The 125,703-nt window shown below is 43.6% G+C and overlaps 1 protein-coding gene across 1 annotated transcript; it reads left to right on the plus strand.

Annotated features, from left to right (window-relative positions):
* Positions 1-14,735: 14,735 nt before the first annotated feature.
* On the plus strand, positions 14,736-120,882 carry SDC2 (syndecan 2). The gene is made up of 5 exons (XM_090040393.1): positions 14,736-15,160; positions 100,908-101,019; positions 114,379-114,506; positions 116,809-116,941; positions 118,518-120,882. The coding sequence occupies exons 1-5, from the start codon at positions 15,101-15,103 to the stop codon at positions 118,679-118,681; spliced, it is 597 nt and encodes a 198-aa protein (XP_089896519.1). The 5' UTR covers positions 14,736-15,100; the 3' UTR covers positions 118,682-120,882.
* The last annotated feature ends 4,821 nt before the right edge of the window (positions 120,883-125,703 follow it).

The raw sequence follows: 125,703 nt of genomic DNA on the forward strand, positions 1-125,703 counted from the left end.
ATTCGGACAATTTGGGGGACAGTGATTCAATATGGTGATTCAAATCACCATCCTGAATCGATTTGGCGAAATCTGATTTGGAGATCCGGCTGCTGCCAAATCAGCCAAATCTGTAAATCACACAGGCCCCATCCCCCACCTGCTTTCCCAGCCATGGTAGGGGTTGCCCAGCCCTCCCCAGCTCCCGGTTCTTTGAAAAAATAAAAAGCCCCAACTCAATGGCTGCTGCCAAATGCGGGGGGAGGGGGAGTAATTCCCACTGCTCCCTGTTGCCCCATGCTGCATGGGGGGCTGTGCCATGGGCCCTCTGACCCCCACCCAGTCTCCCAGTCTCTCCATGGCTGCCCAGCTCACCCCAGCTCCAGCCCTTTAAAAAAATACAAAACAAAAAAACCCCAGATTCACCAGGTGCTGCCCGGTGGGGGGGGGGCAATCCCTACTGCCCCACACTGTGGGGGAGGGCTCTGCACAAACCCCCTGAAGCCCTGAGGCTGATGCAGAAGCCAGTGAGTCCATGATTTTTGGGGGTTTTTTTCTTAAAGGGCTGGGAGCTGAGGCGGGCAGGGCAGTCATGGGGGGCTTGAGGGGAGGTCCGGGGGCTTATGACAGAGCCCCCATGCAGCAAGGAGCAGCAGAAAATAGCAGGAGGCAGTGGGGTCACCCCCCTGCCAGGCAGTACCCAGTGAGTGAGGGCTTTTTTTAAACCACTGGGAGCTGGGGTGGGTGGTGCAGTTATGGAGGGGCCTAGGGGAGCGGGCAAGGGTTGGGGGGACTAGGGGAGCAGGCAGGGGATGGGGTCTGGTGGGGGTCTCCCCCATGGTCCCCTCCCCACTCCTGCAGCCCCCTTCCCTCTTCCCCTACTTACCAGCTCCCTGCTGCAGCAGATGGGGACTGCCTGAATCACCAAAGCTCTCTGAATCTTTTCTGAATCAATTTGGAGAGCTTCAGATGGATTCGGACCTTTTAATTGGTCTCCTGATTCGATTTGGATTTGGAGATTTGGCCACATACAAGTAGTGGCCAGTCATGAGAATTCTGGGCTGAGTGACTTGCCGGCATCTCAAGGCCGGGATAGAGCGCAGTGCGCCAGAGTGATACGCAGTTCTCTTGATCATCAAAACCTCCCTTTATTTTTTATTTTCATTCTGTGCCTCGTTCTCTTCCCAGCTTTCAGCTTCTGCAACAAAAGTTGCACAGGTCCTAGAGACAACATTTTTCTCTCATGGCATGACCCTGAACAGCCTCGTCCTGTAGGCTGAACGAGAAAACACTCTGTGGAAAATAGCATATGTTCATGTAATTAAACATTGGCAAGTGTATGAGGACTCACTTAAGTGTACAGAGTTGGCCTCAGTTTTGGCATTTCCTAACTTTTGAATCCTAAAATGCGCAAATATAATGGCTTCTTCAACATAAGTGTCTGTGTTTTTAAGCAAAGTAACAGAAATGAAATTCCATCCTGTAGGATCATAATGATCTTCCTATAGTAGGAGCAAGCAAATTCCGGCCCGCGGACTGGATCGGGCCCGTAGCGGACTCCATTTCTCAGCAGCCCCTGCCTGGGTTGCTGGAGCTGGTTTCCATGGAGTCACAGCAGCAGCAGAGCCATGACAGCGAGAAGCCAGGATTTCCATGGAGACCGGCCCCAGGAGCACTGGCAGGGCACACAGATGGGTTGGGAACTGTTCTGGGGCCAGGAACTTGCAGCGATGACAGTGTGGTCCAGAGCTGGGGCAGAGCTGCGATCCACTGCCTGCATGCCCCTGCACTGGGGCATGCAGGCAGTGCCCCGCCGTACACTGTGCCAGTGCTGCTGAGGCCGGTCTCCATGAAAACCCCGGCCTCCTGCTGTCATAGCCTCCTCACTTCTGGGGTCTCCATGGAAACTGGCTGCAGCGACACAGGCTGGGAAACGGAGTCTGGCCACTAGCCAGATTTTGGCCACTCCTGTTCCATGGGCATCAGCAGGTTTGGCCAGGTTTGTTCATGCTTTACACTTGTTCTGTCAGTGAAGGTTTGCTTGCTTTTCCTTGTGTACAGCGGGCACCACGGAGTGCTGAAACACTCTGCCAGGGGGGTCACAGCACTCTGCTGACGCCACAGGAACATTAAATATCTACATTTGGATTCAAGTCCAGAACATCTAATGGGTGAAGACTGTTCTGCCCTGTTTCTCACTCTTTCTCCCAGATCCTGCCCCAGGTCTCTCTGTTTGAAATCCATCATGCTGATTCTCACTTTCTCTCAACCTGTTTCTTTCTACTCATTCAGCTCCTGGCTTCTGCCTTCCCCACCAGTCTTCTATACATCTCCTGTCCTGTACCTTCCTTTTACTCCTACCCATATTCCTCAATGACTGCAGTTTTTCTTCTACTCCACCTTTCCTCAGGTTCTGGCTCTTGTAATTTATATTCCCTGTCCACATTTACCTCCTCATTCTTAATCAGGCTCATTCTTCTTCCTCACTGTCCAAACACCAGCAACAGCAGAAGAATTCAGACCACAGGAGACAGTCTTTTTGCTCTCAGTTCTATGGCAGCCCTGGCTATTAGAAAGAGCAGTTGCAAGGAAAATTGTCTTACCCTTTATAGCTCTGGGCTGAGGGACTGTCAACAAAGATGGAAATTTCAGAGAATTTTGAGATCAAACTTTTTAACAAGTCCTCATTGAACATGTGAAGACTGTGACCATTTATAACAAGGCGAGATCTGGGTGGATTTTTACAACGATATCAAGGCACCAGGGCAACATCTTTGCCAAATTTCAAGTCTGTGTTTCAACGTATGGAGGCACTGAAAGTTCTCAAAGGAATAGTTGGAAGGATTTTTTTTTTAAACATGGGCATAACGACATATTTTTTCCTAATCTTGTTCTTGGAAAAAGATGAACCACTTCAGCTGAAAGTTTGCGCAAAAAAAAAAAAAAATCAGCCTCAGGCAGCTACCCGGCTTAGGAAATTTCAGCTTCAGCAGTTAAAGCTTGGCAAATTTATAAGCAACTAACAACAGGATGTAATAATGGGAAGTGTCGGGCAACCTTAACTATAGGCAATGCTATCAGCTCTTGCCTATAATTCATAACTCCTACACCTTTTTAAGATAATGGGAGTTACTTGTGTTCATTGGGAATTGAATAGCTGCCTCTGTTATTACTTGCATTATTCAGTTTGCAACAGCAGCCAAATGTATGTCTAATTGACTTTCATTAATTTCAGCAGTGCACCTGACAAAATTAAAGTATTCCAACCAAACCCTCCTGCATTTTCCTCTGATATACTGCATGTGCACACTACCTGTGATACAATTTTCAAGAATAATAAACTATATCAACAATGCATTTCATTTGCAGGCATTGTTGTGTATAAGGAGCTTCCAGGTATGTTAATTCTTCTGGCAGATACTGTACTGTGGTTTTAAATGAAACTGTCAGAGATAAAGAATTATCTTTTTTATTATAAAGGTAAATTTGTGCTAATAATAATGAAAGCTTAATAGGCAAAATGGTAACATTTTTCCTATTCAAAAGATCAGCATGAATTAACACACTGAAGTTCCTATGGTATTTAATATTCACACCCATAGTTAGGGAGGTAATGTTTACTTTCAAAGCTTCATGATAGCCACCAGTATTCTGTCTTCTGCAGTTCTGGTTTGCTTTTGTCATTGGCTAGACACTCCAATGGAAAAGTTAGGCCCCAAATCAGCAAAGTACTTTAAGCTTGTACTTGAAAGCACTTTTTAACATGGTTTGTTGAACAGGGATGGATTAAGCCTGCTTTAAGGCTAGGGACAGACATTACACATAAACTGGTTTAAGTGATCAGAAGCTGATTTAAACCTGTAATAGAACAGATGTTCAATGCACATAAACCAGTTTGAAAATGGCTGAAATCTGTTTGAGATAAACCTGTTTGAATGTAGTATCAGACTTAACTGATTTGGCTCAAACCAGTTTATGTAACATTTGTCCTAGACCCCTTGCTAGTTTAAGCTAAATCAATTGTCCCCAGATCGTCACACTTGGTGGGTGCATTGCAGAGAGCTAACTGGTAAGCAGCCTTGTTATAACATGATAGAATGTACACAGTCTTGTGCTTTCAATATAACTCGACAAAAAAATTTAATGAAAATATCACACTAAAATTGCAATGGTTTTTATTTTTTTGGTTTCCTTAGTGTCACAGGATAAAGGAGATGTCCTGTGACTAATATGGGGTTAAGGAGCTGCCAATCACTAGGGGCAGCTCAGGTGCTGGTTGCCGCAGCAACCAGACAGGTCAGGTGACCAGAAGGGGGCAGGGCTGGGCCTTTATAAACTGCCCAGGCCGGAGCTAGAGTAGTAGTTCCCCTCTGGCTGGGGCTGGGGCTGGGGCTGGGGCTGGGGCTGGGGCTGGGGCTGGGGCTGGGGCTGGGGCTGGGGCTCTGTGGGAGAGCTGAGCAGCAGAGTCAATGGTGGTGGTCTGACCGGCTGCAATGATGCGAGGGGAGAGAGAGAACCCGGATAGAGGTATGGGAGAGAGCCAGCATTGAGCGGAGCTGGGTTTACAAGCTCGGGGCTTATGATTGTGTTGTAAGCCGGTAGGCTTCGGGTGTTTGAGTTATAGCCGTTTGGCCCCCGATTCAGTTATTGTTATACCGGAGGACCGGGTGAGGCTGTAGGGGTGAGAGGAGGCCTCACAGGGGCTCCCCAGTAGCTTAGGGGTTCCCGGTGCCCAGTGGGGGCACAGTGAGTAGTGGCACAGCAAGACGAGTGCCAGAGAGGCGCTCGGTGTGTGGGGGTTGTAGCCCCAGCTGCGGGGAGTGCGGCATAGGCCCCAGAGTGGGGCAATGGGCGCGGGGAGTGCGGCATAGGCCCTGGAGGGGGCGAGAGGCTCCAAAGAGGGCGAGGAGCAGGGAAAACCACAAGACCGGCCCAGTGGGGCGAGGCCTGGGCACAGCAAGCCCAGAGGCACCGGTAAAGGGGTGCCAGTGGTGTGATAGGCCCAGGAAGATCGGAGAGGGGTGCCGGCCAAGCCCCAGGGGAGTGACAGGCCCGGGGTGCCAGAGAGGGGCACCAGGGCAGGATGAGCCCAAGGGGCGCCAGGTAGGACGTTGGAGGGCAAGGACAGAATAAACGTCCAGGAACAGCTGCAAGGCTTGGGGCGTGCTGAAGGGGAGGTAGGAGGCACGCATTGCCCATAAGGCTGGGGGGTGTTGGAGCACCCCACTTGGAATGGAGGTACTACCAGCGCGGTGTCAAGGTGAGAGTAGGCAGCCTCCCTAACTGAACTCTATAAGAACAAAGACGTGGCGGGCGAGTAGAGGGTGCTGGATCACTGTAATTGGCACGGCAGGGGGCGCTAGCGAGGTCACGGCCGCTTGGAGGCCCCACTCCGTGACACTTAGGCATTTTAAATTGAATTTGTGTTTTTTGGCAAGAAAGGGTTATTCAAGGTGGTATAATATTGCTCATCAAGCCACTGAAACAGTAACCTGGAAATCTTTCTTGTTGATAATTAGTATTGATAGGAAAGAGGAGAGAGTGGTGATATTTGTTATGCTGGTTTAGATCTGCCTCTTACCTAATGGCTAAACATTTCTGAGCTTTTGTAAATAGTTTTTTTTCCCAATAAAATCTGTATAAAAAAAATCAAACTTATTCAACAGTATTGTGGGACCATCTCTAAACAACCTGAAACATAGCACTACAGTTCTGTTTTTTCTTCAAACAACTTTTTTACAGTCTCTGAGAGATCAATTTAATCAGGTTACTTGTATTTAGTTTAATGTATGTATTTATTTTGGCTGGATGTAGGATATAAATGGTACTCCTACCGGTCTAAATACCTTATAATAATTCAATTGATAGTACAGTATAATCCAAAAATATTTTAATCATTAACTACTCATGTTGTAGTATTTCCTAGGGGCTGCAGTCTCATTTGGGCTCTAATGTGTTAAATATTGTACAAACACAACACAAAAAGATAATTCCTGCACCAAGGAGCTTACAGGCAGACGAATGATAATACAACAAACAAGTGAAGTCACAAGGAAACCGAAGTAAAATGTCAGCCCAAAGAACATCCAATGTAACTATTATTTTTTTGTTTCTGTAGACATCCTAGAAAAGAATAGTTTTATGGAAGGATGCAAAAGATGACAATTAAGTGGCCTTGTATATGCTTACAGGGAACTCCTCCCATGCTTAAAGGGCAACATGGGTAAAAGTGTAACAAATGAAAGATGAAAGCTGTTATAACTAGAGCAGAAGCAGAAGTTTTGCATGAGATGCTGGTAGAGGGAAGGGGAGGGGAAAACTTCAAAATTAAGACAGATCATTTGTATTTGAAATTACAGGAAAGGAGGAACCAGTGACAGGATGCAGAGATACAAAGGTAACTTGTATGTTTACGTGCTTTGGTGAGAGAGAAACAAAGTTGGGAACATTATTGCTTCAGGAGAGGTTTCAAAATACTCTCCTATGCAGCCTATACAGCAGAAGTGTTAATATATATTCTCAGAGCATTAAACTCATGAAGTTCTTGACTCAACATTGAGGATGAAAGTTACTCATTAATCTGGATCCAAAGATGACATTAAACTCACCATATGGCAAAGCACTTAGGCTAGGAACAGACATTAAAAAGCCTGAGCCTGAATTGATTGAATCTTTACAGGTTAGTCTAATCTGGCTATGTTAAATCATTTTGTAACTGCACAGACATCCCAGACATGCAGGCACATGCCTGCAGTGGTTCAGGCTAGAAGCTGGGGAGTGCTAGAGCAGCCCTCCCTTCCCTTGCACAGAAGCAGCTGAGTGGGGGTTGTGGCCAGGCCACAGCAGGATGTTCTGATTAGCTCAGCAGAGAATTGATAATAGTGTTTATCACCCCCTAACTCGGTGTTTATTACCCCATCAAGAAAACAACAGAGGGACATTACCAGGTATTTGTTGATTCTACCTGTTGATTCAGCACTGACCATAGCCAGCATGGGAAGAGGTGTCTGTGTATTAGCTAGCAGACCACAAGGCAAAGGGAAGGAAGGAATTCTTGTGTAGCAGGGCGTGGTGAGAGGGAGTGGAGGGGAGCAAACAGCTCTTCTTAAACAGCTTTTCCAAGGAAGGACATTAAGCTACCTGTTGATTAGCTCAAAAAAAGCCGGTCTGCCTTGGTCATCTCCCACAGCATGGACTGTAGTTGGCATGTAGTCTGCTAGTTAATGCAGAGGTGTCTGCCTAAGGCAGATGGAAGCGGGGAATAATCCTTCAAAGCTTTGTGTCTTTCCACAGGCCCACTCTTTTTATACCCTCTGCTTCTATCCCTGACCTTTCACTAAACACCATTAAAATTGTCCCACCCTACTGGGATGATCTCTCAAGGCTCTGTCTATATTATGAAACAACTCTCTGGCTAACCTAACTTGAGTTGGGAGGGGCTCTGATAAAAAGTTTGATAGGCTGGTCTAACCCAAATCGTTTATGTCTGATACTACATCTGTCCAGTCTATCTTAGACCAGGTTTTGACATTTTCCTAGTTTGGTATATAGATGGGCTCCGGTTTGGGCTTCTCTGAAGTCATAATCAGGGTAAAAATACCATGCTTTTGTCTCCCTGATTCAAAGCACATTTTTAAAAATTTGTCTTTAACATGGTTTGAACTTTTCCATCCTGATCATCCAAACCATATTATAACAATCTAGTTTGACCATTGTCAGACACTGATATTTTGATATTATAGACTGGGCCTGATAGAGAAGTGGGCAAACTTTTGACATAAAGACAATACACTGATTAATGACTGACAGTATGGATCATAAGTGTGCCCAGGCAGTTTTTTCTTGGCTGCTCTGTCAAGTTTTTGGTCTCTGATTACTGTCCCATTGTAGTTCTTATTACATACTTGCTTTGGGTGAAAAAACACCTTTGTTTCTGCTTTGTGCTGGGCCTCCCTCTGGCCTCTCTCCCTATAAAATCAGGGTGACAAGAGAAGCAGGTGCTTGCACAATTGGCTGCAATAATGTAGCACAGCTGTTGTGGAGTGGGGGGCCACACATGTAACTGTTCCTACTGCAATATCAAGCTCTGGGATGGACTCCATTAGGCATGCTGAGAAGCTGCAAGTGGATCCCGGGACATATACTTTTGTTATTCCTGTGACATGAAAGGACTATTTATTTTCTTTCTTTTTTTCAATTCACTTTTACCTCTTTAAACTTATAATAAAATATTCATGCTGTGCTTGCATCCTTCAGTCTCAGTTCTTCAGAAGTCAAAGCATGTATTTAGCACTTCAGTGGAACTAAGTGTGAAGTAAAAAATATGAATAAGTGTTTGCAGGTTTGGGGGCATTGTTTCCAAGTGTTAGACCCCAAGCTTGCAAAGGACTCATGGTATGTTGTTAGGGCCCTCTTGTAAGAAGCAGGAGTTAGGTGTTCACACCTCCTGGAAAAGTAGCTACTTTGTGGACAGCTGGGTTCCATGAGGAGCCCTACTGACTGTTGGGACCTATGTATGAGGAATTTCCTTGAAGGTCAGAGCTTAACATCCATAGCAGGTTTTGGTCTGGACTGGATTTTAGAGCTCTGTAGGTAAGCAGGGGTTGTTACAAAAATATACCATATTTCACAGTGTACAAGTCAAGTTTTGAAGCCCAATTTTTGTGTCTTAGAAATCAAATTCAACTTATACACCATGTCACATCAAAAAAATCAGGGATGGTGCTTGGCTTGGCTCAGCACTCAGCTGGTGCAGCCCCATTCCCTAGAAGCGGTGCTGCTGGTGCCCCTTGCAGGGGATGAGGTTACGCCAAGTCCCACTGAGCCGAGCCCCACCAGTAACACAGGCTTGCAGGGGATAGGGCTGTGCCAGCTGAGTGCCAAGCCTGGCCTTGTCTGCTGTGAGCAATACTGCTGAATGCTGAGCCTGGCTCCGCTCACAGGAGATGGGGATGGGAATGGGGCTGGGCTCCACACTTGGCTGGGGTGGCATCATTCCCTGTGAGTAGCACCAGCAGCACTGAGCCTAGCCTTGTCCACCTCCCCCTTCCCATCCCCATCCTCTGTGAGCAGCGGATGCACTAGGTTTGGTGCCTGTGCCTGTCTGGCCTCGAACATCTGGTCATGTGCCACTTGGGCCCGGATGTTCGGTGGTGTTTGTCTGTCCATCCGCAATGTTTCGCCAAGCAGGTATATCCCTCTGGTGTAGTCTTTCCCCAATCTCGCCTGCCATGACTTCGGTTCTTGTTCCAGTGGTGGGTGTCCGACCACTGGGGGTCTCTAGACTATGGGATGTCTGTCTGGTGATCTTCTGCGAGGCTCCACCTCCCTCTACCTTGCCCTTACTGGGTTCCAGATGTCCTTCAGGCCAGTTCCCCTCCTGTTGAGGCCCCATGTGCATTTGCAGAGACAGTCTTAGATTCATAGATGCTAGGGTCGGAAGGGACCTCAATAGATCATCGAGTCCGACCCCCTGCATAAGCAGGAAAGAGTGCTGGGCCTACATTACCCCAGCTAGATACACATCCAACCTTCTCTTGAATACCCCCAGGGTAGGGGAGAGCACCACCTCCCTTGGGAGCCCGTTCCAGACCTTGGCCACTCGAACTGTGAAGAAGTTCCTCCTAATATCCAATCTAAATCTGCTCTCCTCTAGCTTGTGGCCATTATTTCTTGTAACCCCCGGGGGCGCCTTGGTGAATAAATACTCACCAATTCCCTTCTGTGCCCCCCTGACGAACTTATAGGCAGCCACCAGGTCGCCTCTCAACCTTCTCTTGCGGAGGCTGAAAAGGTCCAGTTTCTCTAATCTCTCCTCGTAGGGCCTGGCCTGCAGGCCCTTAACCATACGAGTGGCCCTTCTCTGGACCCTCTCCAGGTTATCCGCATCCTTCTTGAAGTGCGGCGCCCAGAATTGCACGCAGTACTCCAGCTGCGGTCTGACCAGCGCCCGATAGAGGGGAAGTATCACCTCCTTGGACCTATTTGTCATGCATCTGCTGATGCACGATAAAGTGCCATTGGCTTTTCTGATGGTTTTGTCACACTGCCGACTCATGTTCATCTTGGAGTGCACTAGGACTCCAAGATCCCTTTCCACTTCGGTGCCACCCAGCAGGTCATTTCCTAGGCTGTAGGTGTGCTGGACATTTTTCCTCCCTAGATGCAGCACTTTGCATTTCTCCTTGTTGAACTGCATTCTGTTGTTTTCTGCCCACTTGTCTAACCTGTCCAGGTCTGCTTGCAGCTGCTCCCTGCCCTCCGGCGTGTCCACTTCGCCCCATAGCTTAGTGTCATCTGCAAACTTGGACAGAGTACATTTCACCCCCTCGTCCAAGTCGCTGATGAAGACATTAAAGAGTATCGGTCCAAGCACCGAGCCCTGCGGGACCCCACTGCCCACACTCTTCCAGGTTGAAACCGACCCATCCACCACAACCCTCTGGGTGCGACCCTCCAGCCAATTCTCCACCCACCGGACTGTGCAGTAATCCAAGTCACAGCCCCTTAACTTGTTCACCAGTATGGGGTGGGATACTGTATCAAAGGCCTTCCTGAAGTCCAAGTATACGACATCCACCCCTCCTCCTGCGTCGAGGCGTTTTGTGACCTGGTCATAAAAAGAGACTAGATTGGTCAGGCACGATCTACCTGCCACGAACCCGTGCTGGTTTCCCCTCAGCATAATTTGTCCTGCCCGGCTCTCACAAATGTTAGCCTTGATGATTTTCTCAAAGATTTTGCCAAGGATGGAGGTGAGACTGACTGGCCTATAGTTACCCGGGTCCTCCTTCCTCCCCTTCTTGAAAATGGGAACCACATTGGCCCTTTTCCAGTCCTCCGGGACTTGACCCGTGCGCCACGAGCATTCAAATATTCCCGCCAGTGGCTCTGCAATGATGTCAGCCAGTGCCTTCAGTACCCTTCAGTACCCTCGGATGGAGCTCATCCGGGCCTGCCGACTTAAAGGCATCCAGTTCCTCCAAGTGACCCTGCACCACCTCAGGGTCCACGCATGGAAGTCTGGTGCCTTGCTGCTGCCTCCCTACACTCCCAGTGAGAGACTTGTCATGCCTCTCGCTTAGGAACACTGAGGCGAAGAACTCGTTGAGGAGTTCAGCCTTGTCCCCTCTGTCCGTCACCTTATCTTATCGGCCTGCGAGGCCTAACCCCCAATATACTCTCCGCACCTCACAGCTGCCTATCCTCCCCTGAGGCTGTAAGCCACCTTTAGGTTTACACAACACTCGGGCTCCACACGCCCTGCACCACAACACCTCCACTAGTGGGAAACATAAAATACAAACAACAACAAATATGCTGAGGCATTAAGAGAGGCCCACTACCCCCTTATCACCTGCTCCCTTGGCCTGACCAGCAATGCTGGGCCTCCAGTACCCAAGGCCCCTATTTGGTCCTAAAATGGGTCAGCGCTTGTCCGCAGGCTACTTCGTACTCCTCTTCCCTCTTTGTCCAGCCTGTGGGTTTGTTGGACCTGCAGTGGTCCTTCTCCGTATGCCTGTCCCCACGTCACCCATCGGGGCAGCTCTATGCCCATATTCCGCAGCCCCTCATGCTGCTTATGCCCTTCATCTCCCACCTGAGATGCCTCCTTGAGTCCTCCAGAGCCCTCAGTGGTTCCACCTGGTCTGGTGTCTCGGTATACGCTGGACCCTCTGGCTCCTCGGCGGTAACCCCTGGCGTCGAGATCTTCCTGCTCCTCTCGGCCTTCCAATCTGGGTCCCCAGTCAGGAAGAGGTGCCTCTAGTCCCTTGCTCCCTGCGCCACTGCCAGCAGCATCTCCCCCATGGCAGGCTTTACCGCATCCTCCTGTGCTGAGAGGGGCAACTTCCTGCTCTTTCCCCTCCCCCCCGTAGGGGTTCAGGGAGAACCTTCCCTGCTGACGCTTCTGTGGGTTTCCATCTGCCCCCTTCCTTGCCGGTGGCTCCTTTTATCCCCACTGGCTGGTTCCTGCAGCTGACATCATCAGTTGGCCACAACTGGATAAAGATGCAGCTAATGAGCTGCGCAGGTCCGGCCTCCAGCTCCAGCTTCGCTGCAGATCCTGCTGCAGGTAAGAAGTTTTTCTTTTCTTTTACTTTTGTTTTCTTCTGAGGGTTCCCCCCTGGGCTCCCCCCTGGCTCTTTGGGGTCTTCCCCTCTGTTCCTTCCCATGACAGTGCCATTTGCAGCCCCATCCACTGTGAGCTGCAAGCCTGACCCTGACTTGTACACCACGCTGATGAAAATCTTTACCTTTTAGATTGGAAAGGTGAGGGGTCTACCTATACACTATATTGACACATACACTGTGAAATATGATAAATAAAAGCTCTTTATTTGTTGAAAACATATTCCCAATAAATACCTAAGAGTTAAAATATTTCCACCAGGGTAACACCTTCAGCCATGGGTTTTTTTCACACTACTCAGATTCCTTAGAGGGCTTCTTTCACTCAGCTTTCCTTTCTTGTCATTCTCTCTCATTTTTTGTTGATTTTGATATCATTTGATTTTATTGTTTTGAGCACACTGTACAGTCATTATGGGGGAACCAGCCAAATACTTGTTCTGAGTTTGAAAGGTGGCTCTGACCTTGGGCAAGTGCTGATTTCCCAGTCCAACAAGCTGTTGATCAGTACAGATGGACACTGATGCTCATGGGGCTCTCTGCACAGATGTAGAGTTGTGCCCATGGTGATAAGCTTCCAGGATCTAAGGAAATGACAAGGCCATGGAGTAGGATATTTGTACAAACTGGAGCTTTCAGGGCTGATGGAGATAATCCTGTTCCTTCTAGAACAGTTTGTGGCTCAGTCTTGCTTTCTTCATTGTAAATAACTCCCTTAAAATTACTGGTTAGCTGAACAGCAATCCAGTCAAACCTCTGCATGAATGGACTCCTCTGTCCATATGGAGTCATACAGGTCTAGCATTTGCCCATGCACATGACATGCAGGATCAAGGAGTATATTCAGCAATCTGTTTCTAGGGATAACTCCCCACTGAACAACTAACAAATATGCCAAAGCAATTGGATTTATTTCATTGGGAAGTGCCATGTAAAAATGATGACTTGTTGTTTAAATATCCAGCTGGGGGATAGAGCCACAAGTAGGATTGCTGCTAGGGGACATCAGTCTCCACAGTTTAGCTCATGGGTGGGCAAAATACGGCCTGGGGGCCAGATCTGGCCCACCAAGCCAGTCTATCTGGCCCATGGGGCCCATAAAAAAAAAAATTAGAAAATTTGTATTTATTTGCTGCTAGCCGCATGTCAAAGATGACAGGAGCCAGGGGCAGTAGGACCCAGAGGAAGCTGGTAACAGGACCCAGCAGTAAGGTCTGCCTAGCCCAGCCCCCCCCCCAACCAGAAACCCCTGCCTAGCAGAGGCTTCTAGCCAGGGATCATGGGGCTGTTCCTGCTTCCCTGCACTGGAGAGGGAAATGCGGCCCTCAACAGCCTGCCAAAACTCGGTAAGCGGCCCTCTGCCCGAAATAATTGCCTGCCTCTCGTTTAGCTTATGCATGAAGTGAATATGCCAAAAATGGCTCCCCTTTCCTGTGTGAACTGGATTTGCAATGCAGCACAGTGACATTTCTCTGTCTTTTGATTCCAGGGAGGTCCCCCTGAAGGCTCATGGGTGAGAAAGTGAGGTCAGAAGGATATGTGATGCGATGGGGTATTATGTATGATGCTAACTTTTGTGTAGAGCAGCCTTCCCATAGGTGGGTCCTGTGGGAAGCTACAAGGCCATGGGGTGGGATTTCTGCGTAAACTGGGGTGCTTGGATTGGGGGCTGGGGGTAGCCCATCTCCTGCCAAAACAACCCATGGCCCTAGAGGGCTACACCACTCAATCCATTCATGGGGCAGGAGAAAAAGGGATCTAGGACTTGGGGGAAGTACATCAAAGGGAATCTCACATCTTTTCTCCCCACCACTGTGGGTCTTTATACATTCAGGATTTTTAAAGCCAGAAGGGACCATTCTGATGAACTGAACCAACCTCTAGCATAACACGGGTCACAGAATGTAACCTTGCTGAATTGAAGCCACACAAGCCCCTTTGGAGAAAGGAGACTACACTTTGCCTTCCCAGTTTTCGCTTCCGTACACCCAATGTCTGGCATCCTTCGGATACACTCAAAGGATGCATTTTTGTCACCAACTCCTGCTACACGAGTTCCTGTTGTTGTTCTGTGCATTGTTCATAACCCCCAGCTCCAGCATTCACACGAGGACACGAGAATTTCTGCTTTCTTTTTCTTTTAAAACAAGTCCTCAGTCCTGGAGGCCATGGTGAAAAAGCCCCCGCTGCCAAGCTGACCTGCAAAGGCAGGGATGGAAGGCAAAGAAGAGGAGCTGAAACAATCATTTTGAAGTCCCAGGGCGGAACAGCTGGAGGCTGACACGCGTGGGCACAGGGAGAGCGGGGTAGGGGCACCAGGTAAGAGGCTTGGAGGAGATCAGCTTCAGACACGCCGGGAGAGGCGGAGGCTGAATCCGGTCGAGTGAGAGGAAGGGAGGGAGGCAAAGCCGGAGACTTCCCCAGCTCTGGTTTGTTTTTCTCTCCGGCTCCCAGTTCTCCCGTCCGGAGGCTTCCCCGGCCGCGTTGCCATGTGGGCAGTGGGGGTGGAAGGAAAAGTTGCCGGGCTGCGCGGGGGCGGCGGCTCCTTCACTGGCTGCGGGAGCTGCCAGTCTGCGCCGCAGCGCCGGCTCCAGCGGGAGCTGCGGGCTCAGGCGGGGCGGCCGCTGGCAACTCCCCTCGCCCGGACTCGGGCTCCCCGGCGGAGAGGACGGGAACATCAGCCGGGTGGGAGGGCAGAGAGAGAAACACCCCCACCCCCGTCCTCCCCCCGAGAAGCCAACTCCGCCCTGGAGCTGGTGGGATTCCTGCAGCCAACAAGTGAGGAGCGGCGGCGCCAGAGGCGGCCGCGGGCGGGAGGGAGCCGAGCCGAGCCGAGCCGAGGCCAGCGCCGCCCGGGAGCCCCCGCTGCTCGGCCGTGGGATCTGGTCGGGGCGAAGCCGCAGGGGAGCACTTGGAGCCGGCTTGTGTTTTTTGTTGTTGTTTTTTTTGCCTCGCCTGAAGCAGCCGCTGCCTCGCCTGCAGCCCGGGAATAATGCGGAGCGCGTGGATCCTGCTCCCCCTCGGCTTGGTGGCCTGCGTGTGCTGGGAGGCGGTGAGTCGGGTCCCGGGTGAAACCCCTGCCCCAGCCCGGCTCGGAGTCGCGCCGCTTCCCCGGCGGCCCCTTCCCACCTGTTGAGCCTCCGCGGCGAGGGGCGAGGCCGGGCGGAGGAGCGGGACGCGGGGACGGGCGCGGGCCCGGGCACAGGCGGAGCCGCCGCCGCTTCTGGCGCCTCCTTGGATGCTCGCGCCGAGGTCCCGCCGGCTCCCCTTGCGCACACGCGGCTGCCCGGGCCCCGGGCCGGGCTGGTCCAGCGCCTCGCGGATGTGCGGGGCTCGGGAGGGGGTCCCAGCTAGAGCCCTCGTGCCGTCGGGGGGGGGGGGTCCCTGGACATGTCCCTGCCCCCTGCACTGTTTTCCACCGAGCCGTGGGCTTCTCAGCTGCGTGCCCGGAGGCGGGGGCGCCGGTCCGGTCTCCCAGCCGTTGCCGCCTCCGCCCGGCCCCGCGCCCCCAAAGCGCTGCTGGGCGGCGAGAGCTGCCCGACCACTTCGGGGCTTTCCCAAGTTGGAGCCGCAGCTCCCGAGCCGAGCTGCAGCCTGCCCGGCTTGTGGTTTGTGTCGAGTCGGTGCGGTGTGGAGTGCGGAGGAGCCGTTCCCTCAGGGCGCTGCCGTCTCCCTCGGCAGCTTTCCTCGGCCTCCCCCAGGGTAACCCTTGCAGCAGGACTCCCGAGGAACAGTCGGCAGCTAAGGGAAGAAAGTCTGTCCCGCCCTCATTCCTCCAGGCTTCGTGGCTCTTAACATTTTATTTACTTGGCTGTTAACGTTGTATTTGAGATGCTTTTGCTGAACTTTGGGGGAATTTGAGCTTCTTCTACTACTTAGACACCGAAAAATAATAATAATAAAGGGCTTCCTGGCCCCCACTGACTGTTCATCCTTGAGAAACATTCCAGGCAAGCTTGTATCTGAAATCACAGGCAGGGGAAACGAGAGGTCTTCTATGAGAAACATGCAAGTGGAGCCTCCTCCAAACATGGAAAGGCTTGAGGATGACTCCTGCTCTGATAACGCGGTACAGATGTTTTTGTCTGAGATGCTCCCTACAAAGCTGCTGTTGGAGCTTGCTCAAACCACAAGCATATTTATTGCCCTGCTTAATAAAATTTAACTCGTGGTAACTCTTGTTCCGGCAAGAGCCACTTAACCTTTCTGTCCCATTTTTTCTCTCCCTACAATAGTGTTTTAGACTTTTGTAATTAATCATTGAATAGAGCTTTATGATTCCCTGAGTGAGGGAAGGAAGTATGGAAATACACTGTTGCCCTTATGGTATTTTAAGGTTTTAATAAAGTGTATTATTTTTTATATGAAATGTAAGTTATCATGAAAATGAAATCCAGTTAAAATGAGATGTTCTTCTAATAACCTAAATGATGTCACTAAATCAATAGCTTTTTGAAAGTACTCAGCTAAAGAATTTCCTTTGGGATTAGGCAACTTTTAATAAAAGCCTTTTATGGAAATAGCTTTTTTTAAAGGTGACAAATGTTAATTTTTTCTTAACATCATTTTTAAAACGGTAGCTACTGGTATTAGTTTATAGTATGGAGAATACTTATGTATGGAACTGAATTCGGGTTGTTATAACAGCAGTCTTTAGTTAATGAGGTACAGTATATTTTAACTTTAATTTTACAGCTCTAATTGCTTCTAGAGGTGCCTTTATTGTGAAGTGCTTGGATGGAGTGGCAACCATTAAGGTGCCACAGCAATTAGTATAGTGTTGTTTTCTGTCTAGGAATCATGTGTTCTTGAACTGTAAGTCATGAGGCCAGTTTGTTAGTATGTACTGGTGCTGGAAGTGCAGACTGAGGTGTCTGAAAAGCACACACCTGTGTTTTAGCACAGCACAGGAAACTTGTGAAGAGATTGTACAAGCAAAGGGAGAAAATGGTTGTACAGTCTGGCTGGAACTATGCACTGTCCTTGCTAACTGTCTTTAGAAAAACATTGGAGAATATTATAAAAATGTAATTTCTACAGAATATAATCCTTAAAGTAAGGGAACCTAAGACGTAAGAGGACGTATGAATGTTTTAAAGTTTGGCAGCTCCCAGGGGGGCTGTGAAGTAGCTTTATGTCTAATTTCTTTTTCCCCTGTCTAGTTCTGGTGGTAGCTCTTTCTTTTAAGTTAGATGAGGCGATATAAAAGAATCTTTCCATCCTTTCGTTTCTTTTTCCTGGAGGTAAATTGAACATGTGTTTGTTTTTTGTTTTTTGTTAAACAAGAACAAATGAAGTTATTCTGTTTCCTTAATGTGACAAGTTAACCATTTTAAGGCTCAGCTGACTTACTGTAGTGCAGAAATAAGAAATGAGAGCCATGTAAATTTAAGATGCAAAGTATGCGAGCTGGTTTAGCAATGCATACTCAAAGCTTGGCTGTTGGGTTGACAGAAATATTTGGCATATTCTTTTTGAAGCGGTCCCTAACCCACAACTCACGGGCAGTATGTTGCCTGTGAGACGGTGTGAAGTTGCTTGCAGCCATAGGAAATTAAAAAGTTTTAAATGGAAATTCACAGAGACCAAATTACAATATTGCACATAACATGTTCCTTCATCACTGTTGCTCATAAACTAGGGAAGATCGGGGACTTCTGCTTTAGAAACTTTCTTCCATGTCCTGAAAAAAACAGCTTCCTGTTGGAGCTGGAACGAGCAATCTTCGTGCAGCTCCAGTAAGCACCATGGTAGTGATATTGCATGGTTACACCACTGAAGGATTAATCCAGACTATTGAGGGGTGGAGAACAAAGAAATCATGTCATGCTGTTACCAAACCATGTGTAATAGGGAAACCCTGTACTCTTCAGAAGGATAGGTGAGTTCCAGCTAAGGTTCAGTAGTGGCTCTGACGTTACCAATGTAATACATGCAGGGGAATAGATTGCAGTATGAACTAGCAGGGGTGCTTTGCGTCCTCAATGGGAGTGTGTGTGTGTGGGGGGGTGATTTGGTGTGCATGTTTAAACTGTAATTGTTTCCATCGTTACTGTTGGAAAGGGGCTCTATTGTGCATAAAGGGGCTTTATCATGCATGGCTGATGTTGGTATATTAGCAAGAAAACTGGCAAACACATGAGAAAGCAAAGTAGGTAAAGTAAGAAGTCAGATTTCAATTTTATAAGTTTAGAAGCATTAAGAATCTATTTTTGTTGTTGTTCGTATTCATGGTAAAGCTGTCATTGGCTTAAAAGGCAGCAGGATTTGGCTGCAGATGGTTTAAGCTGAATTTCTCCATCCTGATTTCTTGTCCTATCAGTATTTGAGCCTTAACTACAGAGATGCTGAAGTTCTTTGACACTTCTTCCACTTAGAAACCAGTGAAAATGATGGACATAGCTTCATGGAATCAGGTCCTTTTGGTTGTAAACTCAAGTAAAGTGCTTTTCATGTATTGGTGTTGTGTTGGTTAACTTACCTTATACCCTTGGTCTTCATAAAATCCTTAGAAAGCTGATTTAGTTGTATTGTCCCCACAGTGCACACTATTGGTCTTCTGTTTTTGGACCGAAAACAAGATAGAAAACATTACCATGCAGTGGGTAAATCCACATTCATTTAGTAGCAAATCTCTGCAGTATTTTTGCATTTCCAGTAGTCTGAGTACTCTCTTGTAGATGCTCAGCCCAGACCTAACCACTGTATGTTTCCGCCACTGTGGGACACTGTTGGAGCTGTCTTTGTTCAGTGTTATTTTCAGAAATATTTAACACCTCAGAAGCTTGAAACTAAAATCTTATCCTGGGTGGATTTGTTGTGTGAGGATGTTCTTGGGTTTTTCAGGCTATTGATATTGAGTTGGAAGACAGAACTCTATTTAAGATGGCAAAAATTCTTTGGGTTATGGGCTTTTTAATATACACAGACAGTAAAGACCTCACTTAACTCCCAGGCAGAAGGTGGTGGGGCTTCTTTCCTGAGTTTGTCTGTTTTTTCAGCATCTGGTGTGTACTAATTTCATGTGGCACAGCTGTCCCTCCTTGCTTTACCTAAACTTCTGACTAAGTCTATGCCACTCATGCATCCAAGCATAGCTAAAAGAATCTTGTTAAACACCTGGAACAGCCCAACCTGTTTTCAGTCTGTGTCCCTCAACACGCTCAATATTAAACAAAACTGTACACCAACATTTTTTGTGTTTCCATGCACCTGGAAACATTTTTTCTTGCCAGAGGCTGGACTAAACTTCCAGTGTTTATAAACTTGAAAGAATATTAAGAATTGACACCCTACTTCAGCAAGGTGACTAAAACATTGGCACTGTAAATGCAAAACATTAAATCAACCTCAGTGTCTTCCTCTAGTCTGGATGTTATCAGGAGCTCATTTCCATAATCATTTCATGCTCTCTAAGTTTAAAAAGATGCTGAACTAGGAAACCCAAAATACTGAAATCCATTTGCTGCTTGACTTCTTGTTGGTCATTGGTCAGCTTCCATCTTTAACGTCATAGCTGTGACGTCTGCATTGGTTTGGAGTTAATACTTGGAAATCCTTAGGAACAAGGAGGTTCTTTCAATTTCTTTGTAAATTGTAGTTGTTAACTATCTGAAAGTAAATGAGAGCCTAATATTCAGGGATAGATCTAGCCAAGCTTCTTGGAGCTTCTGGGTCTGATCCCATAGTTCTCAAGGAAGTTAAAATGAGGCCGAGGAAACTGTTGTGCATGGTGGCTAATATCGGTGAGGTAGAATGGGTTGGTTGCCTTGGAGGGTGTAATGAAGACAATGGAGTTTAACTTCTGTTTTCTTCCTAGAAATGGGGAGCCAGGAGCAAGTCTGTGCTGGGGCTAGATTAGACTCAGTACACCAATCTAGGCCTCTCCTGAAAAATCTTGCAGCCCCAGTATTAGGTGTAAATTCAAGGTATGATTTGAATACAGAAGTTGGTGTCTGTGTATCCTATTCATACATGTGCATGTATGGGTTTTTATAGTCCTTTGAATAATAGCTATCGTTTTGCCTATTGACTAATCTAGTTTAAAAGAAAAGAGGGGGTGGGAGTACCCTTACCAGTCATGACCATTGATAAATTGTCTCAGAGGAGAATTCATTTCTTTATACTGGTTGGCAGTAATTCCTTCCTGTTAACTAAGGGGGATATGGACACCAGTGGACTTTTAAAGGGATTAGTGACCCAGCTCTTCGCAGGAATATGAGGATGGCTATCCAAAGTGCTGTGTATAATTTGTAAAGCAGGAAATTTTGGTCCTTTAAACAAGTTAGAGACCTCAGGAAGGGGCTGATAGTTTGAACAGATTTAAGCATGCCCTCTTTCCATCATGAGTTGTCTTTAAGACCTCTGCAGTGGCATATGGATGGCATTTATTAATTAGGTTATCCTGCCAAATTGACTTTTGCCATTCTCAAGTTTAAACATTTTCCTATGTCAAAGAATTATATGCTTTGTTGAGGCTCAGAGTCCAAACAAAGAGTGCTTGTCTGGTTGCAGAAAAGCACTTTTTTCTCACATTATTAGATTTGACTGACTCTGTTAACAGAGAAATATTGTTGTATGTTTGAAAACAGAAGGCTTTACTCTAAGACCCATGTAAGAAACTACTTGTATCAAAGTCATAAAGGTATCTTAAATTGTGCCTGTTGTCCTAACTGCAGCAAGTAACGAGTGAGCAATTTGGTCTAGGTTCAAGTCGCATTACTAGAGTTGTATGAGGTGGTATCCTGTTGTAGCAAGTACCAGAGAGATACTTTAGGCTGTTCTGTGAATAGATCTTGTTTAGCTGTTTTTAGTTCATGCTTACAAAACAAGAAGTAAACTGTTATCTGTAATTTTTGCAAAAACTGGTAATTTATTCATAGATTACGTTGCACAGCTGACTGATCTGAGAACACCGTTTCTCTTGTTCATATTGAAATGTGATTTGCAGTCTTCTGAGTTAATGACTGCATTAACGTTTGCTCTGTAACAATAACAATTCTTTGTGAATATTTTCCCCCCAGTAGTACAGTCCTGAGGGATTATACCAAAAGAATGCTAGATGTTGCAGGCAGCAACGTGAAATCTGTATATTCTGCAGCAAGTCTGAAGAAAAATGATTGCACTGGGAGGAAAAAAAATAATGTAAAGAAACCATTTACAAATGGGCATATTTGTACTAAGTGAATTTATTTTTGTCTAGATCTGAAGCAGTGGGCTCATTTAGAGTGAAATAATGACTAATAGTGCAGTGATGAATCTGTGGAGCTTGTCCTTGTCAGTAAATAGACTATTACAGTGTCACAAAAGCAATGCTTTTAAGTAAAGCATGAGTTGGATGTTCCATTCTTGATCCCTATTTTTAGTTTATATAACAACTTTCTCAAATCTCTCTTCCTTTCTCTTGCAAGTTAATTCCAAAGGTGTTGTTTCACTCCAAAGGTGACTTTATTTTGAAAAGTTTAGATAATCTCTGTATCTACCCAAAAGTTCACAAAACATGAACTTGTTTTCAGGCTCACGCTCCAAATGTAGAGAAAAATAGATTAACAGATTTTAAGTGACTGTCTCAAGTTAAAACAGTCTGTGGCAGAGCCACAAATCAAAATATCCAGAGTTACAGTGTGGTTTTTCTAAATATACATAACGCTGTTTTTGTGCATAAATATTAAATGATATGCCCATCCCCAGTATTTGATTAATTTAATAGCTTCACTTGATTCTTTTCCAGAGTTGTTTGCACATAGATGAAGACTGCTGCCATTCTTTAGATTTGTGTGTCCAGTAGCTGTGCTTAACTTCTTGCTTGAACAGTAGTTCAAAAATACTCATCTAATGGTCTAATCACTTTACTGAAAACAAAATTGCCAATGCATAAATTATAAATGTTCTGGTACCTCTTCAAGAGCGGCAGGATTCTTGGGTAGCATTCTTGGATGGAGAAAACTTTTAGTTAGTATTCTTTCCAAGCTTGAACCTTCATAATAAATCTCTCAGCTCTTACCACTTTCTTGAGGTCATTTGCACTCGGTCTTCCTATCTGGGCTTACCTGCCTCTTCCTTTCTTCTGAGCTTTGTTGACAGGGTAGGTGTTTAGACTCCATAATGGTTATGAATGATATTCATAGGTAAACTTATAGATAAATGAACACCTTAGTGGTTTGGTTATTAGTTCTTGTTCAGATGTGCCTGATTGCTGATTTTTTTAAAAACCCAGCTGGACCAATTGATATTTGCAGACCACAGATGGAAATGCATATTAATAGAAAGTTAGTTTTGTGTATTGGATGTTGCTTACAGGCCTTGGATAGAACTGTTCAAAATGTTGTGCTTCTTTTTGCTTGGGTAAACAGTCCTGCTGCTTTTGAATGCAGGGTTCCTTGGTTTCAGATGTTGCTTGAACTGACTTCCCAAAAAATTCCCTTCGAAACCTTTTCCTTTGCATATTGTGGATCCCTCATTGAAATATGCAGTTATAGATATGTCAGATCTATGATATTTTTGCTGCTTAAAACACAAGGAAGCAAAAAAGCCTGTAGGGAAAATCTAGGTTAAAAACTTGTTCATTGTAGTGTAAATGTAGCATAAGTGGGAATTCTGAAATTCATGCTTCATGAATTCTAAAAATTTATGTTAACTCTGGTGTGTGCACCCACATCTGTGTCAGTGGGCCAAAATGACATTGCTGAGGAACACTTGTGAATTTTCTGGGGATTATGGACCAGAGCACCTGATCATCAAATACATGTACTGTTAATTTGCAAAAAACATCTGCTGTGTAACTAAACCTTGGGCATTTAGGAGTTTCTTTACATAGGTTACTTTTTATCAGTGAGCGGTCTTACCAGTGTAAAGCTGTGTCCAGCAAGGAGATACATCCTAGTCATAGGTGCTTATCTGTGTAAAATTAGTTGTGGGGAAAAAGTAGTTTGTATAAGGCTAATTGTAAGAAGGTGGATGGATCTCAAGAACTGCTGAAGCAGTAGATAATGTTAGAGGATTATTGTGGAGGCTTATTATTCATGTAAGCATCCGTGTTGCATGGTGCTTTTAAAGTAAAGTCTCTTCCCTAAAGCAGAATAGTGCAGAAAGTTTGGAAGAAAGCTGCTGCTGCTGCTGCTGATCTATAAACCTTTCATAGTCGTCTATGGTATTTAAAATGCCATATGCAGGTTCTCATCTCTTCAGTGGGGTTGTTTATAATTTCCCTTGCAAGTTCTCTTTGATAATTTCTCAGTGATAAGGCTAAGCCTTTTGACTATAACATCCAGAGTTGTTTGAAATGAAACACATTTGAGATTAAGTATCTGTAGAGACTGTATCCCAGGGAGCTGTTTAGATTTCTAAATGCTGAATTAGCTATATTTACTGTACTCCAACATGGAGTTCTTAGTTGCAAGTTTTTTGTTTTGTTTTAAAGAAGTACAGTATGTCTCCCAAGTGTCACTGAGATCCATCACTGAACACTGGAAAGACTATTGTTCAAATAGATGTGGGATAAAACTGTTTTATCAACTGACTTAGCTCTGGTCTGCCTTGAAATGGGAAGAGGGGAGAAGCATATTGACATGTCTAACCTTGCAAATCAAGGGAAGTGATCGTCCTCCCTCTCTGTTCAGCACTGGTGAGGCCTTGTCTGGAATTGTGTGTCTGGTTTTGGGCCCTGCATTTCAAGGCTGTGGACAGATTGGAAAGAGTCCAGAACAGGGCAACAAAAATAAGTAAGGGCCTGAGAGGCAAGTCTTGTGAGGAAAAACTTAAAGAGCTAGGGTTATTTAGCCTGGAGAAGATGAGATTGAGGGGGTATGTGATAAGTCTTCAAATATCTAAAGAGTGGTTATAGAGAGGATGGAGATGGGCCATAGGGGACAAGACTAGGAACAATGACCTCCAGCTGCACCAGGGGAAATTTAAGGTTGGAGATATAGAGGAACTTTTTGGCTGAGAGTGGTCAGGCATTGGAACAGGCTACCTAGAGAAGTTGTGGAATTCCTGTGCTTGGAAACTTTTCAAAAACAGGTTAGACAGACCCTTGGCTAGGGTGGTTTAGTTGGGGATGGTCCTGCCTTGAGAAAGGGGCTGGACTGAATGACCTTGTGATATCTCTTCCAGCCCTACTTTCCTATGATCTTAATAGGAGCAGATGGTAATTTGAGCAACTTTTTTGGTTCATCTCTAAAGTTTTGAGTTAAGTCCTACTTTACCTATACAGTGATTTTTTTTTTTTTAAATACTATCCTAGTTCCCAAAGTTTCTGTTGGCTTTGCCTGCCTGTCCCCCCCACAGTCCAACGTTGCTTTTTGCTCTCCTGAGTGTTTAATGAAGAGAGATGCTCAGTTCCACAGTGGTGTGTGTGGTGTAATTAAAAAATGTTTCTGAAGGTCTGGACATGTACATTTGGAGCTGTTTCAAAAAGGAGAAAGAAGACTTGCTTTCTAGCCAGGCAGCAGCTGTTACGGTCTAACAGTTGAGTGTAAGCAGAGAGCAATACAAATGTAGCAGAACTGCTCCACATGTAACTCAGGATGAAGCTGCAGTAAAGTAGTCTATGGAACACAACGTGATCAAGGTTAGAGGGTAGTTTCTTAAGTCAATGCCTGTGGCTGCTCTAGTTGACAGGGCTTAAAATTAACTGTGTTGGTTCTGAATATGGTTGATTTCACTGGACCTGAGCATGCACATCCTGGGCTCAGTCTCCAATGTACTCTAGAATATTTTAGATCTGCCTGGGACTTCTTTCTGCAGGACCTGGGGATGAAGGAGTTCAGGAATGTTTGGTATCACTTGAAAACTCAGCATTGTCACCATACCACACCATTCTTGCTATTTAGTCTGCTATTGTAGTAAGGTGCTAAAATTATTGTAGAGCCTTGGGTCTGTACAAGTAGTAAATGATTGGTAGTTTGTGACAATCGAGCATACATGCTCCTCCCCTGGGGAGGAGGCTTTTCTCAGCCAGGCTGGCTGACCTGCTCCACCAGGCTTTAAACTAAGCCTGCTGGGGGATGGGGGGACTACTGCCCCTGCTGCCCTGCTGAACGGCCCTTGCAAAGCCAGCGGACCAAGACACTTAAGGGGGCACTTAAGGGAGCTCACCCCTGCCCCAGCCCTGGCACAATCTGTGGGCAAGGCAAGAGCCCCCAAGGGCACACTTGCCTGCCTGTACACTAATGCCAGGAGCCTGGGCAACAAGCAGGACGAGCTCGTCCTCCTGCTCAGTGCAAAGAAATATGATGTCACTGGGATAACGGAGACCTGGTGGGACTCCACCCATGACTGGACCACGGGGATAGAGGGCTATACCCTGTACAGGAGGGATCGTGTTGACAAAAGGGGCGGGGGTGTAGCTCTCTACGTGAAGGAAAGCTACATGTCCCTGTAAGCTGATGTTGGCGACCGGCATGGACAGCTAGAGACCCTCTGGGTAAAAATTCGTGGGGAATTCGGCACAGGGGACACAACGGTGGGAGTCTACTACAGACCTCCAACTCAAAGTCCCGAGCTTGACCAGGAGTTCGCCCAGGAACTGACTGAGGCCGCTTGCTCCAGGACCTTGGTTGTCATGGGTGACTTCAATTACCCGGACATCTTGTGGGAAGATCACTCAGCTAAATCTGAGCGGGCGCAAAGCTTTCTCTCGTGCGTGGATGACCTCTACCTGACTCAAGAAGTCTATGGGCCAACGAGAGGCAAAGCGCTGCTTGACCTGGTACTGGCTACGGGGGACGACCTAATCGGCGACCTAGTGATTGATGGGAAGTTGGGTGACAGCGACCACGAGCTGATCACCTTCACCATCCGCCGTAAAGCTGGCAAGTCAGTCAGCAACACAGAAGTCCTTGACTTCAGAAAAGCTGACTTTGACAAGCTCAAGAGGCTTGTCGGTCAGGCCCTCAGGGACCATGACCCCAGGGAGATGGGAGTTCAAGAAGAGTGGTTGCTTCTCAAGGAAGCGATCCTCAGTGCACAAGCTAAATCTATTCCAGCACGGAGGAAAGGCAGCAAGAAGGCACAGCAGCCCCCCTGGCTCTCCAGAGACCTAGCGGACCTACTGTGGCTAACAAGGAAAGCCTACAAAGGATGGAGGATGGGATTCACCTCCAAGGAGGATTACTCCGCGCTGGTCCGGTCCTGCAGGGAGCAAACCAGGAAAGCCAAGGCTGCAACTGAACTCCAACTAGCTTCAGGCATCAAGGACAACAAAAAGTCCTTTTTCAGATCTGTGGGGAGCCGGAGGAAAAGCAAGGGCAATGTTGGACCCCTGCTAAACCAGATGGGGCAACTGACAACTGACGCCCAGGAAAAAGCCAACCTATTTAATAGGTACTTTGTGTCAGTCTTTCATCAGTCACACGGGATGCCCATGCCTGCTATGGGACAGGGAAATCTGGGTGAGGGGGATCCCTTACCTTCCATCAATGCTGACCTCGTGAAGGAACACCTTGAGAAGCGGCATACCTTCAAGTCAGCTGGCCCTGACAAGCTGCACCCTAGGGTACTCAAGGAGCTGGCGAGCGTCATAGCCCAGCCCCTGGCACGGATCTTTGAAAACTCCTGGTGCTCTGGTGTAGTGCCCGAAGACTGGATGAAGGCCAATGTGGTGCCGATCTTCAAGAAAGGGAGGAGAGTGGATCCGGCTAACTACAGGCCCATTAGCCTGACTTCTATCCTGGGGAAGATCTTGGAAAAGTTTATTAAGGAGGCCATCCTTGAGGGACTGGCCCAGGCTAACATTCTAAGGGATAGCCAGCATGGGTTTGTTGCGGGTAGGTCTTGTTTGACCAATCTCATTTCCTTCTGTGACTGGGTGACCTATCACCTGGACAAGGGAGAAGAGATTGATGTCATATATCTTGACTTCAAAAAAGCTTTTGATCTGGTATCCCATGATCACCTCTTGGCCAAACTGCCCAGTTGTGGCTTTGGCTCCACCACGATCCGCTGGCTGGGAAATTGGCTTCGTGGTCGGACCCAGAGGGTTGTGATTGATGGCAGTCACTCATCGTGGTGCCCTGTGACCAGTGGGGTCCCTCAAGGCTCTGTCCTGGGACCCATACTGTTCAACATCTTCATTAACGATGTGGACATTGGAGTCAGGAGTGGACTGGCCAAGTTCGCCGATGACACCAAACTTTGGGGCAAAGCATCCACACCAGAAGATAGGCGGGTGATCCAGGCTGACCTGGACAAGCTCAGCAAATGGGCAGATGAGAACCTCATGGTGTTTAACACCGAAAAATGCAAGGTTCTCCACCTTGGGAGGAAAAACCTGCAGCACCCTTATAGGCTCGGCAGTGCTACGTTGGTTAGCACTACAGAAGAAAAAGACTTGGGGGTCATCATTGACCACAAGATGTACATGAGCCTCCAATGCGATGCTGCGGCTAGTAAAGCGACCAAAATGCTGGTGTGCATCCATAGATGCTTCTCGAGCAAATCCCGGGACGTCATTCTCCCCTTGTACTCGGCCTTAGTGAGGCCGCAGCTGGAGTACTGCATCCAGTTTTGGGCTCCACAATTCATAAAGGATGTGGAGAAGCTTGAGAGAGTCCAGAGGAGAGCCACGCGCATGATCAGAGGTCAGGAAGACAGATCTGACGATGACAGGCTGAGAGCCATGGGACTCTTTAGCCTGGAAAAGCGCAGGCTCAGGGGTGATCTGATGGCCACCTACAAGTTTATCAGGGGTGACCACCAGGATCTGGGGGAACATCTGTTCACCAGGGCACCCCATGGGATGACGAGGTCGAATGGTCACAAACTCCTGCAAGACCGTTTCAGGCTGGACATAAGGAAGAATTTCTTTACTGTCCGAGCCCCCAAGGTCTGGAACAGTCTGCCAGCGGAGGTGGTTCAAGCGCCTACATTGAACACCTTCAAGAGTAAATTGGATGCTTATCTTGCTGGGATCCTATGACCCCAGCTGACTTCCTGCCCTTTGGGCAGGGGGCTGGACTCGATGATCTCCTGAGGTCTCTTCCAGCCCTAATGTCTATGAAAGGACAGTACCATTTTCCAAAGCATAAGAGTTCTGGTTACATGGTCTGTATAACTTGGATCTTATAAATAACTTCCTCATGGGCAGACTCCTAAACCTACATCCTTTAGTGCTGATGAGGCATTTTCACAATAAAACAAAGAAATATGTGGCTGCGTACATTGTTTGTTTGGAGTGTGTTTCTACAGCAGGGTTGGGTACCGTATTTTTCGGACCATAAGACGCACCTGACCATAAGACGCACCCAGTTTTTATGGCAGGAGAGACTATGTGTGCCGGTGGCCGGCCATTTTTATTGCCGGCTCCCGGCCACCGGCACGGGCGCTGGCTTCCGGTGTAAACAAGCGGCGGATGTCCCGCTCGGGCTCCGCGGGCAAGCTCCACCCCGTCTCCCCGGGACACACACCTTCGGATCATAAGACGCAGCCTCGTTTTCCCCCCACTTTTGGGGGGAAAAAAGTGCGTCTTATGGTCCGAAAAATACGGTAATTATTTGGGGCAGAGGGCTGCTTACTGAGTTTTGGCAAGCCATTGAGGGCTACATGACAGGCAGCCCAGGGCAGATAAATATTAATTTTCCAAACTTTTTAGGGGCCCCGTGTGCCAGATAGAATGGCCTGGCATGTCGCATTTTGCCCACCCCTGTTCTACAGCTTGCAGATAAGACTAAGCATGAATTTTATTTGCCAAGAAGAAAGTTAGCTAGCTCAGTTGGAAACTACTTTTTAAAACCCACATATGCAGACATGATTTAACACCTCAACAAATTGTTAATTCCCTCTTTATGGAAGAGAAACAAAAGAGCTCTTCTGCATCCCAAAGCGTCCAAGAAATCTCCTCTCATCTTTTTGTTAAAATTTGAGTGAACTCAACTGTGAATTTTTATACCGTAATAAAATTGACTTTTGATAATTCTAGTGTCTTTCTAATGATCGTTTTATTCTATGACGCTCATATAATGTGCATTTTACACCCGAGTTGCTCTTATTTTCACCAGGGCAGGCAATTAACAAAAGCCTCACATACTTTTTTTAGGGTGACATGCACATCTCTTATTTGGTATTGAGGACTAGAGGGAGAAATTACGGCCCAACTGTTATTGCACTGTTTATGTGCATGTACAGCTCAGTAACATGGCTTGTGTATGTGTATGAGAGCAGGGAAAATATAATTAATGCTTGTTTGGAAGAGGGTGATTGAAGACTGTCAGGCCATGTGCACACCTGTTTGTGATTTTTTTTCATAAGGGTTGAAGCTGAATTGGGGATATAAAACAGTATAACTGTGTGCTTTAGGTACCTGCCGATACTTCTGCATGCCTTAGTGCTCTCCAAATTGAGTTACTGCAGCATGGGGGATAGCTGTGAAGACTTAAGAACACAGTTTTCCCAGAATGAAGTAGTGCTTTCAGATACAAGACTGTTCAAATTGTGCACAAAGTGAGACAGAGAATCCTACATAAGCAATGGTAAATGATCCTATAATTCGGGGCTTTTGCATGTGGCCAGAGAGGGCAGAGATAAGATTACAATAGGCATGTTTCATTTTGAGGATTCTCAACTTTGAACTGTTCATAACGTTAATGCTGTTGTGATATATTTCTTGAAATAGATGTAACTGGCACATTTTAATTACCTGAAGCATAGGTGAAAGAACCAATTTTTTAAGATCTATGTGAAAGATTTTGCTAAGTTTCAGTAGAGCTCTTTTGCTTGAACTATAGTATCTTCTCATCAGAAATTAGTGATTAAATTATTCTAAGTGCTCTTGACCCTGTTGTATTTGAGGGACCAGAAAAAAAAGCCATTTAATTGCTCACAGGTGGAAAAGCAGGCAGCAGTATATAGTCCTATTGATAATTAGTAGTAGTAGTATAAAAGTTCACCTCTTAAGCTGTTACTTCTAATCCACTAAAAAGTATTTGATCTGAAGTCTGGCACAGCCTTCGAATGGAGCCATTCAAAGGAGTCCTGACCTAGTTTTGTTAACCGTGCAAGCCTGCCTTGTCCCGCTAATTTGTTCTAAAGGTTTTGATGGTAAATTCTTCATGTTTTACACATTCACATCTCACTGCAAAGCATTTGAACAGAAGCAGCCATTACAAGGCAAGTGTTAAATATAGCATGTGACTTTAAAAGGAATAACCTTCAATTAAGTAAAGGCAGTCTCTTATTTTGTACTGCAGTTGTCAATTAGCCTTTATTATGAAGGACTTGTTTGCTTTTGTGAATGGATGCTGAACCTGTAGTGTGGTGTTCACCTCAGGCATGAAAGATTTTATTTTTTAATGTTATGTTGATCCTTATTTTAGTGAACTATGGAAATTAGCTTAAAAGAGTGGTTTGTTCTGGTTCCATTTAACTTAAGTACCAAATTCTACAACTTTTTTTGCATTCACTTTTTTTCTGCGAAAGCACAAAAACTATAATTTTTTTCCCCCTTGAAATGCTTGCAAATAATTTGAAACAGATGTGATTATGTTGTTAAATATTGCTCATCTAGGCTTTCCCTAGTAACTTTCATCCCATTTTCCAACAGTGGTAAGGTTGGATCTGTTCCAATGTTGAGATGATTCAGGTGTTCTTAGCCATTGTTTTTGTCCCAAGATTTAAGAACCTCCTCCCCCTGCCCCCAGTACAGCAAGGCAAGACTCTTCAGCCCAGTCTATGCTAGCAGTTTCTGTGCAAATGGAGTGCTGCTGAAAACAAACAACTAGGGCAACATTTTATAGGATATACCTTGCATGTGTGATGTTTAGCCTTTACTTTGGGAGTTGCTGACAGTTCTGTAGTAAATGTATGGCACCTAGTTTTCAAATCTTAGCACTGCTGTTCCTTGCCTCTATTTATCTGTGGTTGGTGGTGGCACAATCTGTGCAATCTTGTGTTTTTATTATAAGTACTAGATCCAAGAGCAGGAAAAAAGCAAACAAAGAATTGGGCCTGCTTCATTGTCTCCTTCACTGTCAGGACAGGGTTTTCTTGTTGCATTCATTCAGGTATTTGTAACGGGAGAGCCGGGGGCGGGGGGGCTCTGCACAGAAAGAACAAAAAATGCTTGGCGTGTTCTTCCTTGGCACAACCTAATTGAAAAATTTCAAGTAATAGAAATATACAACCCCTTACCAAATATTAACCTCCTGTATTCAGATGATATTTTCAGGTGGAATACTTTGTTCAGTTAACTAGTGTAAAATTGCAATAGTAACTTTTTTACCTGTGGGTACTGGGGAGAATACTGAATATCACTGATCTATATAACAGATTTAAAAAGAAGAAAATCCTGGCTCTCCCTGAGTCAATTCCACACCAGTCACGGCGTAATGTGACTGGAACATACGGTCCAACCAACTCAGGCCTGCTGCCAAACAATTTCATTATGATAGAAAGCAGGGCTCTGTGGCAGAACTCTTGAAGGATTATCTCTGGCTCAGCAGCTGCTGTTTAAGAGCTTGCTTATATGTGCACTCTGTATCATGAGCAACTTATTAGCTCTCTGCCCTACATAGGCACTTAGACTTGCCCATAAGTAATATCTTGTCTCTAGGTGCTGAAACCAAATCAATAAAATAGAGCTGGGGTTAGTAACCTGGGCTTAATCCAGCCTGCAGACATGGGGCTTCACTGATGCTTGGTGGCAGGGGGCTTTGGCAGTTGCTTTCCTGCTCCAGGGAAAAAGTGCTGTCAGTGGTTGGATCTTAGTGCCTGCCTGCCTGCCCACCTTGACCCAAAGGCTAGGTACAGACATTCAAATAGCGTGAAGCAGAATCAGTCTGAGTTGTACAGTTTTCTGGAAGCATCATAGTTTAGATTGGTAGCAAACAGAACACATATTCACCCTTTGGTTGGGGTACAGATCTTAGACCGGGTTCCACTATCTTTAAACGAGTCAATCAATGGGTGCAGAAGTTCTGCTCTGTTATGAATATGGGCCCATTCTGTATGCTGAACTTCTGTTATGGGACCAGTTTTGACCACACACTGGTAAAAGTGTGATGTCTATACCTGGCCAAGCAGGGTCAATCCAGCCAGCAGTCTTAAAAGATTGAGCTAGAACAATTTGTGAGTGAAAGTGGGAGGAGGTATCCAAAGATGAGTTGCTTGCTGCTGTCGACAACCCTTATTTAAAGAACAAACCTGTAAGAGTTGTCTTGAACTGTATTTACATGTCTGATCCAACAGCACATGCTGCATTTAAAAATCATTGGGGGGGGAAGAGTTATATACTGTTTATTTTTCCACAGTTCACTAAACTGCAGGTGCAACTTCCATCTAATAATAAGGTTCAAATGAGGGATTTCTTTAAAAGTCCTTAGGAAACTAAACCATTTTATATTTATTTATTTTTTTAACTAGGGAGTCACTTTGGGCTCCACAGGTTTTACACATTTTTGATTGCTGGTTTCTCTGCTAGACCAAGAACAGGTAGTTCAAATTCGGCTTTCTTCAGGGAAAGTGAACTTTTTCTCTAGAGAGCAGAAGAAGGCCTATTGTGGCAGAAAATGAGAAGGAAGGAAAGAGCCTAAAGTGTTATTTTTTTAAAGTGTGGAGAGGGGAGAGATTTGAAATCCAGAAAGTAGAGGGGATCTACCATTACTTTTGATTGTTTCTCACCAAGCATAGTAGCCCTTTTAAGTGCTGTATCCCACTCTTCAGAAAGTGTTACTCTCCCTGCCAATTTTCATGCACTGCTGCTTCCCCTACCCTACCCCATCAAGCCTTGGGAGCCAAACTAGTCAAAATGAGGTGAGAGCTTTTAAAAAAAAAAATCCTTTTGCCTGAAGATAAATATATTGTACATCAGTAGGTTCAAATGCTTTGAGAAACCATTATTATAAATGCAGGTTGCCTGAAAAACTGAAGAAATTTTGAGCACATCAATTTGGAATTGGGGTCTCTTAGTTTAATAGAATGCATGAGGAAGCCAGGAAATCCCTGAGGTTAGACACTTGCAGAAAACGTGAATCGTGACTTTATAACTTTCTCATTCTCTCCCCTTCCCCAGTCTCTTACTATCACAAGTCGCATTGTATTTTCAATGGTTGCTTTGAAACCTTGGCTTTTCTTAGCCTTCTCTGTTCAGTTGTAGCAAAAAGCACACCAACGTCTTTTTTATTAGCCTTCTCTGTTCATTTGCAGCCAGCGATGGGAAATATTTCCAAAGTCCTGAATACTTGTTTAGTAACTACAACATTGCTGTCAGGCAGTGGTTCAGGTGTTCAAAGTATGAACTCTGTTTTTTCACTGGCTTTCAGACCCTTGCTTTATCCCTCTGCACAAACACCTAACCTGAGCCAAGTAATTGCTGCTGCGAAGCTAAACTGGAAGGTATGGTACATTGGCATTCATAGCATGTAGTGAGGACAACTGAAACCAAGATTCTGTTTCAAAGGTTCCTACCCTGCTGGGGTCTGAAGAGGGTAAATGAGCCAACCACAAAAGTTTTAAGTGCTGAAAAGTAGCCAAACAGTCTAAACACAATGGGACCAGCCTGAAGGCTTTTAAAGCTAGATGTGGTTGTCTCCAGGTCTTCAGGGTGTGGTGTCTTAATCCCTGTGGATATAGCCCGTGTATTGGTAGATCACTGACTTTTTACGAACTTTTATAGCCTCTTTCCCCACCCCATCCCATTTTTGTTTTTTGCATTGTGATTAGATTCTGAAACTGAGAGGCTGAATTGTTTTGCAAGGTGTCCCCTTCTTCCAGAAGCAAAGGAAGCAAATATAAGGGGATCGCCTAGAAAAGGGATTGAAATATATTTCTTCTTCCTGGGTTTGTTTTTGTGTCCAAGAATTGGCAATAGGAGAAGAGCCTAAAAGCTGAGTATTCAGTAGATGGTGCTGTTCTTGTGGATTCTGAACTAAAACGAATGTGTTTGCCCACACATTGAATATCTGCTCCAAAACAAACTCTCTTGCAGGGTTGGATCAGGGCTATCTTGCAGCTATAGATTAGAAGGAGCAGGATATACCCTCTGGGAGCTTGGCGGCGGTGGGGAATTCTGTGATTGCTAGACCTTATAGTGGTAGTTTTAATGAGCGTGTGTATTTTTGATGTTTGTTCATGCTTGTACTGAAAGGTTGGAAAAACTCCACAATAAGTAAGGGGAAAAAAAAAAAGTGTTTTGGGGAAAGTTGTAAAAATGGGTGGTATTTCCCGAAAGAACAGAATGTCTTTGTTGGCAGCATCATTGTCTGCCAAGTAAATGTTTTTTGGTAAGGAGTCTGACTCTGAAAACATCTCTTGGTCTATTCCCTTATATCTTTCTTAGTGTGTTTATAACCCCACTAGCAACTTGATATACCACAGATGCCACACCAGTTAACTTCCTAGTGGCTCATTTTCGTATATATTTTTAATGGAGTCTTTGGCAATATGTTTTTAAATACTCAGGTTCTTCTGAATGGTGCTAAAAAAGAATTCCACTTGATCCATAGCATAATTAATGACAGTACAAGTTTGTCCAGAGCTCTGGAATCCCAGTGCTGTCCTGACCTTTTCTAGGGTTTTGAGGGGGCAGCTTGGTGTCTTTGTCTATGTCTATGGAAGGGATGGGGAATTCTTTCGGGCAGGGGGCCGCTTACCCAGTTTTGGCAGGCTGTCGAGGGTTGCATGGGTAGCCCCGTCCCTTGACAGGTGCCCCGCCCCCACTCACCATCTTGGGACCAATGTCACAATGTCTTGGGACTAATGTCCCAGGGCCAGCATCGGTGGAGGCCAAAGTGGGCCGCAGGCTGGCAGGGGTCCGTGGAGCTGGGCTGGGCTGCACCAGCAGGGAGAGGGGGGAGCTGGCCCAGCTCTATAGAGTCCCTGCCAGCTGGGACCCACTCCTGCCACCCAGCACTGGCCCGAGGACCTGAGTGCAGGTCCCATGTTCCCACTGGCTCCCCACCCACACAAACCCAGTGCCCCCCAGCCCTGCGGTACAGGTGGGGGTAAGCGCACAGCCCCGACCCCCTGCTTGCCAGCAGGGAAGAAGCTGGTGCTGAGCATGGGGAAAAGTGGCCCCTCGCCCACCCCGTAGCTGGTGCTCCCTGATGCATCTGCTCATAGCCCATGCGAGGCTGTCTGGAGCAGGCATAGGCAGCCCCAGGCAGACTGTGATCAGCTGCAGCGTGGGGCACTGGCCACACAGTGAGCGAGGGGCTGCTCTTCCTCATGCTCAGCACTAGCTTGTAACCTGCTCCACTGCCAACCTGGCAGTGGGGCTGGGTTACAAACTGGTACTGAGCTCGGGGCGGGGGGGGGAAGCAGCCTCTCTCCGCCCCATGCCCAGTGCCCCACACTGCAGCTGATCGCAGCCAGCCCAGGGCTGTCTGTGCCCACTCTGGACAGCCCTGTGCAGGCTGCGAGTGCCTGCAGCAGGGAGCGCTGGCCATGGGGCAGGTGTGGGACTGCTTTTCTCTGAGCAGGTAAGGAGCCCAGGGAAAAGCTGAGCATAGGGGGGAAAGTGGCCCCTCCCCTGCCCCATGGCCTGTGCTCCCTGCTGCAGTCGCTCGCAGCCCACACAGGGCTGTCTGGAGTGGGTACAGGCAGCCCCATGTGGGCTGCGAGCAGCTGCAGTGCGGGGCGCCGGGCATGGGGCAGGGAAGGGACCGCTTCCCCCTTGCCCCCCTGTGTTCCTCCCTTGCCTGGGCCCACCCCCTTCCCCCCCTACTTACCTGCAGCCCAGCTAGGGGGTGGAGCCGGGTGGCCCCGCTGTTGTTGGAGCCCCCCAGACTTCCTCTGGGTCCTGCTGCCCTTGGTTCCTGTCATTTTTGACAAGAATCAAGGACAGAGAAATATTAATTTTCTACACTTTTTAGGGGCCCTGCGGGTCGGACAGGTGGCCTTGCAGGCCAGATCCAGCCCGCAGGCCATATTTTGCCCACCCCTGGTCTATGGTATCTTGATAGCTTGGATGGATTCTTGGACTTAGTGTGTGGGCTTGCAACATATGTAACATGTTCCTCTCTCATTCAGTGGGGTCTTAAGGTGGCCATAGCCATGCCTGCCCTGCCTGGGTCTTGCATCCTCTTTGGGCTCAGGTGGCCATAGCCATGCCTGGCCCGCTTGTACCCACAGTGTTGTGGGTAGGGGTTAAGGCACCCTGACCCGCCTTTCACTGGGGTGGTAACTGGCCTGGCATTTCCTGGGGGCTCCCACGCCACTAGGAGCCACACCAGGCCTCCCACCCCTGGCAGGGTGCAGTTTTAGGTCATGTCCAAGACTAAGAGCCTTCTATCCATCCCCATAAGTTCTTGCCCTCACCTGCAGGATGTTTCATACAGCTTTTCAGCCAGGCAATGTTTCTGTTTGGATCAGCCCTTAAAGTGGCAGGTACCAACAGTGCCTGCCACAGAATACCTCTGGGTTTGTGCTCTTTATACGTATCTGTAGTTTCAGATAAACTTTTAAGTGACATTTCTAAGACAAATGTGTAACTTCAGGACAACTTAATTTTCAATCTGCCTTTATAGTTAATAAAATAATTGTTAAAGCGTATACATTCAGAACTTTTTAAAACTCTGTTTTTTTATTTTTAACAAACTAAATTTTAAGGAAAGTGAATCAGTTAGCAGTAGAAAACCGAGGTAATAGGATATTCAGGATTACGAGCTGAGCCTAGTCTCAATAAAAAGGATCTCTTTCTTTTTTAGCAGTCTCTTGCAGTTGAGGATGATTCTTCCAAGATTGTCTTATTTGTGTATCCAAAGATGGCTGATGAGGGCTATCTAGGATTGACAGACTGTACTGCAGCCTAGACATGTGTTTGTGTATGGGATGGAGGGTGCTGGATTCTTGATTTGGTCCACAGTACACAATTTCTACCACTCCTGCTTTTCCATCTCCTGTTATGAGGTTTCGAAGTCCTGAGATCCCTGCAGCAGACTATTCCTCTATTTGAGGTGGTCCTGGGCAATAGTCTCCCATTGAGGTTGCATTTTTACAGGCCTTGAGGATGTCCTTGAAGCATTTTCTCTGCCCTCTTCTTGAGTATATGCCTTGGCTGAGCTAGGAGAATAAAACTTGCTTCAGGAGTCTGGAGTCAGATGGCTGGCCCAGTGAAGCTGATATCAGATGATTATTGCCTCAGTACTTTTGGGGTACTTATACGCATGGAGGGAGGCTGCTCTGACATGCTCTAAATCCAGTGTATCGGAGCAGACTTGATTAATAGAGTCATCTGGAGCATGGAAATGTAATGTGCTCCGACAGCCTCCAGTGTCATGTGTATCACTGTCCCTGCACTGAAAAATGGCAGTGGGGCACTTTTTAAAGCTTGTTCAATGTTTAAAGCTTGCCTGTTGGAAGGAGCACTTTGAAGATCTCAACTGAGACTGCAGTTGACAAGAGTGTTTTCAATTCCTTCCTGCAACACCTGCTCAGAGATGATCTTGAAATCCTCCAGCCCTTGACGAGGTGAGGAAAGCCATCAAGTGCGTGAAGAATGACTAGGCAACTGGAAGTGGATGGAATGCCCACGGAAATCTTCAAGTCATGAAGGAGTCATGAGGAAATCTCAGATGACCTCAGGGACATCATGATTGTGCCAGTCATCAAGAAAGGAGACCAGTCCAACCATGGGTGACTGATGCCTCCTGAGTCGGGGGGGGGGGGGCACCAGGAGGTGCCACCAGTAGCATTGGTGGAGCTGGCAAGCACCCACAGATGCTGGCAGGGGTAGAGCACCCCTGAGTACCCACAGACAGTGGCAACAGCCCTGTCAGGGAGGCACATGCCCACCCCCCTCTTCATTGCCTATGAGTCCAACTGTGGAAGCTATGGGGGGGATAGACTTGCTGTTGACCATAGGAAAGATCATTGCAGGAACACTCCTGAACTGTCTCCTACCACTTGCTGACGAGCTCCTTCTAGAATCTCAGTGTGAGTTTAGGACAGCAAGAGGCACAATGGACACGATCTTCATAGCTCACTAGCCACAGGAGAAGTGCTAGAAACAACATAAGCCTCTCTACATGGCCTTCTTTGACCTCTGTAAAGCTTTAGACTCTGTCAGCTAAGAAGTGTTGCGGAGGATCCTTCTGAAATATGGATGCCCACTGATATTTGTCACCACTCTCTGCCTGCTCTATGATTGTATGAGAGTGGTAATGGGTCTATCACAGATCCCTTTGAGGTTAAAATGGGAGTTAAGTAGGGCTGTGTCATTGCTCAAGCACTCTTCTCAATGTTCTTTGCCACAGTGCTACATCTGACTACCAGCAAGCTTCCAGTAGGAGTGGAGCTAAACTACTGAACTAGATGGTAAGCTGTTTAACCTTAGCTGACTCTGAGCCAAAACCAAGACCACCCTGAAAAGGGTCTATTGATATTATAAATCCTTTTTTCTAGGATAATATGAGCCAAGCACACCTCCATAAAGACAGTAGGGAGGGAAACGCATGTAGTTTTGTCAGGTAACAAATATTAAGGGTAGATTGTTCAATTAATCATAATGTCATTGGTAGGAAGGGCAAAACTACGTTTTAAGTGTAAGCTTGTTACCTCACATATTTTGTAAAAGTTTACAATAGAAAAGGAGAATCCCAAAGAGAGATTTAGCAGGGGTAGGTGCACATTAAAATGCAATTTGGAAAGAGTGTAAGTTGCAGGCATCTACATTTAAGAGTTTATTTTCTGCAGATAAAAAAAAAATGTAGGTAGAATTTAACCTGGAGAAATGAAAGTTTATTGCTAATAAAGACTGAAAAATGTTCTAGACCAGTGATTCTCAGCCAGGAAGCTGTAGCATTATTAGGTATGCAATCATTTACACGATTCCCAAAATAAACCTAATCTTGGTGCTTAAAAGTATTTTGACCCATTCTGATCTTTTTGAGTTCTTTGCAACAGAATTGATCTATTATTTTTCCATAGTCAAGAAATGAGTGAAAGCTAAGAGCTGGTGTTTTCGGAGGGGTGCCTTGAGACTAAAAAAATTGAGAACCGCTGTTCTGGGCAGTGAAAAGATGCCTTAATATTTATGTTCCATGGCTTCCCCTCATAATATTTATCAGTGGTTTTGGAATACATCCGGATATATGGAAATTACTTTAAGCTCTTTTTCTAGAGAACTATGGTTACCTACAGTAAGTAGGTATGGAGGGAAAATGCAAGAAGGAAATTGGTCAAGACTACTGAAAACATGAGAGAGAGTAGTATGTCTGTGTTAATGATTGTTTTGATGGCTTCACTTTTTGTGTTCAGTGTCAAAGTAAGGATTTGGGAGAACTTTGTCCCAGGCCCCACATGCAGAAAAATATGACTTGCTGCTTTACTCTGGTTGAGATATGAAACAGCTAGTACTACACCAAAATATTTTGAGTTCCACTTAAATAAATGAGATTTCTAGCTATGAAGCTGGTCTCTCTTTTCTTCAATATAAAGTTATCTTTTTAATATTGTTTATCTATAGGATGCCTTTTCTCCTAGAATGCTTATGTTGCTTTTTAATTTTTGCTGGGGGATAGAGGAAAATAGTTTAGAATTATTATACTGTTACTAAAACATGGGAAACCAACCAAGAGCCACCTCGGTCTTTAAGCTGACTGGGGAAAAAGGAAAGGGCTTGAATTCTGCAACTTCAGGCAGTTTTCAGCAATCAGAAATTGAATTTGTTCCCCTCAATTCCATTAATGCTGTTTGGTTATACAGCATGCAGTGATTTGGTCCTTGTACTTTTACTTGAAACTTCAGTGTTTTCACATGGACATTTGGCTAGAAGTGCTTTATTTTTCTAACCTCTTTTTATAATGGTTGAAATTTTAAAAAAATCAGCATTTGTTAGCACTTCCAATTAGATATTGTATTGATTTCCACTTCTGTTTTACACAACATTGTACTGCATATAACTTTATTAATGTGGCTACTGGATATAATTCTTGGATTATAAATAATTTTGAAGAATGTAGTTATGACTCAGTTAGCTCAGTTACTTTAACCAAATTGTACATACTCATTTTGTAAACTGAATCAATATTAGTTTCTTGTCCTTTGAATGAAGCTGTATATACAGCAACCACCTTAACACACACACGCACACACATACATACACGCTGCAATAGTGTGTCTACTGACTAGACAAAGTAGGGGTGCACTGATAGACATTTTGGGGGCTGATAACGATAGCTGGTTTTTAAGGAGGCATATTGGCTGATATGGATTTCTGACACTGTTGCATGCAGCTGGTAAGTCTGTTGTGATGGATGGGGAGAGGGGAATGAAAAGGCCTGGGGAGGTGGGGTGTAGATCAAGGTTCCTGCGCTGAGGGAGAGAGTGGGGCAGGTGCTAGGGCAGGCACTCCCTAGCCAGGGGTGCGGGGCACAGGACAGAGCTGCAGCTCATCCAGGGGTATGGGGGGGCAGGTCCTGCCACTGTGCACACCCTGGGAGGGCTTGGGGGGGGTGCCCCTAGAGCTGTGTGGGGCAGGGTGTGGTGGGCTGCTGCTGTGGGAAGAGACAGGAGCTACATTCAGGGTGGGCAGCAGTAGCGGTGCTGGGAGGGGGAACTGCAGCAACCCCAAATCTTGCTGTAGTGCCCTCCCAGCACCACTGCTGCCCACCCTGAGTGCAGCCCCCATATGCCAGGAGTGTAGCCCTGAGCGCAGCCCCAGCCCCAACCCCACCTGTACCCCACACAGATCCAAGGGCACATGGGAGCCACCAGCTCCCTGGATGAGCCTTGGCTCTGTTCCGCACCCTGCCCCAGCTGAGCAGAACCTACCCCAGCCCCACTTCCTCCCTCACCACAGAGACCTTGATCTGCCCCCCCATGCCCCTTCCCTCCCCTTCCCCTTCCACCACAACAGACTTACCAGCTGCATGCAACTCTCCAAGCTGCGGGCTTTGCTCCTTGCTGCCTATGTGCTGTTCTGTGTTTGCGTGCATACATGGGCACTTATTGGCCAAATTATTGGCTGCATCAGGCCAATTTCCAATGCAAGCAATTTTCTTTATACTGATTTTCATTTGATATCAGATCAATGTATTGGTGCACCTCTAAGACAAAGCCTTGCCTGGGATGATATAGTTGAGGATGGTCCTACTTTGAGGAGAGAGTTGGACTAGAACCTCCTGAGGTGCCTTCCAACTAATTTTCAATAATTGTAGGAAATGCGTTATATTAGAAACTACAGAAAGAAAACGAATTGAAACCCTTTGGCTCTGGCCCTGCCCAGGAACCTGTGCCCAGCAGCTGTTAGACTTGTTGGGATTTGACCACCAGCCATTTGGGGCAGTTTGGACTGGGCTAACTATCTCAAACCAGAACTGAGAATGTCCCAGCCAGTGCTGACAATCAGCTAATTGTCAGCTTGGTGCACTGGGGACTCAGACCAGCCCCATACCATCGAGGTCCAGGCTGACAATCAACTGATTGTCATCTCTACCCTGGCAATCAGCTTTGGGCCTCAGTTTGCCTTTTGGAAAGTATCAGAATGGTTATGATTGTGGATATGGTCTGACGTGAATTGCATGAAGGTACCAAAGAGTAATGCATGTCTCTTTAGGAAATAAGGGAATGAAGGATTTTCTGGGAAATCAAACGGGGGGATCAAACTCTATTCCTTGAAATATTTTTAGTATCTTTCAGTGAAGAAAGCGGGTACTTTCAAATCTGAATACATGTTGTATTTATGTGCAGAATTAATAGACAAGCTGAATCTTTCATTCCTTGAAAATTATTTCAAAAGACTTTTTTTATTATAAACATTGCTGACAAGATTCATAAATCAGCTTTTATTTACTGTAACTACCCAGTAGTATCCAGATACACACACATTTATAGCATTTTTGTGACACTTTTTGCCATAGTCTGAGAATCTTTAAGACAAAGGTAATGCAGGACTACACCATACCTAGAAGATGAAAGTGTACTATGTTAGATACCATTCTGTGGTATGTTTGGGTGAATGTTGATTTCCTTGACTGCCATGGGTTCAGAATTTAAACGGGTACTATGTATAGAAGATGAAAAGTGTTCAGTTGGTTAAATTTGAGCATGATTGTCACCTGCTTGTTTTTTGCTTTTGAATATCAGTAGTACAAGCAAGGTTGTTTTAATATACAAGAAGAAAAGATACTTTTTCTTAATGACACAAAAGGAATTTAAAGAGAAATAAGTTGTCACCCCTACCTGATGGGAGGGAGGCTGCCCACTAAATTCCCAGAGGCAACTTCAGCCAGTATCATAACTCTCAGCAGTAGTCATTGACTAGGGCCTTTGTGCCCCCAAGCTGGGGCTGGACACAGGCACGGGCAAACCACGTGGCTGCCTGGGGTCTGGACAGAAAGGGGGCCTGAAAATGGTAATTCTTTATTATTATTATCATTATCTCTGGCGAAAGGGGGCCCAATACTAAAAGTTTGCCTGGGGCCGCCAGGAGTCTAGGTACAGCGCTGCCTAAAATTTAACATCTTTCGCAACTGTACAATTGATCCAATAAAAGATGTTGCCAAAAATTTCACTTCTATCATTTTCTGGACCATCATGGTTAAAACAATCCAACCCTACTGTTGATTGTTTAGACTTCAAATACTAGTGGCTTACAAAAGAGCCAGATCTCTCACTCATCTTGCATCAGCAACAAATAGCAGTTAAACAGTCCTATCATTTAATTCCTGTTAGCTTTCATGTTTGTCAACTTTTATGGTAAGCTCTGTGCAGCCTTTCGGCCTTAATGCTGACAACTCGTAAACTGCTTTATAACTTTTTTTGATGTGTTCAGTTTACCCAGTATGTTTAGTACTGAGGAGTAAGGGGAATGCTTAATACAATCCAACTTAAGAGTAACACAGCATTCATTTACAACTCTCTCATTTTAAGTACCATCTTCTAATGTAAACTAGTTCTGTTTAAGGGCTGAAAGTAAGGAGAGACCTTGGATTAAAAAGAACAATACACAAAGACTTATGCACAATTTCTTATGGCACTTATAATAGTTGCAAGTAAGCAAGTGAGGGAATTAAGTGAAGAAAACCTGGTATTTTGTGAACATTTTAGTTATAGTATGAATCTTTAAAAAATTAAAACTTGGGTCCTATGTACAGGTGTTTGAGATGGGGCACTGCTGTTTCTTTAACCTTGGCATGAGAAAGAGGTGATGTGGTCAGCACCATGCTCCAATTGCCTTTGCCCCCAGGTAGCTCCTAATACCCACTGGGTGGGAGGCTGAGTGGGCCTGGGGGCTGGATTGGAAGTGGAAACCATGAGTGGAAGCCTACCACCCTCACCTGAGATTGAACATGGGATGATTCTAATCCATAACCAGGCAACCCACCAGCTGAGCTGTGTAGGTCCCCTTTAAGCAACTAAGTATGTGCTTAAACTTATATACAGTAAAACCTGTTTATCCGGGATCCCCTGGGAATGGGGGATGCTGGTTTAATCAAATATTCTGGTTAATCAAATGTGTACCATTTGGTGCACTCCCCGGCATCAGTGTGGCAGGGGACAGGGAAGGGGGCCCCACACAGGCTGCTTTGCCCTGGGCCGTGGGCTGAAGAAGTGGCAAATAAATGCTCTGCTCGCGGTAGCGAAACCTGTAAGTGGTACTTATGGTTTCGCTTTTGCTGTGTCCCTCGGATGCCGGTTAATAGAGTTTTCTGGCTAATAAAATGCTGGTTAACACAGCTTTTGCTGTACCATGAGTAAGTACACCTATAATTTGCCACAGGATTAAGTGGTCTTTACTGAGCATCATCTACTCTTTAGTGATTGCCCATGTGGATACACTTGTCCTGTGGTAAACCATGGAAGTTTACTCCTCTCATGTTTTATTTCTTTAAAACCTTTCTTTGCAACAAGAATTGACAAAAATGTCACTTGTCAGCCAGAGAGAGTCCCTGTCAAAGGTGTCTTTGATAGGAGCCCAACACCTCCCTCACCCCAAACGTGTAGGCTGCCTCCAAGTCTGCACAGTTGAAGGAATAAGAGAGAAGACTGCATCTCTTCCTCCATTTGAAAAGTCCCTGGCATCTGTTGGTGATGAGAACGTTTTTGCCTTCCCTGCTTTATTACTGGAAACGTTGTTATTAATTTTGTTCTATGGCTGCAAAAATCTGCAGATACTGGAAATTAAAGAGCAGCAAAAAAAATCATTATAACACAAACAATAATCATACCCATCTCCATAAAAAATCTTGTTTTTAATGTTTTCTTTAGGCTATATTAGTTTAGAGTCTTGTACAGAGCACTAATCCAGGCCACACATTGGACTCTCGTACAGGGGACTACTCCAGGCAGTGCGCAAACTAAGGTAGCCTGAAATTTCATTGAAATTTCCACATGGACCAGGTAGCAGATAAGTGGTAGGAGGAAATGACTTCAGGGGAGAAATGGCATTTGGTATTTATATCAATTGCCCCAGTAACTGTTACTTATTTCTTTATTTTTAAATAATTTGAGTCAGACAGTAAACCAAAGTCAAATTCTGTGTTTAGAATTTCTAGTTGGCAGCTAAAGTTATGAATGCAACTGAATGGAGGAATGCAGGATTACCTTTAACAAGTAGACTGCAGATATTTGTGAAGTTCTTGTATGGGAAAAGATGACTAAATCTAGAAGAGATTTGTATTTGCATATTCACTTGGTTGCTTATTCACTTGGTTGCCTCTTAATGAATTAGATAAAGAATCCAAATAAAATCTGTGATTCTTGCCAAGTTTTCACCATGCTAAAGAATGTTCCCTGTGCTGCATCTACAAAGAAAGTAACTCAATAAATATAATTGCCTGAATAATGTAGTATTCGTTGTGTATTATTCCTTAGTGTAGCTAAAACAAAGCATATATTTTGGTTTTTATACTTTCTAATATGTGGAAAAACATTTTTGCTAGGATCCTGATTCCATGCTGGGCCTTGCTGCAGTCAGAACCAGAGGCTGCTCAATATCTTAAGATCAGGAGCCAAGTAATTGCACTAACATGAATTGTGTGTTCAATTATTCTCTTAACACTGAAAAGCAGAACTGAGGCTGTAGCAATAAAAATTATCCACACAGACTATTGCCGTGCCAGTTCTTAAAAATGTAGATTCATGTTATTGTTTAATCTCCATTGTTTACAAGGGGGGGGTGGGAAAGGAAAGCATGTTACAGACAGGTACTGTGTCCTGCTAAACTTCCATCCACTTAATGTATATCTGTTCCTCTACTAGTCATGGTGTGACTAGGCCTTGAAATTGGAAGGGAACATTAGTGGAAATAGTTACATAACACCTTTCTGTAATCAATGTTTCACAAAATTCTGTAAAATACTCTCCTAAGTATCTGATAAAAAATACAAACTGTTTCGTTTAGCATTTCCCAAATTGTCTAGGAAAAACAAAATTCTTTTGTTTTCCTCTTTTCAGTCTACCATATTTTGTGTTCAGAGCATCCTGAATATGAATAGTTGGTTAAAGTTGATCTTCAGAATGTACTTCTCCTTTCTGTTTTAGTCTTTGGTTAGTGCTGTATTCTCATTGACATTTCTACAGAAAAGATTGAATTGAATGGGTGATTCATACTTTGTACTGTCATCTTGGGTGGAAATGACTATGGGTATATGTTGTCAGGAATAGTCTCATAATCTTAGCAGTTAAAGACTTTAAACAATGAAATAAAAATCCTGGAGAACACGAGAGGCCTGTATGTTCCTTGGGATGGGTCACAGATTGGCCAGCAAACTCCCACACCATTTGGGAAGCTCTAGCTTCATCTGTTGCCCAGAAAAATGTTGGCAGTAAATTCTTTGATAGTTAATCATTTAGTCATGCTCTTATATGTCTAATTACTTCTCTGTTTTGGCTTCACTACACATCAAAATCTGGTGCATGATTTTACTCTTGGGTGCGCAAGCAGCGAAAACTGTTCACTTCATGGCATTTGCCTTAAGTTCAGCCAGATGGCTGGTGTCACCAGTATGCTTGCTTTTGTGCATGTGTGTGTCTTCACAGGAGCTGGAATACACAGCTTGATGTTGCAGGATGCTTCACAATGTGTAATGTTGATGTGCTCGTCTAATCAGATCGAGTAAGTTTGAGAATTTGCTGTGGTGCTTTTCTGCTGCATCATCATTGGTGAGGAAACGATAGTCAAAGGCAGCGGTGGGAAGAGAGGGCAGTAGGCTGAGCAGCAAGCAGGGAGCAATGGCTGTGGGATAAGCAGCTCAGGTGTGCTCCAGAGAGCAAAGGCGGCCCAAGTGGAGTCTGGGTCAGCTGGTATGAACTGCATGGGATGTGCCATGTTCATGTTCCTTCCAGAGGGTCAGGAGCACTTCATCTGTACCAAGTATAAACTGGTGTCTGCCCTGGAGAAGATTTACAGATCAGAACCGTGGGTATCCATGCTGCATTGCATCTGGGACCAGAAAGATTACTTGGACAAGCGTTACAAGAGACTGGTGGGGCCGAGGGGCAATGAGAAGTGGCAGCATAGGATCACACAAAATTAGGGTTGGAAGGTACCTCTGGAGGTCATCTAGTCCACCCCCTGCTCAAAGCAGGACCATCCCCAACTAAACTTTTGTATGGCCAGTTCTTAAAAACCTCCAAGGATGGAGCTTCCACCACCTCTCTGGGTAACCTGTTCCAGTCTTTTACCACCCTCCTAGTGAGAAAATTCATCCTGATATCTAACCTAAATTTCCTTTGCTGCAGTTTGAGACCATTGCTCCTTGTTCTGTCATCTGCCACAACTGTGAACAGTCTAGCTCCATCCTCTTTTGAACGCCCCCCCCCCCCATCAGGTACTTGAAGGCTGCTATTTAATCCTCTCTGTCTCCTCTTCTGTAGACTAAATAATCTGTTTCCTCAGTCTTTCTTCATAAGTCATGTCCTCCAACCCCCTCACCATTTTTGTTGCCTTCTGCTGGACTCTCTCCAATTTGTCCACATCCTTTCTATAATGGAGAGCCCAGACTGAGCACAGAACTCCAGATGTGGCTTCACCAGTGCTGAATAGAGGGGAATAATCACTTCCCTGGACCTACTGGCAACATACCTACCAATGCAGCCCAGTACACCACTATACTTTTTGGCAACAGGGGCACACTGCTGGCTCATAGTCAGCTTTATTGTCCTCTACAACCCCCAGGTCCTTTTCTGCAAAGATATTGCCCAGCCAGTCAGCCCCCAGCCTGTACTGGTACATAGAATTGTTGTGTTCTAAGTGCAGGACTTTGCACTTGTCTTTGTTGAACCTCATGAGATTTCTTTTGGCTTAATCCTCCCATTTGTGTAAGTCACTCTGAAACCTAGCTCTGCCCTTCAGCATATCTACTCCTCCTCCCCAGTTTGATGTCATCTGCAGACTTCCTGAGGGTACACTCTGTGCCATCTTCCAGGTTGTTGATTAAGATATTAAACAAAACTGGCCCCAGGATCGATCCTTGGGGCACTCCATTTGATACAGGCTGCCAACTAAACATCGAGCCATTGATTATTAGCCTCTGAGCCTGATGTTGCAGCCAGCTTTCTATCCACCTTACAGTACATTCATCCAGCCCGTACTACTCAAAACATGTGACTACTTGAAGAAGGAAGGCTGCAAAAATTAAAGAGGAGTAGGTTGAAGTTAGTGATTGCTTTCAAGCACTCTGGAGTGGATTTGCTGAGGTAGAGAGAACATCTGTAGGCATGAGGTAAAGGAGGCAGAAGCCTAGAGAGCAGGAAATGCAAGGCCCCAGGGAGAGGGGCTCCAGGACCACTGCATCAAGAAGGAAGAGAAGAGTGGTGATGGTGATGGTGGTTGGTGACTCCCTTTCTTGAGGACAGAGGCACCAATATGTCTTCCAGATCTGGGGAGGTGGGCTGCAGGCCTGGAGGCTAAATTCAGAATGTCACAGAGCTGCCAAAGGTCATCCATCCTTCAGATCACTACCCCTTCTTGCTTGTCCACATAGGCACCAATGATACTGCCAGGAATGAGACTGATCAGATCAGTGGTGACTATGAGGCTCCTGGCAGAAGGATTAAGGAGCTTGGAGCACAAGTGGTGTTCTCATCGATCCTTCCCATAATGGCAGGGGTCCAGGTAGAGACCTTTATATCCTGGAAGTGAACATGGGGCTGAGATGGTGGTGTTGATATGAAGGCTTCTGCTTCTTTGACAATGAGTGGATGTTCTTGGAAGGAGGGATGCTATCAAGCAATGGGATCCATCTGACAAGTATGGGAAAGAGCATCTTTGGGTGTTGTCTGGTTAACCTAATAAGGAGGGCTTTAAACTAGGTTCCATGGGAGATGGTGATCAAAACCCTCCAGCAGCCAAGCATGCTGTCCAGCAGGGAAATGACAGAAAGCAGCAGCTCAACTCTGGGAAGGGGCCAGAGAGCTACAGGACTGCAGCAAGTGGCACAAAAAGGAAGCAAGGAGGTCAATGTGCAAAATACATTTGATTGATGTATTCAAATAGAAGAACTATGTGGAGTAAGCAAGATGAGCTGAAAGCTGCAGCCTGTGAAAAGGACTATGATCTAATAGGCATCACTGCATGGGCAACTGGTACCATCTTAATCAGGGGAGCCAAGTACCCTCACAGTGACCAGTCAGCAACTGAGGGAGGACCCTCCCCCTCCCCCTGGCCACAGCCGATCATGCTGACGGGGGTGGGGCGAGGGAGCAGTGCCACTTCTGCTCCCACTTCTTCCACTTCACTTCTGGGAGTGCCACTTCATCCGGGCTGCTTCATCTGGTGCTCCCGCTCCCTGGTCAGAGCTCTCGGGGGCACCGGTGCTCCTGCCTGCCCCCCTGCCTGTCACCGCAGCCTGACGGGGTGCACCAGCGTGCTCAGAGAGTGCATGTGCACCCCCATGTACCCTCTATGCATTGCCAGTGCATCACTGTGACCTGGTGGGACAACTCTGGACTGGAATGTGTATATGAAGGGTTATACTCTGTTTTGGAAAGACAGGGTTGGGAGAAAAGGTAGTGGTGTTGCCTTGTATGTCAAAAAGTCATATGTTTCTTCCCTGGTTCAGGAGCAAAAAGACAGCACATCAGAATGCTTTGGGGTAAAGGTGAAAGACATGGCACCGATGTACCGTTGGGGATTTATTATAGGCCATCTAAATGGGAAGAGGAGGTGGATGAGAGAGTCTTCAAGCAGTTGATATAAATCTATGAAAAAGCCATGAGGTGGTACAGAAGGGAGACTTCAGTTTTCTAGACAGCTGTTGAAAGAACAATGCAACCAAGCATAAAATGTCAAGCCAATTCCTAACTTGTGTGGAGCACAGCATCTTCCAGAAAGTGGAGGGTATAATTATGGGATCATCTATTTTGGATCTTGTCCTGATCAACAGGGAAGAACTGGTGGAGGATGGGAAGGTGATGGGTAACTTTGGGAGGAAGCAGTTCTGATACGCCAGAGTTCCAGATCCTGAGATGGGGAAAGTATGAGGTCAGTTAGATTTTAAGAGGTGGATTTCATCCAACTCAGGGAGTTAATAGGAACGGTGTCATGGGAGGATAGACTGAAGGATAAAAGTGCCTAGCTGGGAGTTTCTAAGGGACCACAGTTTTGGAAGCCCAACAAGAAACTTTCTACGCAATGGAAATGCAAGAAGAATGGCAAGAGACCAATGTGGATGTACAAATTGCTTCTAAAATGCTTCAAATGTGAAAAGAAAGCATATAGGCAATGGACAAATGGGCAGGCCACCAAGGACACATACCAGGAAATAGCAAGAACCTGCAGGGACAAAAAATCAAGGCAAGGATAAAGAACAAGTTACATCTGGCAGAGGAGGCTAAGAACAGCCAGAAGAGGTTCAATAAGTATGTTAGCCAGAAAAGGAGGACCAAAGTAGCTGCAGATCCTTTGTTAACAAGCCAAGGGGGGACCTCCTAACCAAAGATACAAAGAAAGCAGTTCTACTGAACAACTATTTTGCATCAGTCTTCCCAAAATATCAAGCTGCCATACGCCTATAGAGATTACCTGGATAAGGAAGGGGGCAAGCTGAGGGAGGAGATAACAAAAGAGATGGTCAGAGAGCTTTGGTTGGGTCTGAACAAACTCAAGTCAGCAGGGCCAGATGAGCATCATCCCAAGGTCCTGAAGGAACTTGCAGAGGAGATCAAGGAGCCCATGGCAATGGTCTTCATGAAGTTGTGGGAGATGAGCCAGGTACTAGAGGAATGGAAAAGGTCCAACCTGGTGCCCCTCTTAAAAAAAAAAAAAAAAAAAAAAAAGGCAAGAAGGAGGACCCAGAGAACTACATACTGATTAGCCTTACCTCAGTTCCTGGGAAGTTACTGGAGCATATCCTAAGGCATCTGGAGGAGGAAAGGCTAATTGCAAGCAGCTAGCATGGATTTATGAAGAACAAAAGTGTCAAACAAATCTGATCTTCTTTGACAAAGTAATTACTTGTGTGGATAAAGGGAATGCTGTGGATATAGCATATCTGGAGTTCAGCAAGGCTTTTGACAAGGTCCTGCACCTTCTGATAAACACATTGGAGAAATGTGGGTTGGAGGAAATGACTACAAGATGAATAGATAATGGGCTCAATAGCCATAAGCAAGGATAATTATTATTGGATCCATGTCAGAATGGCAGGAAGTTTTGAGTGGAGTCCCACAGTGTTCTGTCCTGGGCCTGGTGCTTTTCAATGTGTTTATTAATAATTGGATGCTGGCATAGAAAACTTCTTATGTGTCAAAGTGTGCAGATGACATGAAACTGGGAAGGACTCTTGAACATGGTGGAGGATGCAAATGCAATTCAGAAGGATCTTGACAGATAGGAAAGTTGGGCGAGAGCTAACAGGATGAAGTTCAGTGAGGACAGATGCAAGGTTCTTCACCTTGTGAGAAATAATCAAAAACACAGATACAAAATGGGGGACACCTGGCTGGATGGCAGCTCTATGGAAGAGGATTTGGGAGTCTTGGTAGACCAGAGGCTCAATACGAATCTACAGTATATTGCATCTGCACAAAAGGCCAATAAGGTTTTGGGCTGCATCAGTTTGAGCAATGGTGCTTCTCTACTCGGCACTGGTTAGGCAGTACTAATTCGGAGTACTGTGCAATTCTGGGCTCCATTTTTTAAAAAGGATGTGGAGAAGTTAAAGATGGTCCAGAGTAAGGCAACAAAGATGATGAATAACTTGGAAGGTAAGTCAAATGAGGAGAAGCTGAGGGAGCTAGGCATGTTCAACTTGTGGAAAAGGCACTTAAGATGGGGACATGATAGCAGTCTTCAAATGCTTGAAGGGCTGAAATACAGAAGTAGGAAAGTAGCCTTTCTTTCTTGCTGCAGAGAGGAGGATGTGGACCAATGGCTTGAAGTTACAGCAAAAGAATTCAGATTTGACATCAGGAAAAGCTTCTCATTGGAAAGACTGGCCACTGAGAAACTTGAAAAAAAACCAAACCAAAACAGAGCTTTATCAGAAGAGGAAGCAGGTTTGACCTGGCTTGCCCAACATCTGCATAGATTTCATGCTTCAGTGGGGTTTTTAAAAACGCCGAAAAGCCCACAGAAGCACACAATCTATGCAGACATTGGACAAGCTCGGTCAAACCGATGCAGTGCTTCTTCTGGGTATGCGCTGTGCTCTATGTGGGGAGGGGTGGAGGGAGAAAGGGAAGGGTGCTGAGCTGAAAGTAAAGCACTAGTTTTGTTCTTTGTTGGGGTTTTTTATGTCTGTAAGCAACCAGTGAGGCAGTGCAATAGACTGCCTAGGAAAGCTGTGGACTGTCTATCATTGGAGGTATTCCAGAAGAGGTTGAACAGTCACAGGTCGGGGATGATTTAGGTGTAGCTACGCCTTTTTTTTCTGTCATGAGTATTTCCCATACTTCTGAGCTTTGCTGGTTGCTTCTGCCCCTCCTGCCTTCCCTTTCCCCCCTTGCTATACGTGTCAAAGTGTTTTTAAGCCTCCCCAGAAGTATTGGGTGTTTGGCTGCAGCGAGAGTTGGGGATTTCAGCTGGCTATTCTCCTGCTGTGAGCAAAGCTGGAGGTTCCTGGGTAGTCTTGCCTCTCTGCTCAGGGTCAGACTGATCACCATGTTTGGGGTCAGGAAGGAATTTTACCCCATAGTCAGATTGATATGGACTGAGGGGGTTGCCTTTTTCTATAGCAGGGGCCATGGCTCTCTACCCAGGATCTCTTGTGCATATATTGCCAACATTTTATAGAAGCAAGCCATTGACTCCTATGGTTCTCCTGCTTTGTGTGGCAGGTTAGGGTGTCAGATCTTTGTTGTGTCACAGTTGAGGATAGTCTTGTATAGAGTTTAGATTATGGTTATATAGGATGGTTTGGGTTGGGATGATCCTGCCTCAGACAGGGGGTTAGACTAGCTGACCTCTGGGCTAGGGACAAACATTCAGAAAGCTGGAGCCTGAGTTGATTAAATCTTTGCAGGTTAGTCTAACCCAGGGTCAGGCAATTATTTTCGGCGGTGGGACGCTTACTCAGTTTTGGCAAGCCATCAAGGGCCGCATGACAGGCAGCCAGGAGCAGATAAAAAATTTAGAAAATTGATATTTAGGGGCCCTGTGGGCCGGATAGAATGGCCTCGTGGGCTGCATATTGCCCACCCCTGGCCTAACCTGTGTAGGTAGAACCAATTTGCAAGTGAATAGATGTTCACTTTTGACTCTGGAAATGCAGGCATGTGCACTCAGGGGCTTAGGCCATAAGTCAGGTCTGAGCAAGCCCTCAGCTGGAGGGAAACTAAGTTGAGGGAAGGGGTGTGGCCAGGCCCAGGCAGACCTGAGTATGACTAGGGGGGGTCTGCCTGGAGGTGGAGAGGGAAGTAGCCCCTGTCAGGGGTCCTAAGCCTGCCCACCCCCCACTCATTCACTGGATGGCAGCAGGGGCGGGGGTGGGGCCAGACCCCCATAGCCTGAGGGGAAGTGGAGATTTAATCCCCACATTGAAGTGGGGTGGGGACAGTGCAGGCACCAATAGGCACTACTTATGCACCCAGGGCTGTGCCCCTAGGGCTATGGTCGTCAGGTGCCAGTAGCCTGAGGGTAAGGGGAGGGAGGTTAATCCCCCCATTGCAACCAGCAGGGTAGGGAGCACTGATACAGTGCCCTGGGCCAAGTCCCTCTGAGGAGCAGCTAGCCAGCCACGGGGAGGGAAGAGGGAGTGGGGTTGTGACCTGGCTGCATGGGTGGAGCAGCCAGGTCACAACCCCACTCCCTCTTCCCTCCCCATGGAAGGGAACTAACCAAGGCTAGTTATGGCAGTGCAGCCCAGGCTGGAGTGACCCCAGGAGGTGGGGGGGTCAGTGCCCACTGTCTCCCACCCCATATGGGGACCACAGCGTGTAGGAAGGCTGCACCTCTAGTGTGGCACCCCACCCTGCTCCCTCTCCCATCAGTGGCAGCAGCAGCAAAGCAAACTTATTGTGGTGAGTTCTATCCTGGGGAAGATCTTAGAAAAGTTTATTAAAGAGGCCATCCTTAATGGACTGGCCAACACCAACATTCTGAGGGATAGCCAGCATGGGTTTGTTGCAGGTAGGTCTTGCTTGACCAATCTCATTTCCTTCTATGACCAGGTGACCTATCATCTGGACAAGGGAGAAGAGGTTGATGTCATATGTCTTAACTTCAAAAAAAACCCCTTTGATTTGGTATCCCATGATCACCTCTTGGTGAAACTGGCCAATTGTGTCCTTGGGTCAACCGTGATCTGCTGGCTGGGAAATTGGCTCCGTGGTTGGACCCAGAGGGTAGTAATCGATGGCAGTCACTCGTCATGGTGTCCTGTGACCAGTGGGGTCCCCCAAGGCTCTGTCCTTGGACCCATGTTGTTCAACATCTTCATTAATGATGTGGACATTGGAGTCAGAAGCGGACTGGCCAAGTTCACCAATGACACCAAACTTTGGGGCAAAGCATCCGCACCAAAAGACAGGAGGGCAATCCAGGCTGACCTGGACAGGCTCAGCAAATGGGCGGATGAGAACCTGATGGTGTTTAACGTTGAAAAATGCAAAATTCTCCACTTTGGGAGGAAAAACTTGCAGCATCCTTAGAGGCTCAGCAGTGCTACACTGTCTAGCACTACGAAAGAAAGAGACTTAGTCATTGTTGATCAAAAGATGAACATGAGCCTGCTATGTGATGCTGCGGCTAGTAAAGGGAGCAAAACGCTGGCTTGCATTCATACATGCTTCTCAGGCAAATCCCAGGATGTCCTTTTCCCCCTGTACTCGGTCTTGGTGAGGCTGCAGCTGGTGTACTGCATCCAGTTTTGGACTTCACAATTCAAAAAGGATGTGGAGAAACTTGAGAGAGTCCAGAGGAGAGCCATGCGCATGATCAGAGGTCAGGAAAGCAGACCTTACGACAACAGGTTGAGATCCATGGGGCTCTTTAGCGTGGAAAAGTGCAGGCTCAGGGGTGATCTGATGGCCGCCTATAAGTTTATCAGGGGTGACCACCAGTATCTGGGGGAACGTTTGTTCACCAGAGCGCCCCAAGGGATGACAAGGTTGAATGGTCACAAACTACTGCGAGACCATTTCAGGCTGGACATAAGGAAGACTTTCTTTACTGTCTGAGTCCCCAAGGTCTGGAACAGCCTGCCATCGGAGGTGGTTCAAGCACCTACAGTGAACACCTTCAAGAGTAAATTGGATGCTTATCTTGCTGGGATCCTGTGACCCCAGCTGACTGCCTGCCCTTTGGGTGGGGGGCTGGACTCGATGATCTCCCCAGGTCCCTTCCAGCCCTAATGTCTATGAAATCTATGAGTGGAGGTGAAGCATTTGTCACCTGCTTGGAGCAGTGCTGGGCACTTGGGACACTCTACTGAGTGCCAGGGGCATAGGCAGTGGTGTGGGGAGGCAGTAGACCCCCACAGCCCTGTCTGGCCTGGCTCTGCAGCCCAGGTATGCAGTCTGGTTTGGCCCGGCCCTATGGCTTAGTGGCGTAGGCAGTGACTAGTCCAAGAAGCCCATCCCAAGCAGCCGGTGCTGCCACAAGCAGGTGACAGGTGTCTCACCTCCACCTGGCATGATAGTTCACTCCACTGCCACCAGGAGAGGGAGGGGTGGGTTGGCAGCAACTGGTTGCATGGCTATGCCCCTGGGCTGCAGGGCTAGGCCAGACCTGGCTGCAGCAGTCCATTGCCTGCCTCCACCCCTGCCCATGCCCCCGGCCTGCAGCAGTCTACCCCAAGTGCCTGGTGCTCCTGTGAACAGGCAGTGGATGACAGGTGTTTCATCTCCTGCTGCTGCAATAAGTTTGCTCCACTGCCGCTTCTACTGGGAGAAAGAGGGGTGCAGGGAGCTGTGCTGCAGTTGTAGCCAGCCTGCAAACCGTGACCCCCGTGTGGGACTGGAGGCAGGAGGTGTGGTAGGTGCTGACCCATATCCTCTGGGGTGGTCCAGCCTAGGCTGTGCTGCTGCCTTGCTGTGCTGCTGCAGTGGGAGGCAGCAGTGAGCTGGGTTCCATAAATAGCCTTGGCTCCTCCCTTCCTGCAGCCAAGCCACATTTTCCCCCCGGCTGGAGGGTCCTGGCCCAGGGTGCCTTGTCTATGCCCCCTCCCCTGCCTCCCACCTGCAATGAGGGGATTAAACCCTCCTTCCCCTCAGGCTTCTGGTGGTGTCTAACTGCCACGGCCCCAGGTGCATGCAGAGCCTATTGGTGCCCACACTGCACTCCAGAGCAGGGTTTCCCACCCCCACCCCTTTCTCAGCCAGCTAGTGCAGAGATGGTGCTCTGGCTAGGGAGGAGAGGCACTGGGCCAACCCTGCTTGGCTGGAACAGACAACCCAGCCCAGGGCTGCAGAGAATGCTGGGATGCTGGAGGACTCTGATTTAACTTAAACGAGGAAGAGGTCTGGGACAGAAGTTCCATAAACCGGTTTGACCTCAATCAGTTAAGTCTGATACTACATTCAACCAGATGCATCTCAAACCAGTTTTGGCCATTTTGAACCTGGTTTATGTGCACTGAACTTATGTTCTGTTACAGGTTTAAACCAGTTTCTGATCACTTAAACCAGTTTATGCATAAAGTCTGTCCCTAGCCCTGGGGTCCCTTCTAGTCCTATTCTCCATAGCTCTGAGCTCTGTATTTGTTTTGAAGTGTTTATTAACAAGATTTGAAAAGCAAATCCTGGCATAATCTGTGCATCTGAATTAAGAAACCAACAGTGAGCCTTGGTCTGTCCTTCTCATGTTGTGATCTGGCCCCCTCCAGTTTAAAAGACGAATAGAAAGTTTGTTTTACTTTGATCTGCCTAGGACGGCTGTTGAAAACATTTTTGAAAACAGCATGTTAGCAAAACTTGTGAATTTTCTTGGTTTTTATCATGATGCTTCTGTTTTAATTCACCTCTAATTATTAAGTTTGCTCTAATATATTAGTGAATATCCAACTCGTGGATGGACTGGTATTGTATTGAGTGTCACTGTGTTTAGTGTTGGGGGAGGGATGGGTTTAGTAACATTTTAAGACAGAGCGGGGTCTGTTCATCTCTGCGGTTGGTTTTAATAGTATAGCTGCTGTTCTAGTCTGCTGGATTACAGCAGGGGCTTAAACCTAATGGTCTTTTTTATGCCTTGAGCCACCTAGGTTGCAGAATTCCTTTTTTCATCAGTTTTTCTGTTATGTACCAAAACTGGAGGGCTGACAGATTATAAAATATATTTTCTTTAAATATAATAAGGTTGTGCTTTTTGATGCTAGTAATAAATGTATGTCTCCTTCCAAAGGATTTGCAAAAAGAATTTGAATGTTGTCAATTCCTTCCCTCTCTGCTTCAAGGTCTGGCAGATGAATGTGATTAAAAATAGGTCTGGCTAACAGCTTGAACCTCCAGGTGGCTGACTTTCCATGTAGTAAGACTTTCACCATAATTTATCTGGTATTATCTGTGAAAGACCTTCTTTGTACAATTGAGTGGGGAGGGTTGGGTTTAGCAGTGATCTGGTTCCACTCCTTTTTGCTAATAAATTACTATAGCTATTTTAAAAGCTGTGTTTAAAGCCCTATTAGGTCACCTATTCCTCAAGAATGGATTAGAGGATTGCTTTCCATTGTATATTTTCTAATATGAGCTTTTTTTCCTCATTCTCTGCTTCAGTCCAGTTTCAAAGCTAAAGTGAAGAGACCTCTTCTACTTTCCATTGAGATGCCTTTCTGACAGTTTGTAACTTGCTAGCTTTCACTTCAGTAAGTGATAAATACTCATTTATATGATATATTGAACTTGCCCTATATCCAGCAAAATTTTCACTACTGTATATGCTTCCCACTGAGTATAACCCACTTGATTTTGTAGCTGTGGCTCACTTCTGAAAGTGCCTCCAGTAGCAAAGAAGATAAATGATAGTGTTAGAAGCTGAAACAGACAGGGTGATAAAATTTCGCAGACTAACTCCTGAACACTAAGTCAATAGAATTTGATTTCCTTTTATATCTGTTCCCTCCCCAAACCAAATTTCACTGCTGGAGTTTTAGTCGGGTAAGATTTCAGTCTTGAGTTCATGCCCCATAAGTCTAGGAAACCTAATTTTCAGGTAATATCAATGTAGTATCTATACTAATACCAGGTAAGGAGGTAGGGTACAACATACACTTGTATAGCTTTTTGACAAAAGCAGGGTATTGTTGCAACTGAAGTTTCACCTGATGCTTCCCTCTTTTCAGAAATGTAAAAGCAGTTCAAACAATACCTTCTCTGAAGCCTGTTTAAAGGACAAAATTTTGTCAAGTAAAATACAGAGTCTCCACCTGCGTGTAATTTCACTCTGCTTTTAAAATCCTCCTATAACAGCCCTTACAAAGACTGTTTTCCTTACCTCCATGAGAGCATAAAATATGTTGTGGGAAATTACAGTAGTTATCAAGGGTAATGTTTGACCCACATTCTTCATTACACTTCTGGAATGTGGTAAAGAATACTTACCTTGTCCTTTTTATGTATATTTTCATAATATATTACAATTTTCTCTGTGATTTCCCCTCCCCCCACCCATGAGATATTGAATGAAAATTCCTCTTGTTTCTTGAAGCATCGTGCCTTTGTTAAGGTGTCGTGTTCCTTCACTTCATTAAGCTTTATAAGAGTTTCTTGGTACTGAATGAAAAGAATTGTAGGTATTTTGGGAATCTATGAGTAGCTATTTCATAATAAAGGACTAATGAGGGGGGACTCGTATCATCCCCTCTTTCCCTCCTCCAGTAATTGGAGTTGCAAGAAATATGACTACTGAGAGCTCAGTGCTATGTGTGTTTTGTTAAAACCTGAGTGTCTTAAAAAAAAAAAAAAAATCAGATACAGATTTTGCAGGGGAAAGGGGACGGGGCAAAACAAGTAAAGGTCTGACTTTTTCAACAAAAAAAAAGAGAGAGAAGTAAAATAGCAATATTTAAAAAGGGAATTACCCGAGATTATTGCAGACATTAAAAATTTGATAATTTTATCAGCTCTTTAAAAAAAAAACAAAGCACCTTTTGGGAATTCCACAGTATTCTTCAAGTTCATTTTGAAACTACTTATAGCATAAACTGATTCTCATTCAAATAATCCTGCTAGAGATGCCATTTTTTTTTGTTTTAGAAAAAGCAGTCCTCTTGAATTCATGTTTGATTCCATAAAAGAATCTTGGTAATGTTGCAAATAGCCCTATAACTTTAATGTATTTCTTTTAGGAAGTGTTATTGTTAATGGGAGGTTGTACAGATAGAAAAAGTTGTATCAGCTCTTGTCTTGTCTAGGAAAAAGTGTGCTGTTGGCAGGAGTCACTGCATACACTAGTAATACAGTTGATAGTCTAATCTAAAAGTTTATCTTCACTTACCATAGTTTATCTTCACATACCAAATTATTATACCATAGGTTACTTTTTGTTTTATTACTGTGCTTCAGAATATTGATTTATAAATTGGGAGGGCCTATTGCACTTTATTTTACTGATATTTAATTTTTAAATACAGGTTCCCTTAGCTATGGATTCAGTTTTTATTTAATCCATGTAAGGTATTTGTTAGACATGACTGCTTGGGTTGTTTAACAAGCATAGGCAGCAACAGTGTTTACCCTGTCCTTCCTTGAATATGTACCCAGATACTACTTCTGGTTTGCTTTTTAAAAAAAACCTCAGTTATCTGGCAGCTGTGTATGAGTGTATATAGCTATATTCTAACCAACTGAAACATTTGTATGGATTCAACATTTATGTTTACATACTTTATGGAACTAAAATTCTTCCTTTTTTCAGTGGGATTTCTAAAAAACAAGATGCAACTTAGAAAAAGTGGTCCTTGTCTTTAAAAGGCAAAGAACTTTGTGTACTCACATGTGCTTCTAAGGCACTAAGGAATTGCTCGTCAAGAATGGCGGGGTGTGGGCAGGGATGAAGTGCCACCACCCACCACCTCCCAGGAGTGGGGCGGGGAGGAAGCTTGCTCCGCCATCCCCTCCATTCCCCTCCATCAGGACTCCGAGCTGCTTCCACCTCCAGCTCTGCTGGCCTTGCGCCTCCCCCTCCCCCTCCCCGCCCTGCTATTCAGGGGTGGTAGAGCACTGCCATGATGGTGGGGACATGGTGGGGGGGTGAGGCCAGAGGTGCTGGCCTCGCCCCCCAACTCCATCCTCACCGCCATGGTGGCACTCTGCACTCTGGTTGTTTTACTAACCAATCAGAGTGCTTCAGTAGTGTTACGGACAGATGGACTAAGCCCTTTATTATATATGAATTATATACTATGCAATATAGACTTTACTATCAGATTATTTGTTTGATTTGGTTTACAGCTAGTGTCACATTTTATATGGAATTAGTACAGGTGGATACTCTTTCTATGTATTTAGTAAATATAATTCTGATTGTAAAGTCTGCATTATGAGCATTTATACTTTTGTTGTATGTTTTCTTCCAGAGGTATACATGAAAATGTATACCTCTGGAAGGAAAGATGCAACAAAAGTATAAATATTAAAAAAATCTGTGGAGGCGTGTGTGCTTAGTAGAAAGCTGTTGAAGCTTGCTAGTTCCAGATCAAAAAAACTTGTGTATTTCTGATAATTGAAAAACAAATTAAAAATAAGTGATCTTTATTTAATTTAATTGTACCTTTCAAGAGGACATAGGATTAATAGTCTGGGATGTGGGTATTTTTTCTAGTATGTTGTTTGAATTTCACGAGTGCTTATTGAACTGTGGATAAAATGTTACTTCCTGTTGTCCTAGATTTTTTTTCTGATTTCAGTATAGCAAAATTATTTTATCTATTACTATTAGTAGTAGTTACAGGGGTGTAGGTTGTAGCCATGTTGGTCTAAGGACATAGGCAGAACCTTGTTTGCCTATTAGTAGTAGGAGTATTTTATCTGTTTTAATAGAAGTGAATGATGCATGCAGAGCTCCACACATGGAGCAGCTCTCACACTAGTTCTGCAAATCTTTATTCTGTATATCACAGTGCAACAAGTTAACTGATTATGTGATTTCTGTTTAAGGAAAAATATCTTTTTTAGGTGTTTCAAAGAGTTAGGAAAGGAAGGAACGCAGTAACCTTTCCTGTTAGGTTTTAAGGCAGTCAGACCCTGAAATGCCTGGCCTGCAACTTGAGAACAAAAAGCCTGTTGTAAATTCTGAGAGCCTTGGAATGTACTCCCACCCTACAAATGTCAGAGTAGAATTTGTTTTGGAAGTTACTAAGATCATCATCACCTCATTTGAGGAAGGAAATCCCCTTCCTCAAATCCCCTGCCCCACCATCAAAGCATAGTCTAATCATAGTCTAATTTTAAGAAATTGCTCAGGGTGTTCACATTTTCAAACTACCTTTCTGTATCTGCCGCCTCATTTTTAATTAATGAAGTGTACAGAAAATTAACTTAGGGTTGTCTCTGACATCCAACATATTAGATATTCTGCACCCTATGGGTGTGACAACAAGGCCTGATTTTTAATGATTTGTATTTGATATAAAACTCCTCAGCAGTTGGTTCACAACACATGCCACTGAGAACCTTTCTGTCTTCATTGGCATCCTGCTTGTTATGGAGTAAAGTTCAAGATTTCAGTCCAAGATTTCAGCCCTTCACAGAACAGGCTCAACTTAACATGAGTGACCAGGGTGCCATGTCGCTGATCTCTCCTACATGCTGAAAATGGTAAAATTGCAAGGTGAAACACCCTCATGTTAGAAAATGGTGTCTACAGCCAAGTTGGGCATATGCCGGGGGGAGGATCTGTGGGTCTGACCTGACCTGTAGATAGGCCCCACGCCATGGCCATGAGCTTGTGCTATGCCCCGTGTGAGTCTGTCTTCTTTGGTATGTTTCGGGTTGACATTATTATTATTTTAAAATTGTAAAATATTAGGCATTCTTTTTCCAAGTATATCATAATCTTACTAGAGACTGAGTTGTTTTGTGTTGTGGGAGTGCCTGCAGGTTCCGATTAACACGATGGCCCTTTGATGGTATACAAAATGTGTAATAAGAAATAGTTCTTAACTTGGGGTTTGCAAACTAAATAGAACAGAGAGATTAGACATAGTGTGAGGAGGAGAGGATACAGCAGAGAAGATGAAAGTTGGGAGTTAATTTTTTTGTGCTTAAGTGACTTGCCCAAGCTTGCACTGAAAATCAAGGACACAACTGGGAACTTGAACTCACTTCCCAGTCCAGGTCCTTAATTGTTGCTACATAATCCATCACAGTGGTGTTCAGGGCTGGAATGGATGCAATATTTCTATCAGATCTTTAAGAGAAATATATCTACCTATCTAGCTTTTTGTAGTTAATAAGTTTGCACTGGATAATTGTAAAATTTATTCTAAAACTGATGGGTGACATACACCTATGCACACCCCCTAAATGTGCACCCCCTGGGCATGGTGGTGCACCCCCTACAAAAAGGTGCTGCTGACAGTGTTGGCAGCACCTGCAGGCGGTCGCTGCTCACCACCCCACTGCCAACACCACCAGCAGCATCTGGAGGTGGTTGCTGACCCCTGGTTGGTGCTCACCACTCTTGCCCCCTCCCCCCCCACTGCCGCCACACTCTTGCCACTGCTGCCATGCATCCACTGCTGCCGTGCCCCCACCCACCCACTGGGAGCACATGTTGTTCATGAAAACTGATACCTTTTTTATTTGTTCATCTCTGAATTCATTGGGTAGCCATTAGGTCAGGAGGGGTATCTAACTCATTTGTACCTACAGGCCAGATGAGTTGTATGGGGCTGGTCCATGGGCCAGATTAACTCCCCAAAACTCTTTCCCCTCCCTCTCCTCCAGAGTGTGTGACCTGGTGCAAAGTGGCCAAAACTGAACTGCACTGCATGTGGTGCCCATCCCAGCACTGCATGTGGTGCCTGCTCCGGGTAGCCTGGGACGTGTGCTGCACACGGTGCCTGTGAGCACTGAATATAGTGTGGGTCCTAGACCAGGTAGAACAGTGGCAGTGTGCATCCCAGAGCATGTACCACCTGTGGTGCAGTCCCTCTGAGGCGGCCCGTGTGCCACATTGCTGCTGCTCCAGCCAAACAGTGCCGCATGTTGTGCCTGTTCTGTCTGCTCCAGGATTCATGCCACATGCAGCATGGGTCCCAGACTGGCTGGAGTGGCTGCTGGGTCAGGTATACTGGGGGGTGGATCTGTGGGCCCGACCTGGCCTGCAGACAGGCCCCATGCCGGGGGCTTGTGCTATTTCCTGGGCAAGTCTGATCAGACTAAGGGGCAGCATAGGTGGCCAGATAGAGATCCTCAGGCCTTATGTCTGACACCTCTGCCTAAGGTAATATACTTGGGCACGGGCATTTCTAGCACTGCCTGGATAGAACTAAAAATTATTCTTTTCAGCTTGCATAATCCTACAGAACAGGATTATGAACAAGAATGACAAGTGCCCATCGGAGTACCTCTGTGAAAGGATCGGAAAAGTAAATGATCAGCAAGCACCGCCCAATTCTCTTTCCCACTAATTACATTTTCATTAATTTTCAGGGGATCTGGCCATCCCTAGTTGAATGACTAGGATTGAGCCCTGAAACCTTGAGCTGCCCAATATTTAGGGGTTCAGTAAATGTTTGTTACAGTTGTGTTGCCAAAAATGTGTCCATCAGTAGTTGTCTTTGGTATTTCACACTCCCTTACCCTCTGCAACAACATGCATATATTAAAAGAAGCAGGGGAGAGAGGGATTTTGGCAACCTAGAATGGTCAGCAAGCAACTTGGTGTTAGGTTTTGTGAATTTTCTAACAGATTCCCCATGAGGCTATAAGGATGGAGATGGAAAATGTCTCCCATTCTCTCTCATCTGCACTGGATGCATGAACTGCATCAATGGGCATGGGGTAGGCTGGCAAATTCTCTAGAAGCAAAGATTGAAATGTTTTCATAAGGAAGGCCCAGTGTTCTGTTTTAGTTTAGGCTTAAGTGTGCCTGACTTTAAAAGTAGCATTTATCCAACATTGTGCACCTATTACTTCTGGACATAGTTTTTAAAGACCAATATGCCTTCGCACTTCACTTAGTAGATTAGATAGCATGTTACATCAGTTAGGCTCCCTGGTGACTTAGCTGCTGCTGTTTCTGTGGATCTTTCACAAAGAGAATCATTAAAGAATTTGGAAAATGTGATTGAAAGCTATTGTCAAAGAAAGGTGAGAGGAGCTCTAGCATATAAAAAATTATACATGATATTCTTGAGGGACAGTGAAACAGAATCTTAGGCCATGCTGTTGTAAAGCTAAAGCTTTATGTGGCCATAAATGTTTACCTCTGCTCTTTGAAATAAGATTGCTTTTACTCTCCCCTTGGAGTGACTGGCCTTGGACTTAATTCTTTAGTATCTTGGACAGGATTTTTGATTTACTTGGGGTCATCACCTGGTCCAATCCAAATTTACTGTTCTTTGCTTTCAGGAGAGTTAAGACTGATGCCATATTTGTGAATCATCATTACATGTGAAAACAGATTCAATAAACAATATTGTGCTTACAAAGTAAAATATCTAACTAGCTAAGGAATATCAGAATTGAGATTTTCTGAGCCACCTCAGTTCAGTCCTCTTGCATATGCATATGCATAATGACTTTTTAAATCTGATGGCATGTCAGCCTTGATTTGGGAATTTTCTCACTTTCAGGGATTTTTCATAATATTCCACTATGTTGGAGGTACATTGTCATTTAACTCCACTGGTTAAAACTGGCTGGTTCTTTGACCTCTCTCAATTATTCTTTCCCAGTTAACTACAGTATATTCTGGTTTTTGTTTGTTTGTTTTAAAGAGACTTACAACTTGCCCACATTTTGGAGGGAAAGAAGGGCAGAAGATTCTCTAATTTTAATTCCACAGATCCTCTGTGTTTAGTGCTGATAGTCCACAATTAAAGACAGTGCTAGTTTGTTCACATACAATGCAGTGACTTCCCACAGTCAATATTTTGAAATTTGTAAGAACATGTGTGTTTCTTGTCTTGTTGCTGCTGGTCTTGCATAGATGGTTCTATGCTGTGTTAGCACAACAAGGTTCAGGTGGCTTGCAATAGTGAGGGCCTTTAGGTGTTAGAAAAACATTGAGTGGACAGCATCCTAGTGGAATTCTGGTAGTTAACTTAATAGTGAGGAAACTACATTTTATTCATTTGCATTCATGGAGATCGATAAAAGAATTCTATCCAATTATCCCCTACTCAGTTATTATCTGCATCATTATTACTTTTGCTAATGTCCTCTGCTCTGTCATTCTTTCTTCATTCTTAGCAAAAATTTTGTACCCAAAATGGTAAAAATAAATAAAAAGTAAAAATAAATAAATAAAACAACAACAACAAAACTCAAACAACTGGTGGTGTACTCTGTTACTGGCCTACTGGCAAGCTGGCTCCACCTCATATCTTAAAATGGATAGAACAAATGTAATAGCTTCCTACATTTTAATGTTTCTAAATTATATACAATCTCTCTGTATCTGTTAAACACTCAGATTATTGTCAGGAAAGAATAATGTGAGAAGAGAATAACAATCAAGAAGTTCTCCTTATGTTTGGGCGAAGTTAATCATGGTCTGTAGGTGGAAGAACAAGCAAAGCATACAATTATTGGAAACTTTGAATGCTTAACAATGCAAACATATTTTAAGGAGCTAGCCTTAGATCAATTCCTTTGTTATCCTGTAATTGATATGTACATAATGCTCTTACCAAAGAGGATTCCATATATTTATGGCCCATGTGGGATTGTACAGGTAGTAACAGCTCTAAAATAATAAGCAGTAAAATCAGTTGTAGTGGATTCCTGTAGTACAGATTGGGTTTGACTGTTCTGACCACCAATAAACTTCGTTGGTTTCTCATTTCACATATGGGAGATTTCTGATACAAGTAGCGTTCCACAATTTCAAGAGGTTGTCTAACTCATATTTACAGATCAAACTTATTGCCTTTATTGACTTTGAAATGAGGCAAGATTTCCATAGAAAAGAGAGGCAGATTTTGAATGATTGATTGACTGGTTTGTGGTTCATTGCATGAGAGAAATGGGTTGTTTTAAATTTAATCCTTAGTAAATTACACTTCATGCTCTCTGTCTATTAAAAATAGTAAAGTTGCTTACAGTCCCTGGGGGTTGCATAATATTACATCCTTTTCTAGTTAGTGTAAATCGAAATAGCTTTGCATGTGTGAATTTTGATATAGTTAAACTACAACATAGTCTTTATAATACCCCTGTTCCTGTCTTTGCTCACCTTTGACCTACCTTTATTTTATTTAAAACAGTATGTAAAGAATGTTATTTTGGGTGACCACATTTTGACCTTCCTAAAATGATTTGTTTGGAACATTCCTTAGCATGCACAAAGTAGTATTTGAAAAGGATTTGATGTATGATGGCCATTCATTATTGGGGGACAATGGCTTTAGCAATTTAAAATGACCATGTCATTACAGATAAACAGAGATTGGTTAGTGTGACCATCAATTACCCAAGTACAAGTCTGCATTCTGAAGTTTTTTTTAGTACAGCTTATGTCATCACTGGAAAACTGAGATTTATTTTTCAGTTCTGTAGATGTACTAGTGAAACAGTAATTGCTCCCGGTCAGAAATCAGAAACTTGGCTAAACTGTTACGTGTGTAACCAGGGATGGATACTGGGGGGAAGGGGGGAGGGTGGGGTACAGTGGTGGAGTTGGACCTCCACCCTGTCCCTGTCCTCTTGATTCCTGGTCCATCCAAAGTTTAAAACAGTTATATTTAGGCAGCAGTAAAGTAGTCACTTTACTTCTTTATAATCTATCTGCTTCCTTCTAAATTCTTCATTCCACAAGTGTTAACAACCCTCTCAGCTTTTTAATGGTATGGTTTCCTTAAGCTATTTTTTCTTCTTCAGTTCTGTTGTCTGTTAGCTCCTTCTGGTAACGTAACTCCTATTTCACAGCCCTGCAGTTTATTTTTAACTCCAACTGATAACATTAACTCAGGTATGGAAATAACTTTCAATGAAGCATTGGATGCATCTAACTCAGATGACTACTGAAGAAACAACATATTTTGATTATTTTTGCCTAGTTTTTAAATATAAAATGTGTGATATAGCAAAATAATGTGCAGTCCAATAAAGTTACTTGTTTTTGCTTTGATCTTAAACTAAGTAATATTAGCTAAGGCCCCTAGCACATAAGAAGAAACTGGAAGCTTTACTAACCTGGAGCAAAAATATGTAGTGTATTATGTGCTACGATGCACCACATTATCTGCACTCCCTTCTTCAAAATCCTAGACTTGCCCATGTGTACATCTATCTTATTTAAATCCTTGTTCAGAACCTTTGGAATATAAAGCTTTCATTTGAGTCAGCATAATTATTTTGGCCTAGGGGCTACACAGGAAGTTTGAGCCATTGCAGGTCATGTCAGACCCTTTCCCCTCCTTCCCCCCTCACCCCACACACACACTTCAACAACTTACCTAAACTCCCTGTGTGGGATGGGGCTGTGGATGGGTGGGGAGCAGTGTTTGGTGGCTGAGGCTGGGACCACGGGGCTGGGTTGTGAGGCAGTGACAGGCCAGGGCAATGATCCACTCCCAGCATGCCCCTGCTGTGTTGGTGAGGGAGGATGGCTGCCTAAGTGGCTCCGGGAGCTAGCTGGAGGGGTGGGGAGGAAGGGGAGGGGCAGGGGCCACATGCAGCAGAGCTGGACCAGGTAGTATGGTCTGCAGCTACCCCTGTGGCACTCTGCATGGGGCTAAGCCTCACCTGCTCCGCCCAGGTTAGCCTGCACCATGCCTGTGCCCACTGGGCCAGCCCCAGCCAGCAGTTTACTAGGGGGGCTGCTCCTGGTCTGGCTGCCAGGCGGGTGGAGTGGGTGGAAAGCAGCTGGGAGTTGGAGCCGGAGCCCTTAACACTAGGGCAAAAGCTGCCTTGCTGAAGCTTCCTCTGTGGTTGGAATGGCGCAGCAGGAGCTGGACGAGGACCCGCTGTTGGAGGTGAGGGGAGCTGATCTGCATCTAGGTGGCTGCAGCTGCATTGGGTGCAGCCCTGCCAGAAGTCGTGCGCTGACCTGGCATGGGAAGAAACATGGTGCTGGCTGCCCCAGGCAGGGCTTGGTCCCATGCAGAGCGGCACGGGGGCAGCTGTGGATGGGATCCAACCAAATGTCAGGCACCTTGCACAGGCTGGATCCATTCACTTGGTGTGCTGGATCCAGCCTGCAGGCTGTATTTTGCCCCTCTGGCATAATCTAACTTTGAACCTTGATTCTTTTGCTTTAAAATTTAATGGAATAAATATTCAGTGGGCAAGGAGACCATTCCAGTGTGTCAGTCATGAGACACAATCAGGGCAGGTACTTTCCTTCTGTAATATTATGAAATACTTTTTAAAGATTTCATAGATTTCATAGACATTAGGGCTGGAAGGGACCTCGGGAGATCATCGAGTCCAGCCCCCTGCCCAAAGGGCAGGAAGTCAGCTGGGGCATAGGATCCCAGCAAGATAAGCATCCAATTTGCTCTTGAAGGTATTCAATGTAGGTGCTTGAACCACCTCTGCTGGCAGACTGTTCCAGACCTTGGGGGCTTGGACAGTAAAGAAATTCTTCTTTATGTCCAGCCTGAAATGGTCTTGCAGGAGTTTGTGACCGTTCGACCTCGTCATCCCTTGGAGCGCTCTGGTGAACAGACGTTCACCCAGATCATCAAGTCCGACCCCCTGCCAAGGCAGGAAAGAGTACTGGGGTCAAATGACCCCAGCAAGGTGACTGTCAAGCCTTGTCTTAAAGCCCCTCAGGGTAGGAGCCAGCACCACTTCGCTTGGAAGTTGGTTCCAGATCCTAGCCGCCCTGACAGTGAAGTCGCGCCTCCTGATGTCTAATCTGAATTTACCCTCTGCCAGCTTGTGACTTATTTCTAGTCACTCCTGGTAGTGATTGGGGGAACAGGGACTCCCCCAATGCCTGCTGGTCCCCTCTGACTAGTTTGTAACAGGCCACTAGATCCCCCCCCTCAGCCTTCTCTTGTGGAGGCTGAACAGGTTCAGGTTCTAGTAGACTGATTATTTCCACTGAGTTCTTATGACTGCAAAACCGATTAAAGGCAAAAATTTCATCTGTACAGAGATTAAAAGTCTTCTTGTGAAATGTCTAATAAGGATGCTCTGTTGTACTTATAAGTCTTCATGATAAAGCTGAGCTCGTTCTCTGTTCAGTGTGTTCTGTGTACAGTGAAGGTATTTAGTTATTAGCTAAAAAGGATCTGGTTTAGGGCACAAACCTTTTCAATACTGTTGGATAGAATAGGAAATTATGGAAGGTTTAGCAACATATCTAAAAAAAGCTCACACAATGCATGCACTCCTTAAATAATAGAAGCAATGAAGGTGGGGCTCATTAAGTTAAAAAAAACATTTTGGCTAGAAATTGGATTGCATATAAAATGATATTTGCTAGTCACCGCCTATTTTAGCATAAGGAGAGAAGCAAACAGCAAAAATAGACCCTTTGCTGTCCACGTTCATTGGTCCCATGAAAATTATGATTGTATTTATAAACACTTCTGTCTTCCTTACATGCTTAATGATACACTGCCAAAAAGGTCTCATCTCAGAAAGTTATTGTTTAGCAACATAGATATTAAATACTCAAGAGAGAATTTGGATTTTCTAGGCAGTAGAGCATTTTTTATCATTCTGATTGGTGATGTTTGTCTGTACAAGCTCAGTGCCAGATGACCAAGGGCCTGTATGGCTGACTAGATCAGTGAAAGATATTTATACTTCTGATCATGCTGATGTGCTGCTATTGAAAAGAAAGCATGCTATGTTGGGGGTTCTTTTATTTTGTTTGTATATATATATATTTTTTACCTTCATGGTCCGTATCCCATATACTGATCAAATAGTTGGCTGGTGACCAGTATGCAATTACTGGACCAGTCTTTCACAAGACTTCAGCATAAGTTTCTCTATATGCCTTTTAGATTGATTTGTTTTAGATATGAAATTATAACTAATATTAGAAAATACATTTAATCCCTGACCAGAATCTGTTGTTCACAAGTGTTTTGGGATTAACGTATGGACAGGGAGGAAAATGTGGGGGTAATACTAGTATTGCTAGGGCTTTACTGTAATTGGATCATCTTATTTCTCTGTACCAATATTGTATAGTTGAAACTGAAAGCTGCTGATAGCAGTAAAATGTATATTTGTTTTATAATGCTTTCTGCTGAATGGTAAATTTTCTGTAGTGTAAGCAGCTCTAGGAGCATCAGAACTAGATTTTTCACAAGTCTTTTAGCTGAGTTGTTAATGTTTTTTTTTTCATTTTAAGAGCCTAATACCAGCCATACCGAGTAGGAGTTTTGTTGTTGCTTTTTCTGATTGTTCTGTAGGACTGTGCTCTAGCTCTGCTTTCTGGAAAGTTTTTTGTATACATTGCTCTTAAGTGTACTGGCAAGTAGAATATGTTTTAGATCTTTTCCTGATCCCACATGTAGCATGGCAGGACAACCAGTTAGGACTGGGAATCAGATCCCATTGAACCCTTTGAACGAATGACTCTCAACAGTCTACAATTCCAGACCTTGTTAAAAGCCAACACAACCCCTAGGGCAAGGAATGTGGCAACCATTTTGGTTCTTGCATGAGCACCCTGTTTCTTGAACTGCCACACCTTTATAGGTGACAGGAAAGATCTCATTTGTTTTTCTGATATGCTATATTGGATGAAGGGAAGGGGTGGAAAATGAAGGCTGAATGAGACTGAGTGAAACAGTGAATACCTCAAAGCCTATGCTGAAGCTGTACAACAGTCCAAGAAACTCTGGTCAGCCTCCATTTGAAGCTACCCAGTCCTGTCCAAGGAACTATCCTTAATCGGGTGCCTGCAACCAGGCACAGGACCAAGCACCAATGGCAGCTGTGAACAGTGCTCATTCTACTTCACTGAAAAGGTGCAAGGTCTTGAATTGGGCTTGGGCCCAAGGTATCTAAAATACTGACTCAAGTTCGGAGCTGAAGACTGGGATCAAGAGGAGTTCTGGTACAACAGCACTGGTCATTGTCTGAGCAGGAGGCAGCTCTTTTCTCGGATAGTTCAAGACTGTGGACTGAAGGCCACAGTACACACTGTACTGTGTACATGTGAAATGCAAGGTGTCTTTTTCTTTTGGCTTCAACTTATCTGACACAAAAGCAAAACAATCTGTAAATGGTAACCTGACCTTCTCCCAGTACTAAAGAACCCTGCAAAATAGACACCCCACTACATTGACTCCTTTGTCTGAGGAGAAGAGAGAACAAACACATGTAGGTTGTGCTGTTTCATATACCCTGTTGCTGAATGCAGCATAACAATCCATGTACATTTATACGGTGCCTTGTAACATCTTTTGTTTAAGCTGCTGTGGAATCCATCTTTGTTGGAGGGCAGCTGGTTGGGTCCTGTGCTACATTGGGGGTTAGCTGCCAAAAGTAGGTTAATGTGGGTCTGATTTCTTATCATAAGGTATCAGGCCTCCTTTAACAAAATTCCTGTTCTTAACTCTGGCATACTCCCAACACGAGTCCCATGATTTGCTCATACACTCATATCTGCTTGGTCTCAACCAGTTTAAAGCAAAAGTGCTTTTATTTTGCTCAGTGGTATGGGTAAGGGTAAGTAGCTGTTTTTTCCAGGAAGGAACTATGACTAGAAAAGACTTGTACATTGCAGAGCCAGGGGATGCTTATATTTTAAGAAAATGTGTCAGCAAAGATCAGTTTGTCAAAATAAAAGGAATAATAACCTATTTTCCTTGATCTGGAACATGACAGTCTTAATCCCAGAGTTATTAAACATCAGCCAGGTGGTATGAAGATTTTAATGTTGCATAGTGGTGTTTCAAGTTAAAAGCTTCGATTTCATGCACAACTAAATTCCCAAACTGTATTCCAAGTTATCTTTTTAGAGTTTCATTTTGAAACCAGGACGAACAGGCCACCTCTCGGAATGTGAATCTTCCGAACTCTTCGCAAATGCATGTATGAATCTGAATCATTATGGACCTAAGCAGTTGGCAATAAACTGTTCATTTGAACAATTGTACATATAAATTAATGTTTTTAAAATGTCTTCTGTTTTTGAACATTGAACTCCAAGGGTTGATGTGTCAGCCTTAATATAAACAAGAACTACTGTTTTCCTATTTTGCACTAAATGTGCAAAGGACACACAAAAAGAAGAGATTCCTTTAAAACTTCATCATGTATTTTTCAGAGAAGCAGTAAAGGAAGTTCAGCATTTAGATAGAACGTTATTTGGCTATAAAGCAGCAATTACAGACAGTTTACATACTAAACACTATTTATTGTTAAACCATTTCTCTAACAGTTTAGAAATGCAATTGTACATAATCTCTCCATTTTGCTCCCTCACTGCTTTGTAGCGTCATGACATCCCGTTTCAGGAAGACCTAGACCTCCAGCCAATGTGGTCTAGTATAGTAAACATGAACATGAATTGGACTCGAATACTACTGCCAGCTCTCGGTCAACCCATCTGGTGAATTTGGGCCAGTTCAATTATTTAAGCCAAGTTAGAGATTTAAGATGAAGCTAGTCATGTCTGGCAAAGGAGCATTTTCAGCCATGCAGCGTCTGTGAGAAAGGGATGCAAAGGGATGGCCTGCTTTAAAAGTGTATGGAGTGAAAGATAACACTGCTTTTCCAGCTGTGCTGCTCAGTATTGTCCCCTTAAATAAGTAATGTAAATAATACAAATGAAGTTGACCAAATTCCTAGGCAATGTGACGTGTTGATACCTTGCTGTGAAGGTAAGTCGAATGCTTAAGGAGCTGGGAAAACAACTTATATTACCTCAATCATGTGTATTTGCATTTGATGTAGTCTGTAGTTTACTTGATTTTTCGTATGGGAAATCACTGCAACTTACTTTCTAATTTCAAACTGGTTAATTTCGAAAGTAGAACTGCAGTTGTGAATGAGAGGAAACTTTCTATATTGTGGCAAAAAATGCCATCTTGCAAAATGTTTTGATCTGGTATTTTGTAAATATTTGTCTATTGGAAAGTAGCATTTCTTCCCAGGAACACACATTGATAAAGTCTGCATTATGTCCATCCTCTTGCTGTCACACAGTGCGTGGAGTAACACAAAGAGCCACAAGTAGAAAATGCAGCCTTGAAGAAATATGATGCCCCTTGTGTAGATTTGAATGGACAGCATTCTTTAGCCAGCTGTTCCCAGCTGAAATTGATTTTCATTTGTACTTTCTTTGTCTGAATTATAGCTGTAATACGGAGATAAGGACTATCATTCTTGTTTTCTTTTCATCTCTACACTGACAAGAACATGCAAAATTGGATCTATTCAATTTCTTAAGTCCAGAACTACTATATATTGGTTAGCAGAAGCTTTTGAATGGCCTCAGTAGTAAACATCTGGAAAAATTTCATCAGCTTTTCTAATGACAAGTGTGACTATATTGTAATGTGTAACTTTAAACAAATGTGGAAAAAGAACTGTTTGTCCTTATCTAACAGGCAGTCACTCGCTTCCTGGTAACGTCCTTTGAGCATCCCACTGTCATCTTTCTGCATTTGTAGAGAGATACTGCTGATCTGCTGAGCATTACTAAGTGTCAGTCTCTCACCAGTTGCTTTCTTAGCATAACAGGTGGCTCCTGTTGCATTGGATTCCATTGGAAACTGAGTATATGCACCCTCTTTCCTATTGCTTTGCAGATATGTTGGAAGCCAGAATGGTATTCATAGGAGATTCCAAGCTGGGAAGAGTATTACAATTTAAGAACATTTTACTCTCTCTTATAAAATAAACTTAGGAAAATAATTTCCTGCCAGAAATGGGCTCCTATATACATGCAGGGAGGCGGCTCTGGCACGCTGTAGTTACAGTGCGTTAGAGCAGACTCGATTAATTAATTGAGTCTGCTGGAGCATGGCAATTACTGTGCTCCACCAGTCTCCAGTGTCACATGTATTAGCATCCCCACACTGAAAAATGGCTGTGGGGAGCTTTAAACTAAACCTTGTTCAACGAGCTTTAGTTCAAAGCACCCTGCTGCCAGGGAATGCTGATGCATGTGATGCCCTGGGCGCTTTAATTAGCACAGCTCTCAGAGCTCCACTAATTAAAGTGCCCCTCTCCCCCCATCCTCCTGGAGCAAGTCTTTAAACACCCAATGATATTTAGTGGAGTCTAAGCAGATGGGACTGCTGACAGATTTTTGTGGGTCTTGCTTGACTACTTCGTTATCAAGGTACTACAGGTTGTTCTCAGCTGCATCATTCTTGAATTTCCATTGCTTATGACTGTCATTTTTCACAGGGGTCATACCATTTTTCCCTTGTAAGCTAATTTTAACAGGATGTGACAGAAGCTTGTTAAGTCTTTTAGTTGCATAACCTTCTGTGTTTGAGCCATGAACCAGTAATCTGTGCATTGAGACTGTCACACTTTCTCTCTATTGGAGTGCAGTGGAAGCAGACGCATGTAATGGATGGAGGACAGAAAATTGCTGCTAGGAGTAGAATCAGGATATTTATCTTGCTGAAGGGATGGTGCTCTGCTTTTCAGTTTACTCCACAAGTGCAAGCTCTGGAAGCATTGACTTGAACTTCAAATTATCCTGATAGGCCATTTCATTTTATAAACCAAGGGCTGCTCTTTATTCTAAAATCCAGAAGAGATACTTATTTATCATATAAGTTGAATATAACAGACATTTTTATTTTATGCAGAATAAACTGTTTTGATAATGGTGGCTTATCAAATGCTACCATGCAGTTCATTTCAAAATGTTTAATTTGTTTTGGATCCTGCATATTTATAAAGCGGAAGAATCTGTGTGTCTTTTTGAAAAGGTCCAAGCCATTCAGATGAATACTACTTTCAGATTATACTTTACTTGATCTATTTGCGTGCTCTAGAAATTATTCAGTCTTAATTTGAGATGTATTGTGTTTTTTTTCTTTTTTGTGTTAAGTGCAATATGGCAATGATTCTGTAGTCTTTGTTTTGCAGGGCAGGGTGTTAATGGAAATTGCTACAGTCATCTGTCACAACTGTTGGATGGATAAATAAATGTCCATATCCACATAGCAATCAATTGTAGAGTTACTCAAAAAATCCCATCAGAAGTATTACATCTACACACTACATCTTGCAGATTCCTAATCTGGAACAAGTTACTGACTTCACTGTTTTGGGAATGCTTAGCAAAAGAGATTTTTAAAAAAATAGTTTGTGGCAGTCTTCTAATATAGGGATGAACAATTATTTTAGGTTGAGGGCTGCTTAAAAAGTTTTGGTGAGCAGTTGAGGGCCACATGGGTAGCTCTGTCCCATGACAATTGCCCCGCCCCCTGGTTGCCATCTTGGGACCTGAAGTCCCACCCTCTAACCTCTGACCTTTGACACTGGAAGTCCTTCCCCTTCCCCCCCAGAAATACTCCTTTCCTGGGGGTTGCCATCTTAGAACCAGAAGAAAACCAAATCATATGCTAAAAGTCACCTACTATAACCTGTTCTAGCGTATTTTAATTGTATTACAAAAAGTATTTTGTCATGATTTGTGCTTGTGTGGTGTGTATATAGAGGTGCTGGCACAAGTGGAAAATAAACTCTTAGTTTTATATATTGTGGGGGATGTGGTGGGGGGGTGTGGGCGTTTGTGAGGACGTTGCTGTGTGTGGGGAGGCATAGGGTATGTAGGGGGTTGTGTATATGTGGGGGGTTGTGGGGTGTGAGGGAGGGTTGGGGGTGTGGGGATCCTCCCCCCACTCCCCTCCCATGGTGCAGCAATGGGCAGGGTTGCTCAGGCCTCTGGCCAGTGCTGCACATCACAGTGAGGGGCAGAGCCTCCACCAGGCTGGCTGTATCACCTGTGCTCCCTGCCACTCACGGCTAGTCCAGTCAGAAGTTAGGGTTGAATGGCCCAATTGCACTGAATTTCCCTTGTTGCAAGAGATTGAACCATAAGTCCAACCAGACAAAGACCAGGCTGTAAGAGACCCTGATCTAACTCTGTTACAAGTATTTTTGTGTTTCTGTCTATTAAACAGTTTAAATCCTTGATATCAGAGATGGTGAAACCTTTGTTGTTCATTCCATTTGAAAAAGTTAAATGACCCCATTACTGAAGCAACAGCAGCAGGATACAAAAAAGCTTTCTAGTGCATTCACCATGTCTTTTGTTGTCTCTCTGAAATGGTATGAGGTAAGTTTCTAGTTGACATTTATTTAGGGATAATATTGCAGTACGTGACAGTTGCTTTGGATAAAAGGACAGTAAAAAATCACAAGAGAACCTGTTCTTTCTTTAATTTACCTTGCTTGACTCTCTAATAACCTGCCAGATGTATGAAGCAGATCTAAAGGAGATAGAAAAGGTATAAATACTCAAAATACCATGAGTGCTTTTTTTTTTTTTAATGTGGCAAGATGATCCCTAATTTTTGCCAATGATATGGATAGGAAACCTTGCAGCTATTAAGAGACTCCTTCTGCAGCACTTACTTTTTAAGCACTACTGATATGAGTATTTCAATTGAATATTGAAGATGTCAGAGTTGTAGCACCATTATTTCCTTGAGAAATTCTCATTGTTTTAACTTACCAGTTTTAGTAAGTGTATTTTTAGTAAGTGTATTTCCCCAGGAAATGCTGCAGCTTTAACCTAGGAAGCAATGTTTTTGTTTGTTTGTTTTTTTTTATTGTAGATTATTGTCAATAGCAATGCTTTTGTAGGGAAGATTTAGCCCTTTGTTAGATGTGTGCAGATCTGTTACCTTGGAACCATCATAGCTGAAACCGTGCTGGTATAATTTGACCTTGTAGCTGTAGCCGTGCGTTTCTGTGCATTCTCTGCTGATAGAAAAAATCTTGTTGCTGTTGCTGTGTTTTGGGCACTGGCGCATGTTCAGGCCTCCAACCAGAATCTAACGTTGCCTGGTGGTCAGATCTGCCTGCAGTGTTCTGTAGGCTTTGTAGTACCTCCTGCTTCCCACCCTCCACACCTTTTGGTGTTCAAATACTGCAGTGAATTTGGGGACCTCCTTTTAAACTGGAGGGGCTCCTTTAGGTGGTTTCCCTTTCGGCACAGTACTCGGGGCTCCTTGGCCCCTCGGGTCTGTAGCCCCCCCCCAGTCATCTCTAGGGTATACCTCCCCCTCAGCCTGGTTCACAAGCTGTGTCCTTAGCTGGCTGTCCTGCCACCTACGTGCCTTCGAAGCACACTTAGTCACCCCTTACTTCCAGGAAGTCCTCCTCTGAGGCTGCCAGAGACAGTTCTGCAACAAGTTTCAAAAAGCTCTCGTCTCGCCTGTGTCCCAAACCTGGCTCAGGTGTATAGAGCCCTGGGCTCCACCTCCTGTTCATATGACCAAAGCTCCCTAACTGACTTCAGCACTCTCTAATTAGCCTGGCAGCCGTGCCACAGCCACCGCTTAAGTAGATGGCTGGAGTTCCACACCTATTCCTCTTCCTGCTTGCTCCAGGTAAGTGGCTGTCAGCTGCTTATTCCCTTGGAGCTATAACACCTAGCTCCTCTCTGCTGCCTCTCTCTTCATGGCTGACACCAGTCCAGCTGTCAGCAGTCTTGCAGGTGCATAATGCTGCCTTCACTCCTTAAAGCAGTGGTCTCCAAAGTGGAGTGCACAAGATGATCCACTGGGGTGCGGTAAGAAAATTTTAGAAATTATATTTATATAAATATACATATTTTGGGGGTGCATGCTCAAAAATTTTTTACTGGTAGGGGTGCGCAATCAAAAGAGTTTGGAGGCCACTGCCTTAAAGTAACAGGGGCTAGAAATTCCTTGTTACAGGTACGGACAAACATACTTGTAAGGGCTTCAAAAGGGAACAGTTGTTGCTCCAGAATATGAGGCAGCTGTTTCACTACAACTGTAAATGTGCATGAGCACAATACAAGTATAGCAAAACCACCCTGATTTTGGCCCCTACTTTATCCAGGGTCAAAGTTGGAGCAATTTTGCTACACTTCTATCACTATAGATTCTTATGAACTTGATGCTCACAGTGTATCAGCTGCTAGGGTCCAGAGCAGCAGCAGCTCCTCTTCCCCTTTTGAAACTGGTACGTGTATATGTTTGTCTATCCCAGGTGTGCTCAATCTCTAGCCCACAGGCCAAATACAACCTGCAGAGCTGTAGATGTCTGGCCCGCGGGGCTCTCCAAAGATTGGGAAATTTGGTGGCAGCAGAGAGGTAGCAATAAATATGGCCACCTTCCCCCACTGCCAATTCCCAAACCCTATGCTGCAGGTTGGGGCCAGGTCACACCCCCTTGCTCCCACCTCCACAGCTGGATGAAGCTGGGTCACACCCCTCCCCCCAGGCTGGATGGAGCTGGGCCATGCCCCTTTTCCCCTGTGGGACCGGCTTAGTTCCTTTCTCCCTTCTCTCCCACCATGGGACCAGGTTAGAGCCAGGACGCCCCTTGCCTCCTTCCAGATGGCTGAATGGGGCCCTGCCAAATCAGGGCCACCGGGTGGATGCAGCCCACAGATGACCTAGGCACTTCCCATTTGGCCCACCAGCCAAAAAGGTTGAGCATCACTAGTGTATGCCATTTGTTACCAAGTCAGGTGTATTTTTTTTAATTGTCACTTTTTTCCAATATAAGTGTGTTTTGTTCCTTAAAAAAAAATCCTTTGGCTATTTTCTATTTTAAATGCATGTGATATTTTAAGAGAGACAGTATCTTGCTACTATGGCCAATGTATATATGTAGTTTTGAGGCTTCTGGTTTTACAGGCCTTACATTATGTTGTTTGGTTTGTGTCCATTTTCCAGTAACAATTCAAGACTAGATTCCTTATGCTAGCACCTTGCCTTCCGCTTCGTAACTAAACTCCTCAAGCCAGTGGAAGGTCATGAGGTCGCTGCTGAACAACTGGTGGTCATGGCATTTGCGTTGGCTGCAAGTTAGCTTTTGATAGCAGGCCATAGAAACATGTTCCTCGAAGTGGAGACCTTATCTGATGAAGGTGTTTTTAGATTTAACAGATTTCTAGGGTCAGTGGGGACCTTTTAGCTCATCGAGTCCACCCCCACACTGTAAAGAATTTCTTCCTGATGTCCAATCTAAATCTACTCTCCTTCAGTTTATGGCCATTGTTTCTAGTAACCCCAAGGGGTGCCCTGGTAAACAGTATTCCCTATTCCCTGCTGACCGCCCCCCCCCCCCCCCCCCCCCCCCCCATGAGTTTCTAGACAGCCACGAAATCACCTCTCAGCCTTCTGTTGCAGAGGCTGAAGAGATTCAGGTCCGTCAATCTGTGTTCATAGGATTTTAGCTGTAAGCCCTCAACCATACGAGTAGCTCTCCTCTGAACCTTTTGCAGTCCTATGTTACTCTGCACTGCCTTCTTGCTCTCTCTGTACTTGAAGAAAGGCTTTTTGTTACCCCTTTTTGTTTAAAAATAGAGCAGTTGATTTAGGTTGGAAGTATAGCACATTCCTTTTTGCCCTTCTGGTAGTGAATTTAGTTATTTTGTGTGTAATGCAATCTCTAGCTGTTGCTTCTCTGCAATGCAAAGAATTGCCTAAAAGGCAATACATAAAATGTGCAAAGTGAATACTGTGGGCAAGAAGACAATACGTTGATTCAGACATAGTTCCTTCTAATGTGTGTTCACATTCTGCTTACAAAGAATGTTGAGAGCCCACAGCAGTTAGGACAGATAGCTTTGATAGGCAGCCAAATTTCTAACAGCGATCTTGCCCAGATTTGTAGAATATCAGAATATTTGTAGAATATATATATAAGGGTGGGGGAGTGGGGAAAGGGAGACGAAAGAATGATTTTAAAAGTAGTTACAAAAGTCTTCCTTAAGCTTAATACTTATCCATTTTTGTGCTGAATTGTAAGTAGCACTTTTGCAGTAATATGGACAAAGCTTAACAAAGAGATTTCCTTGCTGGCAGAAAGTTGCTAAAAATAACTTGCTGAGGATAAAGAGCCTACCCAGGTCAATAATGCTGTGAAATCCTCAGTGTGTAACAGCTCCAGGAGGCTTTTAGGCATGTGGGCTTTCAAAAGCTGTAGTCCATTGATCAATTACTTGATTGGCTGTGCAGAGTCCACAGAGCTTGTCTCAGCACAGCCAGTACTTTATGCACAGAGTTTGCAGACAATTTATAGTTGGATATATAACTAGTGAATTATTCATCCCTTTCAGGAAATGGCTACTTTGAATAGGCACCCAACCTTCGGAAAGTAGGCTTCTCTAACTTTTGTTAAGAGGGACTGAATAAAATTAAGCATTTTGGAGTGCTTTATTATTTACACAAATTTACAGCTGTTGAAAGTGCTGTCAGTAGGCTGTTGTTTACCCTGGCTAACATTTCTTAGTCCATGTCTTATCATACAAGTATATAAAATACAGTATAGCCATCACTAGTTTTCTTTAATTCAGGAAATGAAGTGGCTTCTCTGGGAAATAAGCAGACATTGCCATTCTTAGTAATCTTAAAATTAAATTCCAAACTATAATTGGCCATGCTTCACAAAATTTAGTTTTAATATGCCACTTCACAGTCTCTGCATATAATGCTAATGAAAACGTTATCTAAATTTGACAGCCATATTGGGGAAGTGCTTTTCTAAGGTCCAAATTTTGTAGACCTACATACACACAGCTCTTTTTGACATAGGTAGGAATTGTGTTGCATAGATCAAATTTGTCCTTTTTTAAAACACCTCTCTCAAATTAGATTACATTTGTTTGATTCTTTCTCCCTATTTGTAGGAGCAGACATACATTTAATAGTTTTCCCTAAGAGTAGGAATAGAAAAAACATGTGTTGGACTTCCTAGATCCAAAGGCTGGTTATAATGGGTATTTCAGCCTTTTTGTGACTAGAGGAAGGAACAAGACCCATTAATTACCAGGAACAGAAGAATTACCTGTTAGTGGAATAGTTGAGGGTTTTTTTTTCTTGCTTCCAATTGCATTTGTGGCCAATGGCTTACTCATTCTTCACTGTTTTATAGCTTTTCTGAGAGGAATTACAATTTTTAGTTTAAATTTCTCATAAGCAGTTGTCCTTCTCATTGCCAGCCATGTCCCAGGGCAACATTTATCTTTGAGGAAAATATCGCTTCCAGTCTTTGAGGAAATAATCCCCTTCTGAGGTGTTAACAGTGGGCATATCTACACGTGCACTAATGTGCCGGGGTTACTGTGCATTAAGTACCTATAATAGCAGGTACTAACTAAATGTGTAGTAACCTGCACTACTGCACATGCCTTTTAAGTGATGCTAATGTGCTGGAGACTGATTCTACTGTGCGTGAGCACAATAGCATGACTTTTGCCATGACATGCTAATGCACAATGGAGTTGGTCTACTGCGCATTTAGTATTGCGTAGATGTGCCCAGTGACTGATTATTGCAGGCTCTGTGTGCAGGATGCATTCCAAGGCCAATCTAGAGAGGATAACCATGACTGAAAAAGGTGTTGGGTAGAATGACAGTAATTGCTTCACAGTTAAATGGCACCTTCCTCCCTTTCTCCATGAACAGAGTGATGCCAAAGATGCACCACATCAAATGAAAGATCAGTTCTGCATACATACCGGCCTCCAGCCAGCAGCTACGCCTGTGATTCCACTCTGCTTGTTCTTATCAGAAGGCCCTATGCTAAAGCTTCCAAGGAAAACCAGTCCTATCTGTCAAGTTTGCACAGTAGAAAGGAGTGAAGTGGCTACAGTAGTTCTTATATTAGATAGTAGCAGGAAATAAAGGAGAGAGCTTATTCAGGTTCCAATCTAATTGAAGGAGAGAGAACACTGATTTAGTGACATCATAGATCACTTTTCCTTCATAGGTAATGCATGTTTTCTGGTTCTGATTTTCCAGTTCAGCCTGACCCAAGACAAAAATTTAACTTCTGTTAATGTTATATTGAAATACAGATGAGATGTAAAGGACCAAACAGTACAGGTAAGGCATATCAAGCAAATTAATATTGGTAAAATGTGCATTTATCTAAAGAAATAACAATTTTATTAATACAGGAAACCCTCGCTATTTGCGGGTTCAGCATTCGCAGTTTCAAATATTCGCAAATGCCGAACCCGCATTTTAAATACACTATGCACTTACAGGAACTCCTTGGGAGCTTTGTGCTTGCTGCTGCTGCTGGGCTCCTGCTGCCATGCTCCTGCCATTGCCACCGGAGCCATGCCCCACCCCCACCCACCGAGGGCACTGTGTTCACAAACGCAGTGCCTTATTCAAGGCTTCTGCCATTCGTGGGGATACAAGAACGTATCCCCCATGAATGGCGGGGGTTGCCTGTATTTGAATAATTTAAGATTAATTTCTTTAGTCCTAAAATCTTCAGATGTCTCTAACAGCTGGCCAGCATTTTAGAAAAATGACTTCTTACCTAGGTCTCAAATTAAGTTTTAAAAGAGGAACTTACCTTGGTTAATCTGTACATGGGCTGTTCAGGAAGAAGCCATAGTTCAAGGCTGAAGAGTAAAGACTCCGAGGTGAACCTGGATTTTAATACTCTATTGCCCGGCTCAATTTCAGAAAGCTTACTAAACAAAGCCAAAAGTTTTTTTTTTAATGTTCCTAATAAGTTTTACTTTATTTAATACCCATAGGTCTAGTTTTATCTTCTGTTAGATTATAACTTGTCTTAAATCAGATCTAACTGGCATAAAACCACTAAATGTACTCTTAAGTCACCTTTAGCCTACTTCTTTTGACCTGTCTTTCTTGAACTTTTTAAAACTCTCCTCACCTCAGACATTTCCACACCTTTTAATTTCCTTTTCTCCTCTTCTGTTATCTGGACTTTGGTCAAGCAAACGCTATACCATAATTCCATGGTGATCTTGGAGCCTACTCCAGTCTACAGCACTGGTTTTCACCCTTTTTTTTAATTTGCGGATGCCTAAAAAATTTTAAATGGAAGAGCAGACCCCTTTGGAAATCTATTGTGTATATATAGCAAACGTAAGTAGTTAATTACTGACAAATTATTTTGTTAAAATAAAAATAATATCAGCAGTAATACAATTCTGTGAACTCACCATTTTATTGGTAGTTCTGATGAGATAATTGAGCTTGCTTCTTGGCAGAAAGCACATTAAAGTTTGTCAGGATACATGATGGTTTTGGTCTTAGATCTCCTTCAACGTCCAATATGTTTCAGGATTTTGTTTTTATTGCTACTGAGGCTGAAAACCCACTTTTACATAAGTATGTGGTAGTGAACAGCATCAAGACTTTAATGGCCTTATCTGTCAGATCAGTGCAGTCTTTTTTCTTTTTTTTTTTTTTTTTTCAACCAGAATTGGACAAGAGATTCTTCCTGAATTCAAGTTTTAGTCCCCTGTCACTGCATAACTCAAGTAACTGCTCTTCTTTAGCTGTTAGACAGGACCTAGAGTAGTAGTCAGCTACAAAGGGTTGTGTGTCCACTCATTTTCGCTGCAAATTTCAGGAAAGTACTGGCAAAACTGAGATTTTGAGTGCCAGATATTGTTCCTCAATTTCATTATTCACATCACTCACTGTCCCGTTTCAACTCATTTTCAGCCAAAAAGCTGTGAAGGGTTTTGAATGTGTCAGATGTGGTTTTTCTCTTACTTAAGAAACCCGGAGTTGAACCATCTTGATGAAAGCTACCAGGTACAATCTCTTGCATACACAGGCAACCATTCACCCAGAGATTCCCCCATATTGCTACATCAAACCCTCATGCTTTTACATGTGTTACATGTGCTGTGAAGATGAAAATTTGGGGCACAGACTGAGCTAGTCCTTATACCCCACCAGACTTTTGCTGGTGGCCTCCCAACAGGGACCTTACTTTCCAGTATAAATCTGTACAGTTCTTATTGTTCCAAATAAAGCTTTCCATAAATGGCTCAAGACTGCCAATTTTCCCAATGGAAATTTCATCCAAACTGGTATGTGCTCTCTGTCTGTCATACACCCCCGTTCCAGTTTGTAGATTGATATTGCTGGGTGAGTAGAGAGGCTGTGGGGCTACAGTGTCGCTGGGTCCCACAGCAGGATGACATGGGGCTTCCCAGCCATGTTCTGCCTGCTCGCGCTGGACTGCCTGCTACTGGTGCTTGGGTTGCCTCTGGCTGCCAGGGAAGTTGGAGCAGCAGCAGCACCAACAATGCTTCTTCTATGGGCAGGGCTTCCATCTTTACAGCCACCTATTGCAGATCCCCTTGATGTGCTCTACAGACCCCCAGGGGCTTGTGAACCATGAGTTGAAAATCACTGGTCTGCAGTGGTGTTTCTCAACCTTTTAAGTAGCAAGAACCCCCTAACTTCTGAAAACTTTACTAAAGTACCCCAACACTCAATTTTCCAGGGGATTTTATATTTAAAGACTGTGTGCCATGTGTTGGAAGAAGGGCTGTGTGTATAAGGCCATGATATGACAGACATCTGATCTGGTGTGGGTAGGGTTGCCCCCTTTTACACCAGGGGTGTACAACTCAAGTAAGAACCTAAAGGTGATGTTGGCCAAAGGTAAAGGTGATGCTGGCCAAAGCTAGGAGGGCTGAACCCAGTGCTGCGCAAAGCATGACACGCCAAATTGTTACTGAGGAATTTAAAGTGCTGCACACTGCGTGGCCCACCAAATTTTTTGCCATAGTTTTGAGAGGAAGAGAGGGCAAGAGAGAAAGTGTTGGGGTACCCATGTACCCCCTGCCCATGTCTCCATATCCCCAGGGGTACACATACCACAGGTTGCGAAACTATGATCTACAGTATTCTTCAGGCAGAACTATCCTAACAACTTCACTTGTTGTAGGCTTATTGTATGAGTCCATTTGCTATTTGAATTTGGAAACGGTAATGAAGCATGCTGTTTCTCCTGTGTGTGTGTTAGGAACTGGGTTGCAAAGTGATCTCCTACATGATCTCTTCTGTTTGCTTTCCCAACTTTTCTGTTCCCCTGAACATGGTAGAGGGAAAGCACCAAGGCTGCCATTTTTCTTTATGGCTGAAGATTCTCAGCTCCATTTAAAAACTTTGGACTCCATTGTCCCTGCCTTGCAGAGGAGGATATTCCGCTGCTGTAAATATCAATCCTTCATCCAATACCAGACAAGTTCAAGACAGGTCCTTGAACCAAACAAACACTCCTCATGATTATTGTAGTAATGATTTCCTAAGTCTAGATTGTAGGACTGTTGACAATTTGGGGTCGGAGATGTCATGCCTCATTCTAAGCAGTTGATGAGTTGTTCATATATGGCTGTTAGTCTGGTTATTTAAACAATTCTAAGTGTGTATTAATTGTCCATCTTTAACTGATGCCTAGTTTTGGGCAAAAATCTGTGGGGCTGAAACATTTAGAAGATAAGACAGGAAGCTCATGTTACCTCCTCTTGATGTTTTCCTTTAAAAAAAAAACAAAACATTTTTCCCACTTTAGAGGCACTTTGCTATAAAAATCCTGTTATAATAGATCTAAGGCTCTTGGCATGATGCAGACATGCCAAGGGCCTTAGATCTATTATATGCTTGCCTGAAATTCTCCTTTCTTTGAATAATAAGATAGACAGATTTGTTCAACCCTAGAGACAAACTAATAATCTAGATGAGATAACCATAGACATTCTAAGATTTACCCTCGTTAATTAAGGAAAATTGTATTTGCGTTCTGACAGAATTTTTCTTCAACCTATAACTAATACACACTGAAATTTAGGAAAATAAAATTGAATAAATTTAGCTGTGGAATTTTTTTTCATGATTAGTAAGCAACTTGAGGGCTGGGAGATTTTTCTCCCACAGTGCACAGCAAGTCCAGTTCTGCAAATAGGTTGAAGGACTGCAATACCCTTTGACAAACTAATATCAATATATTCAGTGTTTACAATGACCACTAAGATGTAGTCGGTGTCTAGTAATTAGTAAAAATATTCAGCTATATTGGGTTTTATTTACCTTTTTCCTTATTGTTGTTAACAGATGTAACTGATAAGATTTTGGTAGTTTATATGTGGGTTTTTAGTTATCTCCAAAAATATATATTTTTAATTTAAATAGTTTCATATTAGCAGAGCCTGGAAAATTGATTCTGGGTTCTTAGCAGGGGGTTATTTTCTTGAAATCCACAAAATGGAAAAGAATCAATACAGGGCTATGAGACTGGTGGATTTTTGCAGTGTTCCCCCTACAATTGATTACAGCTGCTTTTGTAAGGTTTTAAAAAGAACAATCTGTATTAAAAACATCATTCTTTGGTATGAGCTTGAACAGTCCCAAATAGGTTTCCATGGGGCTGCCCTACAATTTGACCACTTCAAGGGATTGTAGTAATCGTAAGTGGGCCAGGGCAGTGAGGCAGAGGAAAGGCTATTAGGTGAGGAGTTATTGGCATGCATGCCAAAGAGGTTACCCTGGCAGCTTTATTCAGCCACATTCTCCAGAGTAGGAAGGAAAATATAAGTGTTTAGTTCTCCTGAATTATATGAAGGGGGTCATTAAAGCTTAAGGAGGGTAGGAAATGTGGAAAAACTGGTGCACATTTGATTCAAAGCATTAGGGGACGAAAGGTATGTGCATTTCCAAACTATATATATAGAAAATTGCCACACCCCTCACTGGTCTCAAATGGGTGTCTTGTTGATATAAAGATACGTTAACATCTTCATTTAGCACTTTAAAAGGGATTAAATTACTGTCTAGGTCGTGCCTGTGCCTTCAATTTAACCTGTCTGCACATGGACTGATGTACATTTTAAAAACTGATTAGCATTTCTGAGCTGTGACAAAGATTTGCATGGTGAGTTTTGTTCTATTTTTGGGTGAAGTTGATCAGTGCTTTTTGGAAAATGTGCAGAAAATTGCTATGCTAATTGAGGTAAATCAATCTGTGACGCATATTGTTGTCTGGGTGGCTGGCAGCTGATGGAGCCTGGCATGAAACTTGCCTTTTAAAAATTCAAGCTAGAGTAACGCTTTTTGAAAACTGAATCACATATTTAGATTATCTAAAGTAGTTTCCTTGTTTTAGTTTCTTAAAAGCTGACTGTTCGTGTTCCTCATTGAAAAATAAACTTTTTCTCAACCCTGATAGATGCCTTTGTATGAAAGTGCTGCAAGGGTTTTGAATGTTTAATTCCAAGATTATTGGGGAAACAATATTTAAATCTTTGTTTTTACGTTGGAAGCTATAATAGTTCTCTTGACTACAAAGCAGGCTTGGACTTTTCAAGATGAGAGAGACAAAATTTCAGGTTTAATACTCAAGTGTAGGCTCTGCATGGGATCAGAATAATTTCTGTAAGTTCCAAAGTTACTAGTAGAATGAAAAAATCTGCAACCACAGATCTACCACCAGAAAAAAAAGAAGTGATTTATTTCAATGAATAAATCAAATAGTGTTATCCTTGTACCAGTCACGGGTAATTTTATTGTTTTGGGATGAATTAAGTAATGATTTGGTTAGAAAGGTCCACTGACCTATGGACAAAATCAAGCCTAGCTGTCTTGAACAAAACATGAATATCTATGCAGCTCTTTCCCCACCTGTGCCCCCCGGCTCCTCGAAGGTGGCGGAGCACCCTATGACAGTGGGGATAGAGCCTTCCATCTCAGCCATCGTGGCGGTGCTCTGCACTCTCATTGGTTGTTTCACTAACCAATCAGAGTGCTCCAAGAGCATTATGGATAAGCAGACAGAAGGATTAAGCCCTTTATAAGAATTTTTGTTTAATTGTGTGATTAAACCTGAAGCTTTTCCTAGAGAATCCCTGCTTGCTCCTCTTCATTGAGGTTGAGAAGCACTTGGAGGGACATGCTAATGACAGACAAGCCCAGAGGAATGGGAACTTCTCCTGTAAATTCCATGTAACTGAATATGTCCATGGAGACCTCCTGAACCTTCTGTAACACAAGCTTATACACATCTGCAGGGCCTCAGCCCAGTTTGTAGGTGTGTAAAACTGTCTTACACATGCAAGTACCAGGTTAGGTGCAGAGACCAGGCAGAATATTCTGTAGCTGTTCAAATTCTCCAGACATTAGGCAGCTCCCCGGATTTCAGCAATACTTAGAAAAGAACTTACGGAACAACTGTCATGAAGCCATGAAAGCAGGAGATACTGGAAATGGAACAACTGTCTCCATTAGAAGATTTTCTGGTTGGAGTCGCAATGCTGATAGATTCTATTGTTGGGAAATGTGCAGACAAATAGAAAAACTTCTCTCTAACCCCAACCCTACCTTTCTAATGGGAAGATCCTGTAGCATGGCACACATCTTTGGCATGTTAGTTTTAGAATAAGGGGTCATGCTAATCAGGCGAGATATTGTCTGTTTGTCTTTAGCAGATGCACAAGAAATCAAACTGGCTAGATACAAGCTAAGTTGAGGGACAATAGCTTTAACTTACCTCAGACTGGCCAGAGTGATTAGAGAGGACCAACTCTGTGCTCAGTGCAGATTTAATTCTGCCTCCAAAGTAGGCCAAAGCCTTGCCATTGGAAGTGGGGTCATTGCAGCTCTGGGCTGGGGCTAGGGGCCATGCTGTGCTGCACTCTGGGCAGGCTGCAGCTGCACTGGGAGGGCGCTACAGGGGGGCTATAGTGAAATTTGGAGTGGCAGCAGTCCTCCCCTGGCCACCCCCCCAGCGCTGCCGCTGCCCCCTCCAAGCACAGCGTTGCAGCCTGCCCAGCACAGATCTAGGGGCACGTGCTCCCTCCCCCCCTCCCCCCGGTGCCCTCCTAGATGAGCAGCAGTCAGAGCCACCCCCATTTCTTCCCCATGCCCCCCAGACAGGCTGCAGCTCTGTCCCACGCCTGCCTCACCCCGGCTAGGCAGCGCCTATCCTAGCTCCCCTCCACTCCCTCCCTCACCATGGGGGGTGTTGATCTGCCCCCCCCCACACCTCTTCCCTCCCCCCTCACCCTTCACCATAACAGACTTGCCAACTGCATGCAGCTATATTGGAAATTAGATCAGTATTGGCCGGTATGTCTCCTTAAATATTGGTTATTGGTATGGGCCCTTTTAATGAGTTTTGCCGTAATCAAATGTACATCTACCTCTGTTGTGGGTTTATTTGTTTCTTTGAATACAAAGAAGGGTACCAGTTTACTAAGTGTCTTGTGATTCTTCACGGAAGATTTAGAGAGATGATCCAATCCTTATAGTTCTGGCAGGCTGATGCATCTTTAAAGATCTTTCCCTTATCATCTGCAGTGCAACCAGTTTTCAGTAATTTTGTTTATTTTGAGTTGTGATTTATTTTCTCAGACCTTGTGTTTCTTTATATACAGTAAAAGATTTGGGGCTGGAAGCTATAGTTTTGTGCAGTGTCAGGAAGTTCTACAATTAGTACAAGGAGCATAATAATTTTTCTGGCATGTACTCTAGACATTTTAGTAACTCTACTATAGCCAAACAAGGCTTCAGTCCCAACACTTACAAATAGCAAAATTCCAATTCTAGTACTTATGCACATACAAATGCTGACTTACTGTTTGACACGTACATAAGAAGAGAGATAAATATTCTCCAGTGTTTTTAAGGACCTTTTTAAATAAGGTGGTTAGTTTGTTTCATCCTGTTGGAAAACTGAGAGGCAGTCTAATAAATACAGTACAAGCAGCTTCTCTCACAAGAAAATGTTTCATGTGTTGTCCAAAGATAAGTAATCAGCACTGAAAAATCAAGAAAGCTTACAGAATACTTAAGTTGTTATGCATTGATTAGGTAAGACTGGTGGATAGTATCTACAGCAAATATTCTTTAGCAGTCCCTTGCAGTTGAGGATGATTATCTTCTATGATTTGTTTTATCTGGGGGTGCGAAGATGCCTCATGAGGTCGGTCTGGGATTGACAGACTCTGCTGCAGCTCAGGAACAGATTTCTTTGCAGGGTGGGTAGCTCAGGTTTCTTGATTTGGTCTGTGACATGCTGTTTCTGGCACTCTCACTTTTCCATCTGTTGTCACTGTAAGGTTTCGAAGTACTGAGCTACTTGCAGCAGACTCTTCCTCCATTTGGGCCAGTCCTGGGTGATAGTCCCCCATGAGTTGATGTTGATGCTGCATTTTTTTCAAGTTGGCCTTAAGGATGTCCTTGAAGTATTTTCTCTGCCCTTCTATTGAGTGTATACCTTGCGTGAGCTCAGAGAATAAAATGTGGTTCAGGAGTCTGGAGTTGGATATCCAGATGGTGTGGGTGGCCGAATGAAGTTGATGTTGGGTGATCAGCTTATGGTGTTTGCTTGCAATAGGCCACTGGCACTGGCACATCTATCTTCCCACTAGATTTAAAGGATATTCTGCAGGCAGCATTGATGGTACTTCTCCAATGGCTTGAGGTGTTTCCTCTACATTGTACATGTCTCAGCTCCGGACAGTAAAGAGGGAATCATGACTGCTTGATAAACCATGAGCTTTGTTTTGGATCTCATATTGTGATCTTTGAACACTTGTTTCGTCAGGTGTCCCAAAGTTGCACTTGTACATTTGAGGTGATTTCGGATATGTTCGTTGATGTCAGCCTTCCGTGAGAGATGGCTTCTGAGGCACGGGAAATACTCAGTGTTCTCTAGAGTTTCACTGTGAAGCTGAATTACTGGAGGTGGGGATTGCTCATGAAGAGCTTGTTGATGGAGGACCTTAGTCTTCTGAATATTAAGTGTCAGTCCCATTTTCTTGTATGCCTCAGTAAAGATGTTGATGATTTCCTGAAAGTCCACCTTGAAGAGCAAGGAGATGGTTACACGTGAGCACATGCTACATCATCATCAGTATACTGGAGCTCAATTGATTGAGGTTGGGATAGTCTTGGCTTTGGCTCAGAGTCAGCTGAGATTAAACAGTTTACTATCCATTCAGTAGTTTAGCTCCTCTCCAGCTGGAAGCTTGTTGGTGGTCATATGTAGCATCACGGTGAGGAATATTGAGAAGAGTGCTGGAACAATGATGCAGCCTTGCTTAACTCTTGTCTTACCCTCAAAGGGATCTGTGACGCATCCGTTACTGAGAACCACTGCTTGCATACCATCATGAAGCAGATGAAGAATAGTGATAGAATTTTGGTGGGCATCTGCACTTCAGAAGGATCCTCCGCAGTGCTTCTCAGTTGACAGTCAAAGGCTTTTGTGAGGTTAAAGAAGGCCATGTACAGAGGTTTATGTTGTTCCTAGCATTTTTTATGCTGCTGGCAAGCTGTGAAAATCATGTCAGTTGTGCCTCTTGATGCCCTGAACCCACACGGAAATTCTGGGAGGACCTCTTCAGCAAGTGGTAGGAGACAGTTCAGGAGGGTTCTTGCTGTGATCTTTCCTGTGGTGGATAGCAAGGCAATCCCTCTGTAACTTCAGTCTCCTTTCTTGAAGGTTGCCATATTCATGCCATGCCTGAGGTCATCTGGGATTTCCTCCTCATTCCAAATCCTTAAGATGAGAGGGGAGCTGTGTTGTGAGCTCCTTTCCTGTCTGCTTGAAGATTTCTGCAAGGATTCCATCCACTCCAGATGCCTTGTTGTTCTTCATTGGCCTGATGGCTTTCCTCAGCTTATCCAGCCCTCAGGTTGGAGGGATTCTGAGATCATCTCTGACTGGGTGTTGCAGGGTGGAGTTAAGATCTCTGTCATCAACAACAGTGCCTCTATTGAGAAGGTCTTCAAAATGCTCCTTTCAATGGGCACTGATGGCTCCCCTGTCCTTGATCAGGTCTCCTCTATCCTTAGGTCTCAAGGGGGTTGGTCCCCAAATGCTTGGGCCCTAAATCGCTTTGGCATTGAAAAAACTGCACATTGTGGATGTTAGTGAGATGTTCAATCTCCTTCACCTTGTCTTCCCACAATCTATTCTTCATGTAGTGGGTCCTCCTTTGGACCTCTGCCTTGGCTTGTTGGAGGCTCAATTTCTTTTGCTTGGAGTTGATGTCATTCTGTCAAGCCCAAAAGGCCTTGCGTTTGCAGGCAATCAGCTCTTCAGTCTCTTGGTCATTCTCATCAAACCGCTCCTGATGTTTCCTGGCAGAGAAACTAAACGTCTGTTCACAGGTGCTGATGACATTCTCCCATGGTTGTTGATTCATATTCTCTGGTTTTTCAATCAAGCACTGATGGAAGAGGTCTCACTTGATTGGGTCTTTGAGTCTGTCAATGTTGCTATTTCATCAGCATTGCTTCTGCTGCAGTCATCACTTAGTATCCAGTCTAAGTGACATAGCTGAGCAGATGAACCAGTGGTCAGTCCAGCAGTCGTTTGCTCCTAGCATTGCTTGGGTGGGAATCTTTGCAATTCCAGGCATGAGCAATGGCATGGTCAATAAGTGGGGAATGTGGCACAGGGGACATCGTGGTAGGGGTCTACTACAGACCTTCTAACCAGAAACAAGCTAGACCAGGAATTCACCAGGGAGCTGGCTGAGGCTGCACACTCATGGTGCATGGTTGTCATGGGAGACTTTAACTACCTGGACATCTCATGGGAAGGGTACTCAGTCAAATCCGATGGGTTGCAAAGCTTCCTCATGTGCGTGGACATGCTCTACCTGACTCAAGAAGTCTATGGGCTGACAAGAGGTAAAGCATTGCTGGACCTGTTACTGGCTAAAGGGGATGAGCTGGTCAGTGACCTAAGAATCGATGGAAAGCTGGGTGATAGTGACCAAGAGCTGATCAACTTTACTATCCGTCACAAAGCTGGCAAGTCAGTCAGCAATGCAGAAGTCCTTGACTTTAGGAAAGCTGTCTTCAACAAGCTCAGGAGGCTCGTTGTTGAGGCCCTAAGGGATCAGGACTCGACAGGAAGAGGAGACTGGGCTGGGCAGGTTTATTATAGTGGTGATCTGTACTCACCATATCACAGAACTACCAAAATCTTTTGTGGCTTTTCAGGCAGGAAAGATTTGCCATCTGCTGTCCCCATAACATCCTGGTGGTGCTTCAACTTCTTGGTCCATGACTACTTATTTGTCAGCACTACCCTTGTTTATTTTGCAGCTAACCTTCCCTGAAGGTCATTTGTCTATTTGCCACCTGTGGACGTGCTGGGTAGCAGTACAGATCTGCTGCCAGCTACAGCAAATATTACTCAGGGGTACAGTAAGAGCAGCTGCTGTATAATGTGGTAGATTTAATAGAAACATAGAAAATTAAGGTTGGAAGGGACCTGAGGAAGTCAACTAGTTCAGCCCCCCTGCTCAAAGCAGGACCAGCCTCAACTATATCATCTCAGCCAAGGCTTTGTCTAGCCAGTTCTTATAAATCTTAAACGATAGAGATTCCTTAACCCCCCTGGGTAACCTGTTCCAGTGCTTTACTACCCTCCCAGTGAGAGAGCTTTTCCTAATATCTAACCTAAACTTCCCTTGTTGCAATTTGAGCCCATTGCTCCTTGTTTTTTCATATCTCACCACTGAGAACAGTTTAGTTCCATTCTCTTTGGAACCACCATTCAGGTAGTTGAAGGCTGCTATTAAATCCCCTCTGTCTTCTCTTCTGCAGATTAAATAAGCCCAGTTCCCTCAACCTCTCCTCAAGTCATGTGTCCAATCCCCCTAACCATTTTTGTTGCCATCTACTGGAGTCTTCCCAATTTGTCTACATCATTTTAGTAGCCTGTGTGTGTGTGTATAGTGGGTAGGGGTGCAAAACTGAACACAGTACTCCAGATGTGGCCTCACCACTGCCACATCTGTTTCAGACATGTAAAGGTCAAATATTTGGCCCACTATAAAGAAAAGAATATTTGTGATTAAAAAAAATCTAGACTGCTGGGTTAGAGCCGTCTTTTATTGCAGGCATTAGCTGTTAGAATTATGTAGAGAATACAAACAATATAAAAAAGGAAAGTCTTCAGAATGGCATATTTAGAGACCTGCATTTATTTTGTTAATTGTTAACATATTTAGTTTGCAGTAAAAACCCAAAGAATGTTCTTTTTTACCATCGGAATCTATTGAATTTAGCATCTTTCACCCCCGTCTCAAAGAGCTCGTACTCTGTCAATGTTTTAGGTTCCAGTAGGATTGAACAAACAAATTTGTAGGATGTAGCCATGATTGACCCATGAGGATCATTCCCTTCTCAATTATCTTTCCTACCAATGGTCCAAGAAATAAAGACAGCTGTAATCAAAATAAAATCTTATTTTTAAGAAGAGCACTTTATAATGCATATTCATGGATCAAAATCATGTATTTATATCAAAGTACCATTCTTTGCATAACTAAGACTTGTAAGCAAAGGTTTTTTCTCCCTTCCCTTGAGTAAATGTTGCTTGCAGCTAATCCACTGGGTATGGACTGACCCATGCAAGTCATTCAGGGAAGTTCCTCTAAAATGTAAGGTCAGCTTGTTACTCTAAAGCCAGCAGAAGCCTCTCATGGGAAATTCAAGGCAGTACAAAGTCAGGGAGCAGCCTCTTTAGATTGCATATCTCTCCTGGGAAATGCTTTTATTTGGAGACAGAAATCTAATCTTACCATAGAAAAGCAGGTCTGGAAGGGACCTCCAGAGGTCATCTAGTCACCCCTTTCCTGAGTCAGGATCATCCCTATCCAAACCATCCCACATAAACCAGAATCTAAACTCTGCTTAAGTCTACTGTCAATCCTGACACAACATAGAACTATCACCCTAACCTGCCACTGGTGAAGCAAGGGAATCATAGCAGCCAATATCCTGCTTGTATAAAATATTGTGAATATACTCTCAAGAGGTTCTGGGTAGAGGGCCACACCCCATGCTACTGAAGAAGGCAAAATCCCCCACAGTCCATACCAATCTGACTACGGGGTAAAATCCTTATTGTTCTCAGATATGGTGATTAGTTTGACCCTGAACAGAGGGAAAAGACCTTCTAGCCAGGAACCTCTGAGTTTAAATCCTAACACACCCCAGTCAAGGGCTCCAGCCTTGGCTGTAGCCAATGCCTAGTGCTTCTGGGAAGGCTTTAAAACATCCTGACAAATATAGCAGAAAAACGGTGGGGAATAATTCTGTTCCCTATGATCACTTGTTAAAATCATAGTTCAACAGAGGAGTGAACTCTTAAGGGGTCTGATTGATAATCTGGTCATGGAACTGATTTCCCTGTCACATGGAGGGTGTGTCTGGAAATTGGGCAGAGGGCTAACAAGTAACACACAAGCTCTGAGGTTAGCAATCTTTTTTTTTTAATGAAGCTTTAGGCTTGCCACACTTTGGTCATGCCCCTGATTCTTCTCTGCAGCCTCAGAAGAAAATTAGTTTGCTTGTCCACAATATCTTGCCAGGACCTTTTCAGCCCTTCTGGAAGTTCTACTGTTGTGGGCCCTCCATTTTTAGATGAATACCCTATGTATCTGCATACCACATGCCCCCACATAAGACACGCACCTGGTTTTGGGAAGGCAGAATGAACAAACAAAGACTTTTTCCCTTTTAACCAAACTGTTTAGAATCAGCTTCCTTCTTGAGAGAGAGACCCCAATTTTCAGCAGTTAATTTTAAGGGGAAAAGTTGAGTAAATAAAGTGTATGCAAATGGAGTTGTTTTTCCCCAAGTACAAGAAAATAAAATTTAAATGAGTTTTTAATAAACCCAATTGTTATGCGCACACATGTACAACAGGACAGACCTAGATGGGCTAAGGTTTGTTATCCTTTCTTTGAGTTATACATAGTCAAACAGTTATGATAAACATTCAAATTAAATACCTGCATTTTAATCAAGTTACTCAAGTAGAGATTCATATAACATAACATTGAATCTATTTTTAACCCCAGCTGTACGCATTCTAAAAGTATATAAAGGAAACTATGAGTTCAGTGTGGGAAAAGGAGAGGCGCTATATCATTAATAACCTGGTCAGAAACTTCAAGTTCTATATCCCATACATATACCAAAAAAGGCAGAAAATGGAAATTTGAGTGCATCTGTTAGTAATAAAAATGTTTTCCTCTATCTGTCATGATTACTCATTGCCATCCCAGTCAAAGTCCAAAGGAACTTTCAATGTACGCTACATAGCATTAATTTTATCCCATCCTTCCTTTGCTTTCCCACACCCATTCCAAAGAAGTTCATGCTGTTTGGGTGTAGCCAAGAAAATCTATTGGTGTAAGATGCTAGTGATCAAATGGAGCCTTTGCCTGTTTTTGAGAATTGGGAAAAATGCCTGTAACAACATTGCTTTATAAATGAGGGTGATTATTTGTACAAGTCAGAAGTGACTTCTCCAGCCCCTGCCCCCAGGTCAGTTCTCTATTCTTTTTCTCTCTTCCCACTCCTTGAAGTGTCCCATTCCCTGTTCCCCCCCCCCCACCTCCTCCCTCCCCCCAGTCCAGATTGTCAGACCCTAATTTGGGTAAATGCTGATTCTATAAGGGGAGCAGTGATTCACAAATATCTGCTTTTGCCTTTTTCCTTTGTGCCACTGACAATGGGGAAGTTTTTATTACAAATTTTACATGATTTGTTTTCAGTAAAATAATTATATTTTTTATGATATGTAATGAATTAATAGATTTCAGATTTACAAATTCAGTATACATTTGAGATGTAAATACCCTTTATCTAGCACTTAATGAGTGCTAATCTACAGTATGTCCAATAAGTTTATATTTATTCAATAACCAGAGGGGGCTCCAATGATCATTGGCTTGTAGCATGTGAAATATTTAGGTCATAGGATTTTGCAGCATTATATTCTTGGAATAAAACCGTAAGTGGGATAATAATTGATGGATGGGAATGCAATCTCTGTCAGGAGGTAATGAGCTTTTTTTTGCTTCAGGGCTAGATGAAAGGGCTGACAAGACGTCCTTGCCTGGAACCTCTGCTGTGTTTTAATATATCTGAAAATAATACCATTAGTTTCGTACTTCATGAGGCCCATTGGTTCTAATATTAAACAGATATATAGTTATAAATAAGACCAAATTTTCTTAAAGGACTACCAATATATCCATCCGAATTTCCAGACAAAGGGCATCTTTACATAAAATTGTGAGACTGCTGCTTCTATGTTTGATATGCCTTTGGATCACAGGAAACATCTGAGGCGCATCTGCCACTGGAAAAAGTAATTTACCTTTTATGAATTGGTTATAATTTCACTAATTATATTTCATGGCTCCACACTTCTAAATGAATTTACTGAAAATGTTTAGCAAAGTATTTTTTATTCTAATCATGAATAAAAGTTGTAAGTATATACAACTATGTAAATCAATTCGCTGTGGTAAACAAATTGATAGTTTGATCTAGGCTATTTTTCAAAGAGCTAGTCCAGTTTTGGAAACTATAATTCATTTGTATCTGCAGTTACCTAAATACAATAAACTTTCTTTTCCAAAGTGCTATCTTCTCTTGACTTGTGATCTTGGTGTCCCCAGATGCCAGGTCTATAGTAAAAGAATTGTTTGAATAGTAAGCAATGGCTGAAACAATTTTCTTTCTCTTTCTCTTGTACTTCCTCACCCTCCATTTCAAAGAAGTTGTAGACCCATTTGTTAGATAGGATTTGGTAACCAACTTAAATGTCCTTGGGATTCACTTGAATACTAGATCTTTCACATAGTACTATTACAAACAGCAAGTTTTTCTTTGACTTTGCTGATATAGGGTCAATATTTAAGAAATGTTTCTCTTCTCACTCGTGAGTGCTGTGGTCAAATCCAGTGTTTTCTGTTTTGAGAATAAGCATATTTCTATTGGCCGTATTTGCCATGTGATGAAATTTCAACAGACACATTTTGAAATATATTTTAAATATAATTAAAGATAATTTTACTTAATGTTTACACTTTTTTCCTCCCCTTTAGAGCAGTGTTTGAAGTTTCTTTAATAGTATTAGCTGCCATAAAGTTGTACTAACAGCTAACACTTTTTCTGGCAGTATATGTTTTTGTTTTTCTCTTAAGACTGAGGGATGGGTTTCATGCACTTCTTGGTTTCTTCCTGTGGATAACCAAGTTATCATTTAAGCTGTCCCTGACAGGAAGACAGGACAGGCTGGCTATGTTTTTCCCCCATGATGATGTGGAGTGCATTAGAGCTGGCTGCTTCACATTGCCTCGTTCATGGTTGTGCATCTCACACAGTTGAATGTTGTCACTTGTTGTATTGTGTTGAGAGATCTTGTACTTCATGCCACAGTATTGCTAAAACTTAAAAATGAATTTATTCCTCTGTCACAATCTGATCAATAGGATATTTTTGTCTTTATGTGACTGAGACCCAGCAAGTTAAGCATCCAAATGTGTTTTGAAGGCATTCAAAGTGGGTGCTTGAACTGCCTCCGGCGGCAGTCTGTTCCAAACCTTGGGGGCTCAGACAGTGAAGAAGTTCTTCCTTATGTCCAGCCTGAACCAGTCACAGTGGAGTTTGTGACCGTTCGATCTTGTCATCCCTTGGGGTGATCTGGCGAACAGTCGTTCCCCCAGATCCTGATGAGCACCCCTGATAAACTTATAAGTGGCCATCAGGTTGCTCCTGAGCCTGCATTTTTCCAGGCTGAATAGCCTCATTGCTCTCAGCCTTTCATCATAAGGTCTGTTTTCCTGACCTCTTATCATGTGTGTGGCTCTCCTCTGCTTCCTCTCAAGCTTCTCCACATCCTTTTTGAATTACAGAGGCCAAAACTGGACGCAGTACTCCAGCTGGGGCCTCACCAAGGGCAAGTACAGCGGGAGAAATGACATCCCAGGATCCGCTTGAGAAGCATCTATGGATGCAAGCCAGTATTTTGCTCGCTTTACTAGCCGCAGCATCACACTGAAGGCTCATGTTCATCTTGTGGTCAACCGTGACCCCCAAGTCGCTTTCATCTGTAGTACTAACCAGCGTAGCACTGCCGAGCCTATAAGCATGGTGCAGGTTTTTCCTCCCAAGGTGGAGAACGTTGCATTTTTCAGTGTTGAACACCATCAGGTTCTTGTCCGCCCATTTCATGAGTCTGTCCAGATCCTCCTGGATCACCCTCCTGTCTTCAGGTGTGGATGATTTACCCCAGAGTTTGGTGGTGTTGGCGAACTTGGCCAGTCCACTTCTTACACCAATGTTCACATCATTGATGTAGATGTTAAACAGTATAGGCCCTAGGACAGAGCCTTGTGGGACCCCACTGGTCACAGCGCACCAAGACGATTGACTCCCATCACCCACCACCCTCTGGGTCCTACCGCGGAAGCAGTTCCCCAGCCAGTGGATCGTGGTGATGTCAAGGCCACAGTTAGCCAGTTTAGCCAAGAGGTGATTGTGGGATACCAGATCGAAGGCTTTTTTAAAGTTGAGGTATACGACATCTATCTCTTCCCTCTTGTCCAGGTGATAAGTCACTTGGTCATAAAAGGAGATGAGATTGGTCAAGCAAGCCCTACCTGCAACAAACCCATGCTGGTATCCCTCAGGATATTTCCTTCAGCTAGTCTGTTAAGGATGGCCTCCTTGATGATCTTTTCCAAGACCTTCCCCAGGGTAGAGGTCAGGCTGATGGGCCTGTAGTTTGCCAGATCTACTTTCCTCCCTTTCTTGAAGATAGGCACAACATTGGCCCTCTTCCAGTCATGAGGCACTTCACCAGAGTGCCAAGAGCTCTTGAAGATCTGTGCCAGGGGCTGAGCTATTATGTTTGCCAGCTCCCTGAGTACCCTTGGGTGTAACCCATCAGGGCCAGCTGACTTGAAGGTATCCAGCCTGTTGAGGTGTTCCTTCATGAGGTCAGCTTCGATAGAGGGCAAGGAATCTCCCTCGCCCGGGCCTCCCTGACCCATAGTGGGCGGGGTCATCCCATGGGGCTGATGAAAAACTGAGGTAAAGTACCCATTTAGCAAGTTCGCTTTTTCCTGGGCGTTAGTTGTCAGTTGCCCCATCTGGTTTAGCAGGGGTCCAATGTTGCCCTTGCTTTTCCTCCAGTTCCCCACATATCTAAAAGATATATAGGTTAGGACAAAATAATAGAAGTATTGCATGTTGCATGAGAAAATTGGGATAAAAACGTAGTGCTCACATTGACTTAAGCTTTCTGCAGCTATCAGCATACTATGTAATGTATACTTATAGCACCATAAAGTTAAAGGAAAAGTTGCACTAGAGTTATGTATGTATGTAATTAATGCCAGGTAGAGCTAAGTGTTTGAGTGTGGTCTGTGAAAAATAAACCATTGCAGACCTCTGTTCAAAGAGTTTGCATGTTTGCTTCTGCAAAGCAAACCATCAAGCTCTAAGCGGTTTGTGTTTCAATAATATCTAGTGTGCATGTAATGCAAATAGTGAATGACAGCCAGTTTATAGGCCAACTCTGTGACTTAATATCAGTGGTGGCGCATAGAGGGTGCACAGGGGTGCATGTGCACCCCCTGAGAGTGCTGGTGCACCCCCTTAGGGAACAGGCAGGGAGGACAGGCGAGAGTGGAAGTGCCAACGGTGTGATCCACCACAGCGTCCCCCCCAGTCGCTGACTGGCTGCTGGGGGGTCAAGTGCCTCTCCCCACCAGGACTCAGGATGCATCAGTCACCCATGCTTAAAATCTTAACAGAAATACAAGTGGTAGCAATGGCAGACATCTTCTCAGTGATCAAAGGGAGCTCAAGTTGCTTTGGGTTAGGACAATAAAAATGCTTTAAACTGTGAAGTTAACAGTCAACCTAAAGCTATTTGCTAGTATTTTGTTCTGTCAATAAATACATTTCACCTGGATGATCAGTTTGGGAGGAAGAGGGAAACAGTTTATGTGGACTTGGAATAGAACATGGAACCTGAGAGAAGTGCCTTTCTGGTCTCTTCAAACAGAACCAACCTTTGAGACACTGTAGTTCAGGAGACATTTGTGCTGTTCTATGGCATAATTCAGTAGGCACACTTTCATGTCTGGCCACAATAACACTGTCATACTGATTGTCTGTGTGGTTTTAATTTGTAAAACTTTTTTCAATTTTATTTTTTATTATTGTTCAGTGTATCCAAGTGATGATCTTTTGTTTCATTCTGTTGTTTCTTTGCAATTGAGACTGACTTGACAGGATATCTAGTATTTGATGGAAGGGATTTCCAATTCTGGAACTTGCTTCTTTTTGGTTCAGAAAACCCTTGTCATCCTTCAAAGTGTGTTGCAAATCCCATTTGTTCTTTCAGGCTTTTAATAAGTTTGAGGGTGAGTTGCTAAGTTTTTGCAGATTGGACAGGGTTTTGGTTATTTTTTTAAGTTATAGTGATTTGGGTATTGTAAATGTTTTGCAGGCTTTTATAAAAGTCTACAGTAGAGAAGTGTGTTCTATAAACTGTAACCATAAGCAGTGCCTGGTATACCAGCATCAACTTTTGAAGAGGGAATAAAATTAAACAAGACTTTGGATTATACCAATAGCTTCCTTTTTCATGGTTTATCTATTTTCTAGAAAGCAGAGTTGGCCTCTGATAAAGACCTCTACCTTGATAACAGCTCTGTTGAAGAAGCCTCAGGAGTCTATCCTATTGATGATGATGATTATTCTTCTGGGTCAGGCTCAGGTAAGATATTTTATCAATTAATAAAAATATGGAGAAAGATATTTAGTATTATTCTGTATGTACAAGAATAAGGCCTTGTACTAGAAAACAGTGCTTCAGTGGAAGTCTCAGGCGTTTGGCTCTGTATATGTGGAGTCCCCAGTATCTTTCCAGATCTTGTCCTTATATATTGATCTCATGCTTTTACTCCCCTACTCAGGCCATGAGCAGACATTCATTTCAACAGGTGGAAATTTCTGAGAAAATTCCACAAATGGAAATCTTTCTGGGAGAGGAATTCTATGGGGATTCAGTCTGCAGCTGGTTCCTCTTCCCTGCTCTCTGCACCTTCACCAGACCAGCTTCGTTTCAGCCTGGGGAAGGCAGGGGGAGCAGTGGATGCTCTAGTCCTCCTGGTACACAGGGGGCATAGAGCAGTGGGGGAAAAACTCCCCAGTTTGGGGTAGAGGCAGGGTCCAATGGTGGCTTTTCTCCTCTTCTCTGTACTGGTCTGGAGGGGACAGGTACAGCAAAGCAAAGCCTCCAACCTGTTCCACAAGCCAAGCAGTGCCTGGCTGGAGGAGGAGGCAGGGAGCAGTGTGACAAAGTCCCTCACCTGCTTCTCAACTCAAGGACCCCAGTTGGGGGAGTGGGTAGGGGGCTTTGCATTGCTGTTTCAGTCCCCTTCTGGCCTGGTCCAGGGGACTGGAGCAGCAGAGTAATATTTCCCACCCCTACCCTCTCACCTGCACCCATTCCCCTGATCAGACAGTCTCCAGGCTGCACAAGAACAGGGAACATGGCTCTGGTGCTTCACTCCCCTCCCGGAAGGGGAGGAGAGTATACAAAGGTTCACTCGAGAGATTTTGTCTTGCGAGAGAGATCTTCCAAATTGACACCTGGATGATCTTTTTCCTGGAAGTGGCATGTTTCCCCTCAGAAAAATTGAACGAACACTTGTATGCTCATAGTTTCTACTGGGAGAATGGTAGAATGCCTTTATGTGGCCTCAGTTATAACATTTTACTGATCTTCCCTATATTTGTCTCTCCAGTTTTAGGCAGTGCTGTCTGGAGTTTGGAAATGGGGATTTGGACAGGTTTTATTTTCCCACAGTAAATCTGAATCCTAACATTAGTAATATCTTTACGAAAGTCTTGAGGTTTCATTTATTTTGGGGGGTTTGTTTGGGGTATTTTTTGTAGCTGCTCATTCAAATAAATACTGTTACATATACATTTAATCTCTTCTGTAGAATCTAGGTTTCGTTGGATAGAACTGATAACTTACTTTGATGTAGTCGCATCAATTTACAGATAACAGAAGATAAACCTAGTGATATTTAATGTGACCTGTCTGCAGTGATGCATCATTAGATTGTAAGCTGGGTAGGTGTCAGCTTTATGAATTGAGTGATGAGGAAAGGAGCAATTATCCAAGTGGGAATTGTGTCACTTGACGATACCCTGGATATCTGTATTGGGGACCCATTTTATTTGAATCATTTAGTAGAGTAAGGTATATGGATCCCATAGTGAGTTTTCTTCCTAGTTGCAGCTTTAGAGCCAAAAGTCAGACTTAAAAAGCAGTGGGCCAGAACAATTCCTTTCCTGTTCAAGGGACTTTGTCTAAAGCTGTAGCTGAGAGATGCTTCAGGACTTTTGAGGGGGTAGGGTAGGGGGAGACGATGACGTAGCAAGGAGTCTGTTTCAGACTAAAACAAACCTACATGTTATATTTCTGATTTAATTGAACTCCTAGGTCACGTCCAGACAAGCATGGACATGTGGTGTGTGGTGCCGTAGACCTGTCTGCAGCACCACACACCACGCATTCAGGTGTTTCCCATACTGCTGCCTTGCAGTGCATGGGGAAGGGACCAGAAAAAAGCAGGGCAGTGCACATGGCAGCAGCATGTGCTACCCAAAACTGGAGGAGCCTAGTTGGCCAGAGCCATGTTTTAGCTACTGGCCAGGCTCCCTGCTGCAGGAGCACTGTGGCTGCAGCTCCCCAAGGACCCCAGGCCCCAGGTAAGGCTGCTGAGGCCAGCACAGTAACTGCCTTCAGCCTCCCCTACCCTACCTGGGGTAACCTTCAGTGCACCAAAATGTGCATGATACGGATGTTCCCTGGTCACAAGTAGCAGCGGCACAAGGTATGCTGCTGCTACTTGTCCCCGGGGAAACAAGCATTCCCACTTGTCTGGATAAACCTCTAATGTTGCTAGATCTGCATTAAACTTTGACTTGAGGTTGGGACCAAATCTCTTGATTCTTGCCTTCTATCTCTTCCTGAGATTATACAGTAGCATATTTCCCCACTGCTTAATTCTAACATGGCAGGGCCCAATCAATGATTGGATGTGTTTACACTTGTACATAAGCCAAGCTCAGCTGTAAGGAGACCTAATTCTTCTAATGTGTACTTGCTACTGAACATGTGCCAGTGAGTGTAATACTACAATAACCTGCTGAATTTATTTATTAGATTTATATTCCATGATCCCCAAAAGAGACCCAGGATTTCTTACAGTAGAAAGCAGATAAATTGTTGAGACAAATAAGTTATTAAAATAAAATAATATGTAATAGAACAAACTCCTTAGGTAGTTCCCCAAAGCTTAACTTTGCCTACTTGAAGGACTTCCCAAACAAAAAAGTCTTGCAATGTTAGCAGATGACATCAAGCTTGGTCTGTATTGACTTGAAGTGTTCACAGCTCATTTCTTTGGTGTTTGTACTTCTGGTTTGCTAGAACAGGCAAATTATTTATAAATTTAATTTTGTTCAGCATATGCTTTGACATGTGTGAACATGCATACCAATATTAACATCAGCTACTTCTTTTTGCCCCAGTTCTACAAATGCAAGTCATTAAATACAAAAAGGAAATGTAGATTTTTGTTTGCGCTAACCATCTACAATGAATTTGTTAGGAGATTTTTGTGTATAAATCAGTTACAAACTAAGGAGCTTATTTCAGCCTGTTTGGCCATTTGAAGCTACATCCCATTAAGGACTACCTTGCAGATGCACCAACCTATTAAGAGGCCTTGAAAATCATTGAGCAGATGAAGAACAACAAAGCACAGAACATCTGCTGCAATGTTTATAAGCATGGTGGAAAAATGCTCTCTCACTAACTATGTGTCCTTATCCTGAAAATCTGGAAACAGATTCCCAGTGACTTGGCATGCCAGAATTGTAACCGTATACAAGAAAGGAGATGGATTGGATTTTGGCAATTACTGTGGCATTATGCTTCTGTCCATAGCTGGGAAAATCCTTATCCTCATTCCCCTCAACTGACTCCCTTTGTCAAGGAGATTTTCCCCAAATCTGAACATGGTTTCAGGCCACTCAGAGGTATGGTAGACACGATCTTCTTGGTAGACAGCTGCAGAAACGCTGCAAGCAACTCCAAGATCTTTACATGGCCTTCATTGACGTGACTAAGGCCTTTGATTCAATTAACAGAGAGACCCTATGGAAGATCTGGTGAGACATGGATATCTGCCAGAATTTGTTACCATCCACAGACTTCTTCATAATGACATGACAGCAACCATCCTAAGCAATGGCTTGGAAATGGACCCCTTCACATTAGAACTGGAGTCAAACAAGGCTGTGCAATTCTGTCAGTGCTCTTTTTTCCATCTAGATCTATCTGCATCTCATTGCTGAGAGTCTTCCATCTGGAGTCAGCATGGACAGGAATCTCTTTAACATCAACTGATTTCATTCCAAATTTAAGATAACCAACACCTCTATTATTGATCTTCAGTATGTTGATGATTGTTGCGTGTGCCCAACTGAAGAGCTTCAGGTCACTTTTGACTGCTTTTTTGGATTGTATGAAATGCTTGGTCTCACTGTCAACTTCATGAAAACCAAGGCACTTTACCAACCTGCCCCAAACCAACCAGCTGCTGCCCCACATATTACAATTAAAGGGCAGTACTTGGAGAATGTTGGGCATTTCCCCTACCTTGTTAGTCACTTTTCCCAAAAAGTAAATACAAATGATGATACTCAACACAGAATAAAATCTGCCAGTACTGCCTTTTGATGTCTCCACAATTGGGTCTTCAGTCATAACATCAGGATCCAAACCAAACTTTCTCATCTACCAAGCTTTTGTCATCCCTGCTGTGCTATGTGGGTGTGAAACCTTGTTGACATATCATAAACACCTGAAAACCTTGGAATGTTACCATCAGCAATGTCTTTGGAAAATCCTCCATATCAGTTTGAGGTTAAAAAAAAAAAAATGTTAGTTTTCTGGCTCAAACAAATACCACAATCATTGAAGTCATATTTATGTGGCACCAGCTTTCTTGGACAGGACATGCCATAAGGATGTCTGACAACCAGTTCCCAAAATAAGTCCTATACAGGGTAAATGAAAAGAAACAATTAAAAAAAAATAAAATCAGATTTTTTATTTAATTTTTTTTGATTGAATCAGATTTGTTTTTTATTTTTAAGATAAAAATAGAGACAGAGGCCATAGGGACCTGAGGGTGGGGAAATGTATGTGCGGGGGTGGGGGAGGGGGGCAAGAAGGCTGCAGAAGGAGGAAGTGGGCAGGACAGAGGGTAAGAGGGCCACCTGTTCCCTCTGCCTCCCCAGCCTCTGCTTTTCCTGCTGTAGCAGTGGGGAGGGAGAATCCAGACAGTCTTCCACTACTTAAATTCTATACCTGAAAAATTACAACAAATTAATAACATTTCCATATATAGAATCTATGTATTGGGGGGTCATCTTATAGTCAGGGTCATCTTTATACTAGAGTAAATATAGTATATAGGAGCTTGACTTGGGGGTTTTAAAATTTTCATTAGCATGAGTCTTTTCTCCTTTTCCCTGTGAGCAATAATTGTTTGTGTATTCTTATTTGGATTTTTTTTGTCAAGGATCAATGACCCCTTGCAATGTATTTTAAGCCTGTTTATATCTTGGGGATAGAACTGGGCCTGTCAGTCACTGGCACCAAGTAGCAGAATACCCCACCCGCTGGAGTTCCCTCCAGGCTTTCTATGCCTTCCTAGTGGCCAGAACTTCTTGCTACTGAGTTATCTGAGATAAATTCCTAACTTTATTTCAATTAAGCTGATGGTTCAGTTGACTTATTTTTGTCTAATTTCCACCTGTATCCCAAGGCTATATTTTTCATTTTTGTCCCAGCAGGTCTGTCTCCACTGCTGTAATGTTTGCTGTGTCTGGTGTCCCTGCAGGCTTAAGAGAAGCTAAAATATTTTCTCCTTTCTTATAGTAGGCAGGGAGTTTGCATCTCCAGAAAGGATGCAGTTTCCAGTCTAGCTGGCCTCAGGCCCTCTCCCCCAACAGAGCTGCAGAAACTATCTCTGTTGGAGAAGATGCAACCCAGGCTAGCAGGATTGTATCAGCCCCTCTGTCCTGACTGGAAAAAGGAACCAGGCAGGATTGGACAGGGATCTTTTCAAGGGAAGTGAAAGCCAACAGGATGGCCTTCCAGAAGGACTATGTCTGTAGCCTGAACCAACTGCCAAGCTTTCTGGGTGCAGTTTAGGTACTTCTCCTTTTTTCTCACATCCCCATGGGTCACAGGTGGACTGACAACATGAACACTGCCACTTACAAAATAGACATGGGAACCTGAAGCCCACTTATTCCCCTTCCCCCACCACATACCCTGTTCCCACCTCTATGACAGCTTCAGCCTTTTTTCATCCAATAATCCCTAATCTATCCCAGGCTGAGACTTCTAGAAGGTATAGAGTCATCTGGCTCATGTGAATACCCTTCCTCCTACCTGCCTGAGTCTCTGCTACCTTCATCTCACTTGGAGCCACGTGTCTCAGCACTGGCATCATCAATCCCCAAAACACTTTGGTACAGTTCTTCCTGGTGCCAAGATCATGATGGTACCAATGGGGCATCATTTCAGTGTAGTCTGTCCCTGCTGCTGTCCTAGGTGCTGAAAACTTCATTTGCTACAGCGGTTACTAGTGCGTTGATGTTACCAAGCTCAGCTCATCTTTAGTGTTGATTTTAAAAACCATATTGTAGAGCCTTCTTGGACACTAAGAGTAGCAAATCACTTGAATGAGGAGGGGTTTTATCATCTTATTAAAACAATTGTAGAGAAGCAATCTCCTGCGTACTTAACAAGGGATGTATGGAAGCTGTAAACTGCCTATGGAATCAAGGATCACCTATATGCTTCATGCTGGGGCTTATGGAGATAGGTACACTGCTTGATACCCTTTACCTTGACCTTCACATTCCTTTATAGAAACAAATCCTTATGGCCCTGTTGGAACCCATGTAGTTTTCCTCACGTTAGACTGTCCTCTTCTCCTTCGTTCCTCCTCTTTCCTAACAAAAGGCTTCTGTTATTTAGATAATTATTCATGGAATTGAGTTCACTGGAGGATTGCCAGAGGGTGACTATCATCCCTGTCTTGCCTTGCCATCCTTAGCTGAGGTAATGGCTTTATGCACATCATTTCAAAGAGAGGATTTGAGACCAGTATGGGCTCCTACAAAAACCCCTGTTGAAGGGTTACAAAAGAGGTCCCAAAAGCACTTCTCTAGCAGTCCCTATTGAACTATCTGTCAGACACAAATATTGATTTGAGGCAAACCTCAAAGAGGACAGGTAAGAGACCTCAGGATCTATCCTTTAGCTTTGAACATGCGTTTCCATTGTGTGCTGGGTAAGTGCGAAGATGGATGCATGCATATCAATGCAACTTTCCCCCACAGCCCTTCCCTCACTGAATTGATGGAAGGATCCCGCTTAATGGTGCCATTCTTCTTGTCCTCCCTGACAGATTCTGGTAACCAATGCCTCGATTCAGAGATGGGGAGCTTGGGTAGGCAACACTAGTTTTAAATTTGTTCAGACAGAAAGAGAAGGGTTGATTAATTTCCCTTCCCATGGGTACACCCATCCTGTTCTTAGAACTGATTTCATCCAAGAACTGGTGCATATAACATCTGGTTGCCCACAATATTACATAGACACCCCTTAATGTCCTTGCACAAGGGTGCTCGACCTCTGGCCCATTGCCAAATATGGCCTGTGGAGCTGTGGCATCCAGCCCAACAGGGCTTCTCACAGGTCAGAAAATTTGATGATGGGAATAGTAGCAGTTAATACAACCAGCCTCCCCTGCTTCCAAATTCCCAAGCCTTTCACTGCAGGTTGGAGCCAGGCCATGCCCCCTTGCCCTGCACTGCCACATTGGGCCCAGGCCATGGCTCTTTCCCTTGTCATGGTCAGGTTGGGACCAGGCCATGCCTTCTCCCCATGGGGCAGGGTCATACTTCCTATGCCTCCCACAGGGCCAGGTTGGGAATGGGCTAAGCCCCATTCCCCCCTGCATGGCTGGATTGGGGCCAGTTCCCTCCTTCCCCAATCCTCTTGGGTGAACTTAGTTGGTTCCATTTGGGTGCACATTGAGATGGGATCCTGCTGTACCCATCCTGGGCCCTGGATCAGGACCACCAGCCAGATCTGGCCCAAGGATGGATCAGGCATTGCCCATCCAGCCCACTGGGCAAAAAGATTGAGCACCACTGTTCTTCCAAATACTCTAAAGAGATTTTTTTTCCCCCCTGGACCATGAGTGTATCGGTGTCCATTATTAAAAAAAAAAAAAAAAAAGTAGTTGTGTTTGCAGACAGCTTTGTGACAGACAGGAACAAAACACAAGCCACATTCTGCTCCAAAAGAGGGAACCCAGTGTAGTGTCTATCAGATATAGTCCCATGGATTTCCAAGGGTGATATACACTTACCATCTTACCCCTATCAGACCAAGGTTATCAAAGAGGACTAGGCAGGAGTTGGCCACAGTTATGGTAGGATCTGCATGGCAAAGTATTTTGTAACCAAATCTCTAGTTCTTCTCTGCTTGCTCTCCAGAACGTATTCTACATGGATAAGACTTGATCTCCAAAAGCAATAGTTTCATAGTTTCTAGGGTCGGAAGGGACCTGAGCAGATCATCTAGTCTGACCCCCTGCCATGGCAGGAAAGAGTACTGGGGTCAAATGACCCCAGCAAGATGTTCATCTAACCTCCTCTTAAACACCCCCAGGGTAGGAGCCTGCACCACTTCTCTTGGAAGTTGGTTCCAGACCCTAGCCGCTCTGACCGTGAAGTAGCGCCTCCTGATATCTAACCTAAACCTACCCTCTGCCAGCTTGTGACCGTTATTCCTGGTCATTCCTGGCGGTGCTCGGGGGAACAGTGACTCCCCCAGTGCCTGCTGATCCCCCCCCCCTCCCCCCCCGACTAGTTTATAACAGGCCACAAGATCCCCCCCTCAGCCTTCTCTTTTGGAGGCTGAACAGGTTCAGGTCCCGTAGCCTCTCCTCACAGGGCCTGCCCTGTTGTCCCCTGATCATACGAGTGGCCCTCCTCTGGACCCTCTCCATGCTGTCAACATCCCTCTTGAAGTGTGGTGCCCAGAACTGGACGCAGTACTCCAACTGCGGCCTGACCAGTGCTGCATAGAGGGAGAGGATCACCCCTTTGGACCTGCTCGAGATGCATCTGTGGATGCATGACAAGGTGCAGTTGGCCTTCCTAACTGCCTCCCCACACTGCTGGCCCATGTTCATCTTGGCATCAGTTATGACCCCAAGATCCTTTTCTGCCTTCGTGCTGACAAGAGGGGAGTTACCTAACCTGTAGGTATGGTGCTGGTTGTTCCTCCCGAGGTGCATCACCTTCCACTTGTCTGTGTTGAATTCCATCCTATTCTCATCCGCCCACCCTTCTAACCTGTCTCGGTCTGATCGTAGCCTGTTGCATCCTTCCAGTGTGCCCACGTCCCCCCACATCTTAGTGTCATCAGCAAATTTGAACAGGGTGCTTTTTACCCCCTCATCCAAATCACTGACGAAGATGTTGAACAGTGCGGGCCCAAGGACCGGGCCCTGCGGAACCCCACTGCCCACGTCCTTCCAGGTTGAGAAGGACCCATCCACTACCACCCTCTGGGTGCGGCCCTCCAGCCAGTTGGCGACCCATTTGACTGTGTGGGTGTCTACACCACAGCCCCCCAGTTTCTTAATGAGAACGGGGTGAGAGACAGTGTCGAAAGCTTTCCGGAAGTCCAAGAAGACTATATCCACTGCTACCCCTGCATCTAATGATCTGGTGATCTGATCGTAAAAGGCCACCAGGTTGGTCTGACGGGACCTGCCACTGATGAACCCATGTTGGTTACCCCTAAGCATGCAGTCCCCTGCTGGCCCCTCCTGGATGTGTGCCAGCATAATTTTCTCAAACAGCTGCCTAGGATCAAGGTAAGATTAACCGGCCTATAGTTTCCCGGGTCCTCCTTCCTGCCTTTTTTGAAGATGGGGACCATGTTGGCCCTCTTCCAGTCCTCCGGTACCTCACCAGAGCACCACGAGTGCTCGTAAAGCTGTGCCAGGGGACTTGCAATGACCTCGGCCAGTTCCTTTAGAACTCTAGGGTGGAGATCATCCGGGCCGGCTGACTTGAATACGTCCAACCCCTCCAGAAGCTCCCTAACTAAATTCTCACTAACCCGTGGCCCAGGTGTGCCTCCCCCGGGGCCCGAGGGGGGCCCAGCAGGGAGGTGGTTATTCTGGTCCCTACTTGGGAAGAATGAAAACATCTTACTCTAGATGTTCCTTTACCTCAGAGCCTGAAAGCTGGCTGGATGATGAACATAGAAAGGTCCTATTATTTTTAACATTCAAAACATTTTAATCTTTAGTAGGAAGGATTTCTTTAGGCTGCCCAGTGGAACAAGTTCTCAGGAGGGGTGGAAAAATGTTAGTTATATTCTATGGACACACCAATCCCAATTATTTCTGATTGCTTGCAGACGGTAAAGAGCTCAGTTCTTAGTTCCATTTGGGTGCACTCAGTAACTATATTAGCATACTAACCCCATCTCCAGAGAGACAGATTTTTCTTTGCTGCATTCCCCCCAAAGTGATCAGATTCTTAAGGCACTTTGTGCATATGTTTCCCCAGTTAATGAGGCCTTAATGCAAATCTGGTGGACTTAAGGAGCCACCCTTTTCTTCCACCCCATAGCTTTGAGTTCTTGACAACTGGTAATTGATAAAAACATTGTTTTCAACCATCAGATAGAATAATTGGGGAAATTGAGCTCCTCCATGTATGATTTTCCAAAAAGATAAGGTCACCCATAGGATCATTTTTTGGGGGCTAAGATTGTCATTAATCCTCATATACCAGTTTACCATCTTTCATTTACAAGTCACACACATACTGGGGAGGCAAGCTGCAAATTTTGTATGTTCTCAGAACATGATCTTTATGTTCATATGGGACTAGATAGCTTGTGACCTGTCTTTCCTGCACACTTCAATGGAGTCTTTAACATTTGAATTCTGCATTAGCAAAGGAGTGCTCCAAACTCCACCTTTCATGCCCCAGTTTGGAGCACTAGAATGTTCAGGGCCTCTGTGTGGTCCCCACATGCTACCACCAAAATATTCTGATTTGAAATGCATCAGATGCATGCACACCAAGAGTGGAATATATGTGGTAAATACATCTTGAAGCACATTTATGGTAAGGCAAGTAGCCAACAGGCTTTATAGAAAGCTGAGGCTTCAAGCTTATTGGGAAGAAGATTATCTGTTCAGTGCAACATGAAAAAATATTTCTTGGCAAGTGGTAACTAGAACAACTATAGGTTCACTAGTTGCCTTCTGCTCAGTCAGACCTAACTGAAGTTATACCCCTGAGTAGTATCAGACTCTCCCAGCTTGGAAGGACAAAGGTTTCTTGTAACTTTGATCACAAGAAGTCACTGGACATTGTGCAGATGGAGCTGTGCAAGAATTGCAGGAACAGCTTTGTCCCATTACCAGACTCAGCAACCATGAAAAGGTCACAGAATGTTTGAAATCATCTATCCACTTCAGTTTGGAAAGATGCAACCTGCTCACTTTCCATTTCTAGACTCAAAATTGGAGAGAAGCATGGGTGTTTCCCTAGTCTTACAGTTAGAAAAAACAAAACAAAACAAAACAGTTTTTCTTACTATCCAACTTAAATCTTCTTGGGTATAAAATAAGCTAATTAATTTTCTTCCTGGTCCATGGGGAAGAGGAGAACAATTGATCACTGCTCTCTAATTTATAGCAATATTTTATGTATTGGAAGAAGTGAGGTAATTTTTTCCTCCTAGTTTAAACAAGCCCAGGTCTTTTAATCTTTACTCATAAGTCATGTTTTCCAAAGTTCTTACTCTTGTTGGTCTCCTCTGGACTCTTTCCTGTTTCTCCCCTTTTTCAGAGTGTGATGGCCAAACTAGGCAGAGGACTTCAGCCAAGACTTCACTGAGCTAAGCAGACTCTCTCTCCCGTGCCTTACATACAACACTCCTGTTAATTCACTCCATAATTTGCCTTTTAGAAGCAGCATTTCATTTTGTGCTCTTACTTAGTTTGTGATTCAGCATAGCCTCCAGATCCTTTTCTGCTTTACTGCTGCTTGGCAACTTATTTTGTATACATTTTATTTTTCTTCCCTAATGGCAGCAGTTTGTCATTTGACATTATTTAATTTTATCTTGTTGATTTTGGGCCATTCCTCCAATTTATCAACATCATTTTGATTTGTAGTCCTGTCTTCCACAGTGTTTGCAAATTCCTCAAGATTGATGTCATTGTTGGATTTTTAAGCATACTGCATTCCATCATCCACCTTGTTAATGAAAATATGGAGTAGAACTGGGCATATCCCAGTCAGATTCCACCTCCTACTTTGGCAGTGAATGGAAATGCCCTCCTAGTTTGTCAGTGAATTGCCAATTACCAAATGCTGCAGATAGCGTCCTTAGCTAGTGTTATTCTCTTTCTTTGGCAGAAATCTTCACATTGTAGTCCCCAGGAGAAAATGGAAGACATACTACATAAGAAACTTTTGCCTTGTCTTGGATGCCCATATTTAAAGGATGAATTCGATTCTTATGCTGGGCAGCCATAAAGGTTGCATTCTGCTTTGTGGACCTCTAGCATGAAGTATAGGAAAATATATCTGTGTTTCTGAAAATTTCCCCCTCATTGAATAAACAAGGTATACAATCTGCTTCCTCTTACCCTAGGATCTGAATCAACCAGAATAGAGATGGTAGTTGACACTGAAGGATTTGTGCTGCTTGTTATGTGGAATTAACCATACTTCACAATAAGACATTCTCCTATTCCTCCCCCTCTCCCTTCCCCCAAAAACATATTTAATGTCATCTTTAATTTTGGAGAGTAGTACATTTTTTCTGGGGGGGAATTCAGGCATTGCCAGTAATTGACAGGTTTGTTTCTGCTCCCAAGCTACAAGCAGGTTAAAATACATGTAACAGATCTATGAACCTTGTTACTCAAAGAAAGGTTTTCACATAAGCATGGATACATTTTGCTAAAGGCCACCATTCTAGTCTTCTGCTTCTGAATAGGATTTTTTTTTTAGTCTTTGAGCAGTCTCTTGTGTATCCACAATATGATCAGCCATCTTTTCTAGAGGGTTTGTTTGTATCTTACTTACAGTGTCTCTAAGCATTTCTTAGTGTTTTTCCACACTAGTAGATTTAAATGTAATGAATTAAAAAATAAAGGTTCTTTTTTTTTTTTAATTCTTCCAAATTAATCTTAGTGTTTTGTGAACCTACTTCATATAATACCAAACCCAAGCAGTTATAGGTCTGGCATTCCAAATTTTATTACTTTCTTATTCAGTCAGTTTCTATTCCTTCTCCTTAAAAAAACAAGCAAAACAACAACCACCCAAACAAAAACTTCCAATTTGAGACTCAAAAGTTGTATGTTGTGTAACTCGGGACTTCCTTATGTGCATTTGTATTTATTGTATTTACCCAGTAGATTTCTGAGTACCTGAAATCCTTCAAGAGTAGCACAGTGTCCTTCAATTAAGAGTACTGTGTGAGATGGTCCAAAAATGTTTTGTTTCCCCCCCCCCACTCTTGCTTCAGTAGAGTGTAGGAGAAGATTAGCCATCTGTCTCGCTCCTTCTAACATTACAAAAAATGTTAGAATTCTGTCCAGTATCTCATTCCAAAGGATGTTGGAAGCATCCCTTTATTCATTCTTCTGAAAGAAAAAAAATGTGTTTTGAACTGAGCTGCCATTAACCGTACAGATTAAAGACCTGGTGACTGACAGAGAGGGTAGCAGAAACATTTTTGTTAACTACAATGGATTGTTTTCAAATGTTTGGAGGCAAAACAAGGTTGTTATGAACAGGGAGAAGTAAAGAATTTTTTTGTCCATTTTTGGTAAGATCTCTGCTTCAGTCGAGATAAAATATGTATGGGTAAATATTGTGAAGAGAAAGTCTTAGTATTGTTTTGTTTTAGGAGCTGAAGATGAAGACAATACGGTGATGACAACATCTAGAACACTTCCAAAGATAACAACTAGTGATGCACCTAAAGCTGAGACAACCACACTGAAAACACAGACCAAGATACCTGCACAAACAAAGGTTTGTGAACAGTTTGTAAGCAGTGCAGCACAGCAGTACTTTTTAGATGGTTCTAAAAATATAGTTCTGTATACTTTAATGATGACTTAAAAATATACTTAACTGATTGCTCTAGCTAGAAATTTATCACCATTTGAAAAAAAATACTAAAATTTCTCAAGTGATATTGAGGTGTTTCAACATTCTGTGTAGGCAGCTTATATGTTAACTTTTGGATTTCATGATAAAGAAGATCATCAAGGACAAGAGAACACAACTTCTCAGTAACACATAGGTATAGGTGAACATAAAGAACATACAGTTTTAACCATTTGTTCTTCTGTCTTGCCCTTCTGTGTCCGGGGTAAGCTTTCTGCTAAAACTCAAGGTTGTGTGCCTTCATTATATTTCTAAAAATATAGATTTAAGGATTGCATGGTTATGGAGAGAATTCCCCTTCATACTTACAAGCCTCTTAGGTTGGAGGCATGTCAGCAGGGCACTATGGGGATGTGTATGCTACTGCTGCCTGTGTTATACTCCTACTTTGCCTGTAGAAACAACTGTGGTGGTCTGATAAGTGATTTTTGGATGCCCACCTTAACTCACTCATGGTAAAAGTTTGCTTTGGAAAGCAGTTTCCCCTCTATCAATTGGTCCATTTTCAGAGTGTGTCAGTTGGTTACTGGTGACTTTAGAGCATTTTTCACTGTAGTTGTGAAGGCCATTCAATTTTCATGAAAACTAAACATCATTACCCTATATCTTACTTCCTCATATAGAAATCAAATAGAATTGTATTAAAAATGCAAGTGCACAGAACCATTTTAATAGGGATGAGTGCTGAATTTTTATTGTTGATATTGTATGCTATGTCTAGTAAAATATGAGCAGAAGCTGACGTTTCTTTTAGAAAAGCAAACCTGATCACTTATTACTATTAAATAATCCTGGCATTTGAAAGTACTGGACTAGATACCATCTTAAATAGGTTAACGTGTATCTTTTATTGTCTGGTTTTAATTTGTTTGACAAAAGCATGAAGCTTTTAGGCAGACAACAAAATAAGCAGTTAAATTTCTATACACAAAATGAAGTTTGTGTTGTGTGCTGCTGTGTATAATCCTCTTCCTGTGTTAATACTATTTTATGAGACAAGCAGAGAAGAGAAGAGGCAGAGCTCCAAAGGCCTTGGAGGTGACAACTTAAACTACACCTTAATTAGTGTAGAAATGTAAAACAGAGAGTCAGCTAACCTAAAATAGTAGGCATATAGGTACAATCTCACAACAGCAGCAAACTGGCTGTTAAACCTCAGGGAAAGGTTATTTTGCACCCTTGTCAGTAAATGAAATGGGGATGGTTCCTGGGAGCAACAGTTAGCTGCACCAGTAAATATCAGGCGTCAACCAATTTCTTATTGATAGAATACTGTTAAAGTGAGGCCTTCTTGAGTGAATGCGTCTCTTCACATAGCACTGCAGAATATTCAGCCTAGCTTTTTGTAAAACCTGCTTGGATGCCTCATCCTATCTTGCAGTGAAAATCTGTAATGTTGGTGAATCCACAGCCACCTTAATGAGGCCTCATTGACTTCATTCTGCCTTTCCTAGGATTAGTTATCCTTCCTAACTGTGTGCTTAGCACAACTGCTTATTTGCTTTTTTTAAAATTGGTTCCATCAGATTAACCTAGTAAGGGGAAGGCCATTGCTGAATCAAAACGATTTGAGTTGAATCAAAGCTAATTAAGAGTGCCTCCCTTCCAGGGATGTGGCCTCCAGACAGAGGTAGCATTTTAAATGACTACATGGAGGGTGTTTTTACATGTTCTGATTTAAGATGCTAAATCTCAATTTAAGGCACATTAAAGGTGCCTGTCTACACGTTTGTGTCTTTGATGCACCTTAAAAATGAAAATTGTAGGCTATTTATGGGTAAATTTGATACTTGCAAAAGCAGGTATCAAATTTAGGCACAAGTAGCTAAAACGTATTAAAGCACATGAAGACTCATTAAGGCACATTAACGCTGAGTATGAACTGACCTGGGACTACCTCTCCCACATCAGTTCATGCACACAGTGTTAATGCACTTTAATGTGTGCACATGTTGACATAAGCCTGAACTGCCTTCAATGTGATGACAGTTGTATTGATTTACAGTGTTTACCATACTTCCCTATTATTAAAACATTACATTCTTTGTGTTTTGACGCATGCAAATTGAGTTACAATTTTGTGGTGCCAGTATGAAAGGAGTGACATATCACACTTCCCTTGTGTAATATGAGCTTTACTTTTTAATTTCTTTTCTTACCGTAGTCACCTGAAGAAATTGACAAAGAGAAAATGCCTGAGACGAAATCTAAAACTAAGGATGAACTAAGTGATGACACTGATGTATTTACCGAGAAGCACTCAGAAAACCTTTTTCAGAGAACAGAAGTACTAGCAGGTAAGGAGCCAACAGGTCAATCCCATTCTTAACATGTTTACAGGAAAACCTATAGACAGTATAGAGATGTTACATGCAGAATAATTATAGATGTCAAAATTCATATTTCCTCCTGAGCATCACAAGTACCTACAGAGCAGCCACATTTTCCTGAGGAGAATTAGATGGGACTATTCCAGAGTTCTGTAATCAAGACCCAAGCTTTTTTTGCTGATTTATTTGCAATGTATTGTCTTCCTAAAGTTGAATACTGCTTCCTGAATATTGTTGGCTTCCCAAACTCAGTCAGTCAGAAAGTTGCAATTCAAACTTGCTTTCAAATGACCCCCCAAGATACTTGCTGGGCAAAGATCTATACCTACTTCATCCCTGTTTCTTGCAGACTCAGTCTGGGAAATGCTGTGTGGGACACAAAGGGAAATACTGCCATAAAGAAAGTTGCAACTTTCACTGGGGGGGGGGGGCGTTGTTTGTTTAATAGCTTGTTAGCTCCATGTGTGGTAATTAACCTTGAGCAAATTCTTGTTCCCCATGCTAGATGCCTAAGTAAAATCATATTCCATCCTCCTTGCATCTTGGAAAAGGTGTAATCGCTTCTAGGTTTGTAACATGCTTCCACCTTAGCCTTAGGATTAAGTCACAAAAAGCAGCGAACCAGAGCAAGATCTACACACCTTTGCTTGTACTGATGTTTTTCTCAGGGATTGAAGTGGGATGGAATGGAATTGCACTTACCACACTAATACACATAGCAGAATGTCTCTAGTTGTTTCAGTGTCTTCTGCTCATGGTAACCTCCAACTGGTTGACACTTGGCATATAAAGTGGGCCTAGAATTGTGATTATTTATACTTCATGCCACAAAAAAGGGTGTTGGCATTTGAACCACAAACATTTGCTCAAGCCATAAAATAATTTTAGTTTTGCATCACAGATCAATAGACTCAAGGGCTAGGAACAGATGTTGCATTTGTCCTGGGACAAATTGTGCCTGCATTTGTCCTGCAACACAGAAGTCCTGGGATTGGCATATGTATACATTGCCCTTTCAGTTGGGGTTTAGTGGGCAGCTAAATGCACTGCCACTCTTCTGCCGTTAATGCAATGAGACAGCCATTCAAATACATTTTGCACTGTCCTGGGACAAACTATTATTACCACTTCTTATCCTGAAGTGTCCTTATGAGGCCCACTGTAATCTGTATTCTCCTTAGTGAAACTGAATAGCAATTTTTAATGTAGAAAAGATTACATCCCTCTTTTAAATGGAAATGTGAAAGCACCTGAGGTTTTAGTGTTTATATACAACCACCTTTGTGATTGTTCTAAGAGCATTATTAATTTAAAAGAGTTTTATGCTACTGAGCATCTTTAGAACTATGGACCATATTGTCATGCTGACAGTCAGATAATTTAAACAGGGCTATTTTAGGAACTTATTTAATTTGCTTAATTTGATTCAGTTTGTTTTAATTATAAATAAATAGTAAATAATTTATTTTGGGCAATGGAAAATAAATTTGGAGCTATTCATCTTATTTTGGCATATTGTGAACTGTTGTTCATTTTGTTTCAGCTGTTATTGCTGGTGGAGTTATTGGGTTTCTCTTTGCAATTTTCCTCATCTTGCTGTTGGTATATCGCATGAGGAAGAAGGACGAAGGCAGCTATGACCTCGGTGAACGTAAACCATCCAGTGCTGCCTATCAAAAGGCACCTACTAAGGAATTTTATGCATAAAATTCCTATTTAGTGTCTCTATTTATGAGATCACTGAACTTTTTTAAATAAAGCTTTTGCATAGAATAATGAAGATCTTTTTCATTAAAGAGCCATTATGGCACCTTTATGATAAAAATCCCATTGTATTTAAAACTTTTCATGTATTCCTTTAAAAATGTAAAATTAAGACTTAACATTTGCAGTGTTCTGTGAATAACAGTGGCAAAGCATTATTTTATAAAACCATTGATGTTCACTGAATCATTTTTAAAACTTTATGCATAAATATAAGATGATGAAAATGATTGTTTTATCCTATGGTTCAATGAAAGTTGTTTAATTTTTGTCAGCATGTCTCGGATTGATCTTACAAGTTAGTTTTTATTTCATTAATTTATCTGTTTCCAAAAAATATGCCTTTTTGTAGTTGTCATGGTGCAATTTGTCTTCAGATAATTCAGATAACGGTACCTTATAGTGTAAGTGTAATTTTTCAGCTATGTAAACTTTAACCTCCACTTCGTATAAATTTAAGTGTCAGAATATCAATTTTACACTTTGCATTGTTTCTCAATGTACCTGTAGCTTCTGTGAGATTTGTAACAGCAAATTAATGTGTAAAATTGGAATACAATTACAAACTGTCTAGTCGTATCCTTACTAAACAAATCTTATTTAAGGAAGATTTGGAGTAAGCTACTGACAAATCTAAGCAAACCCAAAGACTCTTAACAGTATTCTGAGAAATTGCTGCAGATTTCTATGGCCACTGTATTTGTTAATTTCTTGCAATTTGAAGGTACAAGTAGGGGTTTAAATTTTTGTTCTTAAAAATGCATTTAAGTTGTAAACGTCTTTTAAAGCCTTTGAAGTGCCTATGATTATATGTAACTTGTCGCAGACTGGTGTTAATGAGTATATAACAGTAAAAGAAAATGTTGGTATTTTATAAGCACAGACAATTCTAATGGTAACTTTTGTAGTCTTACATGGATAGACATAAATTGTAATTTGGGAACATAAACACTACTGAATAAATCATGTGGCCTAATACTGAAAATTTCATTGTGATATACTTTTGTACATTTTTCATTTTATGTCTTTTTGGTTATGTTTAATGTCACAAATTATGTCTCCTTAGATCTTGGAAAATACTGTTGGGACCCAAAGACCAAAAAAAGCTTATTGATGAGGCTGCTGCTTGGAACAGTTTTGCAAAAGTGACAGGAAAACCCGTAATATTTCATTGTCTGGAAGCAAGCTTAGCATCTGGTGTATGAATTATGAGCGTTTCAACCTTTGCATTATACTTAATGGCAGTATTGACACAGACGTGTACTTTATGCAAAAGTTACTTTCAGTACTGTAAAATTCAGAGGAGTACACAATTTCATTTATTATGTATATCGGTTCTTTATTCATTGTTTTACTATAACTTTTGAAGAACCTTGTTTTGATTCTACCAACAGAAGAATTGAGATAAACCCTGATGAAGGGTTTTTAAACCCAAAAGCTTGCTAAGAAATTTTTCTCCAGCTATTTAAGTTGGTTTAATACAAGATATCAGATTCATCCAAAGAACCTTGTCTGCCTTGGGATAAATGGAATATTTTTATAAGAGAAGGCAGAAATATTCCAAATAGAAGAGAATTGTAATTGCCTTTGGGTTACAATTCAGATAGCTTGTGGAGACGAAAGTGGTGTGCCTGCCTAAGTTATGCTTTTAACAAACAAGTAGCTTTGTCTTCAGGACTATTAATTTCCTCTTTTTCAATTTCTTAATTTCCAAAATAGTTCAGGGAGAAGATTTAACTATACTACTTCTCACAGGTATATATCAATTGCTTTTAAATAAAACTCCTAGTTCAAAAAAAAGAAGAAAAGAAAAACAGTGTAACCTGTATCTGTTGCTGCCCCAAATTAAGTAGTCATTTAGGAAAAATTAAAGGTATCCTGTGCCATGATATTTTAATATATTGCTTTTTCATTATTTACTCGTATTGGCATTTTTTTCAAAGCAATACATGTTCAACAGTTAAAAACAGGGTACGAGTTTAGCAGGTCTGTTACTGTGCAATATTTAGTGAAATTCAATTAGTAAAATAACTGCTTGGAATAACTGTGCCAAGAAAGGAATATTGCTGGCAAATGCTGTGCCACTGCTGTAAAATAAAGCATTTGTTAAAGTGCCAAAATAAAGTCTACCATGCCTAAACTAATATTTCATTTGTACAGTCTGACATCCAGTCTTCTTGAAGCCCATGTTACTTATGGTAGATGGAGTTTTCTTCAAGGTGCAATAAATACTACTGTAGTTATAGCTATAAACATTAGACATAGGACAAGTTGTCTATTTTTTTTCATAAACAGATCAACATTAAAGTGCTTTTAAATGACCTTTTCGCTTCTGATTGTTTCAGGCCCTTTACTTCCAGTTGCTACATAATGCTTTATTAACCAACACAATACTTTAGTAACAAATAAAAACATTTGATAATTGCTTTACACCAATTATTCATTATTATGTATGTTATTAATTGAATTTGTTTACTAATAGCAGCAGCAATTATGTTTATGGTCTTCTGTGAGCTATTTCCTTTCTTTTAAACATTGCTACTTCTCATATCACCTATAATATGTAGAGGAATTTGAAACTTTTTATTGATTGTTCCCCACCACAATCTTCCAAACCTTCCCTGCCCCTGAAATTTTGAACTAATCTGTACAGATGAAAGTAACAACATTTACTGCCGTTACTCACATTTTGACTTGTTTTCCTTTCCAGTGAAAGCATCTAACAGCATACCGTTAAAACACAATTTTAATAATAAAGTTACCATTTTAATTTACAAACATCACTTCAGTTTTTCATTCAGTCTACAGCTTAGGCTTCTGCAGGCATCTGTTTTCTAGCAGTGCTGTTAAAAGGAAAATTGGCAACTATATATCATTTCATTCTTTTCTTGCACTGAAATTTCCTCGCTGTACTTGGTCTTCAGTTTGCTGCCCTTTGTGTTCTCATCTTCTTGAAAGTGTTCTAGCCTTGGAAGCAGCACTCTGACTACAAATACATGTTGCTTGGCAGCTGCTAGATTCAAATGCCAAGCCATGGACTGCTTTCCCCTCCCCACCTCCCCGTCCAGCAGTGGCATCTATATCTGTGTGGGTTAGCTGCTTGGCTGATCTCCATTGATACTGTTGCAGCAACAGCAAAACTCCTTAGATTCTGATATGCCATTGCTTTGAAACTTATAAGTTATACTTGTCTTAAATGTAGTTTTTTAACTTGATTCATTCTTGATTATAAACAGATACTTTGCCTTTATATTTTGCAAATTAAATGCATGTAAAAATTGAAGTCCATATTCAAAATATCTTGCATGTTCATCTTTCGACTCTTGATATTTGAGTTCTGCTTCTCCATGTCACAAATCAGTTGTAGCATATTACAGTTCTTTGCATCCTTTTCTTCTTTTAGAAATCATTACATTTTAGTGTACTTGGATAAACAAGAACATGTAATGTTCTTTGGTGTTATAAGAAGACAAACTTAGGGCCTTGTTGTACAGTAATTTTAGGTAGCTCCTGGAGCTCTTAACCCAGGGGTGGGCAAAATGGCGGATCTGGTCAGCAGCCGGACTCCATTTCCCAGCCACCCCTGCCTGCATGACTGTTGCCAGTCTCCTGGTGACCCAGCCCCACCTGCACTGTGAAAGCTCAAGGCTGGGGTTGCCATAGAGACCAGCCTCAGCCACAGCTGGCAGGGGGCTGCTCTGGAGCCACTGGGATCTTGTGATGGGGGCAGCTGGCTCTGGAGCCAGGTTAGAGCCCTGGCCTGCAGCCTGCAGGCTCTGGACAGGAGTGTGCAGGCAGAGATTGCAGCTCTGCCCCTGCTCCAGACCAGGCTGTCGCTGCTGTAAGGAGCTGGAGCAGAGTTGCGACCTTTGCCTGTGCACCCCTGCCCAGAGCGTGCAGGCTGCAGATCGGGGCTCTAACCTGGCTCTGGAGCAAGCTACCCCCATCGCAGGATCCCAGCGACTCCGGAGCAGCCCCTGCTCTGCTCTGCTGTGCGCCTTGCCAGGGCAGCTGAGGCTGGTCTCCATGGCAATCCCAGCTTTGCACTGGTGCAGCTGGGATCTCATGGAGACTAGCCACAGCCATGTGGGCAGGGTGGATGAAAAATGGGGTCCAGCTGCTGACCAGATCCAGCCCGCAGGCCAGACTTTGTCCGTCCCTGTCTTAACCCCTGGACTGTTCTCGCTTTAACAGCTGAACCTAGTTTTAAACGCTCTTGAGGAAGCTTAAAGTTATGCCGCTCCAACCTAGGTTTATTTCTGATCAGTGGTATCCAGCTTGTGTTACTGTAGACTGCATGTTGGTGTAAAGATGCCTCCCCCACACCTTCCCTGCTGGCCCAGAACAGGCCTATTCCACCCCTGCTGTCCCCAGGACCCCAGATCTCTGCTCACTGCCCCTCCTACCCCTCCCTGTGCTTGCTTGTGGCTGTTCTCGCTGTCTATTCTGGGGGAGCTGGCAGGGAAGGGTTAACCTGCTCTGGGATTCTTACTTTTCAATCTTCCAGGCCTCCCATCCACTGGCCTGAACATGTGACCACTCCAAATTCTACCTAGCGCTAACACTGATCAACATTTGAGCACCTCCATGTAACCTGTAATGAGGCCCTTGTTTATAGATGGGCATTTGTTTCATGATATTGGCTATACCTTGCCAATAATACGTTGGTTTGTTTGGGGTTTTTTTTTGCGGGGGGGGGGGGGGGCATTGTTCTTTTTTTTTTTTTGCAAAACTGTCCATTGAAATGAATAAGGAGTTCTATTTAAACAGAATTTATTTTTAAAAATGTGTTTTACTTAAAGCCCCAGGATGTATGGAGTGGAAAGTTTATTTTAGCATTTAGAAGATGTTTTGTTCTAACTAGCAATTCTTCAAAAGAGCAGTATTATTCATGCTATATCAGAGATGTTTAGGGAGAAATGAGCAAATAGCTCATTTTCTTAAACCTATAGTCAGTTATACTGGGCATTTGGTACTTCACCAAACGGACTTAATTAAAACTTGTTACCAAAAGTAACTTTTCTGCTCTCATTAAACAGTACTGTGGATCCAAAACTTGAAGTTAATCATGCTTTACAGCTTGGTTGTCCATTTTAATGCAATTTGTTAAATTGCCTTCTGTTACATTTTAAGGTTCACCCATGCATTACAACAGGCAACTGATTGAAAATAATGAATGGTAAACCATGGATTCAAACTTTAGAATCTGTTACTATAGCATTTTCTTTGTCTAATTCTTGTCTGCCACAAGAAGTGCTACTTTAATTTTGTGTTTACCATTCTTTATACCAATCTGGCAGGTTCTCCTGTTCTACCTATGAGCTGAACCCAGGGTCAGCCCATGCAATAATGACAAGGAGCTCCATGTGCTTAAGCAGAGACATCCACTTCTTATTGATCATCAGAGCTGAGGGTGAAAAGTCCTGGGTTAAATTTCATGGGTGAAAGATGCAAGAGGGGATGGAAATCCTATTCTAACCACTCCAGTGGAACAGAATTTCAGGTGAGGTTTCCTTGCCAGAAAAAATTGCACAGGCTCAGATTATTAATTATTTGGCCAATAATCTGCAGAGCTGGAATGATAGCATACCCCAGTTTCCTGCCCAACTCACCCAGTTGTCACCCTATCCTTCAGCATGAATCCAGGCCACCAGAGAATTCTTCGCTGAATCTAAAGCGATGGAAGAAAAGTGCAACTTAGCACTTCATACCTGAAATACCTCCTTTTCTATGCAGGAAAGGAGAAAATATGTGCATGTGAAAGGGCACCTCATAGATATGGGGGTGGATAAGTGACATGTTAAAAGCATATGGAAGAAAGTCTGGGGTAGCATACAACCACACAGCTGTGTACTTGTTATGCTTGAGCTTAATTTTTTGGATTGGGGCACAGATGACCACAAAAAAGGAATTTGAGGTGAATGGGAAGAAAGAAATGGTGGGAGAAAAACGGTCTTTTGTTCCCTTCAAATACCAGCAACATCCCCCCCCCCTCGGCACTTCTACTTTACAGAGACAATAGGCGCATCTACACATGAAATTAATAAATTAATGCAATGCAGTAACCTCTGGTACATTTTATGCTGGAATTTATTGCTCCCAGGCACTGTATTTACACGTGCACCTGGGCTACAGCACCTTGAGCCGGGCCAGAGCAACCCCGGCTGGCAGGGGCCTGGGGGGTCAGCCTGCCAGCCCGGGGCTGCTCTTACCCAGCTCAACATACTGTAGAGGGGCTGGCTGGAGCATCAGGGTGCCCTAGTATGGGGCTAGCTGGGAGGGTGTCCCTATACTGAAGAACCCTCATGCCCTAACCTTCCCCATCAGCATCCATGCACTTGTTGCTGTGCACTAAATAATGCCACCATAGGATAGTTCCTGTGTTTACAAACACTAACCTGCAGTGGAGTTAGTTAGTTTCCTATGCTCTAATAGGGCCACATGTGTAGATGCTGAGAATTTACTGTGGAGCTAATTAGTCTACTCTACAGTAAATGTCTCATGTAGATGCACCCAGTATGTATGCAGCAGGGTGGGTGGATGTCAATGTTACACACCAGGAAGAAGTCTTGTCAAGCGATTGCTACACCGAAAAGTAGTGATTCATATTGTATATTATAGAAAGTGTCTCGGCTTCTGCAGGCCACTCTTCCTGCCAGATGTGCACAGACATTGACCCAGCTTTCTAGAATGGAACATGTACAGACAACAGGAGGTCCGTCCGTCTCTTCTTTGCTATTTATGATGCATGCAGCAAGATTGTGGGAGGAGTGGAGAGAAAGAACAAGGATGTACATACCTAAGGTTTCCCATTATACTTTGAGGGAGATTTCTTGGGGTTGTGTCTCCTTATCCACTGGAAGCAAAAGGAAATTGCTTGCGATGCTGTAGTACTTCATTTTTAGTGGAAACCTATATGGACTATTGAGAGATGCTCTGTAATTTACCATTTTCTTACCATGTGG

This window comes from Crocodylus siamensis, chromosome 3 (assembly GCF_052110815.1).
Source record: "Crocodylus siamensis isolate JL-2025a chromosome 3, ASM5211081v1, whole genome shotgun sequence".
Classification (NCBI taxonomy): Eukaryota; Metazoa; Chordata; order Crocodylia; family Crocodylidae; genus Crocodylus; species Crocodylus siamensis.

Coding starts and splice junctions, on each gene's coding strand:
- SDC2 (XM_090040393.1), top strand. CDS start 15,101: ATGCGGAGCGCGTGGATCCTGCTCCCCCTCGGCTTGGTGGCCTGCGTG. Junction 114,507..116,808: donor AGATACCTGCACAAACAAAG/GTTTGTGAACAG, acceptor TTCTTACCGTAG/TCACCTGAAGAAATTGACAA. Junction 116,942..118,517: donor GAGAACAGAAGTACTAGCAG/GTAAGGAGCCAA, acceptor ATTTTGTTTCAG/CTGTTATTGCTGGTGGAGTT.